The sequence below is a fragment of the Hippopotamus amphibius genome, chromosome 1, assembly GCF_030028045.1.
Source record: "Hippopotamus amphibius kiboko isolate mHipAmp2 chromosome 1, mHipAmp2.hap2, whole genome shotgun sequence".
NCBI classification, from domain to species: Eukaryota; Metazoa; Chordata; class Mammalia; order Artiodactyla; family Hippopotamidae; genus Hippopotamus; species Hippopotamus amphibius.
The window spans coordinates 12,761,957-12,885,511 of NC_080186.1; the positions used below are offsets into that span (position 1 = coordinate 12,761,957).

Consider the following 123,555-nt stretch of genomic DNA (forward strand, 5'->3'; position numbering starts at 1 on the left):
GGTTTAAATCGATTGCCAATAATGACTAGCAGCTTCAATGATGTAGTAGAGAGGAAGAAGCCTTCCAACCGAACAATGCTACAACAGTCTGTTCCTAAGTGGCTTTATGAGTTGTTAGGAGTCCCATGTTTTACTGGTAATACTGCACTGATTCTAAAGGAATATGCAGCAATATGGGGGAGTGGGGCAAGAAAAGCAGGGAAAACGTAAATGTTATATAGTTAGTGTCTTTAAAGTCTAAACATTTAAACTGCTAATTAAAAAACCTCACATCGTTCAGAGCTATTGGCCTACAGAGTAAGCAAACAACTGTGTGTGGGTTGGGAGCGTTTAGCTTTGGAGTGGTTTTTGTAACTCTGTTTACATTAAAAAGGACAGAAGAGTGTGTTGCATTGACAAGGTCCCATTCTTTCCTATGAGCATATATAATCCTCGCTGTCTGTGAGTCTCTTGAATTCAATGTCTTTCTTTTAGGTGAAAATACTAACTTTGCTGGTTTCTGAACAGGAGAGGTGATATTTCTCCAGTCCTTGTTGCGAGGGGTTTATGATGTTACAACCCCTCACTTCTTCCTTAAGAGAGGATGGCGTTGGAGTGCTGAATACTGATGAAATGATCAGCACTGAAAGACCTTCTTACAGCAGTTCTGCACAAGTCTTTGTATTTGTCGTCACAATCTGGAAATGGCCTCTAGGTTCTGTGCCCCCTCTTTGCTGAGAGGAGCGAACAGAAAGCTCAGGTTGTTGTCATTCGCTAAGGAGCGGAGGTCAAAGTAGTATTTGACATAAACACTGGTAGGAACATTAATATTAAACTGAAGTAGCTCCAGAAAGTGCTTTTCCATCTCATTCCAAAGTTACTATTGCACCCTCAGCAGGTAGTTGTGCAGTACTAAACAGAACGCAAACAAATCTGTAAATGAATTTATGTTCAGGATCATGCTTAAAGTATTCCTCTGGAAGCTTTTCTTGTGTGAGTGGATGTGATCTCTCATCAAAAATATCCAGGGATCTATTTGCATCTCTGTTCTTTATGTGGTAATATATTGCTAAGGTCACACATCCGTTTGAGATTTGCTCCGGAAAATTGTGCTTGCCCTTGGCTGGTCAGAAGGGTTTGATTCCAAAGCAAAATCTGCTGGTGTTGGAGGGTTGCCTGCAGAGGTGGGGGGCAGCTGTGGCTCACCGAGGAGACAGGGGCACTGGCAGCAGGGGTTCTGAGAAGTGCTCATTGGCTTGAGCCCTCCCTGAGTCCACCATTAGCTCCACCAAAGAGCCTGTAAGCTCCAGGGCTGCATCGCCTCAGGTCAAAAACCATGAGCAAGTTTTAATAGAAACAAGGAACAGCAGAATCAGACTGGCAAACACCTCAGATATTGGAATTAGGGTGTTCATATTAGGAAATAAAGGTGCTAAATAATTTAAACAAACAAAAGGAAGTATTGAAAGTATCAATGGGGACTTCCCTGGTGGTGCAGTGGTTAGGAATCCACCTGCCAATACAGGGGACACGGGTTCGAGCCCTGGTCTGGGAAGATCCCACATGCTGTGGAGCAACTAAGCCCGTGTGCCACAGCTACTGAGCCTGCGCTCTAGAGCCCATGAACCACAACTACTGAGCCCACATGCCACAACTATTGAAGCCCTAGTGCCTAGAGCCTGTGCTCTGCAACAAGAGAAGCCACTGCAATGAGAAGCCTGTGCACTGCAACGAAGTGTAGCCCCCACTCACCACATCTAGAGAAAACCTGTGCGCAGCAATAAAGACCCCAGGCAGCCAAAAATAAAAATAAATAAATAATAAATAATTCTTAAAAAAAAGAGAAAGTATCCACATGGCACAAGAGACTATTAAAAATGATCAGGAACAGTTTCTTATATAATTAAACATATATTTACCATATGAGCCCAATTCCACACTTAGGTATTTGCCAAAGAGAAATGAAAACATATGTCCTGGAAAATTTGTATGTGAATGTTTATAACAGTTTATAATATCCGAAACCTGGAAATAAACAAATTGTAGTCTATAATGGAATACTACTTAGCAATAAAAAGGAACAAACTATGGATGCTTTCAACTACCTGAATTAATCTCAAAAATATGTGGAGAAAGAGAAGATAGATACAAAAGAGTACAAACTGTATGATTTAATTTATATGAACTCTTTGAACTGGGAAAAACCAATCTATAGTGAGAGAAGGCAGATTAGCGGTTGCTTGGGACTAAGAGTAGAGATGGCAAAATGACACAAGGGAAATTTTGGGGGGTAATGGAAATGCTCTATGCTTTGATTGTGATGGTGGTTACATAAGTGTATACATTTGTCAAACCTCACCAAACTGTACACTTAAAAGAGATGCATTTATTATATGCAAATTTTAGGCAATATAATTACACCTCAGTAAATTTTATGTCAGTAAATTTCAAAACTAAAATGGCAATTATCAGGCAGTCTGAAAAAGACAGATTGAACTTCTTGGAGATGAAATACATAAAATTGAAATAGAAAATACAATGGATAGGTTGAGTGTAGATTAGACACAGCCGAAAAGAGAATTAGCAAACTGAAAGACTGCTAAATAAATCTCCAGATTGCAACACAGAAAGACAAAGAGATGAAAATTACAAAATGGAGTTTAAGAGAATGACATGAAAAATCTAAAAGAAATCAATTCAGAATTCTAGATAGGGACAATAGGGAGAAGAAAGAGAAACATTTTTCAAAGGAGTAATGGCTGAGAATTTTCCAGAATTAATGAGAGATGAATCCTCAAATTCAGAAACCCAACCAGGAGAACTTAAAAGAAATATCTATCTTGACAGTTATATTGAAATTTCAGAATATCAAAGATAAAGAGAAGACTTTTCTAAAGCAGTTAGAAAAGTCAGATCACCTACAAAAGAATAATGATTAGGCTGATAATTGACTTTTCATCAGACCGAGGCAGTAGAATGAGACCTTCACAGTGCTGAGAAAAATAGCTATTGACCAGAACTGGATACTTAGTGAAACGATCTCTGAGGAGTGAGGGGGATTTTCAGGCAGTTTCAGATCAAGAAAATCTGAGAGTTTAGCTCCAAATGAGACACACTAGAGGAACTCATAAAGGATATACTGCAAAAAGAAAGAAAATGATTTTAGAAGGGAAGTCTGAGAAATAGATAAACATGCCAAACATGTGACTAAATTGAATTATACACCAAATCTGTAATTAGTGGTGGTGATGTCTTTTTTGAGAGCTTAAAATATATAGTAGAGTGAAAATACCAGACAATAGTAGCATGGTAAGTCAAGATGGGTGATCAGATTTAGAGCTTTCTAGGCCTGCTTTATGATTTTGGAGGAGAATGAATGTAGTGATTTATTATGTATGCTTTAGGACAGAAGTCTGCAAAATATAACGCTTGGGCCAAATCAGGGCCGGTGCCTGTTTTTATAAATCCAGTTTTATTGGCATACAGCCATGCCCATTTCTTCCTTTTTTTAAAAAATTTATTTGATTATTGTTGTATTTATTTTTGAATGCTTTGGGTCTTTGTTGCTGCTCATGGGCTTTCTCTAGTAGTGGTGAGTGGGGGCTACTCTTTGTTGCAGTGTGAAGGCTTCTCATTGCAGTGGTTTCTTTCGTTGTGGAGCACAGGCTCTAGGCACTTGGGCTCCAGTGGTTGCAGTATGAGGGTTCAGTAGTTGTGGCTTGAAGGCTCAGTAGTTGTGGCACACAGGCTTAGTTGCTGCGCGGCATGTGGAATTTTCCCAGCCCAGGGATTGAATCTGTGTCCCCTGCACTGGCAGGCAGATTCTTAACCACTGAGCCACCAAAGAAGTCCCCATGCCCATTCCTTCACATGCTCTCTATGGCTGTTTTCATGATCAGTTGCTACAGAAACAGTATGGTTCACAAAGCCTAAAATATTTAGTATTGGGCACTTTGTAGAAAATGTTTGCTCACCACTGCTTTTAAGTTTTTAACTATAGAAAAAACAGAAATAGAGGATATAATATTTAAACAAACAGAAGGGGGCAAAATCATGGGGAGAAAACAATCCAAAAGAAAAGAAGGAAGAAGAAAAAAAAAATTTTAAAAATATCAAGAAAATAGAAAGTACAAAGTAAGATGGCAGAAGTAAATCCAAATGCTTCTAGTCACTGCCTGATTCTCTGCTTCCATTTCAGCAAAGCTCTGCAAAGGTGGCTGCATGCACAGTTTCCACACCTTTTCTCTCACCTTTTCCCCAAATACTGCAGTGAGGTACTTGTTCCCATGGCCCACTGTTCCAGCTCTGGTCAAGGGTACCAATGACCTCCACATTGCTGAGCCCAGTTGTCCAGATTGTTCCAACTGGAGTCTCATGCATGGAAGGGTCTCAGATGCCCAGATGTGGGTTCTCTCCACTCTTGGGGCATTGGGCAGGGCCCCGGGTGGCCAGAGGTCCCAAGTTGGTCACCTTCATCCTTGACAGCCTTGTCTGTTTCCCTGGGGGTCACACAGATATTGGTGTTTTCTGTGTGTGCCGTAACTTGGAAAAGATTGGGAGGCTTGGTTAAGGTCCATAGTCAATCCCTTTCTTAGACTCGTCTGCAGCATTCCACAGCTGATTATGCCCCTTCTGGAGACACTTCTGCTTCTGCGACATGCCCACTCTTCCTTGGTCTTCCTCCTACCTCCCTGGCTGCTCCTTTCCTCTCCCCAACCTCTAATTATTGGAGGGCTCGACGACGTGGCCCTTGGGCCTCACCTCTCTTTTATCTACACCCCCTAGGAGCTCTTATCCAGGCTCCTGGCTTCAAAACTGCTGACAACTCCCACATTCATATCTCCGGCCCAGCCCCCACCTCTGAACTCCAGTCCCCCGCTGCCACGCATCACCTCTTGAGGGTCTGATTGGCACCTCAGTCACAACACCTGCAAAACCATCCTCCTGCTTTACAGCCCTACAAACCTTTACCTCCTCCAGACTCTCAGTGCTAATTCCATGCTTCTGCTTACTTACACCCTAAACTCGGAGTCATATCTGGCTCCTTTCTCTCTCTCACACCCCATGTTTGATTCTTTAGTGAACCCTGTCAGAACTGCCTCCAAAAAATAGTTTCAATCTGACCACTTTTTCCCGCTCCACTGCTTGTTTCTGGCTGGGATTATTAACACTGTCTCCAACTGGTCTCTCTGCTTCCACCCCTGCCTCCCTGTAATCTGTGGTCAGAAAGGCATCCAGAGGGATTCTGTTTAAATTCTTCCAAGGATTCCGCATCTCACTCAGATGAGTAAACCCTTCCTTTGGCCTCAAAGTCAACACAATTCTACCTTCTACCTTTCTGACCTCATCTACTAGTACCCTGGTCCTTTCCCTCTACCCGCTGGCCATGCTGGTCTCCCAGCAGGTCCTTGAATGTGTCAACCAAGCACCTGTCTCAGGGCTTTGCACATCCTGTTCCCTTTCCTGGCACTCAGATCCCCCATTGCTTGTTCCCTCACTTCCTTCAAGTCCTGCTCTAGTGTCACTCTGCTAGAGGGGCTTCCCGGCCCCTGTATAAATCAGCAACCTTGCCCTACTCTATGATGTTGATCACCATATCTTATCAGTGCTGATGATGGCCTTGATCACCTGGTTGGCCAACTGTGTGTTGGTTAGTTTTCTCTACTTGTTATGGGTTGAATTGAGTCCCCCCACCCAAATTCACATGCTGAAGTCCTAACCATCGGGACTTCAGAATGTGACCTGATCTAGAGATAGGGTCTTTACAGAGGATCCAATCAGGTTAGAATGTGGTCACTAGGGTGGGCCTTAATCCAATATCTCTAGTGACCTAATAATAAAAGGGGCAGTATGGGGACAGACACACATACAGGGAGAATACCACGTGAGCATGAAGATGGCCATTTGCAAGCCAGGGAAAGAAGCCTGGAGGAGATCTTTTTCTCACAACCCTCAGAAGCAACCAACCCTGCTGATATCTTAACTGTGGACTTCTAGGTTCCCAAACTTGAGATGAGAAATTGCTGCTGTTTAAGCCACTCAGTTTGTGGTACTTTGTTAGGGCGGCCCTAGGAAATCAACACACTGCTATAAAGTCACTCTTTTCCCCATTTCCATCTTCTACGCATTGGAAGAAAGCCATTATGTGCAGCCCACACTTAAGCTCTACCTCCTTGAGGGGAGAGTATCTACATAAACTACTTGGAATTCTCATCCATGGGCAATGCATGTTTTAGTCACTTGTTTATTATCTGTTTCCCCCAACCAGACTCTAACTCCCGAGGCCATGGATTTCAGCTCTCTGGTTCACTGCCAAATCCTAGCACCTAGAACCTAGCACCTAGGCACATAGTAGGCACCTGAATATTTGGAATGACAACATAATGAGTCAGCAATGACAATAATTAGAAATGGACTATATTATCTAGTTTAAAGCCATATATTATCAGAATGGGTGAAAAAAGCACACTTTTGTACTAAAGAAATTCCCAAGATTCTAAATCACAGGAAGTTTGGAAAGTAAAAGAATAGAAAAAGACATGCCAAAAGAAAAGCCAACCCAAAGGAAGCTGATATGGTGTTAGTAATTGTGGATATAATATTATTAGGAAACAATAATGAATTATGTTTATATATTATATACGTATATATGCTGTCAAAGAAAAAAAATCAGTCCATCTAAGAAAGAAATGGAAAATTTTATTTGAGCCAAGTTGAGGATTATAAACTGGAAAGCTTCAAGAAGAGTTCCGCCCATTAGAGGTCAAAGCGCTGTTACATGTGCTTTTGAGACAGAGGGCTTTACGTTAAATGATAATTTGCACAATCCAGATCTACAAGTACAAAGTGGTGGGTCATCATGACCCCTTACAAGATTAGGAAAGAATGTTATCTTTTAAGGAGTTGTTTTGTAGGTGCTGGGAGAACCTTCTTTATGGTTGAGCATAAAGTATTTCTGGTATTTCTGCAGGTGGGGAGGTTTTGTAGATGCATAATGCAGATACACAATGCACAGCAGAGGGGAGAGAGGAGGCCAAGAGGCAGAGACAAATTTTTATGTTTAAATTTTCCTTGACTTGCCTTAGAATATGAATTTTTATTTCATCAATATATATATATAATGTATGTATACATTATATATGCAATAACGTAATATATTATTAATATATAATTATATACTAATGTATAAATATAATACATAATTAATAAATATAATTGTATATAAATATATAACATACATTATTAATAAATATGATAAAGGAATTACCAGATAACGTTAAAATGTTCAATACATTGGAAAGCTAGAAGACATCTGAACTTGTATGGTTTAATAACATAAGTTCAAAATATACAAAGCTGAGTTTCCTGAGTTTTCTTTATGCCTGTATATCCCAGACTGGGTACCAGAGAAGCCAGCAACCCAGAAACATCAGACAAAAATACAGACAAAAAAGCCCCACAAAAGCCTGCTATTTTTAGCCAAATGACCAGGGAAAGGGCAGCTGAGCAAGGCTGGAAGCTTTTAGACATTAACTGCCTATTCCAGCCAAACAACATAGAAAAACTGTGACCCCAGGCTTACCTTTACAGCAAAGGATGAGTAGGGGACATTGATGTCCATCTTTGTCAGACTCTAAGGAGGTGCCCCAACTGCTCAGCTGTGCTGGTGTCAGAGGAAGCTGAGGAGCTGGGACTTTCATCCTCACTGGGTGTTAATGAGGTGCCTCCCTGATGCTGTGATATTGGTGGAGACCACGTGAGGGGGCCTGGTCTTCCACCACCCTGCTGTAATGAGGGACTCCTTCTCATTGAGGTGGTGTCAGAGGCGGTCTAGAAGAGGGTCAGGACTTTCACTACCATCCAGGGTAATGAGGCCAATCCCCACCCCCATGGTATCAGTAGAGACCACATAGGGAGCAGTAACAAGTCACCCCTGACCCTCCCAGCCTAGCGGGGAGCCTAAAATCCTAATCACACACAACAGTGATCAGGAAATCCTTGCCTACAGTTGTCAATAGAAGCTAAATAGGGAACCTGTACTTACATTTCCACATGGCAGCAGTGAGGTGGCGGCCCTCTGTCTCCACTGCAGCAGTATCAGAGGAGCCCTGCTATAACATACTATTTAAATAAGATCCAGAGTTTCATAACACAACACCCAAAATGTCCAGGTTTCAGTAGGAAATTATTTGTTATACCAAGAACTAGGATGATCTCAACCTGAATGAGAAAAGACAAACAACATACACAGATGCTGAGATGATAAAGATATTAGAATTATCCAACAAAGTCTTTAAAGTGGCTATCATAAAAATGCTTCAAAGAGCAATTGTAAACACTCTTGAAATAATGAAAAAAATAGGAAGATTCAGCAAAGAAATAGAAGATATAAAGACGACCCAAATGGAAATTTTAGAACTTAAAAATACAATACCTGAAATGAAAACTCAGTAGACGGGCTCAATAGGAGAGTGGGAAAGACACAGGAAAGAATCAGTGAACTTGAAGATAGAACAATATCAGTTATCTAAGCTGAACAAAAGAGAGAAAATAGAATGCAAAAAAGTGAACAAAACTTTAGGGATGTGTAACACTATAATAAGAGATCTAACATTCAGTCATTGGAATCACAGGAGTGGAAAAAGAGGGCTGAAAAAGTACTTGGAGAAATAATGGGAAAATTGCCCAAATTTGACTAAAGACATAAACCTACAGATTTAAGAGCTGTGGGGATCCCAAAGAAGATACATCCAAAGAAATCTATGCCAAAACACATTAGAGCCAGACTCCTGAAAAATAAACAGAAAAAAAAAAATCTTGAAAGTAGTGAGAGAAATGATATCTTATCTATGGAGAAAACAACTTGACTGATAGTAGATTTGTCATCAGAAACCATAGAAGCCAGAAGAATGTGGCAGATTTGTCAAGTGCTGAAAGAAAAGACCTGTGAACCAGAATTCTATATTAGAAATAACATCTTTCAGGAATGAAGAAGAAAGCAAGACACTCTCAGATGAGAGTAAACTAAGAGAATTTGTCACCAGCAGAGGTATCCTAAAATATGTTATCTAAAAGGAAAGGAAATGATAAAAGAAGGAATTTTGGAAAATCAGGAAAGAAGAAAGAACGATAGAAAGAGCAAAATTATGGTAAATACAATAGACTTTCTTCTTTTGAGTTTTCTAAATGATGTTTGATGGTTGATAACCAGCAGTATCAGAAATTGTAACACCGTCTGGGAGCTCCCTGGTTGTCCGGTGGTTAGCACTCTGCGCATTCACTGCTGAGGACCCAGGTTCAATCCCTGGTTGGGGAACTAAGATCACACAAGATGACGCACATCACAGCCAAAGGGGGGAAAATTGTAACACTGTCTGATGCGATTCTCAATGTGTGTAGCTAAAATACTTAGGACAATTTTATATTATAAATGGGGAGTAAAATAACAAAAAGGGAGGCAAGCTATACTTCATTAGAGCTTATAAAGTGACAATACCAGTAGATTGTGTAAGTTATGTACAGTGGATCCTTGAACAGCACGGGTTTGAACACCATAGGATTTTTTCAATAAATATATATTACAGGACTACATGATCTGAGGCTGGTTGAATCCACAGACATGGAAATGCGGATATGGAGGGCTGACTGTAAAGTTATACATGGACTTTCAACTGTGCAGAGGGTTGGTCCCCCTGACCCTGTGTTGTTTAAGAATCAACTACGTATAATGTAATACCTAGAGCAATCGTTAAAAAAGTTATGTAAGGAGATATAATCAGAAACACTGTAGATAAACCAAAGTGGAATTCTAAAAAATGTTCAAGTAACCCACAAGAAGTTAGGAAAAAGAAAATAGAAAAACAAAATAAAATGGCAGACACAAACCCTAACAGATCATTACATTACATTTAATGTAACTGCCTATATTAAAAGACAGAGGTTTGCAGAGTGGATTAAAAAAAAAAACAGCTATATGCTGTCTATAAAAAATTCACTTCAAATATAATGATGTAAGTAAGTTGAAAGTAAAAGGATGGAAAAAGATATACCATGCCAACATTAATAAAAGAAGGCAGAAGTGGCTATATTAATATGAGGTAAGATAGACTTAAAAGCAAAGAAATTGCCAGGGACAGAGAGGGACATTACATAATGATAAAAGAGTCATTTCACCAAGAAGACATAGAAATCCTAAATGTGCATGCACCAATCAACAGAGCTACAAAATACATGAAGCAAAAATTGATAGAACTGAAAAGAAAAGAGGAAAATCCACAATGATAGTTGGCGACTTTAACACTCTCTCAACAACTGATAGAAATGAGCAGTTATAGAAGAACTCAACCACACTATCAACCAACAGGATCAATTAACATGTATAGAACACCCCACCCCAAACCAGCAGAATATACATTCTCTTCAAGGACCAATGGGACATATGCCAAGACAGATCATATCCTGCATCATAAAACAAATCTCAAAAAGTTTAAACAGACTGAAAACACACAGAGTGTGATCTCTGATCACAGGGAGATGTAAATAAAAATCAATAACAAAAAGATAATAGGAAAATATTCAAATGCTTGGAAATGAAATAATATACTTCTAAATGATACATGGGTCATAGAGGAAGTCTTGGGGAAATAAAACATAAATTAAACTGAAAATTGAAATACATCATACCAAAATACATGGGACATGCTGAAAGCAATGCTGAGAAGGAAATCTATAGCACTAAATGCTGACATTAAAAAAGGGAAAACGGGGAACTTCCCTGGTGGCGTAGTGGGTAAGAATCCACCTGCCAATGCAGGGGACACAGGTTTGATCCTTGTTCTGGGAAGATCTCACATGCTGCAGAGCAACTAAGCTCGTGTGCCACAACTAATAAACCTGTGCTCTAGAGCCTATGAGCCACAACTACTGAGCCCTGAGCCCACGGGCTGCAACTACTGAAGCCCATGTGCCTAGAGCCTGTGCTCCACAACAAAGAGTAGCCCCCGCTGGCCACAACTAGAGAAAGCCCATGTGCAGCAACAAAGACCCAACTAAGCCCAAAATAAATAAATAAATAATAAAATTTTTAAAAAAGGGAAACATCTCAAATTGATATTCTAAGCACAGAAATTAGAAAAAGAAGAACAAAAAGAAACCCAGGGCAAACAGAAGGAAGGAAAAAATAAAGATAAGAGCAAAATCAGTGCAACTGAAAACGGAAGAACATTATGGAAAGGCAATGAAATAAAAAGCTGCTTCTTTGTAAAGGTCGAATAACAGAGTTGAGGGGTGGAGAAGGCACACGTTATCAACATCAGGAATGAAACCAGGAATATCAATACAGACCTGCAGACATCAAAAGAATAATACGGGAATAGTACAAACAGCTCCACACACAGAAATTGGACAACTTAGATGACATGGACCACTTTCTCGAAAAACACAAACAACCAAAATTCAAGCAATACGAAATAGGTAATTTGAATAGCCCTGTATCTATTAAAGAAATTGAATTCACAATTTAGAAACTCCTGAAAAAGACATCTCCTGGCTCAGATGGTTTCACTGGAGAGTCCTACCAAACATTTGAAGAACTAACACCAATCCTACGTAATTTTTTATAGAAAACCTGAAGAGGTGAGGTCCTTCCTCAATTCATTTTTTGAAACCAGTATCACCTGGATATTAAAATATAGGAAACTAAAGTGGATTGAACTCTGAGAATTGGAAAAGTCTACTAGAGTGGGGGGATCTTGACACATCTCACTGACTGATAAAGCAGACAAAAAATCAGTACTCAATAGAAGATTTGACTAATTAACATATGTGTAACCGGGCATCAACTATGGACAAACACACATTCTTCTCAAGCACAGGGAACATATGTGAAAACTGGCAATATGGATACCAGCCATAAAGCAAGTCTCAACAGAATCAAAATAAATTGTATTATCCCGACCACATCCTCTGACTCTGATGCAATTAACTTGGAACTCAGTCAGGATCATAAGAAAATTCTGTTTATTTGAAAAACTTAAAAAGTCTTTTAAAGAACTCATCCATCAAAGGAGACATGGATGGAAGTTATGAATTGAGCAATAGTAAAAAGACATATGAAAACTCAGGGACTCGGCTAAAATGGTTCTTAGAACAAAACACATAGTCTTAAAGGTTTGTGGTAGAAAACAGGAAAGTCAAAAAGCAATGAATTAAGCACTCAGCTTGAGAAGTCAGAAAAATAAGATTGACCCAAAGAAAGGAAAGATAAATGCAAAAGCGAGAGATGGTTTAAAAAAAAATGGGAGTTTTAAAATTCCAAAAGTTGGTTCTTGGAAAAGATTAATTAAACTGGTAAACTTCTGACAAGATTCATTGGGAAAAAAGAGAAAGGCCTAAACGAAGAGACTTAACGAGGCAGGCACAACAGAGTGTGAAGATTTACATAGAAAATGCAAAGAAACCACCTCAGTGCTTGGGGTGGGGAGACAGGTACCATCTTAGACCTACTGGCCTTTGAATGACCCCAAGAGGGGAGACACCCATGTCCTATGATCTTTCTAGGAGCCAAGCTTCTGAAGCCAGCCTTCACACTCCTACAGGCAAACACACAGGAGCCCAGGCCTCCAGAGAGGTGCCTGCTGCCTCTCCAAAGAAAGCCCCTAGGGTCAAAATCTCTTCCTCTCATACCTGCTTCCTCACTCTCCTCTTCTTGGGAGGTAAAAGAGCTCTCAGACTATCACAAGGCTGTACCAAGATGCATTTCCAAGCAGCTACACCATTTTACATTCCCACCAGCTACATATGAGGGTTCCAGTTTCTCCACATCCTAGCCAACACTTGCCTTCATCTGTTTCTTGGTAGTAGCCATCCTAATGGGTGTGAGATGGCATCTCATCGTGGTTTTGATTTGCATTTCCCTGCTGACCAATGATGCGGAGCATTTTCTCGTGTGCTATTGACCATTTGCGTCTCTTCTTTGGAGAACTGTCTACTCAAATCCTTTGTCCATTTTGTAATTGGGTTTTCTTTTCAATGTTGAGTTGTAAGAGCTCTTCATATAGTCTAAATATTAGACCTTAGATATATGATTTGCAAATATTTCCTCCCATTCTGTGGATTTTCTTTTCACTCTTTTGATATTGTCCTTTGAATCACAAAAGTTTAAAACTTTGATGAAATCCAATTGATTTCGTCTTTAGTTGCTAAAATGAAATTTAACTGAAAAGAAAATATAGGCAAACAAATGTGAAAACTTAGATGAAATGGACAAATTTCTAAAAAAAATGTAACATCCATTACAACCAGCGGTGTGCTGGTAAATGCTTAACAGTTGCCTTTCCAAACCAATCAAACACACATACACAAACAAAATCTGCTCATTTGTAGCATTTACCAATTTCTATGGTGTAAATATTCCCATCACAGCCAGTTTCATGTTACCAATACAGCTATATACCAATATAGCATCACTGAGTGCAGAGGCAGCCTCCAGCACACCGCTGAGTTCTAACACAAGAAATGGAAACCTGCCTTGTCTTCCTGCAAGTGAGGCACGCCCAAGCCACCCTCCACTGTGGCAATCACTGATGTTGCCGCTAGTGAGGGATGACCTTGGTTGGGGTCCCGCCAGAGAGGGGCAGCCCAGGAACTCACACCTACTCCTAGCCTGACTCTTTCCGAGGACTGTTACTGAGAATTGGTCCCATCTGAAACTTTGAAACTAAGCAGGCATGTGTAGACTCATGCATCACAGAATGTCAGTGACCAGCTTTTGGCAATTGCAGCTCAGAGAGGGCCAGCAACGTGTCCAAGGTGGCACAGCAGCATATGGCAGAGTTCAGCTGGAACTCAAGCTTCCCATTCCAGCCTTGAAACTATGCAATTTTGAGTCTGGCCCATGAACCCTCTTCAGCTGGGCCCCTGAGCATCTCACGCTGCTGTGTGGAAACCTGAGGATGCCAATGGGATTGCGCATAGACCGAGGCCAGGTCTGGCTGTCCTCGCTGCTCCCTAAGCCTAGGGAGCCCCATGGGCTGGGCTATGACTGGGGATGGGGGTCAACAAGGCCACCTTTGAGCCCTGGGGAGAGCCCAGCCCCCGCAGGACCAAGTCAGAAGGATGAGGTTTCCAGGAGGCTCTGGCCACACCCTAGAGGAGGCGGACATCCCCTTGGGCCCTTCTGGAGGCTGCAGGTACAATGGAGAAATAAAGCGTGGGATTCAGAAGCAGACAGAACTGGGCTGGCGATCTAGCTCCCCATGTAAGTGCTGCGTGACCTTGGGGGCAAAGAGTCTCAATATCTTTGAACCTCTGTTTCCTCTCATAAAGATGCCCATCTCACAGCAGTGTGAGGCTCGAATGAGGTAATGCTCAGGTGTTCTCTCTGGGCTGGCATACAGGAGGTGCTCAATAAACAACAAGTTCCTCTCCTCCCCCAGCTGTCTCAGCTGGGCCTTTTCCCTGCTTAGGGCATTCTGCTGGCTGGCCGAATGGGAGTGGGCAGAGAGGTGAGGTAACTCTCCAAGCTCCACGACCCCCATCTTGGCAGATTCCTACCGTGGCCAGGACCTGCGTCGGCCTCCTCAGGGGATGCTCAGGGGCAGGGCCGCAGAGCCAGGAGTAGAGGGTCCAGCCCCAAGGCGATCCCAGAATACCCCCAATATAGAAGATCTTTCTGACACCTGAGTTGTCCCCGCAAGGACAGCTTGAGCTGAAGAGCTGCTCCACCTGGCCCCAGTGCTGGCGAGAGCCGTGGCCAGGGGTCAGGGGACCAGTGGCAGGTCCAGTCTCTGCTCCTGATGTGCTGTGTGACCTTGGGGAAGTCATTGCCCTTCTCTGTTCCTTACTGTTAGCTTCTGTAAAAGGCAGTGGTTGGGTCACTGCAGCCCTGGGGTCCCTCTGGCTGTTATCATTGGAGATTTCCAGCCTCCACCTAGCTGTGGCTTTCAGAGAAGTGGCCTGGGCTAGGGCTGCACACCAGCAGGCGTTCTCCTCGGCTCACGCAGGAGCAGTGCCCCAGGCTCCCTGGGCCAGACCAATAAACTAGGCTCATAAATGTCTGGCAAGGCAGCAGGGCTCCTGCAAATAAAAAGTGTTTTCTAAACAGGATTGAGAAAGACCTGCTCTGGGCAGCCCTGAATCAGGCCTTTGCAGGCACAGTGGGGCAGAGGGCGTCCAGCTGCCCAGTCTTCCTAGGCCAAGGCATGGGGAACCAGCTCCTGTAGTCATCCACCTTGTCCCCTGCCTCTCTCCTTCCCTCCGCATATAAACTTAGGCTCTAGTCTTGCCTTCCTGTGTGGCCTTGGCCCTTCTCCTACTGGGCCTCCGTTTCCCCATTTGTCAAACGGGGTGGGGGCGGGGGCGGGAATCCTTGGCTGGCCTTGCTCCTGGACGGTGTTGAGACTTAAGGGAGACAGCGTGTGAAAGCCCTTTGCCAGAACTGAGCAATTGTGCTGTGTGAGGGTGACCTTCCCAATAGTGCAGGTCCCTTCCACAGACGGAAAGAGTTTCCTGAGGGATTCCTCCATCAGACTGGAGATTCCTCCAGGACAGGGGCTGTGCCTTCCCTGTTAGATCAGAAGTTTCAAAACAGAGGGAAAGAGGGGCGTTGCCTAACCCTTAACTCCTGTACGGTAGGAGCTGTATTTCCCCATCAGACTAGGTGATCTGTGTTGTCAGGGATTATACCTCCCCATCAGATGGGAAGCTTCCCCAGCGTGATAGCTGAGAGGAAGCCCCTGAGGTCAGGAAGTTTGTCTCTCCTCTCAGTCTGGGGGTCCTGCAGAGCACGGGCTGGGCCTCCCCCTTTAGACTGGGGCCCCACTGTCCTCCTCCATCTTTCTCCTTCCCAGCCAGCTCCCAGGAGGCTTGTGTTGTGGGCAGCTGCTGGGTGTGGGGCTGGCCCTTGGGGACCAACGCTGGCTGTCAGGGAGAAAGGAGGCCACGTGTGGACTGAGGGGAAGTGGAGCAGGAAGTGCGTATTAAAGCAAAGCAGTGGCTTGGAACGAGGTGCCCACCCTGCCAGGCCATGCTGTCACTGAGAGCTCAGGGCAGAGGGCCAGTGCCAGACTGGGTGATTCAGGCCTTCCCTGGGGCTGGTTGGCTCTCAGACGCAGCCCAACCCCAACTGGCCTCCCTGTGGGTTATTTGGAGTGGAGGGGTTTTACCGAAGCTGGGGGCACTGGGGTGCTGTTGGGGAGGAGATGGGGGAGGGGTAGCAGGAGGTGTGGGCCTGGCCTAGTCTCACTGAGTCAGCGGTGGACAGCTCTCTGCGGATCAGAACTACTTAATCCTTTCCTTGTATAGTTGTAAAGACCAAGGCCATAGAGAGGGTGTCCAATGTCACCCAGCCAGCCTGCAGGGCGTTGAGCCTGGAACCCAAGGCTCTGACTCCTGGCCCAGTGCCCCTTCCACACTGCCTGCCTACTTCTTGGGGAGACTCAGCTTGTGCTCTTAGGGAGCATCTCCTCCCATCTGAGGGTAGATAGAACCCCCCACAGCCACCTCACTGTTAGCACTGAGCCCAGAAAACCCGAGGACAAATCTGGGTACTGTCTGGAAGATTTCCCAGCCCCTCTTATCAAGGACACTGCACCTGATACTTTCCAAAATTTACCCCTGAGTAAAGGCACAACTGGATACATGCTTCAGAGGGGGTCTGGGGTTGCAGCCGGGGAAGCTAGCTGTGAGCACAGAAGCTCCTTGATGGTTCCTATTTAATATCTAAGGCACGTGGTTTGCAGTTCCGCTCTACCATGCAGGGCTGGTGGTTTATCTTTTTCATGTTGATTTGTAGACATTCCTTATGTATTCTGGATGTGAGTCCTTTGTCAGAGACACAGATTATGAGTATCTTCTCTTCTACATGGAAAATTAAGTCATCAGCTCATTCCAGGAGCATCAATAATGAACCAGCTGGCAAGACATGGAAACAACCTAAATGTCCATCGACAGATGAATGGATAAAGAAGATGTGGTATATATACACAATGGAATACTACTCAGCCATAAAAAAGAACAAAATAATGTCATTTGCAGCAACATGGATGCAACTAGAGATTATCATACTAAGCGAAATAAGTCAGAAAGAGAAAGACAATTACCATATGATATCACTTATATGTAGAATCTAAAATAAGACACAGGGACTTCCCTGGTGGTGCAGTGGTTAAGAATCCGCCTGCCAACGCAGGGGACAAGGGTTCGATCCCTGATCTGGGAAGATCCCACCAAAAAGAAAGAAAATAAAATGTGAATGAACCTGTCTATGAAACAGAAACAGACTCACAGACATAGAGAACAGACTGGTGGTTGCTAAGGGGGAGGGGGTTGGAGGAGGGATGGAGTGGGAGGTTGGGGTTAGCAGATGTGAGCATTTACATATAGAATGGATAAACAACAAGGCCCTATAGCACAGAGAACTATATTCAGCATCCTATCATAAACCACAGTAGAAAAGAAGGTATATATATGTGTAACTGAATCACTTTGCTGTACAGCAGTAATTAACACAACATTGTAAATCAACTACACTTCAATTAAAAAAATAAGGAAAAAAATAATGAGTGGGCGGGGCCCTGTTGGTGCCGGGCACTGGGCTTCCGAGGTGCATGTGATATGGCCCCTGCCCTCAACAGGAGTGCACCTTTGAGGAGGAGGAGGCAGACATTTAGAATGAGGAAGAAGGAAAGGCCAGTTTGTCTCCCCAAGCTAACATGATTTTCTTTACAAAAGTTTTATCAAAACTTTCTTCAGAACCCAGGCAGGGTGAAAAGAAAGCTTTCCCCGTGTTTGTTTTCTGGGCTGGGTCTTTAAATCCTTTGCAGTGAACGCTGCTTCTAGACGCTTCCTTGACTCCACAAGCCCCATTGGCTGAATGTGTGCTCAACCCCTGACCTCTCCACTGGTTTCTGCCCTGCTTGTGGGTGGCTTCACCAGGACATGGTCGAATTCTCAGCCCTGGAACCTGGTTCTTGGTGTTCAGTGGAGGAGAGTCACGTGGCCTGGGAGTGAGGAGAGTGGGGGTGGGGTCAGGCCCGATGAGTATTCTGCAAAGCTGGGTCCAGTTTAAAACTCCTCTCCTGTCCTGGGGCCAGTGGGTACCATTTCAGGCAGTTCCAGACTCCCACTCCCACCCAGGCCACCGACACTGAAGAGGACTCAGGAGGCTGTGCGCAGAACGGGGGACAGAGGCCAACCCTTGGAGCAAAGGGGCCCGGGGGAGGCTAGTCAGATGGACCTGGCACGGAAGTGGGGCCCAGACCACGAAGACATCCACAGCCCATCAGTGCATGGACGGTGGGGCCTTGGCAGGCTGGGACAGTGTGTCCAGAAGTGTGACAGGAGGCAGAGAAGGGCAGAGAGGACTGGATTCCAGCCCGGGCCCTGTTCCTGGCCTGCCACGTGCCAACAACCAACGCCCCTCTCAAGACCTCAGTTCTCTGAGGCCTCCATGGCTCGGACATTCTCTGAAGCGTGCCTGGGAAGGAGGGACCGTGAACACCTTGGAGTAGATTCCCACGTAGGGGAGCCATGTAGGAAAGACAGAGAAGCAAAGGGCATGTCCGACTCAGGGGTGGAAAACCCAGTCCTGGCACAGGAAGCTCCTCTGCTTTCATGCTATTGCTCCAGCATCACCTCTGATGGGAAGGCTCCAGACCTCGCCCTGGACCAGGGGCCCATGGAATTGGGGACTGCTCTTCCTGTTGTTTGTATGAGCTGTGTTGTCATCTCTGCATCTGCCTGAGACTGTCCCAGCCCCAAGAGCTCTGTGAGGGCACAGACTGTGTCCCACCCCAGCAACCTGCCAGGCCCACAGACAGGGGGCAGAACTCTGGGGGTGTGTGGTGCCCCCATGAGCAGCCTCGAGCCCCTGAGCTCTTGTCCTGGCACCCTCTGCCTCCCTGGGTCAGGAGTGGGGGGCAGGGGGCCAGGCAGATCACCACACCTGTGTCTATATGCCCCCTGCCCCCAGGAGCCGTGGGCGCTGTGACCTGAAGCCTGGGAATCCTAGGATCAGCCTGTGAGGCATCATAACTACCTTGGAAGTTGGAAACGAGGACCCTGGGCCCCAGAGGTGAGGTCCATGAAAGGCAAGCCTGTGGCCGCTCAGAGACCATCAAACTATCCCCTGCGCCCTGGCACATGCAGACAGGAAAATCCAGCCAGGGCTCTGACTGATCTGCGGGTGTCCCTCCCTTCCCAGCCCAGTGTATCCCGGGGCACAAGGAATGTGCGCAGAGGGAGAGGGAGTAGTTGGCCCGCACTTTGGACCAGGATGGGGATGGATGAAAAGCACACAAAAGCGTCAGCCTGGGGGGACTGGGTGATGGCAGGAGCACGGGCTTGGAGTCACCACGGTCTTGAAGGAGCTGTGTGACCCTGAGCGGCACCTGCTCCTCTCGGAGACATGCTCTGTTCACCTGTACCTGCCTTGCTGAGGTGTGAAGGACTGCGGTGAGCAGAGACTCAGTGCATGTCCTCCCTCCCCTCCTCCAGGGTGGACTGGGCACTCTGGGGGAGCCTGAAGACACACTTTGCTAATTTTAGTAAAAGTTAAGGATGTGGGGACTGCTACCCTGCCTCTTTTTTTTTTTTTCAACTCAGCTTGACAGATACGTTTTTATTATTAGACACTAAACAAACCCAAGAAAATTTAAGCAACATCACCATACTTGGTGCCTCCATGTCTAGGTACATTGAAGAATTTCTTATGGGAGCTGTCATTTAATGTTTCAATAAGGTACTCAAAGGCATATCTTGCATTTGGGGCATCCAGCGCCAGAGACCATATTATCCCTGCGGGGTGGGGGCCTGTGGGGGATGGAGGGGGAGGTCGGGAGGGGAAGAGGGGGAGGAAGCCACCCTGCCTCTTGTCAGCTCTGCATGGGAGGCCAGGTTGGAGGGCAGGGAGTGGGGAGCTGGAGATGCCGCTGCCGGGGGCCTGGTTCCTAGTGTTACCGATCCGTGTTCTTGGCCTTCCCCAATCAATAGAAATTGATTCGAGGCCAGACAAGAAATTCAGGCAAGGCTTTATTGGGGCCCCTGCTACAGCCAGGGAGCGAGAACATGTAAGGTTCCCTTGCTCTCTCCCCAAGCGGGGGACGAGCTGGTTGCTTATATGGAGTGAGGGTAGGGGTCTGTCCAAAGGTTGGGCAGGAGGGGTAGCTTAAGTGGTTTGCCCACCCTTTTGGTGGTGTTGAGTGCAGGGGGGCATGTGCAGTGCTCTGCTTTTTCTCCTGACACCGTTTTTGCTCCCGGCTCTTCAGAAGCGGCCATTGGGTTTTTTTTTTTTTGGTCTTTTTGTCTCTTGTTGTCCGTAATTTGCCTCAACTGCACATGCATGCAGTTATTTTCAGTCCTTTATAGTTTCTTTGTATTTTGTTGCTCAAAGCACTGCAGCAAAGGGTCCCAGGTCCCAGGTCCCAGGTCCCAGGCTGCCTCACTAGGAGAGAGAGGAGTTTGGTCCCAGAAAAGACAGTGGGAGGCGAGTGGGCGAGAAAGATGTGGCAGGGGGCTGTTGATGCTTCTAGGGCCTTGGCCACAGCCCATCTGATGAGCTCTGGAGCCTTTTTGCCAAAGCCTTCATGAGATTTATTTGTTTTCTTTGGAGGCAGGCAAGGTGCCAGGGAAGCTGGCTCCCGGCCTCGGCTTTGTGGCCGGCTGCTGTGTGATCCAGAGCCAGTCATCGCCCATCTCTGGGCCTCAGTCTCCCTGTCCATGATCTTCCTGCCTGCACCCTGGCACTGGTGGATCCAGTTTGTTTAGCTGAGTCACCTGATGGCTCCCAGCCTCAGTTTCTTCGTCTGTATAGTGGGGATAAGTACAGCTACCACCTGGGAGGCGTCAAGGGGGTTGTGCCCCCAGCACCCAGGCCAGGGATGAAGTAGGTGAATGGCACCTGTCTGAATGCAAGCAGGAGGCTTGGGAAAGAGATCTTGGGGAAGCAGGAAGTTGAGAGAGGATCTTGTGGGCTCTAGGACTCCCTCCTGCTCTCTCCTCAGTGTCTCTGTGCCTTTCATTCTCTCTTGGTTTCGGTTTGTCTCTCTCTGTCTCCGACTCTCTCTGCATCTCGCTCTGTCTCTGTCCCTGCTTTTCTCTGTGTCTCTCCTCCTCCTCGCCCTCTCCCTTTGTTCTCTGTTGGGGGCCTTCTTTGGCTCTGTCTCTGTTTTTCAGTCTGTTTCTGGTTCCGTCTGTTTTTCTGCCCCCTTTTCCTGTTCTCTCTCCTCTCTGGAGGCCCTTCTGACTTCACTGAACCACCCGGCCATGCTGGGGTGGGGAGAAGCCTGGAGCTCTGCTCCCAGATGACTCTGGGGTCCCTGAGGACGCTCAGTTCAGTGCCAGGGTCAAGGAGATAAAGGCCAGAGAACCCAAGAGCTCTGTTAAAGGAGAGCTGGAATCTCTCCCTGGGGAACGTGGGGACTGCTGACTGGCTACAGGATAGGTAGCCGAGAACTATTGTACCACTGTGAGTCTAGTTATTTTCATTTAAGCCAGATTTCTGATCCCCCAGAGCCAAAAGCCCAGCTACTCCCTGTCCCTCTGAAATGTGACGTTTTGCCAGAGTGATGAGGAGAATGGGTTTGAAGCAGGTGGTTTCCCAGGGTGGAGACCTTGGGGGTTACTTAGAGAACAGAATACTCCTGGGAGCCAGAGCTATCTGGGAGGGCTTCCTGGAGGAAGTGGTCTATAAGGGACCAGGAGGGAGCTTGATGGGCCTGGGGGCCTGGCCTGTGCTGGGTGCTTTAGCAACCTCACCCATTTCTTCATCTGCAGAGTGGGGATAAGCACAGCCACCACCTGGAAGATGTCAATGGGGGTGTCTTATAAAACCCAGCACCTGGACCAGGTATGTGCATAACAAGTCCCTTTTTGCAGATGAGGTCAAAGCAGCACCAGGTGGGTCAAGTGGCTGCCCGTGGTCATGCAGCCTGTGAAGGGGCTGGACCCATGCCCTGTGCAGTGTTGGTACAGCCTCCCCCGCTGCTGACGCCCCTGCCTCCCCAGTGGCCCTTCTTCCCTCCGTGGATGTCAGGTAAAGACAATGGGCTGTGTGGCCTTGGATGGAATGCTGACCGTCTCTGGGCATGTCATCTGTGCTAAATCAGGCTGGTGGCTTTCTGAGAGGATCTGAGGAGCCCTAGGCTCCTGCACTAGGGCTACGGGGCCTGCTGGGGGGAGAAGGGGGTAAGCATGGGAGCTTTGAGCCCCTACCCTGCTTGGCCCTGAGTGTCCACACAAATGTGACCTCCTGAACTTCCAGAGTATCTCTAAAGCCCCCATTTACCCTGAATTTCTAAGGGTATGTGTGTCCCCATTCCTCCACCCCAGTCATCAGGGTCCCCTCTGCCCCCCAGGCTAGCCCACAGCCCAGGACTCAGGCCAGCAGGTGCTGGATGGCCGGAGCCCCTGTCCTGAGAGGATCCAGGGCTTGAAGGGGTGCTGGAGCTGGGTGGCCAGTGTCCAAGGACCTTAATGGTGTGAGGCAGCTGAGAACTGGTGTCTGTTCGGTCCTCCTGCCATCAGGCCTCTATGCAGGGGTCGTGGGTCGGGGCTGCTCTGGGATCAGCAGGCCAGACACAGGACAGTCTTGTCCTTCCCAGAGCAGAAGCTGAGGGAACAGGAGAGGCTGAGGCCAGTGGCTCTCGCAGCCTATAAGTGCCAACAACGCAGGAGCTACCCTGGCTTCATCCTCCTTGGAGGTAGTAGAACTTGGTGATTGACACACAATCTCTGAGTCCTGTGATGGGGCTGCCTCCATCCTCATTAACAGGACACCTTGGACTTGTTGCTTAAAACTCCCTGAGACTAGATTTTCTCCTCTGCAAAGCAGAGGCAACAACAGCGCTCGACTCCTAGGTTTGATGCAAGAATAAAAGATGATGCCTGCAAAGCGCTTAGCACAGAGCTGGCATGTGATAAGTGCTCAGTCAACGCTGGCTCCTTTTCTGTTTTTTTAATTAATTAATTTATTGGCTGTGTTGTGTCTTCGTTGCTGCGTGTGGGCTTTAGTTGCGGTGAGCGGGGGCTACTCTTCATTGTGGTGTGAGGGCTTCTTATTGCAGTGGCTTCTCTTGTTGTGGAGCAGGCTTCAGTAGCTGTGGCACGCAGGCTCAGCAGTTGTGGCATGCAGGCTCAGCAGTTGTGGCTTGCAGGCTCTAGATGGCAGGCTCAGATGGCGCATGGGCTTAGCTGCTCTGCAACATGTGGGATCTTCCCAGACCAGGGATTGAACCCGTGTCCCCTGCACTGGCAGGCGGATTCTTAACCGCTGCGCCATGAGGGAAGTCCCTGGCTCCCATTCTTACCCTCCATTCCCTCCGTGCCCGCATCCATGGTCCTCAGCACATCCCCTTATTGTGGCTTTTAGAAAACTTTCTCGTGACAAGGGGTTTGCACGTCCACGATCCCCATGAACCATACTTTTCTATAAGGCAAAATGGGATCTGGTCTTTTTCATCTATTCATGGCCTGGCCCATGGCAGATGCCCAAGAAATGTTTGTTGAATAAATGAGAGGTTTTGGGAAAGATTCTGAACCCTTCTTTACAATGGTTTTCCACTGGGAGACTTGGTCGGTGATATCACGTCAGTAACATAGATGGTGAGAACAGTAGGCGGACAGATCAGATGTAGATGGAGCGTCAGACAACCTGAGAATCCAAGTTCCTGGCTCTGAGATTGATTCTCTGTCTTTTACCCCACATTGCCTCCACCTGGCTGTGTTTTTTGAAGCAAGTCACTCCCCTTTTTGGACCTCTCTGTCCCTGTGTGTTCTACAAGGCTGGCGGGCCAAGTTTTCTGGAAGGGCCTGCAGAGATGTGGAGCTCAGCATTAGGGGATGCTCCCTAATGCATTCCTGTCCCTGACCCCCTTTCCAGGAATGATTCTACAGCTCTGGGTAAGCTGGTAGAAGGTGCCGAACCCAGAATTATTCTCACAGTGGGATGTCAATGGTAGCCAGCTTGGCTGACATTGGAAGGTATTGGATCTCTGCTTTCTCAGCACAAACAAAAGCCAATATCAAAGAGGACACCCCCAAATTCTCTGCCACTCCCTATTTGATCAAAAGTTTCGGTAAAATAAAGATGCTCAGGGACTTCCCTGGTAGTCCAGTGGTGAAGAATCTGCCTTCCAGGGCAGGGACATGGGTTCGATCCCTGCTTGGGGAACTAAGATCCAACATGCTGCGAGGCAACCAAGCCCACGAGCTCTAGAGCCCAGGTGCCACAACTAGAGAGAAACCTGCGCACCAACAAAAGATCCCGCGTGTTGCAACTAAGACCCAGTGCAGCCACATGAATAAACAAATAAATAAATATTAAAAAAAAATAAAGATGCTCACAGAGGAGAGTCGGAAGGATACAAAGCACATATTTCTATAGACAGTCCCCTTCCCAGTCTGCCTGTGGATCAAGCCAAACCCAACCATAAGGATGTTGTGAATCACTTAGTTTAATATCCCACCCTTGCCCCATTTATTAAACTCCACCCACGGGTGGGGGTGTTTCCCTCAGTTCTCAGGGCCTGGAAGAGCCAGGCTTCTCTTCCTCAACTGGTTTAGTTTTAGCTTCTGAGCACCATGGTTCACGGAATTGATTGTATTTTCCTTTTCTCCTGGGCCACCAGGGAAGTCACAGCTAAATCTGTCAACCAGATAGGATCTCTTCCTGTCTTTTTCTTTCTTTCTTTCCCCACTCTTTGACTTCATTTTCTCACTTAAAAAAATAAATCATATCTTGGCTGTATTTTGTAAGTTGTCTCAGATCCTCTTTATTAGGATGTGAGCTATGAATTCATGAAAGAGGTGGAAGTGTTCGGTCTTCCTGTGGAGTGGATGCTGAGAAGGGAGGTGGAGGTGGGGAAGGGAGAGCAGGAAGGCTACTGATAGGCAGAGGTGCGTGGAAAAGCCCAGGTCAGGGAGCAAGCCCCCAGGAGGGGAAGGAGGGCAGCCAGAGGAAAATGATCAAGACAGGGCTCAGGTACTGAGTGAAGGGGGGCTCTTTGGGGGCCTGCTCTGGGAGCCTTGGATGCTAGACAAAATTTCTATTTTTTTTTTTTTTTTTGGCCACACCGCGTAGATTGTGGGCTTTTGGTTCCCTGACCAGGAATCAAACCCAGGGCCCTGGCAGTGAGAGCGCTGAGTCCTAACCACTGGACTACCAGGGAATTCCCCAAATTTCTATTTTTTGAGGATCAGCTATACCCCAGGCACTTTACACTTGTCATTAATAACTTCTACATTATCCTAGCCTTTACGAACTAGGAGACTGAGACTCAGAGAAGGTAAATCATTTGCCCAGGGTCCTGAAATCTAAGAAATGGCAGAGCCCATACTGGAACCCCAGACAATAGACCCAGATCTAGGCTTTGTGCACCTTCCTTTATCCTAGGCCCATAGGAAGCTCTGGAAGTCTTTTCAGGGAATGACATCATTGGATGTATGTTTCAGACAGATCTCTGCTGCCTGCGGCAGGAAATGTGGTCAGTCTGGGGCCTGGGGGACCAGGAGGCAGTTCAGATCTCTGCTGAGAGATGGTGGTGGCTGGGACCAGGGTAGTAATGGGGATGAGGGTGGGGACAGAGAGGATGGGGTGGGGCCAAGAGAGATTTGGGAGGTAGAGCTGACAGGTCAGGTGGTGTGACTTTTGACGCTGGGGGTGGGGAAGAGGGCAGACCTAGGAGGTCGCCCGGGTCTCTGGCTTGGTCACCTGGGGTGGAGGCAGCGCCATTTGCTGAGATGGAAAAAAGCCAGTTGGGGGCAGGAAAGAAGAAGATGTGCTGAGGAGGCTGCTGAGTTGGCCACCTGTGGGGGCGTGGCTGATTCTGCCTGACCACAAGCCCCCAGGCCTGGACTGTGCCCAGTCCAGCCCCCCATGCGGCGTCATTAGCTCTGCTGACGTTGCCACACGGAGCCTCGGGTGTCCCAGAGCCGAGGAGGGAGTCGGTGATTCCTGAAGGTCCCTGGTGACCTGGGCTGGGGTTTCGGGGCTCCGAGGGGACAGTGTGGATTGAGCTGGGTGACTCCTGGCCGACACCACTGCCTGCCATTAGAGCCACTAGCCTCAGGCCCTCTGGGTCTGTGGGAATCTGTGGATATCCTGCCTTTTCACAATGGCTGAGTCAGAGTGGTAGGAACAGAGTAAAGGGACGAATTAAACAGTTAATCCCACTAGGGGATTGCAAGTAAAAAAAAAAAGTATGGGAAACCATACTTTAAGTTAATGATCACTCAATAAAGCAGATTTGCTTAAACCACAAAACCAAGCAAGCTTGTTTAGCAATGAAACCATGCAACAGAAACACGAGACATGCCCCCAACGGAGAAAACGATGGTGGCATGAGACCCACATCCGGCCCAGTGAGCTCAACAAGTTAATGACCTCTGGGACATGCTCTCTGCACACATAAAAAGCAATAATTTACAGTCATGGGTTGACCATGTAGGGACAAGAAAACTCCCCTGCCCAACCTGGAGAAGGAGCTGATGATGGAAGTGTGACGTCTACTCAAGAATGAGGAAGAAGGTGGTCTTCTTCCCCTCCCCACTTTTCCTTTGATTATAAAACTGTAGCCCACTAAGTTCTCAGGGGTGGCAGCCTCTCACCTGTCTGCTTGTAAGCCTCACAAGCTTATTCTAATAAATCCCTTCTTATCCATCACTTTGCCTTTCGCTGCATTCTTTCTGCGCTGAGACATAAAGCACTGGGGCTCCTTAGACCCCCCCACCAAACACCACCTAGTGGTTTCAAGAGCCCCTGCGGTCCCTCCTCCATCCGCATGGGGGTCCAGGATCCTGCTCTGGGTGTCAGGGCCACAGGTTGAGGGTGACCTGGGAGAATCCCAAGGGATGAGTCCATGTAAAAAACTGAGAGGACTCAACAGGTGGTGAGAACTCTGATTTCTAGAACAGCACCTATATACAAAAGGTGCCCAATAAATGTTTTTCAATGAAGAGATAAAGGAAGGAAGGAAAACTTTGAATCCAGGGACTGCAGCGTCATCTCAGAGATGTCATTGCTCTTCTCTGAGCCTTGGCTCACCCAACTGGAAAATGGAGAGTCTGGCCTGAGGGTCTCCAGGGACCCTTCCAGGTTGAAGGTAAGGATTCTAGAGAGCAGAGGGAACTGTCCCCGTGGTGCTCAGGGGCGTGGAGAAAGGCCACAGGGCGGGGGTTCTAGGAGCTAAGCTCTGCAGGTCTTCCCTTCCTCCCTCCTGCCATGGTTGCCCTAGGAAAGCTCAGGCACAGACTCTGTGTGTGTGTTGGGGGGAGAGCTGGAAGATCCGATGTCAGAAATCATGGGAACAGCTCAGAACCCACTTCAGTCACAAGGCCTGAGGCAGGCAGTTTCCATGACCCGATGGTGCCAAGGCTCACCTGGGCACAGGTAGCCTATCCCCACGGGCATCATATGACTTCCCCAACCAGAGTTATACCCTCCACCACCCTCCTTACCCATCAGTTCGTAAATAGTCAATGCTAGGGTCTCCAGCTAGAGGCCCAAGGATCAGATCTGACTTACAAATAAGTCAATTTTGCTTGAACCGCAGTGTTCTGTTTTTTTAAGCAATATCATATTTCAATACGTTGGCCAAAGCAGGCTCTATTTCCTTTGCCACAGTGCCACGCCTCCCTACTGTCTTGCACTTGGTAGCTTCACACATCTTATCTGCCTGACCCCTGAAGTCATCCGAGTTTGGAAACTCTGAACTCGCTCAACAGCCCTACTTTTTGGACAGGGAGACTGGAGCAGGGAGAATGGAATGCTAGATAATCTGAGGTTGGAAGAGCCCTTGAGATCACGAATGTCTCATTTTCTAATCTCTGCCCCAATATCATTGTTCAGAGAGACCTTCCCTGATCAGCCTACTCAAAGCAGCACCCCACCCACCCTGCCCCGTACCCGCACTGTTCGTCTTCTTCACCTCCTGACACTCCAGGCTCTAGCCTCCCAGTTCATTCCTGACCCTCTTGCTGCTCTGTGTGCCCCATGAAGGCAGAGACGTGGTTGGCCTTATTCACTGCTGTATACCCAGTGACAGAATAATGCCTGGCATCTGGTAGGTGCTCAAAAAATGGTTGGAGAATGGGAAAAATGAGGCCCTGGGCATGAGAGCATCAGCCCCAGACCCCCTCACTGCTACAGTTTCCCTGGGTCGTTCCAGGGATGTCCTGGGGTCGTGTTGGAGTCTCATGGTCACCCAGCAGCTCCCAGGCCTCTGCCTCTGCACAGCGCTGTGTTTGAAGTGAGCCCAGCTGTGTTCTGCCTGCCAGAAGGAAGAGGGGCCAGATGTCAGCTGGCTCCCCCATCCCTGCTCCTCCCAAATCTGACCCATCATGACTGGAATCCCAGGTTCAAACAGACCACAGCCTGGGTGTGCAGGAGGTGCCTTTTGTGGGTTGTGGGCAGGGCAGGGGCCCAGGCCGGGGTTGGTGTCTTAAGTGTTCTCAGAACCAGAAGAAAGAGGAAAGGAGCAAATTGAAATGGGTGGGCAGGGAGGCCAAGAGCAGGAAACTCTTCTTATTTTTCTTCCAAGAAAGACTTTGTTTTTTTTCAAAGGTAAAAATATTTGCTTACAAAAACTGTGTAAACATTACACAAAAGAATGAGGAAGAAGATAAAAAGGACATGTTCTTCTATCCCTCAGGGATCTAGTCCACAGTACAAGCCCATCTAGGGTCAGGTAGCCTGGGCTCAGGTTCTGGCTTGACCACTTTCCAGCTATGGATCTTGAGAGGGTCTTTAACTTCTCGGTGCCTCGGTTTCTTCACCTGTAAAATGGGGATACTTGTGTTCCTCTCAACCTCTCTGCACCCTCTGCTATTCCCTCCTTCTTTCCTCCAGCTCTGAGGACATTTCTTTTTAAGACACCATGACCTGACCAGGCCCCTGCGCTTCCCACAACGCATAAAAGGCTCATGCTGGACACCAGGCTGTGGTCGGTTTAACTTGAGATTCTAGGCTTACTCGGTATTCCTGTCACCGAGTATTGTCATGAGGATTAGATAAGTGAATCCATGGAAGGAGTTTAGAACAGCGTTTGGCACATGGTGAGGGCTATGGACGCGTCTGCTAGCATCTCAGCATCACCTGACACCATCAGCATCACCATCAGCGTCACCGTCACCATCATCGTCTTTGCAGACAGCACTTCATGCACCAATCTGCCTTCCTCCCTCTTTCCCATCCATCCACCCATCCATCCATCCATCCATCCATCCATCCATCCATCCATCCATCCTTCTGTAATGGGAATATCCGTGCATGCTCTTCAGGAACCTGTCTTCTGCACTCCACATTACATTACAGGTAAACAACGTGGCTCGGGTCCTGGTTAATGGGGAGGGGTGAGAGTGATGGAAACAAAACCGTCGTACATCCTTGAAGTGCTGTTTTGCTGGGTTCCATATCCACGGGGCAAGCCTAGATTCTGCCTCAGTGTCTTTGGGTTTAATGAACTGTGGAGATCTCATCCACACGAACAAACCTGAATGTGAGTGGCACGGTGGAATTAAGAAAATTCACACAAGAGTATAGGAAAGCATGGGGTCAGGGTACTCAAGACCAAGACAGTCAAGAGTCCAGAGCTCTGATTCCCATAGCGTATTTATTGAGAAAAAAGCATTCTAGCATTCTGGATTATAAATCACGATAATGGACATCACAAGGTATGTGCTTCAATTAGAGAAAAAAGCAGAACACCTTGTTTTTTATGACTCCTAGGGGAGATAGTTAATCTTTAACTCGGAGCTGCATCCTGGAGCCATCGGGCTCTATGACTGCTTTATCTCAATCAGTTTTCCTTGAGACTAGTTCTGCTTTCAGATCTGCTTGCAGCCATGTAGCCGGTCATGCGCTCTCAGGATTGTTACTCCAAGTTAATGTCTTCTGTGTCCTCTGTGGTTCTCTACAATGAACTTTGCAAGATCAAGAACATTTGTAATCAGGTACGTTGGCGGTAAGAAAGATCATTCCAGGAAGACCTTCGAAATCAAAAGTAGCTAAATAGAAGTTTATGCCTTTTTCGTGTTTCCCATCTCCCTAATCAGGCTGGGCAATTCTGCAGGTGGGGACTGTGTCCCCTCCTGTCCCATCAGATTGGCAGCTCCCTAGGCAAGGGGTGTTTCTCCTCTCTCCATTTCTTTCTTTGCCATCCTCCCACCCTGGACCTGTGGACGTGGGCGTTCCGGTTGTGTGTCCGCTCTGTGCAGTGACTTCCTGGAATGAGAGGACCCGTGTCTGAGAAGGGCCATCTTGTGACTCCTGGGGGAACTCTCCTCCTTGTCACCCCCCGCCCTGAATGCCCAAAATGGAGGAAGCATGTACCCTGTAATTAGTTGTCTCCACTCAGGCATCTAATAGACGTTTCACATCTGACAGATCCAACACAGAACAGCTGGTCCCCCGGCCCAACCTGCCTGCCCACAGCCCTCCCCACATCTCTCATGACAACTCTAGCCTTCTGGTTGCCAGGACCCAAACCACTCCAGTCGTCCTGGACCCCTCTCTTTTTCTCACACCGACATTCAATCCAGCAGCAAACGTTCTCAGCTCTGTCTTCAAGATATGGTCAGAATCCAACCACTTCTCACCACCTTCACAGTGAACCCCAGGACCAAGCCGTCATCATCTCTGGGTAATGGCGAAGAGCATTGCTACACAGTCTGATGTTACCCACACTTTACTTATGTAACTTTACTTGTCTGTCTCCCCAGAATATAAACGCCATCACAGCAGCGACTGTGGTCCGTTTTGGTCGTCGTTGTGTCGCCATTGCCTAAAGGGGTGCCTAACAGACTAGGTGTCCAACGAATGTTTGTTAAGTAAACTAATGAAGTTCCACAAATGCCCTGAGAACAGGTTCGGCCAGCCTGGGCATTTTCGGAAACAAATTAACCCACTGCTCTGAGCTCCTTTTCAAGTGTCCTCCCCACTGGCTGGCCACGGATGCTGACCTGGGGTGGCTTCCACCATCTTTGGAGTCAGAGGACAAAGGCATACGCTCACCTTTGGGGATGGTACAGTGTGGCGAGTCAGCGGACCTAGCCGTGGCTGTACTGCTGATTAGCCATGCGATTTGCAGCCAGTAACAGTTGCCAGCGTTTCTTCTAGTGAGTACTAGGTGCCGGGCACGGCGCTACCCCTCCTACGCATTGCTCATGTAATCCCCAATCGACCTAATGGAACAGGTACTACGACTACAACTGCCGTCTTACACGTGGAGAAACAGAGCCACAGAGAGGCTGAAGCACCTGCAACGTGCTTTTATGCACTAACTGATCCCTTGACACATGAGATAAGATCTGCAAAGCCCTCAGCCAGCACACAGCCCTCAGAAAACGCTGACATCATTACCGTGTGGATTCAGGCACCGAGAGTCTGAGGATAGAGATGAAGCTACAGAAAGGGGAACCAGGGCTGCTGGGGAGCTTGTCTTCTGTCCGCGGCTGAGCCCTGCTCTGCCAGGGGGCCCAGCTGAATCCCCCCTTCCGAGGATCCCCCAGGGAGGCCTTGGGTACTTCCTCCCTCTGCCTCTTAGATCGACAGGTCAGAGTGAGGAGGAATGGGCAGGGAGTCAGGAGGTGGGGACCGGTCTTGGGCAGGCTAATCAGGTCATAGGGTGAAATTAAAAGGGAGGAGGAAAGCGCCAGACCATTAGAACTCAGGCTCCCTCCTGGTGCCCGGGCGAGGAGCTGGGGAGCCAGGGCGCATGGACGTTTGGAGCCCCGGGGACAGGATGGCCCCACAGAGAGCTCTGCAGCTGTCCCTGAAGAAGCCCACCTATGCCGTATGTGTGGTGGGAATCGACATGTACGTGGATGTTCACAGGTGAGAGCCGAGAAACACCCACCTGGCTGCAGAGCTGGGCTGGGCTGGAGGACCCACGGCAGCTGGGTGGGCACCTGGTGGACGCCTGGTGGACGAATTGGGCACATTGGAGGATGCTGGCAGGAGGTTGTTTTGACAGCAGAGCAGGTGGAGCTGGCCGTAGCACCTGGGTGAGAGGGACTAGGGTATCAGGTCCATCTTGGGGCTCTGGCTCCTGGCACTGGGGTCAAGTCTTTGGCCTCAAGCCCCCGGATGATGGTTCCAGCTTTGAGCCCTGGGCCCAGACTTTGGGACCTGGGCTCTGTGTTCTGATGTCCCAGTGGAACTTGTGTGGAGCATCAGAATGAATTATTGCTCCAGATGGGGGACAACACTGGTCTCCCCTGATTTTGCCCTCAATTTCTTGCCAATGACCCATCTTTCTGAGGTGGAGGGGCAGTATGTGCCGCCCAGCTTGATCCTAGGAGGCCAGCTAGGGGGACTTGGATCAGGAGGGAGTGGTTAGGGAACGATTCAATGTGTTAATAAAGGAAAAGAACTTGAAACAAGGCCTGGGGCGTGTGTGAGCGTGAGGATGATGGAGATGATGGCAGTGATGACACCTAAGGGGCAGCTTCTCCTGTTGGCCCAAATCCTCCCTGGGACCTGGCCCAGCATGAGTTTCCCCACCTGGCCACGGAGGAAGTTGGACTTGGGGGTTTCTGGGGGCCTTTCCAACTCTGACACACTCTCTATGAACTCCACCCCTACTGGATCAGATGGGACCAGAGCCCCTGCAGACAGGGAAGAGCAGTCGAGGTGGGAGTCTCCCTCCCAGAGGAAGTGGGGGCTGGGGTCTGTTACAAGGTGGGATCTGAGCTGGGCCTGGCTTCACCTGGCTTCAGGGGACTGTCTGCCCCAGAATCCCCCTCTGATCCCCCCTCTGGGGCAGTGGCCTGGGGCTGGGGAGAGAGAGCCAGGAGCCCCAGGAGGCCAGACCTCGGCTCTAAGTCATGCCAGGGCCCCGGCGTGGGGCTGGTTCTCTTGCATCTGGGTGGCCAGCAGAGATCCCATTTTCCCCTACCCTTTAACACAGGGTTGCCAGACGTGGCAAATGAAAATACAGGACACCCAGTTAATGCTATAGATTAAAAAAATTTTTTTAAGTATATTGCATGGAACATACCTTTTTTTTTTTTTAAATGCTCTTTAGCTGAAATTCAAATTTAGCTAGGTGTCCTGCACTTTACCTGGCCTCTCTGCTTTAACATCAAGAGCAGGGAAGAGGTCTCGAGGGGGCCCCCGTCGCCCCAATTCTAGACCCCTGTTCTCATCCCAGGGGATGGATGTTTCTGGAAGGTAATTTCAGAACCTCAGGCCCTACGTGATAGGTGGTGCTGCTGACTAAGGCCAGAAGCATTTGGCTGGGAACCAGGAGACCTGTGTTCCAGTTCTTGCTCTGCCACTGACTTACTGTCTGCCGTGGGCCAAGTCACTGGCCGTCTCTGGGCCCCGGTAGGATGAACTGAGTCCCCTATTCAGCTCAGCGGGGCGGTAAAGCGCCCACACTCTGGACTTGGACAGACTCAGGTTCTGGTCCTCGCTCCACTGGTGGCTGTGGGACCCTGGGCAAGCTGCTGCCCTTCCCTGAGCTTCAGTTTCCTCCTCTGACCAATGGGGAGGCAAGAGCCCTGATGTGATGGGTTGGGGGAGGACACAGGCAAGCGTGCATGTTAGGGCCTCTTAGTGCGAGATCTGGGGGCTCTGGGGGTTCCCTTTCCTCCACTGTTTGTTCTTCCCGTCATGCCTCAGAGTGTGGGAGGAGCAGAGGACAGATCAGCGGGTGTGTGTGGGGGTGCGTGGGGCTATGCCATCTGTAAACTCCTTCGGGATCACCAAGCACCTCGGCATCCTCAAGTGTGGGCCGCAGCCTAGCTGAGGGGAAGCCGTCTGTAGCTGCTGTGCTCTGGTTGACTCTGGGGGAGGGGGCTGCTCTGGGGTCCTGAGTGAGCGCCGTGAGGGACCTGCACCCGAGAGCCCTTCAGGAACCTTCGCCCTGGACGTTGGTGGTGACTAGTGTCATAGCTACAGAGAATCTCTAAACTAGGAAACAGAAGTTTATTCTGCAGCAAGTTGGTTTAGAAGTAGACCTAAAGAGTAACTTCCAGCCACTGAGGTCTCTGATACATGGAGAAAGGTGACGTGGAATTGTCAAGACAGGTGGAGGAAGGGGGTCGTGGGTTGTCAACCTGGGAAGGTTTAAGAGGAAACTGAGGCTCACGGCAGGGCCTGGGCTGGCTGGGAGGAAGGGGATACTTGATGATGAACTTGGGGCTCTCCCACCCCTGTTACCAAATGCCTGGCTCCAGCTGAGGCCGGGAGAAGAGGCCTCTGTTTGGCCTTGCTGGCAGAAGAGGGAAGCCCCCAGAAGAGGAGGTGTGCCAATCACCTGAGCTGCCCGGAGTCCCAGCCCTCCAGAGACAGTGGAGATGGGCGTGTGGCGGTGACGTCACGAGACGTGATTAATCCCCCCACGTGCTCTCTAGACTTGTTATTTGGGGAAATATTTGTGTTGGGATAATTGTGTGCCCCAGGATGTCCCAGCCCGAGGAACCTTAGAAATCCCCTGACTCAGCATGCGCTGCAGATCCTACCCCCACACCCCAGTGGGCTAGGTCAGCACCCGTCCCCCTGGGTCTGGCCAGACGGCCCGGGCTGTCCCTGTCCTTGCTTGGGGGTGGCCTGCAGACGACTTATGCCTAAAAGGAGGGGGTGCAGCTTGGGGAATCCATTAGTGGTCCAGCATGGTGCTGCCTGTCTGCCCGGAGGCCAGAATCAGAGCCCCAGTTTGGAGACCACATGAACATTTATCCGTGGGGATGGAGGAGAAGGCTGGCTGGGTGGGGCCGGGGATGTTCTCCTGGATTTTTTTCTAAGCCTCTCCCAGCCCTGCACAAGCCTCAAAGCCACATAGAGTCTTAGATCCAAGATGTCTGGAATTCCAGGAGCACAGGGAAGGGGGGGTCTCTGTAGGGCCTCTCAGATGAGCCAGAGAAAAGACACAGACTGCTTCTTTTTTCTGGGGTTCCCTGTATTTCAAAAACCCCAAATGCCAAGACAGAGGTATAAAACTTGTGGTCTGTATATTCTTGATGTTTATATTGAGTAAATTAATGCCTTTAACCCGTGCAGAAGTACAATGAAGCATAATTGTGGTCCTGGTGGGATAATTATAGGACTGATGCGGGCGCTAATTCACGATGATTGACAGGCTCTGAGCGCCGGGCTGGACCGGGGTTTAAAGCTGGGTAAGGATCTCCTCTCCTCCTTGTTCCATCCTGTTGCTGCATCTCATTCCCTTATTGGAAGTGATGTTAACGTTTAGATTTGAGGGTTCTTGGAGATTATGAGGCCAGGGTCCCCCATAAGGTCCATGGAGCCTGGAGAGGCCAGGGAGTTGCAGGATCCGGATGTGAAATGGGGGAGTGTGAGTTCTTGAAATGTAAAATACTGGCATCAGGGAAGGTACCAGAGGTCAGCCACCCGCTAAGTCTACAGATGTTCCCGCCTCCCTGGTCCCCGTTGCCACCTCCTATTTTGAGACCTGGGAATCCCTGTCAGTCAACTCTTTCCTCTCCTCTTCCGGCCCCGTAGCCCCTTCCCTGCCCCCCCCCCTCCTTCCCATCATTTCGATTTTGGAATCTCTCCCCATCCTTGACTGTCTCCTCTTGCCCTTCCTGCTCCCATTGCTTCCAACCCCCCTTCTCTCTTCTCCCCAGGCCCCACTTTCCTCTCTTGGTGGGTGGACCCAGGGCCAGCAGGTGGACCCAGAGAGAAGACACGAGACACAGGGAACGGAGGGGTGGTCACTCATCCATGATGTAGATGCCTCCTCGACCCCTAAATGCTCTCCCTGTGATGTCTTATCCTCTCCTTTGCTCTGTCCAGAGAAGCTTCCATTCACTTCTCTGCGGCTTCTAAGCAGCAAATCAGCTCCACCAAGTGGTCCTGATGCTCTAACATGTGTGGGGGGTGGGGGTGAGGCTGGAAGGAACTAGCAAATCTACAGCCAGCCAAGGACAGCAGCCACCTGGGGAGCCCAAGAGGGGGACCTTGGCTGTGGGCCGGGAGCGGTGGGGGGATTCCACACGCTGCCACCCAGGGGCTGGTGCCGAGGGAGGAGCTGGGACCTGCCGGAACTTTGCAGGGGCCTGGCCTCACAGCAGGAACAGACCTGAGTTGGGTTTCCAAATGCATCCTGGGCCACAGAACGGAGAACCCGGTCGCCCTGCATTTGAGTCCAAGGCCAGTCGAAGCCCTCTAAGCGCTTCTCCAGCACACATTCCCAGCCATGTTTTTGACCCTGCCTGCCGCCACCTAGGTCTCCATCACCGTGCTGAGAGGGGTGGGCAAAGGGAAGGCCAGGATCCTGCAGAGGGTGTGGTCTGAGCCAGGCTGCCAGATGTAGGAGAAGAGGGGGCTGGGGCTTCTGGGCCTGGGTGAGGAGGAAAGCTGGGCACTGTGTTTCCTGGGCCCCAGAGGAGGAAGCTCTGTCAGGATGGGGCCTCTGAGAGTCAGTTCAGTGACTGCAGAGAGCAGATGGCTGGTACCAGTCATAACCACCATCTGGGTTCAGGCTGAGTCTTGTAGGCTGTGTGACTTTGAGCCAGTTACTTAGCATCTCTGAGCCTGTTTCCTCCCATGCTAGATGAAGATAATATCATCTGTGGATTGTATCTGTGAATTTGGCCCCTGTTTCACAGATGAGAAATTGCATAGTTCACGGAGCAGAGCCATGCAGTTTCCCATTTTGCAGATGGGGAAACTAAGGCTGAGAGGGGAGAAGCAACTCATGATTCTGACTTTCCATTCAGGGCTCTTCTCTCTTTTTTCTTTTTTTAATTTTTTAAAAATAAATTAATTTATTTATTTATTGGCTGTGTTGGGTCTTCGTTGCTGCACACGGGCTTTCTCTAGTTGGGGTGAGTGGGAGCTACTCTTCATTGTGGTGTGCGGGCTCGTCATTGCGGTGACTTCTCTTGTTGCGGAGCACAGGCTCTAGGCACGTGGGATTCAATAGTTGTGGCACACGGGCTCCATAGTTGTGGCTCACGGGTTCTAGAGCATAGGCTCAACAGTTGTGGCGCATGGGCTTAGTTGCTCCTCAGCATGTGGAATCTTCCCAGAGCAGGGCTCGAACCCATGTCCCCTGCATTGGCAGGCAGATTCTTAACCACTGCGCCACCTAGGACGTCCCTCAGGGCTCTTCTCTTAAGAATGTTCTGGTCCCCAGCTCCTGTTTGCCTCTGCTGGGAAGGCCCAGGGGTGAAAGCTGCCACCCCCCATCTCTAGCCCCCATCCCTGGGCAGGCAGGGGTCCCCTGAAAGAAGGCCTGGATGGCCCGGGCCCTCCTTGCAGGCTCTCTGGGTGCAGCCTCAGCTGAGCAATGACAGGGCATAAGGCACCTGTGATGGTTACCTCTGGGAAGGAGAGAAAGAGGGAGAGGACAGAGCTATACCCGTGTGATTCTACACTTAGGGGAAAATCCCTGCCTATGATGTGGGGTCTGCGGGGTGTCAGCCATCGCCCTCCGCGACCTCTGTCAGCCACAGCCAGCACCCGAGGAGGACCAAGGAGAAAGCCACACCAGGGTCTGAACCTTCTGTGTCCTTTGCCCCACTGTGGTCACTTAACAAATGTTACTGGACACCTGCTCCTGTCCAGCTCTGTGCTGGACTGAGGTGCTTGGAGATGATATGACCTACTCCTGCCCCCAAGGGGCTCCCATCTTAGTCTGGGAGCTGAGAAACCTTCAGGTTGTGGACGCTAACAACTGCATCACTAACCGGGCTTTTGGGGAGATGGGAGAGTGAAGGGAGATGCAAGAATCCTCTTCCCCAGGGTCTGCCTGCTCTCCACGCCCTTTGTGACAGTAATGACAACGGTGGCAGCACCGTCTTCAGCTCAGAGTGCTCGCTGCACTAGCTCAGTTAAATCTCACAGCAAGCCTGTGAGGTATCAACTCCTGTGACCTGCATTTTGCAGATCAAAAGAAACGATCACAGAGACGTCAAGAGACTTGCTCAACGTCACACAGCCAACAAACGGCAGCTCTAGATTTGAACCCAGGTCTGCCTGATCCTAAATTCTATGCGCTCAAACCCCAAAAGCCCATTATCAGGGAATTTTCTATGTTGTTGGGTCGGTGCGAGGGGTGGGTGGGGGCAGGGCAGAGGATGAGCTTTGGCGTCGGACCCCGAGTGGGGTCAAATCTCAGCCCTCCGCTGTCGCCCTGTGTGTGGCCTCCCTCTGAATTTCAAGTTACCTGTAAATGGGGAGAAGAAGAATAACTGCTTTGCTCAGTAGGCAGGGGCCACAGGGATGGAATCAGAATGGAGTAAAAGCATGTTGGGGACCGTGATGTGGATCATCCACCCTGCCCCGGGTGGATCCCAGGAGGGCAAGGACCGGGGGTGATTCATCTCTGCTTTCCCGGTGCCCAGGGTGGCACCTGCCACAGCAGGTGCTCAGGAAATTTATGATGAGGCAGAGCGGCCGACAGCACGAACAGGACTCCGCGTGGTCCTGGGAGCTGCTCTTCTTTAGGGCTGGAGCCCGTGGGGGGCCGGCCAGCTCCGTGGAGTCACAGTGGGCCTTGGCTCCTGGCAGAAGTGACCACAGAGCTGGTCGTACCAGACCTCTCTGGTATGAGCTTTGGAGCTGGACCTTACCAGGTCCTGCTGGCTGGTCCCAAGGCATTTCTTGTGGCTTTAGTCCAGGGAACATCAAGTCCAGGACACCTGGAGGGTGGCACCTCTGTAGCTCTGCGTGGGCAGGTGGCTGATCAAGGGTGAAGGGGGAGTCACAGGCTTGGCCAGCCTGGTCTGCTCAAGGGTTGCCCACCAGCTTGGTCCTCAGCCTTCCCATCCAATTCTGCATTATTCTCCCTTCTGTCTTCGCCTCTGCCCCAGCACAACGCCCTGGGCAAGCCTCCAGGGCCCCCTGGCCCTCTGCTGCCACCCGCATAGCCACTCCCCAGCCCGGAGTCAGAGTCAGCACCATTCTGCCCCCCTGCCCAGACCCTAGCCTGGGCCGAGGGGCTGCCTGACCCCTGAGATCGTCCCTAGGGGCTGGTGGTGTCCAAGCAGCTGGTAGGATGGATGGCATGGGAGGGGCTCTTCTCCCTAGACACCAGGTGGTCCACTTCCAAGTAGTTGAGATGAGGTGTGGCCTATGATACCCCAGAAGGAGGAAGCTTCTGGATGCAGGTTGAGGCAGCAAAAGGAAAAGCTTCTAATATCTTTCTCTGAGCTGTATAAGGTAGTGAGCTGTCTGTCACAGGAGGTGTTCAAGCACAGAGTTCTGCGACCGGCAGGGAGCTGGCCAGGATGAACTCTGAGACCCTTCTCTGACCCAAGGTCTATGAAGATACTCCACAGTCTCACTGTCTCAGGGCAGGAAGGGACCAGAAGGTCATGGGTGCCATCCTGGTCTGCACTGACTTCACCCCTGCAAAATTTAGGTGCGTGGAGTGGGAGGAGGTCTTTCCTGTCCAGTGCCCCACATCCTGCCAGCTCCCAAGGGATCATATTAAGGAGTTTGTGTTGCAAAGTTTCAAGGTTTTCCTTTTTCCTTCCTACATCTTCTCCGACTATCTCCTTTCTCTGGTCCCCACCAGGGACATGTTCAGGGCACACACACTTATTTTAGTGTTAGTTGGGACAGCATAAGATAGAAGACAAACCTACTGCTCCTTCCTTCCTTTGCTAGCTGTGTGACTCTAGGAAAGTTACTTAACCTCTCTGAGAAGACTTCTTCATCTGCTAAATGAGGACAGCAACATGTACCTGCGAGGGTTGTTGTGAAGTATAGATGAGGTATCAAAGCTGAACATGTGCCTGCCATATAGTAGGTACTTAAAATTGCCCCCCCAATACTACCCTATCCAATACTACCTGTGAAACATGTTGTCCTTATACCTTACCAGGTGGGTGGGCACATACGTAGCCAAAGCACGTGGGCATGGCTGGGAATTACCTGTTGATTTGAAATTCCTCATCCTATCCTTTGCACCTCCTTTTGTGAGATTCCCTAAGAACTGACTCCATTCTCCCTGCAGCCTCTTTGCTAACCTGGGGAACCAGGCCCTGCTCTGGGCCCGGGGCCTGTGGATGCAACAGGGTGAGTCTGGACGCTGCTCTGCACAACACAGACTGTGAAGGGGCCACAAGGAAGGTCTGGACCAGTGCTGTGGGGGCACAGAGGAAAGGACATGGGGTCCTGGCCTGACTAGGTTGGGCTGTTGGGGGCTCCGGGGAGAGTGGTAGTAACAGCAGTGATGGCATCTAACACTTATTAAGCACCTACTATATGCCAAGCATTTTTGTTTTTTAAAAATATTTATTTATTTAATTTGGCTGCACTGGGTCGTAGTTGTGGCACTTCGGATCTTTTAGTTGTGGCATGCAGGCTTTTAGTTGTGGTGTGCGGGATCTAGTTCCCCAACCAGGGATCAAATCCAGGCATTAGGAGCACGATGTCTTAACCACTGGACCACCATTTAAAGCCCTGCCAAGCACTTTACATGCACCATCTCGTGGAATCTGCCCAACAGCCCTAGAAGTAGCTCTTTGGATTATATGCATTTTATACAGGAGGAAAATCAAGGCTCTGAGCAGCTGAGTGACCAGGTCCCAGGCCTTCCTCCACACACAGCTCATCCTCCACTCCACGGAAGGGGTTGACCCCTCCCCACCCCCATCCTCACCCCGTTTCCCCAGAGTTGGGGCAGCGGGCAGGGTGAAGGCACAAGCTCACAGGCGCGTCAGCACAACAATGGAAATGACATAAAGATAATGACAGCGATGACATCTACCGACTGGGTGACTGGGCGACGGGGCGCCTCCGGTATCGTAGTGACTTAGTCCCTTTCATTTAATAAAGGGGTGCTTTTAAATCCATTTCCTCGCTTGACTTTGAGTTTGGGGATGTGCCAGGGCTGTATCCTGGGGTTTCGCCCGGTTGGGCGGGGGGTGGGGGGGCCGCACCGTGAGACTTGACCAAAAGGAAGCAGCCGCCAGGGTTGAGGGGTGGGGTGTGGAGTTGGTGAGGGGGGTGGGGGGGTGGCTGTGGTGTGTGGATTGGGAGGAAGCCGTAGAGCAGCTCGGGAGACCTGGTGAGACAAATCCCACTGTGGGGCAGCCTGGGGCTCACCTCGACTCCCACACCTGCCTGTTACACCCCCAAGAGTGGCCCTTAATCCACGGCCCCACCCACAGATCAGGGAGTCTGAGAGGTGAGGAAAGGCAGTGGGAAACCCACCTCGGAGGCCCTGGGCAGGGGAGGGGGTAGGATGCCAAGGAAATAAGAATCGAGGTGGCCAGGTGCCTGCCTGGCACAACCTGCTGATATGGGGAAACAGAAGCCCCCTCCCTCACAGTCTGCAAAAAAACTCCACCAAAAAAACACTCTCCTGTTGGGACAGCCTCGGTTCCCCTCTGCCTTTTTCACCCTGTGAGGCAGCACAAGGGAAGCGACCTGGATGGAGTGATGGGTCCTGGAAGGCAGTGGTGCTAGGACCCACACAGGCCCCTCCCAGAGGGCAGGTGAGACCTGTCCTGGGCCTCAGCCCTGCCCATCAGGTGCCTCCTGCAGGAAACCTCCTTTGCCCAAGGTCCATCCTTGCAGGGACTCGTCTGGCACCTGCAGGGGAGAAAGAAGCTGAGACCAGGATCCCAGCACCCCAGGGAGGGATGAACCAGGCCTGAGCTGCAGAGTAAGATGGGCAGTGGATCTAGACTGCAGGAGACCAGGCTGGGCTCCGAAGGTCCCGATAGCCCCTCTTCTTCTTCTTCTATTATTATTTAAACATTTTTCATTGAGGTAGAGTCGATTCACAATGTTGTATTAGTTTCAGGTGTACAGCAATGTGAATCAGTTATACATATACATATATGTATTCTTTTTTAGATTCTTTCCCCATATAGGACATTACAGAGTATTGACTAGGCTTCCCTGTGCTATACAGGAGGTCCTTATTAGTTATCTATTTTGTATATAGTAGTGTGTATATGTCAGTCCCAATCTCCCAATTTATCCCTCCCTCCCCTTGAAAGGGCCGTGTTGGCAATGGCAGTGCCTGAGTGGGGTGGAAGTGGGGGTGCTCCCAGGAGCATCTTCTGCTGTCAGCTGGGTACCCTGGGCTTGTGCTTCCTTGCTCTTGGGGCGTGTGGGCAAGAGCTCTGAGGTCAAGTAGATTGGATTCAAACTCCAGCTCAACCAACTTGCCAGCTGGGCAGTCCAGAGAAAGCCATTCTGTTTCCAAACCAAACTTGGGTCCACTTGCTCTCCCATGGTAAAGCCAATCTACTGACACCGGGTTGTGGTGAAGGAAAGGGCAGTGTTTATTGCAGGTGCTAAGCAAGGAGTCTAGGCAGCTAGTTCTTGAAAGACTGGAACTCCCTGATGGCTTTGAGGGAGAGGTTTTTAAAGACAGGGTGAGGGAGAGGATTGTGAGATATATTTTTTTCCCAATATTTTTTTAATTGTAGTATAGTCGATTTACAATGTTGTGTTAATTTCTGCTGTACAGCAAAGGGACTCAGTTATACATATATATATATATTCTTTTTTATATTCTTTTCCATTATGGTTTATCATAGAATATTGAATATAGTTCACTGTGCTATACAGTAGGACCTTGTTGTTTACCCATTTTATATATCACAGCTTACATGTGCTAATCCCAAACTCCCACTTCGTCCCTCCCCTAACCCCCTCCCCCTTGGCAACCACCAGTCTGTTCTCTGTGTCTGTGAGTCTTTTCCTGTTTCATAGGTAGGTTCATTTGTGCCATATTTTAGATTCCACATATAAGTGATATCATATGGCATATGTCTTCCTCTTTCTGACTTACTTCACTTCGTATGATAATCTCTAGTTGTATCCATGTGGCTGCAAGTGGCATTATTTTGTTCTTTTTTATGGGTGAGTATTCCACTGTATATATGTACTACATCTTCTTTATCCATACATCTGTCGATGGACATTTAGGTTGTTTCCATGGTTTGGCTATTGTGAATAGTGCTGCTATGAACATAGGGGCTCATGCATCTTTTTGAATTACAATTTTGTCTGGATATATGCCCAGGAGTAGGATTGCTGGATCATGTGGTAATTTTATTTTTAGTTTTCCGAGGAGTCTTCATACTCCTTTCCACAGTGGCTGCACCAACTTACATTCCCACCAACAGTGTAGGAGGGTTCCCTTTCCCTCACACCCTCTCCAGCATTTGTTATTTGTAAAGTTTTTAATGATGGCCATTCTGACCAGTGTGAGGTGGTACCTCACTGTAGTTTTGATTTGTATTTCTCTAATAATTAGGGATGTTGAGCATCTTTTCATGTGCCTATTGGCCATCTGTATTTCTTCTTTGGAGAAACTATTTAGGTCTATTTAGGTCTTCTGCCCATTTTTCGATTGGGTTGTTTGTTTTGTTGTTGTTGAGTTGTATGAACTGTTTGTATATTTTGGAAATTAAGCCCTTGTTGGCCACATCATTTGCAAATATTTTTTCCCATTCTGTAGGTAGTATTTTCGTTTTGTTTATGGTTTCCTTTGCTATGCAAAAGCTTATAAGTTTGATTAGGTTCCATTTGTTTATTTTTGTTTTGATTTCTATTGCGTTGGGAGACTGACCTAAGAAAACATTGATACAATTTACATCAGAGAATGTTTTGCCTATGATCTCTTCTAGGAATTTTATGGTGTCATGTCTTATGTCTAAGTCTTTAAGCCATTTTGAGTTTATTTTTGTGTATGGTGACAGGGTGTGTTCTAACTTCATTAAAGATTTTTAAAGACGGGGGAGGGAGAGGGTTTCAGGGTGTGTGATCAGCTTGTGGACATTCTTCTGATTGGTTGGTGGCGAGGTAATTGGGAGTCAATATCATCAACCTTCTTGGTCCAACAGGTCTGGGGTCTATGTGCTTGTGGGCAGCATACAGTTAACTTCTTCCACCTGGTAGGGATTTTAGTGTCTGCAAAACGGTTCTAGGATACAGCTCAGCATTTTATCTGTAGACCTTGAGGAGGAACGAAAGGTCCTTGACTTTGTTTAATGGCTAAACTATTATTACTTTGTCTTGCTTGGCTCTTTTCCTTTGTTTCTGCATTCTCTCATTTTTCTAATTAAATTTATTCTTTGAAACTTGGGGAAGGTCTATGAGGCTAAAATTACAAACAAGAGGCAGGCAGAAGACATGGTGGGCATGGTGGGGTCTGTACCGGGAAGGTCCATAGGGTCCTGCTCTGTTACAATTCCACATTCCTGGGTTGCCTTGTTCTCATCCACAAAACAAGGGCTTCTTGTTCTCCTTGCCCACACCAGGCACCGCGCTGGGTGCTGAGATGACAGTAGTTTTAGTGAAAGTAAGATGGGAAAGTTCCCCACATTCTAGAGGGAGAAACAAGAGAGACAGACAACAGGGAACTATGTCAAATAAACGTGACACATCAGGTGACAAGTGCCACGGGTTGAAATGAAACTGGGTCATGGGTTAGGGAGTGTGGGGTTCATGGTGTCACCCATGTGACACTACCTTAAACAGGGCAGTCAGGGAAGACCTCTGAGAAGGAAATGAGGCACTGAGCCCCCAGCGGATGCTCCCGAACTGAACATGCTGAACAAAGAGAACCCAAATGCAAAGGGTCTGAGGCAGGAGGGAGCTTGGCAGCTGGAGGGAGAGCAAGAGCTGGGTTTGCAGGAATGAGGGGGGCACAGCCAGCTCCGTGCAGACCACAGAGCCCCCGGGGAAAGGCTGCGAGCAGAAGGGATGCCGAATGAAGAGATGCAGGAGAAGAGACAGGGGGACCAGACTATTGTGAAAATCTACACGGAAAAAGCTGGTGCCTGGACCAGGCTGTTCAGTGTGGAGGAGATGCAAACATCAACAGGGGGTGCTGTGAAGGTGGGACTGCTGGGGTTCGCTGGTGGCTGGATGTGAGTGCGAGGGAAGGAGAGAAGGCCGGGATGAATCCACGGATGGGGCAGCTGTGGCCTGACTTGGGCAGGTTTGGACGGGGCAGGAATGGGGAAGTAGGAGTTTGGACACGTTAAATGCAAAATGCCTGTTAGACACCCAAGGGAGATGTTCAAAAGACAGCCATGAGCCTGGAGATGGAAAAGTGGGGGTTCTAAGGGGCAGGTGGAGATCACCCAGAGCATGAGTGTCGACATAGCAGAGAGGAGCACCAGGCACCGAGCCCTGGGGCCAGGCGGGCTGCAGCCGCTGGGACGAACTCGCAACAGCTCCAGCGAGGGCCTCGTGCCCGTTGCCAGTGTGTCTGTTCCAAGCAGGCATTCCGGAACTGGGGGAATAAAACCACAGGATGGCTTCGGGGACCTGCTGGATCCACAATAAGACAGACCTGAGCTAAACTCCATTGATCAGCTGACCTCCATAGGCCTCTATCCTGACTGGTGGGCCACGGGCGTGTTTTGAGTCTCCCAAAATTAGTGTCAATTCAGAGACATTGTCCAGTAAAACTGGAAAAGTGCACAGTCACCCTGGTAAAAGGCCGTGAAGTCCCTGCGGGGAAGGCTGGGAGAAAGGTGACAGTACAGACTTTTAGCAATGTAGCTGGATCCTCTCCCAAGGGGACCTGATTGTCCATTTTTTAGAAAGTTTACGGGCCTGTCGTCAAACACAGCCATTATTTAAAATTGAACTGCATATGCTTACTGTTAAATAAATTATATTCAAAACAAAGGTAATAAATGCTCAAGATGCATCACTTCCCAGTTATTTTACTACATTCTACCATCATCTATGCTCCATGATCATTTTCCTCTGTGTGGTGGGATAGCTGTATATGGGGGGACTTTGTGCACCTCTTTGCAACTCTGAGTTCAACGACATTGAGGTGGTAACTTGAAATTGACTGCAGTGGGAGTATTTACACCATGGAAATTGGCAGAGGCTACAAAACAGGACTCCATTTATTGTTTTATTGTTGAAGAAAAGGTTAATAACGCAGATGAAATTTGGTGTTTATAGCTGTTACACTGAGATTAACACAAAAATATGAGGAGGTGCTCTTCCACCATCTTCTGATTCAGCAAAGAAGCTGCACACGGTGTTAATGAAGGGGTAAAGTTTGATGTCTTCATTGTTTCACTTTCCTCTTACTCTCGAACACAAATGAAAATATCAATCAACGTTCACATCACATAAATTTATGACTGTAAATTTATGACAGCAAATTTATTGGGGAAATTGGACTCTTGTTTGTATACCATGTGTTACACAGCATTTGTATCAGTAAAGTTTATTAAAAACTTATGTATACGCATACACTGCATCCCCCCAACTGTTGGTGGGTAAACATTTGCCAGGGCACCATGGCCTGGGGATTCTGGAGTTAGAATAGGGTGAGAGAAGGGAGTAGCAGAGAAGACCGCCAGGGAGGTGAGAGGAGAGCAGGAGAGCCTTGTGTCACAGATGCCAAGGAGGACAGCTGATCACCTGGGTCAAAGGCCTCTGACAGGTCACCCAGGGGAAGAAGAGGAAGGACCTTTGGATTCGGCAGCAGAGTTGTTTCGATTACGCTGTGGGGAGGAAAGCCTGGTTAGAGGCAGGTTACAGAGACAACGGGAAGGAGGAATTGGGCAGCAAGTGTCCATAACTCCCGACAAGTTTCCTTATAAAGGGAGCTGAAGAATGAGGGGTGAAGTTTTAGGGTGGGGGATCTTCACAGAGTAGTTGTATGGTCATGATTGAGGGCGAGAAGGGTCAAGGCTGGGGAGATGCCATTGATTAGGGAGTGTGCACCGGGTGGCAGTGGGGGGCTGGGGCAGCCCAGCCATTGTCCCGGGGCAGGGGCAGATGCCATGGGCTCAGAGGCAGGTGAAGTGGTGGGAAGAAGGAGGGGACTGGCACTGAGTGAGGAGGGGGAGGTGGTGAGGAAGTTTTCTGGAGAGAGGAGAGGCATGGAATGGTTTTCTAGGATGGTGAAAGAGAAGAGAACTCCCTGGAAATGTTGTAAGACTGCCGGGCAGTGTCAAGGCTCACTGGATATCAGCGGTCATGAATCTAAGTGCTCCGTGGCCAGCTGCACAGGTGCAGAGGTAGAGTTGGGGGGGTGGACTTGACTATGGCTGGAGCTTTGCCAGGCAGTGTGATGGAGGGAAAGATGGCCAGGGGATTTGAGAGTAACCGCAATGTGGGATTATGGGATCTAAGCAGGTGAAGGGAAGAGAGAAGGTGAAGGGTGAGGGCTGGTGAGAAGGGGCAGAGATGGCTCAGCCTTCATTGGCTGCAGGTCCCAGTGGAATTGAAGTCCTGGTGGAGTTGGCATGGTAGAAGGAGTGAGCTAGTGGATTAGGAGGTGGTATCAGAGTGGGTGGCTAGTAGGGGAGTTTGTCGCAGGTGCAGTTCTTGGCAATGACAAAGTCTGGGGTCCACCCACGGGAGAGGGTGGCTGAGGCCCTGTGGAGGACAGGACCATGGGAAGAGAGGAGGCCAAGGGACTGAGGCATCAGGCTGTGGTTTATCACCCACGTGGCTATTGAAATACAAGAGGTGTCATATTAACAAATTGAAGGATAAAAACCATATGATCATCTCAATAGATGCAGAAAAAGCTTTTGACAAAATTCAACACCCATTTATGATAAAACTCTCCAGAAAGTGGGCACAGAGGGAACCTACCTCAACATAATAAAGGCCATACACGACAAACCCACAGCAAATATCATTCTCACTGGTGAAAAACTGAAAGCATTCCCTCTAACATAAGGAACAAGATAAGGATGTCCACTCTTGCCACTACTATTCAACATAGTTTTGGAAGTCCTTGCCACAGCAATCAGAGAAGAAAAAGAAATAAAAGGAATTCAAATTGGAAAAGAAGAAGTAAAACTGTCACTGTTTGCAGATGACATGATACTATACATAGAAAATCCTAAAGATGCCACCAGAAAACTACTTGAGCTAATCAATGAATCTGGTAAAGTCGCAGGATACAAAATTAACACACAGAAATCTCTTGCATTTCTATACACTAACTACAAAATACTGGAAAGAGAAATTAAGGAAACAATCACATTCACCATTGCAACAGAAAGAATAAAATACCTAGGAATAAACCTACCTAAGGAGGTAAAAGACCTGTACTCAGAAAACTGTAAGACACTAATGAAAGAAATCAAAGAAGACACAAACAGATGGAGAGATATGTCATGTTCTTGGATGGGAAGAATCAACATTGTGAAAATGACTATACTACACAAAGCAATCTACAGATTCAATGCAATCCCTATCAAATTATCAATGGAATTTTTTACAGAACTAGAAAAAAAAATCCTAAAATTTGTATGGAGACACAAAAGACCCCGAATAGCCAAAGCAATCTTGAGGGAGAAAAACAGAGCTGGAGGAATCAGACTCCCTGACTTCAGACTATACTACAAAGCTACAATAATCAAGACAATATGGTACTGGTACAAAAACAGAAATATAGATCAATGGAACAGGAGAGAAAGCCCAGAGATAAACTATGGTCAGCTAATCTATGACAAAGGAAGCAAAGATATACAATGGAGAAAAGACAGCCTCTTCTATAAGTGGTGCTGGGAAAACTGGACAGCTACATGTAAAAGAATAAAATTAGAACACTCCCTAACACCATACACAAAAATAAACTCAAAATAGATCAAAGACCTAAGTGTAAGGCCAGACACTATAAAACTCCTAGAGGAAAACATAGGAAGAACACTCTTTGACATTAATCACAGCAAGATCTTTTTTGACCCACCTCCTGGAGTAATGGAAATAAAAACAAAAATAAATAAGTGGGACCTAATGAAACTTAGAAGTTTTTGCACAGCAAAGGAAACTATAAACAAGACGAAAAGGCAACCCTCAGAAGGGGAGAAAATATTTGCCAATGAGTCAACAGACAAAGGATTCATCTCCAAAATATATACACAGTTCATCCAGCTCAATATCAAAAAAACAAACAACCCAATCAAAAAATGGGCAGAAGACCTAAATAGGCATTTCTACAAAGAAGACATGCAGGTGGCCAAGAGGCACATGAAAAGCTGCTCAACATCACTAATTGTCACAGAAATGCAAATCAAAACAACAATGAGGTATCACCTCACACTGGTTAGAATGGGCATCATCAGAAAATCTACAAGCAGTAAATGCTGGAGAGGGTGTGGAGAAAAGGGGACCCTCTTGCACTGTTGGTGGGAATGTAAATTGATACAGCCACTATGGGGAACAGCATGGAGGTTCCTTGAAAAACTAAAACTAGAGTTACCATATGACCCAGAAATCCCACTACTGGGCGTATACCCAGAGAAAACCATAATTCAAAAAGACACATACACCCCAATGTTCATTGCAGCACTATTTACAACAGCCAGGACATGGAAGCAACCTAGATGTCCATCAACAGATAAATGGATAAAAAAGATGTGGTACATATATACAATGGAATATTACTCAGCTGTAAAAAGGAACAAAATCAGGACATTTGCAGAGACATGGATGGACCTGGAGACTGTCATACAGAGTGAAATGAGTCAGAAAGAGAAAAACAGATATTGTATATTAACACATGTATGCAGATTATAGAAAAATGGTACAGATCGACTGGTTTGCAAGACAGAAATAGAGACACAGATGTAGAGCACAACCATATGGACACCAAGTGGGGAAAGTGGGGGGCAGGGGTTGGAGTGGGATGAATTGGGAGATAGGGATTGCCATATATACATTACCGATAAGGAAAAAATATCAAACTGTACACTTTAAATATATGCAGTTCATTGTAGGTCAATTATATCTCAATAAAATTTCTTAAAAAAAAAAGAAAGAAATACAAGCGGTGTCAGCAGCACTAGAGACAGTGGCAGAAGCTGGCACCCTCCAGGAATGAGGACAGAGTGACAGTGATCTGGAAGTGACAGTGAGGAGCAGGTCACACCCTGGCGCATGTCTGGGCCCAGTGGTCCTGGAGAGCAGGTTTCTGTTACGGAAAAAAGGTCAAGGAAGCTCTCCCAGATGTGGCTGAGGCCCCCGTGCTGGTGATGGTGCATGAGATTGACTGGGAGTGGGGGAGGATGGGAGATGGGGTCAGATTAGAGGATGAGAGTCTGGGAGACTTGGGTTCCTATGGTAACTGATTAAATAATGACAAAGGGACATAAGATGGGAGGATGCTTGAAGGGGCCTCATGGGGATGGTGAGGCCAGCAGTGTTGGGTGGAGGCTATGGGTTGTGCCAACAGCCTGCAGGGCCCAGGGGTCCCTCTCCACCCAGCCTCATCTTTATTTATTTATCTATTTATTTATAAATTTATTTTATTTTATTTTTGGCTGCGTTGGGTCTTCTTTGCCACGCATGGGCTTTCTATAGTTGCGGTGAGTGGGAGCCACTCTTTGTCGCAGTGGGAGGGCTTCTCATTGCAGTGGCTTCTCTTCTAGAGCACGGGCTCTAGGCATGCGGGCTTCAGTAGTTGTGGCTCGCGGGCTCTAGAGCGCAGGCTCAGTAGTTGTGGCGCACGGGCTTAGCTGCTCTGTGGCATGCGGGATCTTCCTGGACCAAGGCTCGAACCTGTATCCCCTGCATTGGCAGGCAGATTTCTAACCACTGCGCAACCAGGGAAGCCCCAGCCTCATCTTTAAAATGAGGAGAATAACGGCTTTTTGGGGCCACGATGCGCATCAGAGAGCCAGGCCCTAAGTGGGACTTGGGATTGTTGGAAATATGACCATCGTCACCATGGGGACTGAGTGACCACGGTGGGGATGAGGGAAGGGTGTCTGGTTTCTCCAGGAGGTTTAATAGGTGGGTGGGTGCTCAGGGGTCCAGGAAAGGATGGAGGCAGGAGGATATACCAAAGGATACCTCTGGCCCTGGGGTAAACACATTTAAAAAAAAAATTCAGTATACTTGGTAAGATTTCAGTTTTGTGCCCGTGTGTGTGTTGGTGGGGGGAAGGGAGAAGGTGATGTCTTTATGTGTAAATATGTATGAAACAGAAAAAGAAAACAAAAACATAGATCACAATGCTGCCAATCAAGGTGTAATTTTAACCTTCTTCTCTGTTTTCTGTTGTTTCAAGGAATCTCTAATACTACTTTTATAATAAAAATGTCATATTATTTTAAAAAGTGTATATTTTAATTAAACATTGAGCATGAAAAAAAAAGGATCCTCCTGGCCCTGGCATCTCTGCAGTTGGGAGGACACCTGCAAGTGGACTTGACTTTGGGTGGTGGCCTTGAGGCTGATGGCCCTGCCCTGGGGGATGGCCGTGGGGCGCCCTGACGTGTAGTTCCCTTGTCTGACTTCCCCTCCAGAGTGCGCGTTCTACATGGTCAAGGGCCTCATGGAACCCTGGGCCCATCCCAGGACTGGGACAGAGAGGCACACAGCTCAGGTTTATTCAGGGGATGGAGAAGATGCGCCCCCAGAGGTCTGTTGGCTTAGTTCTGGGTGCCCTGTACCCCAAGTTTGCAGAGCATCCCCTCTGAGTCTATGACCCAGGGAGGCTGGCCCCTACCTGCTGTGGCTGGGAGCAGCTGGTGGTGTGGGGAGCAGCGTGGAGACCTGGAAGATGGGTGCCTCTGGCTAGGACCTGGCAGACTGAGGGCTTTGCAAGCCCCCTTTCTGGAGCCCAGAGCTCTTGAGTATTGGGTGGGTGTGGTGTATCAGGTGGATGGGGAGAAGTTTCCACTGGGTCCTGGCATCAGTCAAATTCTGTACCACTGGGTACAGACGGGCCAGAATCCCCCTGCAGAGTAGGGGAAACTGAATCCATTTCTTCAATTAAAAAGTGTTTATGAGACTGACTACACACCAAAAACTGTTACAGGTGCTGGGATATACCAGTGAGCAAGATAGACAGAACTCCCTGCCTTGGTGTACCTGATCTTCTAACAGGAGAGACGGACAATGCATAACAGTATGATTAAGAATCAGAGCAGAGTGAGAAGGATAAGGAAAGAGGGGGAGAAGGTGGGGCAAGATGTAGCCTTAAGTGGAGTGATGGCGGGGGGGTGGGGTACTCACTGAGAAGGTGACGTTTAAGCAGAGCCCTGAAGAGGCTAAGGGAATGAGATGTGTCGATCTTTGGGGGAAGAACATTTTCTGCAGAGGAAAGAGCCAGTGCAAAGGCCCTGAGGCAGGACAGCCTGGCAGCTTCATGGAACATCAGGAAGATCAGTGTGGCTAGAGCAGAGTGAGCGAGGATTGAGCCGAGTGGGGAGGAGGAGGTTCTCCGGGAGTGGGGTGGTAGCAGAGTAGGGAAAACCGAATCCAGACCAGGGGGGACCTTGTATGCCATTGTGAGAACTTTGCTGTATGTGACAGGAACCATCGCTTTGGAGCATAGGAACAAAGTCATTGGTTCTGTTGGGGAATGGACTGGAGCGAGCACAGGTGTGCCTGGGGAGACCAGTGAAGAAGCTGCCCAGCACTATAGGGTTGGCAGAGGAGGAGGTAAGAGGTGGTCTCGAATGGATTTCTTGTTGGGTTAGAGAATTTGGAAGCATCAGAGCAGGAAGCTTTGGGGGAGGGGTGGAAATGGGGGTGTATAGAGGTTTTCAGCGTCTGCTCTCTGGAGCCTTAGGGGCCACTGTGGGAGTGGAAGGGTTAAATACCGTGGCTCAGCACCACCCCCGGCTCTCATTTTTTTAATTTTTATTTATTAAAAAAATTTTTTTTTTATTTTCTATTTTTTGGCTGTGTTGGGTCTTCGCCGCTGTGCGCGAGCTTTTCTTTAGTTGCGGCCAGCGGGGGCTAGTCTTCATTGTGGTGCATAGGCTTCTCATTGCGGTGGCTTCTCTTGTTGTGGAGCACGGGCTCCAGGTGCACAGGCTTCAGTAGTTGTGGCACACGGGCTCAATAGTTGTGCCTTGCGGGCTCTAGAGCACAGGCTCAGTAGTTGTGGGCATGGGCTTAGTTGCTCTGAGGCATGTGGGATCTCACCAGCCCAGGGATCGAACTCATGTCCCCTGCATTGGCGGCTGGATTCTTAACCACTGTTCCACCAAGGAAGTCCCTCCCTGGCTCCCTTTTGTCCATCTTCTGTCTGGGGGTCCACAGGAGGCCCACTGAAAGGGCTCTGCCACTAAAACAGAACTCAACAGCCACTGCTCTGCTCTAAGCCCCTCATGTTGCAGATGGGGAGACTGAGGCCAGGGACGATGTGCCCAGGGTGGGTCACATGGAATCAGTGGGGAGCTGGGATGGGGCCCTGGGGCCCAACCAGGCTGGTCTCCTGGCCAGTGGCACCCCCTCCCCCCGCCACGCCCCACCACAGCCTCTGGGGGTGCTGTTTGCATAGCCCGGTAGCTCCAGCCTACTACCCGCCGGTCTCTCTCCTGAACCCCGGACGCTCTCCTCTCTCCTTTCTGTCAGTGATGTGCCCAAGGGCGCTGAGACCTTTGGGGTCTCTGGGAGCTCCGGGGTGGAGGTCTCCATGGTCTACGACCCAGCACAGGTGACGGAGCCCACAGGCAAGGCCCGCTGGCCCCTGAATGCCGGCGTGGACGTGATCATATCCGTGGACGCAGCCAGTAAGGCTTTAAATGATCTCAAGGTAAGAGGCTACTTCCCCACAGAAGGTAAGAACCCCCATGAAGTACACCCCGTTCACACATCACCGCCACTCAACCAAACCCCACGAGGACTGGACACCCATGTCCACACGACACATCCTGCTACAATGCCACAGACACCCAGACACGCAAACCCACCCCAGCGCCCCGAGGTCACACACACACACGCACAAGAATGAACGCCTCTGTAAAAGCACAGCCTGCCTGCTCGCCCCCTCAAATTCACAAACACCCCCTTTAACCCCTGTGTTCAACTCCACACAGACTCCAAACAAGCCCCCCACTCCCGAGCAGACAGGATTCCTCAGCAGCACCCGTGCACACATGCACTGCCGTGGACACAAGTACATACCGGGAGGTGTGTGTGTCTCCCACCTAAGGGAGCAGGAAGCCATCTCTTTCACAGAGGACACCCTCCTCACTCACTCCCAGGCACCCACCACGCACAGTGACCCCTGATTTGTTGATTCAGCCTTGTCTCCAATGACACCGAAAAGGTAGGGACTGTTGTCGCTGTGGAGAGCAGAGGCCCGGAGCTCAAATCCTACCTCTGAGCCCCGTCTACTGGGGCCAGCCTGGGGGCTCACTGAGATGGCCCGGGTCAAGTTCTGGGCATGGGTTCTAGGCCATGGGGAAAGCTCTGTGAACTTGGGCTGCTATTATGGGGTGGAGGGGTTATTCTTCCCATTTTACAGATGAAGAAACAGAGGCTTAGAGAAGTTGAGGAACTTGCCTAAGTCACTGGTGACAGTTGCCCCTTTGTGCATCCTTTCTCTCTGACATCCCCGTGGATTCCTGAGGGTCCAGCTGCTGCCTCTGGGATCTGCCCACACCACCCCCAGACTCCAGTCTGGCCCTCCTTGCCACTCTGCCCAGTCCTGGGAGCAGGGGAGGCATCCACAGCCTCTCCAGCTGGAGAAGGGGGATCTGACTCCAACCCGTGGGTTGTGGGCCTGCAACAGCAGGGAGTAGCGGGGCCCCCCCACCCCATGCCTATAAGCAGGGCCATCGGGGTGTCCCCCCCAGCTACCCTAGCCACGGCCATCTCTGAAGCGGCAGCCATGCTGGCTTAGGGCTGACCATGTTCCCACAGGTGAAGGTCTCCTACTTCGGACGGCAGGAGGGTGGTGTCCTGGGCCACAGCATGCTCTACCTCACTGGCGCTGGTAAGTCCTGCCCCCCTGGCTCTCTGTACATCCCTCTACCCCTCCATGCTGGCCACTCGAGGGTCTTAGGGGAGCCCCTGAGTGCAAGGCCCATGGCCATCTTCCTCCCCACCATCTTCCTCCCCCATCGAGGAGCTTGGCTTCTTCAGAGGCGGTCCATCCACTCTAGAACCTCAGGGCTGGAGTCCCAGCCATACTTAGGGCCACGAGAATCGAGAAACTGCACTGCCCATCTGTCACCAGCCAGACCTACAATAGGACTCCTTCATCCAGAGTCCGCCTTTCACACTCACCGGAACTCTGACTCATCACTAAACCATGGAGAGCCACATGCCACCTTCAGCCAGACCCCTGCAGTCGGCCCCGATAACCACAGAACCATCACCTAGAACCTCAGGCCCTGTCCCAACCTCCAGAGGGAGGTCCCCCAAGAGCTAGCAATTCAGCGGGTGTAGATGAGTGAGAAATTCAAGAGCCAAAGGCTCTTCACCCAGAAGCAAGGGGGCTGCCACGAGGGCCTCCCTGTGGTTGGGTGTGGTCCCCAGAACAGGGCTTCCTGGTTGTCATGGTCTTGGGGAGGGGCAAAAGCTTGCCCCAACCTGGATGGTATGGTGTGAGGGTGGGGCGGGGCTGGGGAGCCCTGGTAGCCCCTCTCCATCTCTTTTCAGACATCTCCCTCGACGTCGACACTGGCCGCACGGGCAAGGTGAAGAGGGGCCAAGGTGACAAGGTGGGACTCTCCTGCCTACCCCAGGATGGCAGGGTCGCCAGGCAAACCTGGGGTTGGTCCCGGGGTGGGGTGGGCTCTCTCTCTAGAAGGGCAATGGATTCCTAGGGTCTGTAGTATCCAACAGTGTAGGGAAGTCATCTAAAGACTCCCAAATCAGCATAAGTGGGGCCTTAACTGTGTAATCAACATGCTGTGTGACTCCTGGAAAACAGTTTACCCTGTCTGGGTCTCTCTTGTGCCACCTTAGAACTGGGATTGGTTCCTTTGCTTGAGGCCTTTTCTATTTCCGGGCTGCATTTGGACCCCCAAGCATGGTAGTTGCTTCATAAAAGATTGTCAAGTGATTGACAGATCCTGAAGAGTGAGGAGGAGGATGGGGTGAGCTCAAGGCATTATCCCACAGGATGTATCTGAAAGCCACCCTGGGAGGGTAGGAGATATAATTTGCTGGGAAAGACCCAGAGAGGATGTTTGGATCACACACAAGTCTTTGTAGACAAGATGGGGCAGGACTGCCATGGATGGATGTGCAGGTTGTTCACTGCACAAGCTTGCTTCGGCAAGGTGGTGGGTGGGGCCTATGATACAAGTCATGTCTTGGGCCCCGGTACAGGGAAGCATCTACCCAGAGGGGTGGACAAGAGTGCCATATAGGTTAGCAATGGTCCTGTGAGGTCCCCCAGACCCAAGTTTGAACCCCACCTATGAGATTTGGGGTTCACTTCTCCAGAGCCCCTTTTCCCTCTTCTGTGAAATGGGGAAAATAAGCCCTACATTGCAGAGTCTGGTGGAGATAAAGTAGAGGCATGTCAGGAAGAGCTTTGATCACAGAGGCAGGGCTCCAGCCATTTTCCCCACCTCTCAGCTCGGACCTTCTTGCAGGGTCTGCAAGTGAACATCAGAGGCAACTTTGGGACAGGCCCCAGGAGGGGACTGGGAGGGGGAGAGTCTCCCAGGGATTCTCCTGCCCTATCAAGGTCAGGGCAAAGCAGCCTCTGTCCCCCAGGCAGGGCCAAAGCTCAGCAGACTGGCAAAGGCCATTTCTGGGTTTGGCACCATCACCCTTCCTTTTCCAGTGTGATGGCTGGGAGGGGCTGCTGTGCATGGTTGTTCAGGTTGTTCACTGCACAAGCATGGAGTGGCTCTGGGTCTAGAGACCTGGAACTCTAGTACCCAAATCTATGATCCCTCTTTAAATCTTCAAGCAAACCCAGAATACAGAAGTCTCCAAGTTAACAAAGCAGACAGCTCTATCCATGTCTAGAACGCCTTCCCAGAGACCCCTGGGTCCCATGACCCTAAAGCCTCTTGTTTTGCCACAGAAAACCTGGCGCTGGGGTCCTGAGGGCTATGGGGCTGTCCTGCTGGTGAACTGTGATCGGGATAGTCTCAGGTCCACGGAGATTGATCTCTCCAGCACCCAGCTGACATCACTGGATGGTGAGCAACAGAAGGGGTGTATGGGGTTGTCCAGGGTGATGGTGTGGGATGGACCAGGGTTGTCTCATGGGTACCACTCTCTCCAGACCTGCAGGACATGTCCCCAATGGTGCTGAGCTGCGACGGCCCTGACGAGCTCTTTGACAGCCACAAGCTGGTCTTGAATGTGCCATTTTCTGATTCCAGGAGAGTGGGGGTTTTCTGCACTAGGGGTGAGTGGCCTGGAGGGGCCTCTTCCCTCCCTGCTCTATCTTCTGCTTTCCAAACTATTTCTTTCTTCTCTTATCCTCATCTCTCCCTTCTTCCATCATCGTTTTGTAACTCTCACTAGCGCTTACAAGCAGCCACTCCATCAGGACATGACATACTGCCCAAGAAAGAGGTTCCCAAACTAGACCGATTTTACAGAGGGACAAACTGAGGCTCAGACATGTGACTTCACTGCCCTCAGGTCACACAACCAGTTGGGGGTGGAGCAGGCATTCAAAGTCAGTCTCTTGGGCACCAAAGCCTCTCTTCTTTCCACTACCCCTGACTCTTCTCCCGAACCCATCCCTCCTCTGGTTGGTCAGCATGGAATGAGTTCTCAGTGTATAACAAGCACTGTCCAGGCTGGGTGAGGTGGGGGCAAGGACTAGCAAAGCTGAGGCCCAGGCCCGCTTTCAGAGTCCAGTTGTTCCGCCAGAGAGTTTATTAATCAAAGTCCGTGGCTTAAAAAAAACAAAACAAAACAAACAAACAAACAAAAAACAGCAAAAACACCAATCCTGAACCCTGGGGTACCCTTACTCACCTTTATAAATAATGAGAGGCCTCTCCTTCCCCTTCCTTCTTCCTCTTCACCCTCCTCTGTTCAAACGGACTCAGAACTTGTTCCAGCGAAATGAGCCTGGCAGGGGTCAGAATGTTCCAATGGTGGAAGGTTACGCAGGGGTCCAGCTTGGAAACACTTACCGTGATACCAGAACATAAGCAAAGTCTCTGTAAGTGAGCTGACAAGCTTTCCTGCTGTAAGCGTGTGCCAGGGTGGCACTGCTCGGACAGCCCTCAGGGGAGGGGGAAAAGGGAGGGGCCAGAACTACGATGTGCAGGTGCTTTTTTTAAAAATTGAGATGAAATTCACATAACATAAAATTAACCATTTTAAAGTGAACAATTCAGTGACATTTAGTATATTCTCAATGTTGGGCAAACACCACAAAATTTCTAGCTCCAAGACATTTCATCACCCCCAAATAAAGGTCTGTACTTACTCATAGTCACTCCCTACCCCCTAACCCCCAGCCCTAGGCAACTGCGATCTGTTTTCTGTCCCTGTGGATGAACCTATTCTGTGCATCTTGTCCAAATGGAATCATGCAATACGTGGCCTTTTGTGCCGGGCTTCTTTCCCTTAGTATAGTGTCCCCAAGGTTCATCTGAGCCGTAGCAATGTGTCAGGACTTCCTTCCTTTTTATGGACGAGTAACATGCCGGCATATGGACATGCAACGTTTTGTTTATCCGTTCATCTGTTGATGGACCTTTGGGTTTGTTTTCACCTTTTGTGCCAGCTGCTTTTATTTCCTTATCTGGTTTAAAGCTTACACTGACCTCATGAGAAACATAATGTTAGCCCATTTTACAGATGAGGAACTGAGGCTCAGAGAGGCTGTGTCACACAGCTTGCACGTGGCAGAGCTGGAGAAGTGTCCAAGTAGATCTAACCCAAAGATGGTTCTGCCCCTGCATTCCTGGCCTCAGGTTTCCTGTCCTCGCATCCTTGCAACCCCTGTCCCAGCACTGGCCCCCCAGTGCTGACTCTGGCTCCCCCTAGGTGGGAATTCCCTCTCGAATTACAAGCAGGTGCTGGGGCCCCAGCATCTGTCCTATGAAGTGGAGCGGCCGCCAGGGGAGCGGAAGATCAGCTTCTATGTGGAGGGGCTCGCCTTTCCTGATGCTGATTTCTCAGGGCTGGTCTCGCTCAGTGTCAGCTTGGTGGACACCAAGGTATGTGTGGCACTAGGGGCTGGGAGAGGGGATGAGGAACTTCAGGGACCAGTTTGGAGGCTCCAGGGCTGGGAGGCTGGGGCCCGGGGAGGGCTTGAGGCCTGACGGGGCTCCCTGAAGGGCCCACTGAGTCCTCATTTCCCCCCCAGGCCCAGCCCGAAGTGCCCCTCTTCACAGACACAGTGGCCTTCCGCATGGCCCCCTGGATCATGACCCCCAACACCCAGCCCCCCCTGGAGCTGTATGTGTGCAGGTGAGGCCTCACCCCTCCTGTAGCTCTCCCACCATCTCTGGACTCGTAGACATATGAACAGAATGTTAGGTCGGGTTTGGCCCCACACTCACTCTGGATGGATTCACTGTGGGCACCCATGGGCACAAGCTGGGAACAGGCCAGCAGCAGGCTGGCTTGGGCCCATCAGCTCCACCTGCTCTGTGCAGCTAAGGCCCTGGCCGCGGTCACTGGCTCAAGCTCTAGCACCCCTGCCCTACCCTGTCCTGCCTGTAGCAACCCCAGAGCATCTTGGATTTATTCCAGGCAGTGGAGCCAGGCCCTGTACAGGCTGGTGGTGGCTGCAGGAGACCCAGCCTTGCTCTGATGTGGGTGTGTTCCTGGGCCTGCAGAGAACTTGGGAACCCAGACTCCAGGATCCTCTGCGAGCCCTGGCCCAGCCTGGGTCCCTGGTCTGTCTGCCATCTCTCAGAATCCTTGTTAGGCCCCTTGATGGGCAGGTGAGCCTTGATTGGCAAGGCTACTCCAGGCGCCTGCATCAGAGGTCAGACCATTGGAGAGGGCCATAGGTGACTTGGAACATAAGTCAAAAGGCCAGGAAGCGTGTGGTCAAACAGGTTTGCTCTGCTGACCTGGGTCAGTTGTTCAGAACGAAACTCTTCCTTTTCGTTCATTCACTAACCTCACCCTGACTCCTTTGTTTAGGCCAATTGTGAGAAACAGCAGGACATGGGGTTACCTGCCCCCTCACTATCACCTTAACCAGTGGGGTTCAGTCCCCAGTCACCTTCTCCAGGACTTTGGTGCCCTGCCTTTGGGCTCCACAGCCCCGGGTATGTCCCTCCCCTTGTACCCACCACCTGATGTGACCTGAGGACATTCTCCATCTCTGTCATTAGCCCATGAGCCTCTCTAGGGCAGGGACTGGGTTTGAACCCCTGCCCCCAGGGGCCACAAGGGGCCTAGCACAGACTGCATGAAGGCCACCCCAGCCACTCCCTGCTTCCCAGCCCTAAGGCCAAGGCCACAGTCAGCGGTCATTATTTCGCACCCCTCTGCCTGTGTTTTGCAGTGTCGTAGACTCTCATGGCTCAAATGAGAAGTTTCTGAAAGACATGTCTGATCTGGTGTTGAAAGCCAACTGCAAGATGATCGTCTGCCCTCAGATTGAGAATCGAAATGACCGCTGGATCCAGGTGGGTGTGGAAGCAACCTCAGGGGAGGGGTCAGCCTGGGAGGCCTGAATCCCATCCTTTACCCTGGCTTTGGGAAAGCGGGCCTGCACAGGCTCCTACTGGCCTCCATCTCCCTAGAGAAGCCAGGCTGGCCTGGGCGGCAGGACTCGGGGCCCGGGGGTGGGGGTGGGGGGAGGGGGGCGTGTAGTCTAGGGGATCGCCCCACCCCCCACCTCGCCCCACTGCCTGCATCGCTCCAGTCTCTCCTGCTTCCCTCCAAGTGCTCTGGTCCCAGGCAGAGTCCTCCCCTGTCTGGGGTCCAAGAGGCGTCACTCCACCTCTGCTCCCTGCCCCCTGTACCCTCCGGGTCATGGGGAAGATGTCCTGCCCTGCCCTGCCCCGGGCCTGGGGGGATTAGCCCATTCTTAATACTAGACTGAGGAGGTCACTGTGGTCTTTTTCTCTCCTTCTCCCAGGACGAGATGGAGTTTGGCTACATTGAAGCCCCTCACAAATCCTTCCCAGTGGTCTTTGACTCCCCCCGAAACAGAGGCCTGAAGGATTTCCCTTATAAGAGGATCCTGGTATTTGGCAAAGGGCAGAGTGGGGAAACCATGGGTGGCTCCTCCTATAGGATCCTCCAGTCAGTCTTGCTGGTCCTAGTCTTTTAGGGGTTGCAAAAGGACACAGGTGGTGGGTTCTGGCAAATGGGGAGTTAGTGGGAGGTTTGGGTGGGATATGCAAATGAAATGCAAATCACATGCAAATCACCCTTTTGTTCTGGGAGGGGCAGGCCAACAAAGTCCTCCTTGGAGGTCTTTCTCTCCCCCAAGGGGGAATGAACAGAGGAGTCAGCCCTGGGGAGACCAAACTGGCTTTTGGGGGGAACACACCCTTAGTGAACCCCCATAGCTCTTGCTTTCCTGAGCTGGGGCCTCCCTTCCGGTAGTGAATGTTTTCTGCACACCTACTGCGTGCCAGGCATGATGCTGCCTCCTGTACACAGGAGGGTGACAAGAGCTGCTCCAGCAACCGTGTCTTGAGTTCCAGGCCCTCCCTCCTAGCTTTACACAGTTGCTCATTTGATGCACGTGGACTCTCTGAGGCTCAGAGAGGTTAAGCAACTTACCCAAGGCCACACAGCTAGTTAGCGGTGGCACTGAGATGCAAAACCAGAGGGGCTGCCTCCATGGCCCCTGAACCGCCTTTTGGGATGGGTCCCTGTCTCAGAGCTCATGTCTCTGCCTGTTTACTGGTCTCCCTCCCCCACGGCCAGGACAATGCCAGGGTCTGGGTGGGGGCTCTAATGGGAAAGTCCAGGAGCACATGAGCAACCAGAACAGGGGTATTTACCCCAGCCTGGAGAGATCAGGGACCAGCCCCTGGGAAGGTGGCCATGAGCCCTGCAGGGTGAATTTGCATCAACCAAGGGCCTGACCCCAAACCCTGAACTTGACCTGGCCAGAGCCTTTTCCACTGGTCTCTGCTCTGTCTTTACCATTTCCTTCCTTCTACTTTCTTTAGGTTTAATTTGCTGTTCTTTGCCTAGCTGGAAACGAAAGCTAAGATTTGTCAACCCTTTCTCTTCCTAATATATGTGTTTAGAGCTGCAGCAATTCCCTGGAAGTGCAGCTTTACTGGCATCCCCACAGGTTTTAACATGCTGTGTGGTTATTACCTTTCACTTCAAAATACTGTGTAACCTCCTCTTTGATTTCTTCTCTGACCCATGGGTTCTTTAGCAGTGTGTTGTCTCACTTACAAATACTTGGGGATTTTCTAGTTGTTGTTTTGTTATTGGCTTGGACTATAATAGCACAATGCCCAGGGTACAGGGAGGATTCGTGAAAAGTGAATAGAGGTTGTTTTTCAGGGAGTGGGATTCCCCGAGGAGCACCCCTCGCCCCCCCTTCCCCAAGAGCTGTCTCTTCCTGTTCTAACTGACCCCTCCTTCTTGGGGGGGGGGTCTCACTGGTCTTCCCCTAGGGTCCTGACTTTGGATATGTAGCCCGGGAAATCCAGTTGTCTGGTGATGCCTCCAGCCTTGACTCCTTTGGCAACCTGGATGTCAGCCCGCCGGTCCGGGTGGAGGGCAAGGAGTACCCCCTGGGTCGAATCCTCGTCGGCAGCAGCTTTCCCAAGTGAGAAGCCCGGGCAGGAGGGTGGCAAAGGGCACGGGAAGGCCCAGGGGACCCAAGGCAGCATCCGCTCTTCAACCGCGCCCTCCCACCCCAAACACAATTCTCCAGTCTGAGAAGTGTCCTTAACTTCCTGCATGGAATCCTAGAATCAAAGGCTCAGAGTCCTAGAATCTTAGATTGGAACAATCGCAGAATCTTAGGAAAAAACAAACTCGTGGCCCATGGTCTTTCGGCCTGCCTAGTATTTTACGAGCATAATTCATCACCAGTGTTAAATATACATACATCAGGAAACTTCATATAAAAAGCCAGATTTCTGGTTTCTTTTGAAACATCAGAAGAGCGGGGAGGTGATGTGTAATCCAGTGCAGAAGTAGAAGATGGATCCACCGCCGTCTCTGGGGAGGAGATCAAAATAGATGTTGTCCTAGCAACAGCTAGAGAGGGCGCAGACAGCACCACGTGGCTGCAGGTCAGGATACCAGGGTGACAGAGGTAACCTGATGGGTCCCACCCTGGACAGCTGTCATCGAGCAGGAAACAAGGTGTTTAGGGTTTAGGGCTCAGACAGATGACAGTATCTGCTAAATCTCCCTGAGTGGGTCCCCACCCAACCTGTGCGCAGTTGAAGAATGGGGTGTGTAGCACAGGGATCCTGGTGCGATCCCCTGCTTCCTGCCTGAAGATTAAGCCCACCACAGGCCCTGGAGGACGCCTTCCGGTTTGTGTGGGGTTGGCATGGAGCCCAGGCCTGTCCCAGCTTGCCTCCCCAAGCCCTGGCTGTCTGGTTTTGGGCCTTGGAGTACTCAGCCTCAAGTGGTGACCCTGGTGGCCTCAGGGCTCTGGATCAGGTAAGGTGAAGTTTCCTGGCACCAGTCCCAGGCATGAAGCCAGGTGCCCAGGCTGGGTGCCCCGGGCTGAGGTTGGCCAGGACAAGAGGAGTGCACGCACCTTGCTGGTGACTCATGTCCAGGACTACTCTGGGGCCGGATCCTGCCCACAGCCCTGGGGGCAGAAGGACCTTGGGACCTCCAGGCAGTCATTCTGTGCTTCAGCGGGGGGGATCCGGGAGGAAGGAGCACAGGCTTTGAAATTCGACGGATTTGGCTCTGCCACTTATTGGCCACATGATTTGGGGTACATCCTAACTAGTGTCTATCTACCACAGGGCCTGGCACATAGTAGGTGCTTGATTAATTCATTTAAAAATATTATTGCATACCTACCATGTGCCAGGCACTGTTGAAGGTGCTAGGGATATATCAGGTGACAGGTGATTATTAAATGAACAGCTTCTTTTATACTGCATACCTCAGTTTCCTCATCAGTAAAATGGGCCTATTAAAAAGTCCCTGTCCTAAAAAAAAAAAAAAAAAAATCCCTGTCCTAGCAATATAATTGCCATGACTGGGGATAAAGGATTCATGTTAACCACCTTGGGAATGCTTAGGCGTTGTTTAGCTGGAGCCCTAGCCCTGGCTCTGCCTTGAAGCAGGCTGGAACTCAATGGATAAAAGTTATTGATCACCTACATGCCACAAGCATGGTGCTTTACCCAGGTTACCACCATTAGTTCTAACAACAGCTCTATAAGGTTAGGATGACTATTATCCCCATTTTATAGATGAGGAAGTTGAGGCTTAGATAAGTGAAGCGAATGCACTCATTCATGCATTCGTTTATCAATTCAATAAATATTTATTGAGACTTCCTATATGCCAGGTCTGGGGCCCAGTGCTGGGGATAAAAGGAATGTTCTGGAAACTCCCAGGCTCAGACCAAAGACCCTGGATGGGAAGGCGTGTGTGTGGTAGGGGTGGTGGTCTTCAGCACAGCTGGGCCCCACTCCGTTGACCACTGTGTTGAAAACCAGGAACAAAGTTCTTGGTGGACAGATGGGGCCCTGAGGCTCAGAGAGGAACAGCTACTGCCTGGGACCACACAGCAAGTTAGGGGAAGAGAATCCAGATCTCCTCCTTGGACCCCAAATTAAAATTTAACACCCAGGCTGCTGTCCTGTGTTCCTATCTTGGCTTCTGACCTTTGCAGTAAACGAAACAGACAACCTACATACATTCTAGCAGAGAGAAACAGACAGTAAGTGGACATAATAAATAAATAAATACACAAATAAATAAATAAATCATCTAGTATGATAGATAAAAGAAGCATTAGGGAGAGGTTAACATTTCCCTGAAGGAAATGAGACAGTTAAAGGTGTGGCTATTTGGGAGGAGAATGGGCAAGGCAGTGGAAACAGCTAGTGCAAAGACCCTGAGGCAGGAGTATGCCAGAGACATTAGAGGAACAGCAAGGAGGCCAGTGGGGCTGGAGCAGAGTGAACAGGGAGCATGGGGGAGGATGCGGTCAGAGAGCTTGGTCGGGCAGAATTCAGATCATGGCCTGGGCCTGTTCTTTGTACATACATCATAGGGTTATCATGGGGATTAAACAAGATACCTAAGTGTGAGGAGCCTCAGGCAGGCACACAGTAGGTGCTTAGCAAATGCCCCCTCCATTCACTGCTGTCTTGGGTTCTCCACGCTCTGCTCCTCACATTTAAAACGATGGTTGAACAATTCTGCCTCCTGGTGGCAGCTTTGATGTGACTCAGAGACCAGGTCTGATGCTTCCCAGGGCTGGGGTCATCTGGTCTATCTCCCTGCCTCCAGGCAGAGGGCTACAGAGAGTCCCAAGGAGGGACTCTGCCCCTCCTCCAACCTTATTTGTTTCTGACTCCCGCCGCTTTCTGCTCATGAATAATTTCTGAAGTCTCACTCTTCTCTACCGTCTCACTGTTTTTAAAGAGGTCTTTTAAAATTGCCACACTATATTAAAATAACAGAAATACAAGAAAAGTATTTTCCACATTCCCATCCCCCAAATCAAATCAGTGCTGTCATGTGTCACTGCTTGTTGGGTCTCCCTTCTAGTCTTGTCGATGACGTATGCAAGTTATATAGACTGTGGACTCTTACACAGCTGTTCAAAAGCCTTAATATCACTCACAAATATAGTATTTTGAGGGTCTGATCTATAAGAGGTGCTGGGGAAACAGCAGTGAATCTAGAGAAAATCCCAGCCCTCCTGGAGCTTACACTGGATGCCGGACAATAAAGGAGATGTCAAGTATGAGATATAGTCCCAAATGCTGTAAAGAGAAAGAAAGGTGGGAAAGGAGTTGAGGGGTTGTTGCTATTTCCAAAATCCACATAAAGAAAGAAGGTGACATTTGAGTTAAACCTAAAGGAAGTGAGGGATATGGGGAATGGCCAACAATTTCCATGCTCTGGGAAACACTGGATTAAGCAGGGTGGAGGGCGGCTTGCCAGGTCCCAGTCATATTTTGAACAAAAGTCTGGGTGCCTTGGGTAAAGAGTCAACCTCTCTGAGTCCCAAGAATTGAGATGAGGGTCTTCAGTTCCCTTTGGCAGACGGAGGGCTCTCATTTGACTCTCTTTTGCGGGAAGGGATGGCAGGACCTTTCTGGCCTTGGGGAGGATGCTTTGGGGTGAGGGAGGGACAGGCTCTCTTGGGCAACGCTCGGGATGCACAGGGAGTTCCTAGGAGCGCCCGGGGGCTGGGGCCAGGAAGTGGGGACAAAAGAAAACCCATTCAGAGGGCTGACGGGAAGCTTGGGCAGGGAGGGGCTCAGGAAGTGCCTGCAGGGAACCAGCACACAGCAGGCACCAGGTGACCCTGCTCTTTCCCTCCCCGGCCAGGTCCGGTGGGCGGCGAATGGCCAAGGTGGTGCGCGACTTCCTGCAGGCCCAGCAAGTGCAGGCTCCCGTGGAGCTCTACTCCGACTGGCTCTCTGTGGGCCACGTGGATGAGTTCCTGAGTTTTGTGCCCACCTCCGACCAAAAGGTACATCCCCTCTCCTCCTGTCTGAGCCACCTCTGCCTCTCCCTGCCCTGATGGGTCAAGATAGGGCAAAGCCACTTGAAATTACTTCACTACCTCTGTCCGTAGAAAGCTTGGAGTCAGGGTACCCTCTGGGCCAGGTGGTGTGAATCAGGAGGAGCTTCCTGAAGGAGGCCAGAGCCCAGGTCGGGAGGGCACTCGTTCGCTCACTTCTCATACTCTCACACTCACACTTACTGGGTGTTTGCTCTGATCCAAAACTCTCAGTCAAGACCCAGGAATGCCGCTGGTAATAATTGGTAACATTTACCGAGCACCTATGAGATGTACGTGTTTTAATGCATTGAATCCTCTAGCAACCCCATGAGGTGGGTACTATTGTCATTGCCCCCATTTTATAGATGAGGAAACTGAGGCTCAGAAGGGCAATTAACCAGTAGGTAAGATTCAGACCCAGATGGTGGGCTCTGGACCAACATGTTAACCACTCACTGCCTTGCAGAGGTGACCGGGGAGGGCACGGCCTGCAGGGAGCAGGCAGCCTGGTAGGCGAGGCCTCCCAGTGACCAGTGGTTGAGTTCCCTAGTGGACAAAGTGGGGAAGGGCTTCCAGGCAAGGAGAAGGCCACAGACAAAGGCCTGGAGGTGTGAACTGGCTTGGAGGATTGGGGGAACTGCAAACAGTCCTTTGTGGCTGGTGGGGGGATTACGGGGGGGGTTCCATGTGCAGTCTGGCCTCTGAACTCAGGCCCCTCCTGAGTTTGGGGTCTCCTGCATCTGGGGGGAACCTGTCCAGTGAGCCATTCTCCCTCCCTCTGTGCCAGGGCTTCCGGCTGCTCCTGGCCAGCCCCAGCGCTTGCCTCAAACTGTTCCAAGAGAAGAAGGAGGAGGGCTACGGGGAGGCAGTCCAGTTTGATGGTGAGTGCCGGTGAGCCCGTCACCCTGCCAGATCCTGCTCTCTCGTTGCCAGCTCTGGGCACCACTGATGCCTGTCATGGCCACACTCTGTTTACAGGCCCTTTGTCTGCCAGCTTTTAGTGCAGAGTCCATCACTGATTTTCCCAACACCTTCATATGGGGGCAAGGGATGTGGGCTGTCCCTTTCTTGGGCCAGGGATGGAAGCCTGGGTGGCCCCCTCCATACAGCGGGCTGTTCCCGGCTACACTCCAGGGGAAGAAAGGAGCAGGAAGCCATGAGTCCTCCTGTGTGCCCATCTGCTCAGGTGCTTTCACGCTCTTGCCCAGCCAGATCCTGCACCCCCTTCTCCTTATCCCTTTTCACAAAGGAGGAAACTGAGGCTCAGATAGGGGACGTGACTTGCCCAGGGCTTAGCAGCAGCAAGCAGCAGTGTCAGGGACTCAAAAGAGGGAGGGTGAGAAGCTAGGAGGGTGGTCAGGACCCCTCTGTGGACCCTCCTCTGGGAACTCACAGACCCTCCAGGGGCCTGGTTGGCCCCCTTGAGCACCTCCCCCTTCCCCAGCATGGCTCTCAGTGTTCTCACCTGAGGAATGGAGCACTGGGAGGGATGTGGCTTAGCCTTCAGCAAAGTTAGACCTGGATCCAGATCCTGGTTTTGCCACTTGCTGGTTGTGAGATCAAGGGTGTGCTCTGAGCCTCTCAGTGCCCCTGTCTCCTCTCCCATGAACGCAGGGTGATAACTAACCCGACCAAGCATTGTTTTACAGATCAATAATAAATATAAGAGGATGCCCAGAGCATGCTGGGTGTTCAGTAATGGTAGCTGTACTGTAATTATTAGGCCCCCAGCTCAGGGGTCCCTTCCCAAGGAGTTTATAATCCATCACCAGGATTTACTTGGAGCCAGAGCTCCGTCCCATCAGGGTTTGCAGTGTCTGGCTTTCTCTATCCTAGCGTCAGACCCTGGTGTTGAGGTGGGAGAAAAATCCTGGCCCGGATTTTGCAGCCCAGGCTCGAGGTGGCCCCAGGCAGTACTCCCTTCTCTTGCAGGGTTAAAGCACCAGGTGAAGAGAAGCATTAATGAGATGCTGGCAGACAGACGTCTCTGGAATGATAACCTCTATGCACAGGTGAGGGGGGGTGGCGGGTGAAGCAGCCCTAGGAACTGCTGGGGTGGGAGTGAGGGGTTCAGCCCTGGGCCTCTGACTCTCCTGGGGGCTGCTGAGACCTGTGGGTAGGGCTGGGCCTTTTCTCTTGGGAACCCGCATTCTGATGGAAGAGACACAGCCATGCCAGTCTGATGGGGGAGATCTCACCCCACTTTGGAGAAATGATGGATTTCTAGGGAACTGGAATTGAGTTCCCTGAGAAGTCTGGTGAAATGGGAGAGATGTGGTGGGGAAATGGGGCCCTGTGGGGGTGAGGGGTGGGGTGGGTGGGAGTCAAGGAGACCTGGTGAGTTGGTGAAGAGATGGGGTGGAAGGAGGTCCCAGGAAGGGGTGGGGCTAAAGCCTGCCACGCGCCTGGTGCGGGCCTGACACAGAGTCCCTCTCAGTAGATGGGAGGAGGCCCCATGCTTCTCCCCAGTGGTGCCCGACACTTTTCTCCTAAAACAGCTGATCTGGGCAGGAACATAAGCCCAGCTGTGGCTGGGACAGTGTAGGGTAGTGGCAAGCACTTTGGGGACCAGAAACTGCCTGGGTCCAAACCCCAGGTCCACTACTTCCTAGCTCTGTGCCTTTGGGCACGTCACTTGAGGCTCAGTTTCCCCATCTGGGGTATCAATGTCACAAAGCTGTTTTGAGGATCAAACGAGCTGAAGGGCACAGAGGGCCTTGAACAGGGCCCGACACGTAGCAGGCGCTCAGCAAACGTTGGATCCTTCCTGGCTCCCTGGGTGCCTGTGCCTCTCCTCCCGCCCCCAGAGATGCATCGACTGGAACCGGGAGGTGATGAAGCGGGAGCTGGGCCTGACCGAGCGGGACATCGTGGACATCCCCCAGCTCTTCTTCCTGAGCAGCTCATATGCAGAAGCCTTCTTCCCCGACATGGTGAGAGTGTGGAGGGAGGATGGATCATTTCCATCCCTGGGGCCTGGCGGGGTCCTGGTGGGCAGTTAGTTGGGGCTCCAGAGGAGACGCTGTCCGTGTCTAAGGGCAGACTGGCAAGGAAGCTGGGGTGGGCCCTGCGGACCTCTCCAGTGTTTGCTTTTGGGGGCAGATATAGAAAATCTCCATCAGTAGTTCCCAACCAGGGTGATTTTGCAACCCACCCCCACCCCCTGCCCCAGGGCACTTTGATTGGCACATGAGGAGGGGGCTACTGGCATCTACTGGGTAAAGGCCACGGATGCTGCTAAACATCCTACAGTGCAGCGGGCACCCCCACAACTGAGGGCTTTTGCCCCCACAGAGTTGAACATGGAAGCGTGGTTTGGTTCCAATGTTTCAAGCTTTTGTTTCTGGGCCTCAGCTGCCTGTTCTGCTCGCCAGCCTGGCACCCGCTGTCTGCTCCCCAGAGGGATCCTGAGTCGGGCAGGCATGGCAGGTGGCAGCTGCCTCCCTGACTGTCATTAACTCAGGCAGCTGACAAGCAGATGAGCAGATGTGATCTCACCGGTGTGGCCCCTGGGAGGGGCCTGAGTGATGCTATAGGCACAGCCCTGCCCAAGTGCCCAGCAGCCCCTCGGGAGAGGACGTCCGGGCATTGACAGCGGTGAGGGGTGGTTCCCCAGGATGGGAGACCCTCCCTCTTCAGCCTGAGGCCTTTAACTTGAATCCCTGTCATTGGACCAGCCAAAAATTGAGAGTAAATCCTGAGGTCCTGATTGGAGGCTAGTGTAAGGGGTGGGGCTTCCCCCACCAGGATCACATTCACTCCTGACTCCTTGCGGTGGGGTTCCTGCAGAGACCTTGAAGGCAGGGCTTCAGAATCTCAGTTATAAAAGGATCTTCTGCTGTGGGGGCTGTCCTATGCATTGCAGGATGGTTGCAAAATGCCCTGGGAGGCAAAATCGCCCTGGTTGAGAACCACTGCTCTCAGGTGGTGCTGTCGGAACCTTCTTGGATGAGGCACATGTTCTCCATCTGTGAGATATGACACGGATGCCGCCACATGTGGCTACTGAGCCCTGCAAACATGGCCAGTGTGAATGAGAACGGAATTTTTGCCTCTATTTAATTTTAATGTCAGCAGCCACATGTGGCTCATGGCTACGGTATCAGACAGCAAAGCTCCAAGGGGTGACCTGGCTCTGGTTTTGGCTGAGGGTGGGAGGAGGGCCCTCCTTGGGCTGTGACCTCGCCCACACCTGCTGGGAGCGCCCTCCCCAACACACACCCCTCTGTGGGAATCTCCCAGCTTCAGTCCAGGTCCAGCTGGAGGGACCCAATATGTCCTTCCTGGGAGGCCTTAGGGAACACTCAGGTAACCCCTCTATTGTCAGAAGGGGAAAGAAGTCCTTGGAGGAGAGTGGTTGACTTGCCTGAGGTCTCCGAGCGAGTAAATGGACCGGCCTCCCATCTCCTGAGTCCTCACCCAGGAGGAAGCAGACCGGGGCTGGAGATGCTCCTGAATCCCGCTCCTGGCCTCTCTCCCTGCCCATTGTTCTTCTCCCATTCCAGTATGTTCTGGCCCATTAGTGGGCAATTAGGCAGCTTAAGACCAAGGCTATGCGACTGACCCCATGGGACCCTCCAGCTCCACGTTAGTCCCAGTCGGAGATGGCCCTGCAGGGCAGACTTAAGGGTGAGGGGCTGGGGCACGGAGAGTGTGAGGACAGCCCACTCTACGCTGAGATGACCCAGTGAGTCAGTGTCCCCTCTGAACACCAATGACGGCTCCTCTTGCCCTCTGAAGTTACATCTAAGAAGCCACCGGGGACTTCCCTGGTGGTCCAGTGGTTAAGACTGTGCGCTCCCAATGCAGGGGGCCCAGGTTCCATCCCTGGTCAGGGAACTAGATCCTGCATGCATGCCACAACTAAAAGTTTGAGTGCTGCAACTAAAGGAGCCTGCATGCCACAACTAAAGATCCTGTATGCAGCTACGAAGATCCTGTTTGCCGGCCGCAACTAAGACTCAGTGTGTCCAAATAAATAAATAAATATTAAAAAAAAAAAAAGAAGAAGAAGCCTCCACACCCTGCCCTGGGCAGACTTCCCTTCCCTGGTGTTAGGGCCCCCTGCCAGGACCCCAGCCAGGGAAGCAGAGGTGCCACCAGAGATAAACCCAGGTGCCCGCAAGAGCTCCCAGCCCGTTGCCCCCACTCCTTAGCTCCCCAGGCAGCCACAGTGCTACACTCTGGCAGAGTAGAAAGAGCACGGGTTTTGGTATGAGTCAGACCTGAGTCAAATTGCAGTCTCCCCGTTCTCTGGCTGTGGGGCTTTGATTATATTACTTAACTGGTCCAAGCCATGGCCTCGGAGGGAGGCTGTGAGGTTTACTGATACTATATCTGGCACATAGAAGATGCTTAATAAACAGGAACAATTCCCAGGGCTTCCAGGAACGGTTGAACTTGGTGGGTAGTGCAAAAATGCACCACGCCTGCGACATTCATACCGTGGACCTTGTAGATGGGTACATGCACTGTACAAGTTTCTGGCAGATGACAGTAAAATCTTGTTTGAACAAAGTTGGGTAATCTAATTTTCTGATAGGTGGAGAAAAGTGTTGGAAGAAGGGGTGACTTTTATTTATATGACGTTACCATGCATGAGGGTGGGTCAAAAATTACCCGCACTCCGGTTATATTAAAACTTCTGTAAATTCTACAGCCAAAGTGCAGATAATTTTTAACTCACCCTTGTATGTTACTGGCAGCCCTACCTGTTATTAATACTCTCTTCCAACTGTGAATCTATATCTTTTCTGCTTCCATAGACCCTAGTTCTTGAACAAGTGCCGGCCTTCGTGGCCTGAGCCCTGGGGATGGGTCTGACAGAGCCAGAACCCAGAAGAGGCCCCAGGTGTAGAGCATCCCCAGCTAACTGGGTCTCTTTCTTGCCTTCTCTCTTCTACAGGTGAACATGGTGGTCTTAGGCAAGTACCTGGGCATCCCCAAACCCTTCGGGCCCATCATCAACGGCCGCTGCTGCCTGGAGGAGAAGGTGCGGTCCCTGCTGGAGCCGCTGGGCCTCCGCTGTATCTTCATCGATGACTATTTGTCCTACCACAAGCTGCTTGGGGAGATCCACTGTGGCACCAACGTGCGCCGGAAGCCCTTTCCCTTCAAGTGGTGGCACATGGTGCCCTGAGCCTGCTCCCCACCCGCCATCCTCTCTGCCCACCTGCCAAGGAATCCCGCCAGGGTGAGGACTTGGGCGCTTCTCCCTGAGTTATCAGCAAGTGTGCTGGTCACCGTGGGTACCAGGATACAGGATTGGACACCGCACCTCCTCACCTCTGGAGTGGCCTACCCAGCTCGAGAAGGACCACGCTCGTTCTTCCCTCTCCACTTGTCCATTCACAGCTCCCAGAGGTTCTGGAAAAGATCAACAGCCTTAGCACGTTCAAGGATGCCTGTGCGTGGCCTCGGCAGGTGCCCCAATTTGAGTTGCTGCCCCTCTGTTCTGACATTCCCTTCACATTTGCACCAAGAGTGGGTCCCGCAGGACCTGGGCACTGGAGTGAGGGCCCTGGGTCTAGGCCACCAGTGGCTCTTGTAAGACCAGGAAAGGGGATTGGGACCCCCTTTTCCCTTTACCAGCTATCTTCTCCTGTAGGCGACCCCTAGGCTGAGCCCTCCTAGCACCACTCAGCCATATTTACATAGGCAAATAAGGACAGAAAAACTCAGCATCTGAGGCCCTGTTTTAAAAAGAAAAAGCAACAAAACCCCTTTAATACCTGACTCCATCCCCAGAAGGGTGCTTGTTACCTGTTGAGAAAGCCTATAATTACGCACACTGGCTGCTTCCGGCTCAAAAACACTGAGGGGCCAAAGTGAGGCCTGAGGAGGGCACATGTAGGAAGGCCGGGCAGGAGGGGAAGAGGCCAGGATGACAGAGGAGGCTGAGGCAGGCGGATGATACCTGGGACCTAGGCCTCCCAGGCTTTGGATTTTGGACTCTGAATGTGCCTGGGGTCTGGCTATTCCAGATGTAGCGAGGAGTGGGGACCCAGGTATTAGAAGAGGGCGGGAGGGGCCATGATGTTATCTCTGAGGGTGGGGTTTAATTTCCTTTAATAGTCTTTAATTATTCCCCATCATTCTGCAGGCAGTGGGAGGGAAGGCTCGCCCAGTCTTTCTCAGCAACTCAGAGACCCTGCACATCGCTTGGGTTTCACCTGTGAGTAAAGCCCCATGGCAGGCCTGTGTCCCCTCCCGTGGAAGGGAAGGCAGAGCTGCCACGGGGAATTACTAGCCTGGCCCCAGGTGAGGTCACCGAGACATACAAACGCAAGCTGGCTGGGCCAGTGCAAGGTGAGGGGTGGCCCCTGCCCCAGACAAGCATGGGCAGGAGGGAACCAGCCTGCCTTCCTGCCCCCACAGCTTCTGGGGCCATCTCAGCGGCTCTCAGCCCCTGGGCCTCCACCTTCTGGGTTTTCTCACTGGCCCCCGGTGAGACTTAGACTGAGACAGCTGCCCCTAAACTCTTTTAGCCCTGGAGCACTTAGCCATCAGAGGCTACCACGGAGACCCGGCGCGTGAAACTGATGAAAACGGAACTGCTCGGGTTTAAGATGGTGAGGGTGGTGTGTGTGGATCCTCCCCTTCCAGAAGGTTCTGTGGAGCCACATTTGCAAGCCCCTTTCTGCTCTAGACTGAGCCAAGAGGGAAAGGAAGCTCTTCAGTGGCCAAGGGTGTGCAGCCGGGGTTCCCCAGGGAAAGGGCTGCGGGTGGGAGGGGAGTGGGCATTGCAGAGAGATGGGGAGGGTGGGGAGCGTGCCTTCTAGAATGGCACTGAGTGCGAGAGGCTCTGGAATTGCTGCTGGGCTGTTGGGGGGGCCCTGATGGTCCCTCTGAGAGTGTTCCAGGTGACCGGTCACCGCCTTTCTGATTAATAAAAATGTCAACATGCATTTCTTCAAGTGGCTGCCTCCTTAGCTTCTGTTCGTTGGGCCGTGGGGAAGAGGGGAGGGAAGTGGGGGGCAGCTGCTTTCAGTTCTACCCACTATGCTACCAGCTCCCTGGTTCAACTTCTGCTGCCCATGGGCAGCTCCTACCCAGCTGGGAGAGCCCCCGGGGTCAGTGCCAGGCAGGCAGGCTGACATGGCAGGATGGCCGGCACACGCCCATCGCCATGAGGCTGCCTGCCCTGCTGAGATGGCTATCGGGGAGGGTTGGTCCTACCTCTTCATCCCTCTCCCTTCTCTGGGCTGTCTCTGCCGTCTCTCAGAGGGTAGGCGGGCTGGGCCCTGTTGGCAGAGTGGGAGAGTCCCCAGCAGGACTGAAGCCCAGGACCATAGGCTGCTACAATTCCCTCTCATTCCTGCCTCTAAAACGACGATGCTACCCAGCCTCTGTGGTCTGATTTCAGGGACCTGAAAATATCATCCCACATATTTGGTGCTGCCTCAAATTGCTCCCCTTAACACTTACTCACTCACTCATTCATCTTATTTTAGATGTGTTGTGGACTAAGAGGAAAAAAGTTGCTGTCCATCAGTCATGGACACTTTAGTCTAAATGAGCCACCAATCTCTTTCTAAAAGCTGGCATGTAGTAATTGGGAAGAGGCGAAAGCATGAGTCTGCTTCCAAAGGGAGATCCAGGGCTCTGAGCGGGAGGCTGGTCCTGTCCCCAGCACAGTAGGCCAGTGCCCAGAGGAATGCCCCTGCTTTCTGTATCTGTTCCCCAACGGTGCCCACAAACAGGCTAAAGAGCCTGCCAGGGTTTCCTCCTGAGCTCTGACTCTTACCCAGAGCTGAGTCAGCCCCTGAGCCATCTTACAGCCAAAAAGGTAAAGCTGTCACTGGACCCAGCAGCCCAGCAGCTCTCCTTGAGAAGAACATCCTTTGCAGAACCTGGGATATAGGGGCGCCAGTCTTAGAGTCTTGCTGAGATCCTTGAACTGGTGCAAATGCGCTAGCCGGGGACTCTGGGGAGTAGATCCTGGTCCCCACCCTGCTTCAGACTGTCAGCATTACCAGGGAGGAGGGAGGAAACCTCTATTCAGCACCTTCTGAGACTCTCCGGGCAGGGTGTGTCCCGCCATTATCTCTGCCAGGGCTGGTGATTAGCCACATTTTCTACGGATGAGGACACCAAGGCTCTGAGAGAGGGTACATAACTCCCAAGGGCACACAGCCAGTGCCTGATGGAGCCTGGGTCCAAACCTGAGACTCGTCTCCCCAGAGCCCTCGCCCCTGCCATTTCGGGTGGCCGAAAGCCCCCTCTGGGCTGTGTCCCCATCTGACCAGCGAGCCTTCCTACTCTGACATTCTAAGCTCCTCCTGGCCGGAGAGGGTTTTCACCCTCATCAAGTACTCCTTCCAGAGGCTTTTGGCATCTAATAATAATAACAATAACAACAATACCCGTAATAAAATAATGCTGAGCTCCACACTAGAGCTCTACCCACGTTGTCCCATGTGAGCCTCAAAACAGCCATTTTTCAGATGCCGAGGGTGAGGCACAGAGCAATCTTGTGACTTGCTCCCGGTCACCCTGTCAGGATGTGGCTGAGGCAGGGCTGAAATCCGGTTCTGCCTCTAAAATCCATGCTCTTAAGAAAAAGGCTGATGTTCCTCAAAGTGCATCACAATGTTCTAGGTGTGCTTGTAAAAAAAACCTCCAGATGCCAGGCTGCTGATCAAACTGGAGGCTGGGCCTGGAAATCTGCATTTTCATATCAGTTCCCCAAGCAGGGTAAAGAAGCTCCCCACTAAAAGTATACGGTCTCTGAAAATGCAGAAAAGAGGTGTGAAGAGGCTGAGTGTGGAAAGCAAGGAAGGTCCCCTAATGGATATCTTCATCTCTGCACACTGCCCCCAGGTGCTGGTGCCCTGGCCAGGTACCTGCCTGGACACACTTGCTCCCCTTACTGTGAGAAATTAACTCTCTCTGTGCCTGGGTGGGAGCAACAGGTTCATATGCAAATACTGGGTTCCTTCCAGCCAATCCTGAGCTCTTGGCTCTAGGAAGGGGCTGGGCTTCCAGGACTGGAGCCAATGAGCTAGCACCTTGGGCTGCAGGGGCAGGGCCAGGGGCTTTTAAACCACATGCCAAGGGGTTGTGTGGCCCAAGCCCAGTTCAAGGCCAGCATGTCTCTGCAGAGGATGGTGCGCGTGTCCCTGGAGCATCCCACCAGTGCCGTGTGTGTGGCTGGCGTGGAGACACTCGTGGACATTTATGGGTAAGAGCCAGAAGCCTGAGGGTTTGCAGGCCCCTGGTGCTGACCCCTTGGGCTCTCCCTGTGAGATGTGTGGGGCTTCTTCAAGGCTTAGGCGTGGCTCAGCTGCCCTCTCGTGAGCCTTGGCCTTGGAACAGCAGCCCATCGTAGAAGCTTGGGTCCTTGTCTTCCTCAGCTGGGCTTCTTAAAGACCCCTGCCGGGGGGTGTGAAGTGTGGGAGACTGAATGAGAGTAGAGAGGCTTGCAGTGGCTGAATTTGGTCCAGGGCCTTGGAGGCTGCTGGTGTCATGGGGGTTTGGGCACTCTCTTCTGTCCTGAGGATCCTGCAGGCTGGGCTGGAGGTTTCACTGGGCACACAAGACCAGGAAGAGGTGTACCTCACCTCCACCCCTGGTCTATGAGCTCTGAAAACAGGACATCAATCATTTTTTTAAAAAATCACTTATACTTAACATAGCACTTACTGTGCTCTAAGTACTGTTCAAAGAGCTTAGCAAGCCTCTTGAATTTAATTCTTGAACTTTAACTCTTGAACTTGACTGTCACAACAACCCTAGGGCCCAAGTTTATTATTAGTTTCCTTTTGTTTGACAGACAGATGCAGAAACAGAGGCACAGGGAGGGCAAGCCATTGGCACAATCACGCAGTTACTAAATGGCAAAGCCAGAGTTTAAACCCACTCATGGTCAAGTGTCCTATGCCTCTAGCTGCCTGTCACTTGAGGAATATCCATGCATTATGCCCCTGCTGTGTCTCATGGCCATGGCCGTGCCCTTGAAACCAGTGGCTGGAGGTGAGGCCTCCACCTTCTCTCTCTCCCCCAGGAAGAAAAGGAGAATTTGGGCAGGGTTTCAGGAGCTGGACTCTGGGAACCACCAGGAAACCAGCTACTTTACTTTCTGAGGAATCTCCAGGGGTCCCAGCTCCAAGGCTGAGTGGGGGACACAGGTAATCAGGGGACTGGGAGGGGAGAAGGCAGACCTGTGTCACTGCTCCCATCTCGAAGGCCTCCCACCCTCTCCTGAGACCAGGTTTCTCAGCCTCAGCACTGTTGGCATGCTAGTCCTGTGCACTGTGAGATGTTGTGCAGCGCCCTTGGCTTCTATCATTCGATGCCGGTAGCACACCCCTGACTTGTGACAACCAAAAACATCTCCAGACATTGCCAAGTGTGCCCTGGAGGGAAAATCACCCCCAGCTGAGAATGAGTATCTCAAACTAAGACTTTAAAAGTTGGAGTGAACCTAGAAGCAGAGAAGGGGTTCTTCCCAGGGCATTAGATGAGAGGGGATGAGGAGCTGGCCATGGGAGGGAACCAAGTCTGGAGCAATCCTTCCAAGCTAGGTAGCAGGAACTAAAGGCCAGTTGAGGGTGGGTGAGCAATGAGAAGTGGGAAGGGGATTTGGTTGATCCTGAAGCAGGGGGCAGCCACAGAGGGGTGATGAGGAAGGAGGGGTACCCGTGCCAGCTGGTACCAATGCCTCCTCCAGCGCTGTGTGCCCATGGGGGCAACTCATCTGCCCTGGCTGCCTTGTGCCTGTTGGGCAGATGTGTCTCTAGTTTGACCTGCCCCTGGAAGCCTGGGTCTGGCTCCTCTTGCGTAGAGCTTCCTAGAGGATGGAGGACGGATTTGCGCCATGAGAGGCAAAGGCAGCTATGTCTTGGGGTGATGTGGAGAGATGGGCCACTCTGGGGTTCACAAAGGAGGCTGAGGGTGGGACAGTCACAGAGTGGGGGGTAGGGCCTCTGGCACCCTCAAATGAGGGACTCTCTGGCTTCCAATGACCAGACCACCTTGGGGATGGGGGAGAGCCCCCAGTTTGTTTCTTCACACATTCATCGAGTATTTCTGTGGGGTCTAGTGTTTGCCAGGCATGGGGACACAATGGTGAACAAGCAGGCGTGGTCCCTGCCCTCTGAGAACGCTGTCGTGCAGTTCTAGCAGAGTCTGGACCACCTCGCAGGGGTGCTGTGGAAAGGATTCCTGTCTTGCAAGGGAAGCGGGACTGGATTAATTCTAAAATCCCTTCTGGCTCAGAGATGCCGTGATTTAGCAATCCTGGGTGCTCAGACTGTGGGCCAGCAAGAGAAAGGGCAGTGGGCCTGGTGGCTCAGTCCTGGCTCTGCCACCTAGCAGCTGTCTGACCTTGGGAAAGTCACTTAACCTCTCAAGTCACTCTTTCTTCATCTGTAGAATGAAGGTCATAATAATATGAGCAATGATACTTAGAGCCTGCTCCACACCAGTCACTGCCCTAAAGGCTTTGCATATGTTAACTAATGCTCACAACCATTCTGTGAGGTGGGGACTGTCTTCATCCCCATTTTAGAGATGAGGAAACTGAGGTTAAGTCAGAGGTTAACTGAGGTTAACTGAGGTTAACGAGAGAGGTTAAGTCACTTGCCCCATGTTACACAGCCAGTGAGGAGAGGCAGAGCCAGGAGGCAGCCCAAGCACTTTGGCCTTCACTTCAAAGGGCTATTGGGATGATTGAATGAGACTGTTGTGCATGTAGCGCATGTAGGCGATGCCTGGCGTGTGAACATTCAATTATGGTAACTGCTACCATTATTACCACCACCATGATCATTTTAAGTATCTTTCCTGGCTCTCTAGACAGCCTCAAGCGTCCCCAAACCTGCCATCCACAAAGATGGCTGGGGAACAACCTCTGAGCCATACTGGGAGAAGGAGGAGGTGAGAAAGAAATTAACACAGGCTGAGGAGTCAGGGCAGACTTCCTGGAGGAAGGGCACCAACCAGAGCCTTGCAGGATGAGCAAGACCAATGGGGCTCTGTTATCCCTAGTGGATTAAAGCCTGTCTTCCTTCCTTCCGTTGAGCTGGAGATGGCCCAGACTTGGTAAGGGAGTTTTGCTTTCCTGAGTAAGGATTCTTAGGGTGGAGGGTAAGAAAGGGTAACACACAGGTGTGCTGAGCCATGCACTGGGTGTGCAGCCAGGGTTGAGAATCGCTGCCCTAGTTGGAAGGGCAAACAGCTCCCCCCTTGCTCAGCAGAGGTCGTCTAACCGAATGAAAATGCTTGGGGCACCTGGGGGCCAGGAATCCTGAGTTTTGGCCCTAGTTCTGTCACCCTTTGTTATGTCATCTCGAGCAACTTTCTGCTCCTTCCCAGGCCTCACTTCCCCCATATGCACTCTGAAGAGGCTGGTGTAGAAGAGTGGGTTTCAGGCTCTGGTCATGGAAGCCTCTGAGCCTCTTCCCTGACTGGACAAAGCAGCTTCCCTCCTGTCTCCACCAGATTCTGTTTGATGTAAAGCTCTGACCCGGCTGACCCAGGGCGGGACTCTGGGAGGCCGATACATCTTCAACTCTTGACTATTTTGACTTTGCAAAAAGGGTTTGTGGGGCTGCCATTTTCCAGGCGTGGGAAGATGGAGGATTAAGGAGGGGCAGTGACTTCCTGAACCGTGTTCTGTTGGTGAGGCCAGTGCAGTTGGGGGTCTAGGAGCCTTCCTGAACAGGGAGGGGCAGCTGGTACCCAGAGCCTGAGCTGTTTGGGCCTTGGTCTCCTCTGCTTCTGTGGGCCAGCTTGTTGGGGACCTTGGTGGTCATCGTGTCAACCTTCCTGTTTTCAGCCACAAAGACCTTTCCAATCAGTTTCCCAGCTCTGAAATGTCTGCTTTTATTTTCCCAGAGGCGGAGGCCCTGAGCCCTTGGAGGGAGAGGGTGGGTTTGGGTTTACAAGGGAGTGGGGACACAACTGGCTGTGAGTCCTGGCTCTGTCACTCACCAGCTGTGTGACTTTGAACAAGTCACCTGTCATCTCAGTCTCGGTTTTCTTATCTGCAAAGTGGGAGAAATAATGCTGATGTCATATGACTAGGAGAGACATCTTCATCACCCTTCTCACCATCATCATCCTCATCATTGAAAGCATGGCATGAGTGTAAAGGAAGACCTGCCCTGTCTTGATTCCCAGGAGGGCATGAGCTCACCCCGAGTCACCCCCACACTCCCGGTGGGGGTGTGGGCAGTCAGGGTCCAGCATTTCTGAGACAGCCCTCCTTAGCCATGGTCCTCAGACTTCACTGGGCATCAGTATTGTTTAAAATGCAGGTTCCAGAGCTCTGCCTGCAGAACTTATGGTTCTGGAATCTGCATTTTCAACAGGTAGGTCTGAAGTTGACCACTGTGAGGGTGACCAACTGTTTCAGTTTGCCCAAGACTTCCTAGGTTTTAGCATGGAATGTCCTGCACCCCAGGAAACACCTCAGTCCTTGGCAAACCAGAACTGTTGGTGATCCCATCATGTTTTCCCCACCATGCACCAGCTCCTAGGCTGGCTGTGCCACCAGATCAGTTGGGCCCTTGGGCTGCTTGGAAGGGCTCAGGGCTGGGGTGGGTCTTGGACTGTCCTACTCGTGGGGAGAGGATGAGGTCCCCAGCCACGTATGTCCCCAGGCCTGGGCTGGGGATGCTGTCTAGAGCAGCACACTGCACTTGGGTTGGCCTGGCTGGAGGAAGAACTTCATGCAGGCGAGCCCCTGGCCACTTTCCCTGTCCTCCAGGGAAGGGGGAATCTAGATCCTCCTGTACCTGATGCAGGCTCTCCTCTCAGAAGCCACCCCTTTGATCTTCCTAACACACAGCTGCATGATGGAGCACGAGCACTGGGAGTCTAGGGCCCTGCCTTCTAGTCTCTTCTCTTCTGGGCCTCAGTTTCCCCAGCAGTGAAATGATGGCATGGGTTCAGGTGCCTCCAACTTTTACTCATCCCAAGTGGTTTTTTTCCTAAAATAAATAAATAAATAAATAAATTAATTAATATATTGGCTGCATTGGGTCCTCGTTGCTGCATGCGTGGTGAGCGGGGGCTATTCTTCATTGTGGTGAGCGGGCTTCTCATTGTGGTGGCTTCTCCTGTTGCGAAGCACGGGCTCTAGGCATGTAGGCTCAGTAGTTGTGGCTTGCAGGCTCTAGAGCACAGGCTCAGTAGCTGTGGCACATGGGCTTAGCTGTTCCGCAGCATGTGGGATCTTCCTGGCCAAAGGATCGAACCCATGTGCCCTGCATTGGCAGGCAGATTCTTAACTACTGCGCCACCAGGGAAGTCCCCATCCCAAGTTTTACACACACATACTCCTTTCGTCTTCTCATCATCCCACTTTATATATGTAGACACTGAGGCACAGGGAGGCCAAGTCACTCCCTCAGGGTCACACAGTTAGTGAGTGGTGGGGCTGGGACTTGAACCCAGGCTATCTGGCCCCAGAGTCCACAGGCTTAACCACCTTGCTATGACTCCACTGTGTTGCCCCTCCTAATCAGGAACTATCGCTGGCTTCCCATTACATAGGGATGAAATGAAAACGAGTTTGTTGCAGGCTAAGTTTGCACTTGACCTCCTAAGGCTCCACAGTGGAAACCCCTCCCTTTAGATGTGTCTCCTCCTTGTCCTCAGCTCACCTGCCTTCCTCTGGGAAGCTTTCCCCAGATACCCCAGTTCACCTTCTTAACCTGCTCCCATCCACCCATTTCCTGTGCCATAATTTATCTTAATAACCCCTTCCCCGTCCTGGGCCGGTGGTTCTCCAAGACGTCCCTATCTATTATCAGGTTTGAACCTCACAATTGCTTGTGAGGTTGGCCAGTGGGTGTCATTATCCCACTTTACAGGTGAGGTTACAGAGCCCGGGGAGGCTGGGCGATTTACTCAAGGTCACCTGGCTGATGGGCAACTCAGCCCAGCCTAGAACCTGACTCTTGACCTTCGTCCTGGCACGACCAAGCTCTTGGCTTCTTCGGGCCCCTCCTGGGCGGGAGCACTTCTGTCTTCATCAGTGGTGCCCTGGTGCCTCATACAAAGCCTGGGCCAGGGAGGTACAGGGGAGCTGAGCTGAAATACCCCAAACTGGAGGCTGGAGCCTGGGAACTGGGTGGGCTTCGTACAAGAAGGACCATCCAAGGAGCTCCACTCTAGCTTGTGGAGGCCTTGGGTCCGAGGAGCAGCTTGGGTTTGCGGGGAGGGTGCTGGGGCCCTTTGTATCCCAGTCTAACTCCATGAGTCTCTGTCCGTCTGTCTCTCCATATCTCTTCATGTCTCTTTGTCACTCTCTGCCTCTGTGTCCCCATGCCTCTCTACCTGGATTCTCACACGCCCAGGGCATAGTAGGACAGAGCTCTGGAAATTACAGCTTTGGCAGTAGGGTTGCCAGGTAAAGTCCAGGGTGCCTCATTAAATTTGAAATCCTGGTGAACAATGCATAAGTTTTTAGTGTAAGTATATCTCAGATATTTCATGGGACATAACAATTGTTCGTTGTTTATCTGAAATTCAAGCCCGACTGGATGTTCTGTATTTTATTAAATCTGGCAGCCCTGTTTGGAAGGAGACACAGGTGTGTCAGCCCCTCCCACCTGGTGAGGACACCTGGCAGGGCCAAGCCCTGGAGTGGGGCCCACCTGCTGGAGTACAGTTTGGGCTTCACTTATTTTTCTTTTTATAAAGGAAAGGCATGTTGAGAAGTGTCAGAATCATGCTTGTGGAGGAGTGAAGAAGGTGCTTTGGAGGAAGTCTGCTTTCCTCCACATAGACGCAGGGAAGGGAAGGGCCTGGGGCGGGGGCAGGGGTGGGGCGGTGGGGGCAGCGGTTGTGGCCTGCTGTGCAACCTTGGGGAAGACTCTTGCCCATCCTGAGCCTCAGTTTCCCCACGTTAAATGGGAGTAAGAATCCCCTCCTCCTGGGACTGCACTGAGGATGAGATGAGCTGATGTTTGGAAAGGCTTAGCCAAGCCTGCCAAGGTCAATGTGCAGGGGGTGAGGGCCCTGGGGGTTATGATAACTGTTATTACTCTTGGGTAAGAACATGGACTCAGGAGCCTGAAGGCCTGGGTTTGGATCCCAGTCCTGCCACTAACTAGCTTCATGACCTTGGACAGCTTCCTTTAACCTCAGTTTTCCCGTCTGTAAAATGGGAGACAGTAATAGTATCTACTTCCTGGGGTTTTTAAGTGGATTACGTGACGTAATGCACATAATGAAACTCAAATGAGGGGGTGGGGCCCATAGCAAGGGCTCAGCCAGTGTCAGCTACTGTTATCCTCCAGCTGGATGTGTGTGCTGACTCCTCCAGGAAGCCTTCTGGTCCCTCTGGCTCACAGTGGTCTCTCCCTACATGGGGTCCCACTGACCCCTAACCCCATCGCCCTGAATCCCATGTGGCTGCCGTGGGCAGTGCTGTCCTCAGCTTCCCAGCCGGACTGAAGCCTCGGGGGCAGTGTGTGTATCTTCCTCAGCCGGCAGTGCCTGCATGCACAGTGGACACCCCACCAACAATCAGAGGATGAACAGATTGATTTCAAACAGGACACGCAGGCCAGCTGGAGTGGGGGGAATGAGGTCCCAGGGCTGTAGGACAGCGTGGACTTTTTAACCTTACAATCAATGCCTGGCGAACTCACAAGGGAACACAGAAGTTGAGAATGTGAGAGTGTGTCTATGTGTTGTGGGGTCTGGGCTTGACTCCCAGGAGTTTGCTGTGAGGATCTGAGAGGCCTGGGGTAGTCAGGGAAGGCTTCCTGGAGGAAGCAAGAGTTTGAACCAGAGCTCAAGTATCTGAACAAGGGCTGCCCTCTAGCACTTCCCATGGCTCCCTATTCTTCCCAGGTCAGTCCCCGAGGGCACAGAGCTGTTCGAGGTCTACGGAACCCCTGGCGTGGACATCTACATCTCTCCCAGCATGGAGAGGGACCGGGAGCGCGCAGAAACCAGGCGATGGCGCTTTGATGCAGGGTTGCAAATCATCGTGGTCATGAACTCTCCCAGCAACGACCTCAATGACAGTCATGTAAGCAGGTCCCTTGGTCTGGGGGAGTGATGGGGAGACTAGATGAGGAGATCCAGCTCCACAAGGACCCAGAGTGCAGGGTAGCACAGTGGGTAAGCGCCTGGCTCTGGAGCCAGCCAGATCTGCAACTTACAAACACAAACTGTGAGTCTGCTGGGGAGTCACATCACTGTTCTGGGCCTCAGCTTCCCCATCTGTAAAATGGGGATAATCATAGCCCCTTCCTCCTAGGGTTGAACAGGAGCCAGGCTTTGCTCCTTCTCTTGCTTCCCAAGATCCCTGGTGAAGGGAGGAGTTGTTCTGTGTTGGGCCTCAGTTTCTCCATCTGTAGGCTGAGGGTTGTTTCATGGTCTCTGATACTCTGAATGAGGGAGAGAAAGCAGAGATGGGGGAGGGAAGCTGCTGCCTGGGGAGAAGCCCTTCCCCAGGGGCCTCACCTTCCCCCAACCCACTCTCTTCCTGACCCTATTCCCTTCTCAGAGGCAGGATGTCTCCCCTTCCTCTCCTCTCTCTGCCCATTAAGTTTGAGTTTAACAAGGCCCAGCTGGAGGCAATGTTCTGGCCCCTGGGGCAGGGGGCATTTAAAAAGTGGGAGAAATGGGGTGGGCCTAGAGCGTGGCATAGGTGACACTCCTAGAGGGGTGATGGGATCCAGGCCTTGTTGTGTGGGTGGCAGGTCCCTACTCCATGTCAAGAGCGATGTTTTGGGAAACTGGCCCTTTAAGGAGCACTGACCATGTGCCCAGCATCAGGCAGCTGTGACCTCCTCCAGCCCCCACAACAGCCCTGAAAGGCAGGGTCTGATCCCCATTTCACAGGTGGGGCCACCAAGGTTCAGAATAACTGTCCTGGAGCCACAAAGCTGATCCATGGGAGGACTAGAATTCAGGTGTCAGACCTGCCTGACACCTGGGGACAGGATCCCTCCATCACCCCCTCCCCGTCTTTGCCATCCGCCTATCTGAATTAGCCTGTCTAGGGAGGCAGATGGAGCAGGACTCAATGAACTCATTTTACAGGCAGGGAAACAGACGAGAAGGGGCATGACTTACCTGAAGTCACATGATTAGTGAGTAGCAGGGTTGGTGAGTGTCAGGACAGAGGCTCCCAGAGCAGAGCAAGAGGAGCAGCCATCCTGTGAGGGGCCGCTCCTGGGTGCCCTGCACTGAACCAGAGGCTGTGTGGCTGCCGCCCCACCCTGAACTCCCTGGCCCCGAGGACCACAGGGATTGAGGAGGGTCATTGAAGTGTTCCCTACTTCCCCTCCCCCCACCTTTGTCCAGGATCCATGCCTGAGACAAGCATCATTGCTGGGGCTTGACACATGGGGGCAGGAACTGCAGGATTTAGGGCTCCCAGGACTGAGGAGTGAGGGGTCTCTATAAAATCCTGAACCTTCTGGCCGAGATGAGGGCATCAGGGCCAGCGGGTTGAGGGGCCCACATCGGGAGGGAATGTCCAAGGGGAGGGCGGCGGGTCAAAGGGCTTCGATGCATCAGCTTGGAATCGCTTTATCATCATCTCCATCTTCAGCTTCATCTTTAACAGTGGTCGGGTGTGTGCTGTGGGCACCGTGCCAAGCATGTCACGTGCTTTCTTTCTATGCTCCTCATAGCCTATAATCAGTCCTATGAAACTATTATTATCCCCATGCTACAGCCGAGGAAACCGAGACCCAGACAGGACAGTAACTTCTCCCAGGATATTCTCACGTGATGGAACCAGAATCTGAGCCCAGGCTGTCTGACTCCAGAACTCAGCACTGACTCTTACCTCCTGCCCCCTGCCCTCTAATAACAAAAGCCAGTATTTCTTGGGTATTTCCTATAGGATTAGTCGTTTACATGGATGGTTTCAAATCTGCACTACAACCCTGCGTAGGGACCTGTATAAAGCCCATTTTGCAGATGAGGAAACTGAGGCAGCTCAGAACATTAAAGGGCCTTGGTCAAGGTCACAGAACCCAGAGATGCTGGGCTCAAGTCTGGGCCTGTCTGAATCCCACAGTTAAGAATGTCCCTAAACCTGGCCCAGCCCATACTCATTTTGTGAATGGTGAAACTGAGATCCAGAGGGGAGAAGGAGATTGCCAAAATTGCACAGTGGCCATCAGCAGCATTGGGACACACGTCTCCAGGGAATCCCTCACAAATAGTTCCCATTTTACAGATGGGCCAACCAAGGCATGGAAAAATAAATGGCGCAGAGAAGGCTAAAGGAAGAGCAGGGTTGGTAAACTCAACTTCAGTGCACAGAGGTTCCTGGGACCTTCTCCCCTCCTTGCTAGATCCCCCAAGACCTGTGTTTTGGGGCAGGGCTCTTGGCTTCAGCCAACTTGACCCAGGCCCATCTCTCTACAGGTTCAGATTTCCTACCATTCCAGCCAAGAGTCCTTGCCCCTGGCCTGTGCGATGCTGTACCTCACCTGTGTGGGTAAGTCGGGGGCCTCAGCCGAAATTGGTGCAGAGTTAAATACAGACCAATGGAACAAATAGAGAACCAGAACATAGACCTGTGCTCATGTGGTTATCATGTGACACTCAAGGAATTTGGAGCCCTACCTCATACCATACTGAAAAATAAATTTCAGATAAAGAGTTAGCTATCTCTGTTCCTTACCCTCCTTTATGCTTGCATACTCCTCATACATTTATGCTCAATTTAATTGTTATATTATCATAACCCCGTAAACATCGCTTAGTGCTAAGCCAAGTAGTACACTAATGACCATTTTTTCTTTCTCGTTCATTTCCTCCCCTGGAATTAATAGTTGCTTCTTTTAAAAATCTGCGTTATTTTTATGTGTTGGCACTAATTCTTTCCGGTGACTCCAACCTGGCCATTGCATCCCAAATTTGACAGTTCCGCTGTTTTTTTCTGGTGCTTTCCCTCCTGGAGCCTCCGTCTCACTGTCTCCCTCATCATGCTGTCTCCGCAGGATAGTTCTGCTGAGCCTGGCTACTCAGCCATCAGGTTCCCTCCCCTGAACTTCTCAGGTTGCCCTTTGCTCTCTTCTGGGTTGGATCCTTGCTTCCTGGACCTGATACCTTCCGCTTTCTTGGCTTGTACTCCTTTATCTGGTGAAGCACATCCTCTAGTCAATCCTGAGAGTGAATGCACGAGAGAAAAACTGCTTGGTTCCTGCAGTTGTGTCTATAATGTTTTTACCCTTACATTTGATTGATATTTGGCCAAATAAAGCATTCTACGCTGAAAGTAAATAAATAAGTAAATTTCAGATGGGCTAAAAATCTCAAGGTGAAAGTCAAAATTTTAAGGCTTTTAGAAGAGAGTATCTTTTCAACTTCAAATTAGTCAGAAGTTTTCTTTAACGAGGCAAAACGAAAGCACAGGCCATTGAGGCCAGATTGATAAATTGGACTATTAAAATTGAAAACCTCTATACAACGAAGGACAAGTACAAAGCCAGACTATGGAGAAGCAATTTGCATGCATGTGGCTGACTCAGTGCTTGTAGGCAATGGAGAACGCCAATCAATAAGAAAGAAAACCAAACAATGAATAGAAATAGGCAAAAAATAGAAACCAGCACATCACAGTCGAGAAAGCCCCAATGATCAGAACCCAAATGAAAAGATACTTAACGTAGAGCTGCCGAGGCTGTGGAACTGAAAACTCCTGATCCCGGGGGTGGGGTTTGCATTGGTACAAGCACTTGGAGGACAAGAAAGTTAACAAGAAGGTTGAAAATGCTCTGTCTGTAGGAGGCATTTTTGGAAGCAGAACCACTGTTATGGGGAACGTACACTTAGAATTGTGATAGGGACTTCCCTGGTGGTTAAGACTCTACAATCCCAATGCAGGGGGCCCGGGTTCAACCCCTGGTCAGGGAACTACATCCTACGTGCCACGACCAAGAGTCCGTATACCACAGCTAAAGATCCTGCACGCTGCAATGAAGGTCCTGTGTGCCGCAACTAAGACCCGGCACAGCCAAATCAATAAATTAATTAAAATAAATAAATAAAATTGTGATAGATATTGCCAAATGGCTCTCTAAAAAGACTGCACCACTTTGTACACCTGCCAATAGCATATGGGAGTGCCTCGCCAACACTGTACATTAGAAACCTTTTCCGTTTTTGCCAGTCTGAGAGGTCGGTATCTCATTGTTGCTATAATTTGCCTCCTTTCAGTTAGGACTGAGGTTGGGGTTCTCCCCCCTCCCCCTCCCCAAACACACACCCACCCTTGTTCGTTGGAAAATACGCACACAGAAAAGTACGTATGTATGCATGTGTGTGTGAGAGTGTGTGTGTGTGTGTGTGTGTGTGAATACACACCTACATTAAGGCAACACTTGAGCAGCCATCACCCAGGTCAAGAAATAGGACAGGGAACATGACCAGCACCCCAAAGTACCCCCCGCCACCAAGCCCCTCTCTGACCATGACTCCCTCCCTCCCTTAGATGTAACCACTCTCTTGCGATAAGTATATCCTGGCTTTTCTTTATGGTTTTATCATTTGAATATGTACACCCAAGTGATATAGCATCTTTTGCCCATCTCTGAACTCCCTCTGGATGCAACCAGATTGTCTGTGTCCTTTGGGGCTGGGCTTCTCTTGCCCACATTGTTTGTCAGGTTCATCTACTTGTTGATGGTGGTTGGGTGTCTTTTCACATGTTTAAAAATCATTTCAAAATTTCTCTCTCTCTCTCTCCCCTGAAGTTTTCACTTGTATTGTATACTCTCCCCCAATTTCTAGGGAGAAAGTTTAAGAAGGTGGGATGGAGGCTGGGATCCGGGGAGATGCTGAGGCTCAGAGAACCCATACAGCCAGTAGATGCCAGAGCCTAGATTCACATCCATGCCTGTCTGACCCCAAAGTCCAGGCTCGCTGCCCCATCCCAAGGAGATGAAGTAGCTTCATACAGACCAAGAATGTCCAGGGCGACCCAGGTGCAGTGCAGGGTGTGCCCCTGACAGCCAGGGTCATAGGGAGGCAGAAGAAGGAGAGTTCAGGGAAGGCTTCCTGGAGGGGGCATCATTTGACATGAGTCTTTGCTCTGACTCGGCTTCCTCCCCAAGGCCTCTTTCCCCAGCCTAGGGAGGGAGGCTCCAGATGCTCCCACCTCTGGGCAGTGTCCTCTTGGAAATGAATTCCCTTTGCCTGGCCCCAGATGGGCCCTGAGACTGAGGCTAAAAGGCGGAGGCCAAGGACCTGTGCTGAGCTCCTGGGAACCCTGTTGTGACTTACCCTCTGCCCTCTCCTTGCAGATATCACCCTGGATTGTGACCTGAACTGTGAAGGCAGGCAGGATGGGGGCTCTGTGGACAAGGTAAGCTATCTCTGCCTGGGCCCAGAAAGGGGCATGGAGTTTGGAGCTGCTCTAGGCTGGGCTAAGAGGGGTGAGGCCATTATAGGTATCCCCCTGCCTCCCAGCTAATGCCAAGGCCAGCAGAGCCAAATAGGAACCAGGCATGGCTAGGGACCTTCTTTCACTGGGAGAAAAATCATCACCAAGAATTTTCAAGCAGACGTATGCCCCACCCTGGGCTAGGCCTTTCTTTGCGTGGAAAAGTCCTTCTGGATTTTCAGTCTAGGTTGGGGGTCAGCGAACTTCTCCTGTAAGAGCAAGATAGTAAATATTTTAGGCTTTGCGAGCCATCCTGTCTCTGTTGCAATTACTTGATTCTGCCACGGAAGGATGAAAGAGCTATCGTCAATACGGAAACAAATGGCTGCGACAGTGTGCCAATAAAACTTTATTTAGCAAAAACAGGTAGTGGGCCGGATCTGGCCCTTGGGCAGTAGTATGCCAACCCCCTAATCTAGGTGAAAAGGGAAATCTACCGAGTCTGAAACTGTTAAGGAACTTCAGGCTGAATTGTGGTGGCAGTTAATGCACTGGGAGTTCAGAGAAGGTCAAGGTGGGCTTTGTGAGCAAGAAAGACTTCCCTTGAGGTCCACCTGAGCTGGACTCCAAAGTGATGCAAGAGGGAGGGCATTTCAGGTGGAGGGAACAACAGGAGCTGAGGCCTGGAGGGAGGAATGGATCTTATAATCAGGAAGCTGCCTACTGGAAAGAGAATGTTGGCCAGAGACGTAACACAGACAGCCATGAAAGACAGCTGTGTCGTTTAAACTTGACGGTGTGGGCAGTAGGGAGCTATTGCCATTTCTTTAGCAGGACTGGACCGATTGTCACAAGGCAGGGTGAAGAGGAAGAGATGATGTCAGGAGGTGGGCCAGGAGGTTGCCGGGGAGGGAGGCACAGGTCTGGTCTGAGCCCCCATCACCAGCTATGCTTTGCCCCCGGCAGCAGCAGTGGGTCTGGGGACCTGATGGGTACGGAGCCATCCTGCTGGTGAACTGCGACAGGGACGATCTGAACTGCGATGACCAGGACAACTGTGACCGGCATGTGCGCTGCCTGCAAGGTGGGGGGGGATGCTGGGGCAGCCTGTGTCCCTGGGTTTCCAGGGTCACTGCTCAGCTACCCTGCAGGGATTCGCACCCACACGGGCTGCTCTGAAGGCGGAGCTCGGGGCCAGAGTCTCAGCTCCTGGACACACCTGGATGTTCCTTAAAACCTGCCTCAGGCTGGCAGCTGCCCCTCCCCAACATCCCCGGTGCCAGCGGACACTCACATGCTGGGGCAGAGCTCCAGAAACGAGCTGACTCACCTTTCTCTCCCTCCAGGGGAGCAGAGGATGCTAACATTATTTGAGCACCTGCCGTGTGCCAGACTCTTTACCCAAATTCTCCTTTAATCATCCAAGCAGGAGGGCAGCATCGCCCCGAGTTAGAGATGAGGGTTCAGGCTGAGAGATCAGGAGACCCCCGAAGTCACTCAGCCAGCCTGTGGCAGGTCCAAGACTTCTTATTCCAACCCCAAATCTGGCCTCCTCCTCCCTAGCATCGCTGGTCTGGGCTTCAGAGATACCCCACAATTACGTCGACCCTGATCATATGCACAGCCTTGTGAAGGATGCTTTGGCAGCATCCTGGGTGTGGGCCAGGGGCTTCACACACAAGATGCCCACAGCTACTCTGAAAATTGGCATAATTGTTTTGGAGATGGGAAGGTTGAGGCTAGGCGGGGTGGGGAGGAGGATCTGCCCCAGAGCAGCAGCAAGAGATGCTGGGACGGAGACGGAACCCTTATCTGTGTGCAGCCCAGTGGCCTTCTTAACCCACATGCTTCTCCTGCACACCTGTCATGTACCAGGCACTGAGCTGGCTGTTCTTCACTTCCTGGTATTCTGGGAAGATGAGGAAACTGAGGCTCAGATAGGGTCGGAAGTAGCTCGCCACATCACATGCTACGGCCGTCTTTGTAGTTTCCTCCTGATTCCTCCCAGTGTTTCCACAGGGTGGGCAGAGCTGGGGCTCAGAAACCCAGGTCTTGGCACCCTCTGCCCTGGGGAGGGCAGTGGTCAGGAGTCGGAGGGGCTGAGATGTCAGAGGCCCCCTGAGTTGCCACCCTGTGTTTGGCTTCCCAGACCTGGAAGACATGTCCATCATGGTCCTGCGGACCCAAGGCCCCGCTGCACTTTTCGACAACCACAAACTTGTCCTCCACATCTCCAGCCATGATGCCAAGTGGGCACGGGTCTTCCACGCCTGTGGTGAGTTCATGCCATCCTGCTCTGCCATGGGGCCTCGGTTTCCCCTCCTGGGGCTGGAGGGCAGGCTCTGCTCTGGCTCCTGGGCTGCCTTGGGGGCAGAGGAAGGACAGTCAGATGCAAGAGCTCTGGAACCGGTTGGCTAGCATCCCTGGCACAGCTGTGCCCAAGGTGGTTTTACTGGATGAAGGAATTTTTTTAATATATTTTAAGCACGTTTTAAAATTGTTATTATCAAAACTTTCAAACATCCACAAAAGTAGAGAGAACGGTGTAATGAACCCCCATATACCACCTACTCAGATTCAACAATGATCAGTATTTTGCTTCTCTTACTTGATCTATCCTTTTCTGCTTGCTGAAGTATTTTAAAGCCAGTACCAGACACTCTGGCTATTTGCCTCTGTAATAATTCACTCTGCGTCTCCCCGCCCCGACCAAAAAAAGCCCCAAACTATTGCTTTACATAGCTACAGTGTCATTATCACAAATACAAGCAAGGATATAAAATACATTTTAAAAATACAAATGTATACAAGTAATAACATGGTCATTTAAAAAATATAGAATATGTAAAGTAAAAAATGAAAGTTTTCTATCCCTACTCCAAAAACTGACTCTTAAAATGTGTTCACTGTTACTCTGGTGTGTGTTCTTCCCGACTTTTTTCTTTCTCCTTTTTTTTTTTAAATTTCTTTTTTAAAAATTTTACTTATTTATTGGCTATGTTGGATCTTCATTGCTACGCACGGCTTTCTCTAGTTGCGGCGAGCAGGGGCTACTCTTTCGTTGTGGTATGCAGGCTTCTCATTGCAGTGGCTTCTCTTGTTGTGGCTCATGGGCTCTAAAGCACAGGCTTGATTGTTCTGCGGCATGTGGGATCTTCCCGAACCAGGGATAGAACCCATGTCCCCTGCATTGGCAGGCGGATTCTTAACCTCTGCGCCACCAGGGAAATCCCCTGACTTTTTTCGATGTGCACTAAATGTGCATGGTGTGTGTGTGTGTGTACATACTCTGCTTTCCAGATGGTTTCTCTCATTGAGCTGTACATCCTACACATCTCCCTGAGTATTTATTTAGCTTTGCTTCACTTTCCTCCACAGCTACATCGTATTCCAAAGCACGGAGGTGCTGTAACTTACCTGGTTCCCTGATAGTACAGTGTTTGCAGTGGTTTGATTTTTACAACAATCTAGGTTCCTGGAGGGCAGGGACCTTGCTCACAGCCGTGTCCTGAATCCAGAATCACGCCTCCTAAGTGCATAGTAGGTGCTCAGTAAATATTTAGTCAATGAATAAATAATTAACTAGTGAACACCCTTGTATATGTATTTTGTAGGAAAGATACCTAGCCATGGAATTGCTGGTTAGGGGGAAACATGACTTTGTTAGATGCCACCACATTGCCCTCCAAAAGATCTGAGCACTGATCTTAGAAAGGAACGCCCTCCCCCACCCCGCCCCAGCCCTGCCCACGCTGGGTACTCAGCATCTTTCTCTCCTTTGCCAGTGGCAGGGGAGAGGCGGGAGTTATTGTCTGGCTTACATTTTGTTGGTGAGGTTGCACAGCCCCTCCTGCTCCTGGGGTCTCGGGAGCCAGGGCCACCCTTCTGTCCCCTCCCAGGTCCCGAGGACTCGTGCAAGGCTTACAGGCACGTGCTGGGCCAGAACAAGGTGTCGTACGAGGTGCCCCGCTTCCACGGGGACGAGGAGCGCTTCTTCGTGGAGGGTCTCTCCTTCCCTGACGCCGGCTTCTCGGGGCTCGTCTCCTTCCACGTCACCCTGCTGGACGACTCCAATGAGGTAGAGGTGGCCAGGACAGAGAAGGTGGGAAAAGCCTTCCATTCCCGGGAGAGACGGGCACCACTGGCGTGAGAGATCCCAGGCTTCCCAACCACCCCGCTGGTGCCCCTCTAGAAACTAAGGAGCAAGCGGCTTGCTCAAGTCTGTGGTGGTCCTTGAACCAGCTAGGCTTGGACCCCGAGGCCAGTCTCCTCCCCCTCTGGCCTTCCCCTGCAGGATTTCTCCGAATCCCCCATCTTCACCGACACCGTGGTGTTCCGCGTGGCGCCCTGGATTATGACGCCTAGCACCCTGCCGCCCCTGGAGGTGTACGTGTGCCGGTGAGTCCAGGCTCGCTGGGTGTCCTTCTGAACCTGGTGGCCCCTCTCTCCACCCTCAGGCCCGGCTCTATCCTGAGCCACGCTCCCTGGGCTTGTCCGCAGTGTGAAGAATAACACGTGTTTTGTGGACGCGGTGGCGGAGCTGACCAGGAGGGCCGGCTGCAAGCTGACCATCTGCCCGGAGGCTGAGAACCGCAATGACCGCTGGATCCAGGTACTGCTGCTGCCAGGAAGCGCCTCACCCGACGCTGACCTGGAGGGAGAGGCTGGTCTATCCCAACGCAGGTGCTGCTGGGAATATCCAGGACTGTGGCTGTGCTTATCCTCCCCAGGGCGCTGCTCTTTCTAATTCTAGAGCTAGAGCTTCACCCCCTCTCTCTAGAACCTTCTGGAGACTCAAGCCCACTGACACTGAATTTGACATCTATTCACCTTAGGATCTGGGATAGGCACTGGGCTGGGCCAGGAGGGGTGGCATTAGTGCGGGACACATGCTCCCTGCCCTCAAAAGCCTGGACCAGTGAGTGGTTCGCTATGGAAGGTGATTTTGTGCCCCCAGGGGATGCTTGGCAGTATCTGGAGGCATGTTTGCTTGTTACACTGAGGGTGGTGGTGCTACTGGCTTCTAGTGGGTAGAGACCAAGGATGCTGCCAAACACCTTGCAAGGCAAACGTCAGTCTCCACGACAAAAAATTATCAGTCCTAGGTGTCGAGAGTGGCAAGGCTGAGAAGCCCTGATGTAGAGAATGATTGCAACAAAAATCTCCACTCTGACAGTCTAAGATGTAGCAGAGGTGCTATCAAGCGCCAGCGGGGTTTGGAGGCGGGTGGCCTCACCTCTGTCTGGGGGATCAGTGAAGACTGCCTGGAGGGGGCGTCTGAGCTGCACCGGATTTGGAGAATGGATAATGATTTTTGTCATTTATCGAGCACTCACTGCAGGCCATACATAGCATCATTTCATCTTCCCGACAATGCCTTGGCAATAAAGAAGGAGCTCTCAGTGGGGCAGATGCCTATAGGGCCACAGAACTGGTAAGGGTTGTGCTGGGACTCAATGGATGGTGGTCCTGGCAGGGGACTGGTATGTGCAAAGGCCCAGAGGCGGGAGGCATGAGAAAGGACATCACCTGTTCTCTTTGGCCGGGGCCACGCTTCTGTGAGGGGCAAGAGCTGAGGTGGGAGACCTTGAATGCCAAGCGAAGCAGCTTTCATTTCAGCTGGAGGTTTCTCCACTAAGGTGGTTCAGAGCAGGACTCCAGAGCCAGGCAGGCTGGGCTTGGATCCTGGCTATGCCTCTGACTAGCTGTGTGCCGTTGGACAAATAACTAGACCTCTCTGTTCCTCACTTTCTTCATTCGTAATACAGAGTAATCATGGTGCCTCCACATAGGTGTGCTGTGAGGACTACTGGAGTTAATATTTCTAAAGAGCTTAGGGCAGGGCTGTGCACACAACAGTGAGCTTCTTGTCAGATACATAGTTCGTCAGTGATGTGTCATCTTTGCCTCCAGAACCAGAGGGCTCAGAATGGACCTGGGTGTGTTTACGTGTTTGAAAAGGAGGCAGGGGAATTCCCTGGCAGTTCAGTTAGGACTCTGCGCTGCAACTGCAGGAGGCGCAGGTTTGATCCCTGGTTGGGGAACTGAGATCCCGCATGCTGAGTGGTGTGGCCAGAAAAATTTAAAAATTTAAAAAAATAAAGAAAAGAAAAGGAGGCAGATCTGTACCTCCTCAGGTTCCCTCGGCCCCGTCCAGCCGTCAATCCCTCACGACCACGTGTGGAGGCCAGATGTGCTGGCTGACGCCCAGCAGCCTCTTTGTCCACCACAGGCCACCCTGAACCCCTCTCTGTATCCACACTGCCCTGACCCACCACAGGGACACCCTCAAGTCTATGTTCTTGTTCATTTCTGACCTGTCTTGCTGTGTGACCCTAAGCAAGTGGACCCCCTCTCTGAGCCTCCAGCCCTTCCTCCAACCAGCAGATATCATGGCCCCCGCTCCCCTCAGCCCCCAAGGGCAAAGCAAGCCTGAGGCAGAGAACTCCTGTGAGCAATATTCCCCAAGGTGCTGAGTGCCAGGCAAGTGGGGGAGGCTGTTGACCGTCCACAGCTGGGTATCCCTCATATTTGCAGGACGAGATGGAGCTGGGCTACATTCAGGCGCCACATAAGACCTTCCCGGTGGTCTTTGACTCCCCCAGGAATGGAGAACTGCAAGACTTCCCTTACAAAAGAATCCTGGTAAGTGGTCCAGGCTGCAGCTTAGTGCTGAGGGCCGAGGGATGTTACCCCGAGGGCCAGGGTGGGAACTGTGTTCTTTAGGGACAGGAGTAGAGTTGCCAGGTAAAATACAGGAGATGCCCAGTTACAGTTGAAAATCACCTAAATGATAAGTAACTTTTTAGTATAAGTATATCCCATACGTTGCATGGGATATACTTATACTAAAAATATATTTGTTGTTTATCTGAAATTCAAATTGAACTGGGCATCCTTTATCTTTTTTTCACTAAATCTGGCAGCCCTAGATGGGGAGGGGAGGCAGGACAGTGCAGCTGTTAAGAACATAGGCTTTGGAATCAGAATAGCCTGGCTCTACCATTCACATGCTATGTGACCTTGCATGAGTAATTTCTCCTCTCTGAGCCTCAGTTTCCTCATCAGTAAAAATGACATGTCCTGTCCTCACATGTGTTTGTGAGGCTTCTCCATGCTTACACGGAGAAAGCATACAATATAGTGAGCTGGTATTGTTATTGGTAATAAAATAAAGAGGGTGTCTTCAAACGAACTTACCTACGAAACAGAAACAGACTCACAGGCACAGAGAACAGACTTGTGGTTGCCAAGGGGGATGGGGGTGGGGGAGGGAAGGACTGGGAGTTTGGGCTTAGCCGATACAAACTATTATATATAGGATGGATAAACAGCAAGGTCCTATTGTATAGCAGGGGATTATATTTAATATCCTGTGATAAACTATAATGGAAAAGAATGGATATAGGTATAACTGAGTCACTCTGCTGTACAGCAGAAATTAACACAACATTGTAAATCAACTATCCTTCGATAACATTTTTAAAAAAGAGAGTGTCTTAATGGACCCCTCCTGAGGAAAGAGGGGAGAGTCCCTTGGTTCCACAGAGAATGGAAGCCTTCTCCAGCACCTCACTGGGTCACAAAGTTAGGGGGAGCTCTCCCCTGGCCCTCAATATTGTCTAAATTCCTTCTAAGACATGGCCCTGGAGAGGTCTCCCCATTTCCAGATTTGAAAAACTGAGGCTCAGAGAGCCATCACCAGCCTCTTGGTCCCCAAGAACAGGCCACTCTAGAGCAGCCACATACCTGCCCTGGGGCTGAACTTGGCAGGAAGGCCGTGCAGAGGGTAAAGGGGGAGGCTGTGGCCTTGGGCTCTGTGTCTAATGGGGAATGTCAGAATAGCCAGGGCCCTCTCTGCTGTCTCTCCGTGACCATGGGGGATAACGTGCTCTAATATGGCGAAAGGGCCAGAGAGTTGTGTTTGTCTCAAACTCGGCAGGCGTGAGTATCTGAGTGTGCGTAAATTATAGCTAGGTCAGATCCCCATCTTTGATTCAGTTTTTCCATCTGGAGAATGGGTGGCCACGCCGGCCCCATATTTAAGGAGCTCAGAGCCCAGCAAGTTGGTTCAAACTCTTCCTGGTGAGCCTCCCTACCCCCAGCCTGACTCGTTTTTCCCTACCAGGGTCCAGATTTTGGCTACGTGACTCGGGAACCACGAGACAACTCTGTGAGTGGCCTGGACTCCTTTGGGAACCTGGAGGTCAGCCCCCCAGTGGTGGCCAACGGGAAGGCGTACCCCCTGGGGAGGATTCTCTTTGGGGGCAACCTGCCTGGGTGAGAGAGGTGTTCCCGGGGTGGAGACTGAGGGTGGGGTGGTGATGGTGGCTGGTGGAGGGGCCATTCCACTCCTGGAAGAGAACCAGAAAGAATCAGTGATGAAATTGTGGTCCTGGAGGTGGTGGTGGTGGGAGCAGAGGACTGTTCTCCAGACACCGTCCGCACTTACCTCAGGGAGTTTGAGAAGTCTGGAGGGAGCAGAGACCTAAGATATCATTCAGTCCAACATTTTCATTTTATAAGTGGGCCCAGAGGAGGTGAGTGACCTGGGAAAGGTCACACAGGATGCAAAGTTATGACTAGACTTAGGTCTTCTGATTCAGAAAATGAATAGTTGTTGATATCAATGAATAGTTACAGAAGAAAAAGTTTTAAGTCTCAACAGTCCTGGGAGAAATTGCATTTAAATCAACGCTTGTTCATACTATGATGTAAATGACTAATATCAGATCTTTTCCTGAGAGTAAAAGGGAGGTATTGGACATGAAAATTGAGACAGTAGTGACACAAAGAGAGAAAGTAACTGAGTATGTCTTATTCAATATGTGTCACGGGGTACTGATGGAAAAGAAAAGGAATTACATGAAAATGGTTATTTGCTATGGAATAGACCAAGACAGAGCCAACCAAATTCAGCAAAGCAGTTAGAAGAGACTCATGATCAAATAACAGGTGAAAAAAGAAGCTTTGAAGGGGACTTCTTGCCTTCAAAGGCATGATCTCACAGAAAGAGAAAGTTGTGGCCATGCCATTAGATGCTTTTCCAGAAGGCAAGAGATGAATGGGGTTTAAATTCATGAACATAAAATGCTGGGGCTGTGAGACAGGATCACCCTCTCTCCCTGCTGATGTGCAGGAACGTGAGGCTGCAGCAAAAGAGATGTAAATTAAACTCTAGGAAGAACTGCCCAGCCATGGATTGAACATGGGGGTGAAATCAATCACTTGGAGAATGTGAGGATGGTGTCTGAGGGTGGTTCTGAAGATTTGCCTGGATGGTGAGACCTGGGTGGGTCACTGACCTGATGTGATTGACCTGTCCTGTGTCTGCCTCGTAGAGAACTCACCTTCAATGTAATTTAAATGCAAATTTATTTAGTGTCTTTCCTGATTACAAGAGCAATGCATTTTTTTGCATTGCAGAAATCTTGCACTCTTGTCATTCCCTTTCTGCATATATTTTTTAGTTAACTTTTTTTTAACCCCGTGGGCCTCAGGTCAAGGGGCCGCAGAGTCACACAGGTGGTTCGGGACTTCCTCCACGCGCAGAAGGTACAGCCCCCTGTGGAGCTCTTTGTGGACTGGTTGGCCGTAGGCCACGTGGATGAGTTTCTGAGCTTTGTCCCTGCCCCAGATAGCAAGGTAAGGACTTGGAGGACAGCTGTGGGTCAGGGGATGGGCTTCAGGGAACCATTCTGAGGCTGGGGAGCTCAACTGAGTCTGCTCTCTCCACACAGGGCTTCCGGATGCTCCTGGCCAGCCCTAGCGCCTGCTTCAAGCTCTTCCAGGAAAAGCAGAAGTGGGGCCACGGCAGGGCCCTCCTGTTCCAAGGGGTTGTTGGTGGGTACCTCCACGCTGTCCCTCATCACAGCTTTCCCTCCCCCTCCCCTAAGTCGAGACACGTCGTGGCTTGAGAGAGGAATGGCACATTTTAAAGCAGGGCTGGCCCCCGAACTTTGAGATCCTTTGCTCCACCAGGCACCACTGTCCATGGCTGGGGCAGAGCTGGCTGGGAGCCCCATGGTGGATGATGGGCAAGGGGTGGCCATGGACAGAGTGGAGACAGGACCAGCTTGGTGGGCACGTGACCAGCGCAGTCGTACAGGACCCTCTGCACTTGGGATCTGCCCTTCACTGTCTTGAAAATCTTAATAATTTGTGTTTTGTGAGTGAAATCTGATTGGTCCATGGAGCATCTACTACGGGCTTGGAGCCTGGGCTCATGGACAGCCCCACCCTGGATGAAACCTCCCTTTGAGAGAAAAGCTTCCACGGAACTTAGAAGCTTCCCTGTATAACTTCCCACGTCCCCTTACCACCCCACACTACCATCACCCTAGAGCCCCAGCTGTAAAGTGGGAGACACACAATTCCCCCCAACCCCGTCGCTCCCACAGGGACCATGAATAGACTCCGCTGAGCTCAGATCACACCTGAAAAATCCTCAAATCCAAATCTCATGTACCAGGCAGGGGGAAAGCCCTCTTCATCTTTCTTGGAAGTATCAGTTTACAGTGAGCAAGGCCCAGAAAGAGGCTGAGCAGGACCCTGAGGGAATTCACAGCTGTCAGGCCACATGTAGCCACCATGTGGCCCTGGAGAGCTGATACCCAGGGCGGCGGCCATGGAGGCCCAGCACACCTCAGTGGTCACCTACCGTGTGCCAGCCCCCAGGCTGTGTGGTCCACACATATTATCCCATTTGACCTCAGGAGAGCCTGTGAGGATTACCGTCACTCTGCTTCACACCCAAGAAGATGATGCTCAGAGAGGGGAAGTCGCTGGCCCAGAGGCCTCAGCAGGAATGCAGTGGAAGCTGGGTCTGACTGACTGAGGTGGTAGGGGAGGTCGAGCCTATACGAGGGCGGGAGGGCCCAGCAAGCCCTCTCCTTTCTCTTGGATAAGGCTTCAGCCCTTCATGAGCACTGGGCTTGGGTCTGAATCAGAAGCACCCCCATTTCTCAGCTGCAAAACCCGGGGCAAGTCTTTTTACCTCTCTGAGCCTCAGTTTCCTCATCTGTAAAGTGGGGATGATAATGTATACCTTGTGGGATTGCCATGAGGCCTAAATGAGGTGCTGCGTATAGAGCACTGGACTCAGGGCTGCACAGGGTCAGAGCTTCATAAATGGCAGCCGTGAGGACTGTGAGACATTGGCTCTGACCTCCCCTGTCCTGCCCATCTCCACGGGCACCCCATCAAGCCAGCATGAGAGCGGGGCCTCGGGGAGCCCCTTTGCCATGCAGTCACCTCTTGGAGGTCAGGGGCAGGGTCCAATGGTGTCCATCAGGGCTGGCACTGGTGGGCAGGTGGGTGACCCAGTTCCCTGCACCACCACTAGCCAAAGAAGAGCAATCATTACCCAATGCCCTGGGGAGGGGGTGGGGGGAGTGTTTGTACATTTCCAATAAAAGGTGTCACCACTTCCGATGTGCTCAGATGAGGGTCTGAAGTTCATGGCACTACAGCCACCTGCCCCTGCTGTCCTCACACACCCAGACTCACACAGCGGCTGGGTGGAATGACTAGAGAGCTGCTGACTCAGCAAAACCAGTACCTTTGAGCTTGGCCTCTGCCTGGCTGCTTCCAGAACAGGTGGCCCTCACTGCTGGCGTTGTTCCTGCCCTGCCCTCATGTCTCTCTCTCCTTCTCAGGCAATCAGCAGATCAGCACTATCTCCATCAACCAGGTCCTCTCCAGTGAAAACCTCATCAGCTACAATAAGTTTGTGCAGGTACAAGGGCCATGGGCTATGCGTGGAGGGTGGGCGTGGCTGGGGACAGGGACAGAGGTCTGAGGTTCATGGTTCACGAAAGCTCAGGCTGGAACAGGCCCAGACAGAGGGCCTCTAAACCCCGACTTTGACCTGAGAGAGATGAGAGGGTAAGCCAGGTGCTTGTGAGGAGGGGAAGCACTCCAGGCAGAGGGAACAGCACAGACAATAGCCCCGAGGTGCAACAAAGGGGCCTGGGGTGTTTGTTTAAGGAGGAGCCAGGAGGCCCACGTGGAGTGAGGGGAGATGGAGTCGCACAAGGCCTTGTAGGGCATCCCTAGGGCTTTGGCTGTGACTCTGAGTGAGCCTGGACGCCACTGGAGGATTCAAGCAGAGGAGGGCCTGATCAGATTGATGCTTTGAAATGATCTCTCTGCTGCTGTGTTGAGAATATATCTTCTATTATGGCGAGGGGTGGGGGGTGATGACAGTAGGTCCCAGCAGGAAACACATGGCACTTCAAGCTGCATAACTGTAGACACGTTTAATGAAGGGACTATTTACAAAGGCATACGGAGGATTTGAGGAAATCAACAAGGGCCTGTTCCCTATCCCCAGGGTAGAAAGAGGGGAGCTGTCACCACCCCCAGGCCTGGAAGAATTAAGCAAGGAAGATGTTACTGGACCCTGGAGGGGTCACTACAGAAAGAGGTTACATGACGGGAGCTGGGACTTCACAGCCAGCCCTCAGCAGGAAGCAGGCTGGGGGAGCAAAGACCCCCCCCCCCACTGCACTCTCCTACCAGCCCCCTACCTTCTGCCAGTGCCCCCATTGGCTGAACCCAACAGGAAGCCTGTGGGTAGGGGAACCCCTGATTCCCAAGGGGCAGCCTCCCAGGGCACAGAGCAGAGAAGAAGGGGAACAGTGGGTCCAGAAGAGCAAACAGAATATCCAGCACAGGGCCCTCCGAGAAGCAGATGCCAAGATGGCAGTTAAACGTGCAAGGATTTTATTAGGGACACTGCCTGCAGGAGGGGAAGAGGAAGGGAGCTGGAGGAGGCTGGGCGAGCCGGCCCTGAGGGAAGGAGAGGGAAGGAAGGGTGCATGCATCCTGCACTGCCACACGGGGACGTCAGGCTCAGCAAGACCTTCCGCGATGCCGCAAGCCCATCAGCCATCAGAGGGGTCCCGGCTCCCAGAAACTGTCTGCTTTAGTATCCTTGCAGTGCTCGGCCATTGGCTGTTGGTAGTGGTGGGAGGTGTGGCCTCGGGCGCCAGCACAGGAAGGACTTCAGAGCTGGAGCTGGGCAGCCGGCCCTCGGTCCCTTCCACTCCCGTGGCTGGAGGGCTACGAGGAGCACTGTCACGGCCATCACATGGAGCAAGAGCAGAAGCAAGGAGGCCAGAGAGGAAGCCCTGCCGGCAGCCAGGCGGGAGAGGATGCCTCTCCACTGGGGGGGAGGGGGAGAGGGGGTGGGGGTGGGGTGGAGTCAGACTGGGAGTATATTTTGGAAGTAGAGCCCGCAGGATTTGCTGATGATGGATGTAGGGTGATAGGAAAGGAGGCATCGAGAATGACAGCAAGGCTTTTGGCCCGAACAGTGGTTCCGTTTACAGAGCGGAAGGACACGGCAGGGACGCAGGTAGAAATGAAGAGTTTGTCTTTGGGCCCGTCAGGCATCCAAGTAAAGATGCAAAGTGCTGGTTATACTTGCATATCTGAGCTCAGGAAAGAGGTTGGACCTTATAAAGTGGTTGGGAGATAGAAGTTTAGGAGTTGTCTGGTGTTTTAAACCATAAGGCTGAAGGAGAGGGACTACCCTGGTGGTCCAGTGGTTAAGAATCTGCCTTCCAATGCAGGGGACACGGGTTCAATCCCTGGTTGGGGAACTAAAATCCCACCTACTGTGGGGCAACTAAGCCCACGCGCTCTAGAGCCCGCACTTCTCAACTAGAGAGAAGCCCGCATGCCACAACGAAAGATCCCATGTGCCACAACTAAGACCCGATGCAGCCAAAAAAAAAAAAAAAAAAAAAGACTGAAGGAGATCCCCTAAGGAGTGAAGGATCTAGAGAAGGGAGAGGGTCAAGGATGGAACACTCTGGAACTCTGTCGCTTGAGCCCTGCTAGTGGGATAGGGCTGTGAGGGGAGGGGCACGGGGCAGGTATATTTTGATGAAGGGGCATGAAGAGAAGGTTTGTGTGGAGAGTTGATCTATGGACACTTGGGCATCCTGCCCGTCCTTAACCAGACATGACCTCTGGGTTGCCCCCAACACAGGCAAGGTCTCCCTAATTCTTCCTTCCTCCTCCCCCCAGAGCTGCATCGATTGGAACCGGGAGGTGCTGAAGCGGGAGCTGGGCCTGACCGAGCGGGACATTGTGGACATCCCCCAGCTCTTCAAGATGGAGAAGAGAAAGGCGGTGGCCTTCTTCCCTGACTTGGTGAGGCCACCACCTGTGACTTAAGGTTTCATCAAATTAGGCTCCAAGCCTCCAGTCTCCAGTGGGCAAGACGATTGGTTGCTGCCACGTTTGGGATTGTGGTGGCCAGTGGGGGTGGCAGGGAGCATCGGAGGTCCCATGGTCCCAGCAGAAGGACTTCTTCTTGGCTGAGTCATGGTCATTACGAAATGCTCATTGGCCAAGCCCTTGCTCAGAGAAGGGCCTTTCTCTCCTCCCAGGGACCCACTTGGTATTTGTGGAGTGAAGGAAAGATGGCATGAGGCTGTGTGTGCACAGCACGTGGTACCCACTGGAAGCTCAGATGCACCTTCTGCTCCCTTCCTCCCAGTAAACAGCTATTCACCCATCTCCCACGTATTCTGGGTACCCTGTATGAGATACAGAGATGATTGAGGCTGCTCCCTGCTCCCAAGGAGCTGCCAGTCAAATCTGATCTGGGAGAAACTCTCTTCACCTCTCTGAGGGCGTGTCCCAACAATCTACTTTGTATAATAAAATGATGTGGCAGTTCAGAGATGGAACAAAGCACTTCCGGCCCAAGAGGTAGAATTAGAGATCCAAGAGGGCTTCATGGAAGAACTGGCCTTTGGTTGAGCCCTGAGGGCTTTGCCTCTGGTGCCTCTGAAACGTGAACTTGCGTCTGGAACACCTGGACCACTGGGGCCTCACCCTAGGGGTTCTGATCTAGCAGGGGCCTGAGACACTGCTGCCTTTTTAACAAGCAAGAACCCAGGTGGTGCTGATGCTGCTCTCTGAGGACCACACTTTGAGCAGCACTGCTGTCAATCACCCAGCTCCCTCCTTCTTCTTCCCCCACCCCTCCAAACCTTCTGCACCTCCATCCCTCAGAGGAACTAGACTTGCCCATCATCAGAGGCTTGCAGGGAGCCTGTCCACACCACCATTACTTCATCCCTCTTTTTTTCCTTCCCCTTTCTGGCTTTTTGTCCTGTTTGATTTCCCCACTTGCAAAGCCTCTTATCACTCCCTTTCCTTCCTGCATCTCTAAGGAGGCCTTGTAATTATATCTGTGCCCCCAGAAGATTGTGCAGTGGTCCAGAATCTTGTGTTTGCAGGAAACAGGGGACTACCCAAACCGGCTTCGGCCAGAGCAGAAGATTTAGTATAAGGACCGCAGGAAAGCCAGGGGCAGCTGTTGGGGGGTGGGGGTGGGTTGGAAATCAGGAGGGCCTGAAACCATCTCTTGTCTCTGTGTCTACACCATTCATCCCGCTCCTTCCCTCCTCCTCCTCCATTACTTGGCTTCCTTCGCTTCTCTGTCCCTGGGGATGAATATTAATATGGCCGCTCATAAGTACAGACACAGGCAGAGATTGACTCAACTCTCCCACCGTATCAACTTCAAACACCCGAGAAGAGAATCTGATTGGTCCAGCTGGGGACATATGTCTACCCTGGTCCAATCGGCTAGAGCCTAGGAATTTGGGATTCTGTAGTACAGCCATGGCCACTGCCACAATCCACCACTAAAGGAGGGCAGGCACCAGAGAAATAAGTTGTCATCGCGAACTCTGCGGATGTGCCCAGCTGGCCAGATTTATTACCAGCCCATGTTCTTCTCCCACTGCCTGAAGGGGCGAGTAGCTATTTGCAAGGCTGCCTCAAAGATAAACCCAGGTCCTGCTGGGTACAGTGAAGGTGCTTGGGTGGGAGCCAATGAAGAAGTGCCACCCTTGACCTGGGCTCCCCCTTCATTGCAGGTGAACATGCTGGTGCTGGGGAAGCACCTGGGCATCCCCAAGCCCTTTGGGCCAATCATCAACGGCCACTGCTGCCTGGAGGAGAAGGTGCGGTCCCTGCTGGAGCCGCTGGGCCTCTGGTGCACCTTCATCGACGACTTCACCCCATACCACAAGCTGCACGGGGAGGTGCACTGCGGCACCAACGTGCGCCGGCAGCCCTTCTCCTTCAAGTGGTGGAACATGGTGCCCTGAGCCCATCTCCCCACCATCCTCTCCCCCTGGGGTGGGACGTTGGCCTGGGTGATGGAGACTAAGATGGGCCCCTGAACAATAAACATTGAGACCCCAAGGTTCCAGATGGAACACCCTCTCGGAAGCCTTTACCTTAGAAGCGTTCACGCCTCACCTGCAACCCATTTGGTTCTCAGACTTGATTCCCCTTGGCCTCCCAAGAAAAAGGACCTCATTTCCTGTGGCCTTTCATGCAGATCAATGTGACCCATGGGGACTCCTCCAAACAACCCCCTTCCCACTCCCAAATCCTCCGTGTGGGGCCTAATTCACTTTGGGGTCTAGAAACAGACATGCATCTCCTCTGCCCTCTTGGCCTGTGTGTCCTGATGGAGGAAGGACCCACGATCCTGCTTTGGTCTGATTGCCTCTCGTTCTGCAGGGGAACTAGTGCTCTAAAGTCACAGGACAGGAGAGATGCAGCCCATAGCTTGACCCACAGGGAAGGAGCAGAGGTCCCTTTAGATCAAGGTGGGACCAGCATTGCAACTCCCAAGCCCCCGGCCAGATGTTGAACTCTCCCCCACCCAGCGCCCACCAGGAGCTTTCACAGAGTAGATGCTTCGAGATACATGATGAAGCAATGGTGTCACCCTTTAGTTAGCCTTAGAAATATCTCATCATCTGACGTTTGGAAATCTGGCTGGGTTCTAAAACCTCCAGGAATTTCTTGGAGATAAAAGTGTCTGGGGAATTCCTGGAGGTTAGGAAGACTGGATGCAAGGGTGAAAAATGTCCTTTATGGGGTGCGTCTGTGGCCCTGGGGCCTCTCTCTGTAGGAGAGGACACCCTGGTAGAATCAGTCCTAGGCTTTCTGTTGACCCCTGGTCAATGTTTCCATATCCTACCCTGCCTCAGGAGAGGGGGCCTAGTGGGGCCGGACCCACCGAGACCGCTCACAACAGGACAGCTTGGGGATGAACTGCTCTGAGCGCAGGGGAGTGGGAAGAGGGGTTGGGTGGTTTTCTCCAGATGTGTATCAGTTATATGTGTGTTCTGTGTGGGTCCAGCTGTGTTTCCATCACTGGCTAATAAATCTACAGAAACACAAATGCTTTGAGTCTCATTTGGGTCCTTCTTTGGGCTGAGAACACAACTGCAAGAACAGAGAAGTTTCTTGCAGCTGAAGCATTTGCTTGAGTGGGGCCCCCAGGGATTTGAGGCTGAGAAGTCCAAATTTTGGTAAGATTGTGAGGTTGTTCCATCTTGGCCACAGGATGAGTTAGGGCCGCCCTGGACAGTTGCAACGATACGGATGCGTGAATGCAAGCCCAGAGGTCAAATGTGAGGCTTCCAGGGCCACGTGAGCCTGGCAGGGCGGGGGTCTGGGCTGTGGCCAGAAGGTTGCATCATGAGTGTGGCAATGGGGGAAGCTGGTGTGTGTGGAGCAGGGGGAGGCCTGCCGTGTGCGCTTAGTGACATCCTCCCTCCTGCCCGCGGGGAGGCCGTGAACACCCCATAAAAGCCCCAGCGAGCTTGCTCTGGAGCCCCAGGAAACCATTCTCTTTGCTCATTCCTTCCAACTCCTGTTCTCTCCAGAGATGCAAAACCCAGAAAAACTCAAGCTGGCCCTAGGGCCGGATTACTTCTGGGGGGTCAGAGAAGATACCACAACCTCCCCCAACATCCCCTTCCAGCCACGGTTTACTTAAATCTCTGGAACAGATGCCCCTCACATGACCAGATTTTGACAGGATAAGCTCACCTCCAAGGGAAGCTGGGATAAATGAGGTTGCTGAGAAAATCATATTTTTTTAAAGGGTTTGGGTTGAGGTACATGCCTTTAGAAGGCAAATGCCTAAATTTGGAAGAACTGGGATGAGTTTCCGAGCAGGCTTTTCTCACCACTGGATGCTCTCAGACTGGCCAGCGGCCCCTGGGTGGACCCAGAAGAAAGTCCTGAAAACTTCTCACACCTCAAGTTTGCCTCCTGTGGTCCAGGCTGATGTGGGTGAGACAAATGGGCAGCCTAGGGACCTGACCCCCATGCAGAGGAAGCAAAATAAATCCTTATTTGGGCCATGGAAGACGACCTGTCCACACAGCAAAGGCTATAGGTGGTGCGTGTGTTTCCTCTACTGCTGTAACAAATCAGCACAAACTTAGTGGCTTCAGACAACACAAATTTATTGTCTTATAGTTCTGGAGGTCAGAAGTCTGAAAGGCTGTATTTCCTCTGGTGGCTCTAGGAGGGAATCTGTTCTCTTATTTTCCCAGCTTCTAGAGCACACCTGCGTTCCTTGGCTCATGGTTCCTTCCTCCATTTTCAAAGCCAGCTGTGTAGTGTCTTCAAATATTTCTCCAACTCTTCTACCCCACCCTTCCACTTATTAGGACCCTTGGGATCACATTGGGCCCATCTGGATAAGGCAGGATCCTCCATCATCTCTCGGTCAGCTGTTTCACAACCTTAATTCCATCCACTACCTCGATTCCCCTTTGCCACGTAAGGTAACATATTCATAGGTCCTGGGGGATAGGATGTGGACAATTTTGAAGGGCCATTATTCTGCCCACCACAGTCAGCTAGACCCACACTGGGCTTTCTGGCCTCCACGATCTGAACCACACCTGCCACCTCTGAAACGCAGCTTGGCCTCTTGACAAGTGTCACAGAGTCAGTAGGAGAAAGATGCCATCAATGAACTCTCCCTCCACTCTCCCTCCAGGGCTGGCACTCAGTCCTGGGGCCTTGATGACACTGGGGCTGAGACCTGGGATCCCATGGGTGCCGGCTGGGTGGCTCCTAAAAGCACCGGGAGCTGTCTCATCAAGCCCGGGGGCAAGGGTCCACTCCACTGGCCACTGCCTTCCCAGACAGCAGCCTGTGTTGCACGATTGGCTCTCAGGCTTGGAAACCCCCAGGGAGACCAGGATGAGGCCTGAGTTTTTGTGGAGCGACTCCTTTCCCTGCCTCCCACCGTACTGTGGCTCCTTCAACACAGAGGTCAGCCTTGACGCTGGGGAGGTGAGGATGGAGGTCCTAAGAGAGCCTGAAGCCTGCTAGACCGGGTCAGTTATTATCCCCTAGCAAAAGCTTGTTCAACACCCTCTATTAATTCCTCATTCATTCAAAAAATATTCACGGAGTGTCTACGGTTTGCCAGGCAAAAATCTCTAAGAAAAGAAACACAAATAACTAAAAAAAATTTTTTAAATAAATTTATTTATTTATTTTTATTGGTTGTGTTTTATTGGCTTCATTGCTCCTTGCAGGCCATCTGTAGTTGCAGAGAGCAGGGGCTACTCTTCACTGTGGTGCGCAGGCTTCTCATTGCGGTGGCTTCTCTTGTTGAGGAGCACGGGCTCTAGGTGCATGGGCTTCAGTAGTTGCAGAGCGTGGGCTCAATAGTTGTGGCTCGCGGGCTCTAGAGTGCAGGCTCTGTAGTTGTGGTGCACAGGCTTATTTGCTCCACAGCATGTGGGATCTTCCCAGCCCAGGGATCGAACCCATGTCCCCTGCATTGGCAGGTGGATTCTTGACCACTGTGCCACCCAGGGAGTCCAAAATTACAAGTGCTATGAAGTGGAGGATGTGAGGGCTGGGGAATAAAGGGGATGGGGACCTGCTTCAGCAGGATAATTGTCACCTGTCAAGGGAGGTGACGTTTGAGCTGAGACTGGAGGATGACACCCAGCTGTGGGTAAGCAGAGAAGCAAGCTTCTGGGCATTGGGTACTGCCATGCAAAGGCCCGGAGGTAGGGGAGCACTGGCAGCATAGGCAGGACAAAAAGCCCAGGATGGTGGAGGGTGGAAGGAGTAGATGAGGAGGAGCCCTTCTTTCCTGTAGCCCTTCAAGCCCACCTTGAAGCATGTTGCCCCTCTTGGCTCCCGCTCCCTGGGGTCTGACTCAGAGGTGGGCAGGGGAGGGGAGAGCATGCCCAGGCACTCTGCCTGCACACCACACTCCCTGGACAAAACAATATGGCACAGTGGAAAGGCCACGTGCCTCGGAGTCGGATGATTTGATGCTGAACTGGCACTTCTCAGCTGTGCGCTTAACCTCTCTGAGTCTCAGTTTCCTCCTCTGTAAAATGGGCATGATAATTGTGCCTGCCTCAGAGAGCTTACATGAGGTTTAAGTGAGGTGCTTAGTAGCACAGCGCCTGGCGCATACTAAGTGCTTGATAAATGATAACTATTGTTGTATAACCTCCCCCGGATCCTCCCCAAGTGACCGCTGTGTGTATATACTCCTAATTTCTGCATTTGACACTTTGAGACCCAGGGGTCAAATTTGGGAGGAAAGGAAGGGAAGGGAAGGGAAGGTTGTCCTGGCAGCTCTCAGGTCATATCCTGCTGGGCTCCGCTGCCTGAGGTTGACCCAGGAGGAGGCTCCCGCCCAGACAGGAAGCAAAAGCCTGTCTTTCTCATAGGGATTTACAGCTCAGAAGGCACTGCGCCCGCCTCACTCATGCTTTATTCAGAATTAGGAATAAGTAACTGCAGGGCCCTGGCAGGAGGTTGCCCAAGCCTGTGGTCTCCTGCCCCTTCCCCGGCAGCCCCGGAGGGCGGATGTGCCAGGCAGGATTGCTGGGGCTCCAGGGAAAGGAATTCTGGAAGACTGGACAGAATCAATGGAACTGTCATTTCCTGCAGGGTCAATGTCGTCCACATCTCCAACAGCTGAATGATGGTGGGTGTGGGTGGTGCGCTGGGCGTGAGCCAGACACCTTACACGGTCATCTTATTTGCTCTTCATGACAGGCTAATAGGTAGTTGCAATTATTAGCCTCACTTTATAGACAAAGAAACCGAGGCACAGAGAAATGAAGGAATCTGTCTGGGTCACAGAGCTATGAGGTGGAGGAGACAGGTTTGAACTTGGACAGGTGACCTCCATAGCCGGGGTTCTTAACCAGACACTCCAGTGGCTCTCAAATTAGAATCACCTGGAAGCCTTTTAAAACCTAGTAGAGTCCTCCTCCCGCTCAGAGATTCTGTCTGGACTTTGGGATGTCGCAAAAAGCTGCCTGGTGATTCTGCCGGGCAGCCAGGGGGGAGCGTATGCGACCCCTGCCATATTGTCCTCCTAAGCGCCTCCGCCCCTTTCGCATCCTGGTACCCCTCCCCCCACCTGGAATCAGAAGTTTCAGGGGGCCATGGTCTCCCTTTGGTGGCAGCCACTCAGGGTGTGGTGGCTCCTCCAACAACCAGACAGTTCCTGCTGTGTTCAAACTTTCTTGCTGGGCCAGAGGTTCTTAAACAGAGTGCACACAAGCGTTCCCAGAAGAGTTATTAAAACACAGATTCCTGAGCTCCCAACCCCCTCCAGCCAGGCCTCTGGAGGCCATATCCCTGGACCTGGGCATCTGTATGTTGTAAAGCTTCCCAGATGGTTCTGATGCACACCTGGGTTAAAAACCCCAACTCTTTCCTGTTCATTGTGGCAAAAACACCTGGATACAAAGTGAACATTTATCAAGAGGGTGTCTTTGAACACATCTGGTATATTCTGCACCTTGGACTATTATCCTGCCGTTGGACAAGAACGAGTAGGAAACATCCCAGTTGACTTGGAGGAATTTCCACGAGGTATTGAGTGAGAAAGACAAGACACGAAATTGTTTGTGCGTTATGATGTCAGTGTGGTCACTGTGACCTCAAAGCCACCCCCGCCATGTGTACGTGTGTGTGTGTATTGATTGACGATCATGGAGAAAAATAGGGACCAGTCCACACTAGATGTTAGCATGGGTGTGGCAGGGGGCAGGAAGAAGCCGGGCAGACAGACAGTGGACTTAAGAAAACAAAACAAAACAACAACAAAACAAAACAAACTGCTAAAAGGAGGGTGCGATTTGGCCATACCTGTGATTTATTTATTATAATTACATTGGTGTGTATATATGCAAAAGTTTTTTTTTTTTTACAAACAATAAGGAATTAATATCTTTATTATTGTCATAACCTATACTCTCAAATTATTTATTAATGCACTTTTCCTGCTTCCCAGTTTTGGAGATTTTTTTCCCTATCACACATCCATGTGAGAGAATAGTTGCTGTGATGCCTCGGAAATAGTTGAATAGTTCTCTGGATAAATTCTCGAGTTCTCCAGTCCATTCTCTGTATCTGCATCCTTGTTCTTGTCACTGAGTTCATCAGTACCATTTTTAGATTCCATATATGTGAGTTAGCATATAATATTTTTTAAAAAAATAAAAATGAAAAAAAAAAAAAAGAGCTGTGGTTTGGGCCAAAGACCGTAGCAACCCTTGGAAGGCCAAGTTGAAGTTCTGGAGTGAGTGTAAAGGACAAGATGGCCCTTGTCACAATAGAGACCACAGGGGATCCCCATCTTCCATGGAGCCCATGGTCTAGTGTCTGGAGCAGACAGTGCAGTGACCTGGCACCAACTGACACTCTGATCAGGAAGGAAATAAACGGGGCGTGGGACTGGGAGCCACAGCCCTGACCTTCAACAAGAGGTCAGGGAGCTCTTCTGTAGAGGTGGCATCTCAGGCTGAGTTGGAGGGATGGGAAAGAGCCAGGTGGAGAGAGGAGACAGTGCCAAAGCCCTGAGTGGGGACTGGCCTGACGTGTTCTAGAACTCGGCAAAGGCCTCTAGGGGTGGGAAGCGTAGGGAACCAGGAGAGTGACGTGGGTGATGGTGGAGGAGAAGGCAGTTCCCCATCTCTGGGGTCTGGGAGGCCACTGTGATGAGCTTGGCTGTCACTCTGAGGCAGCGGGGAGCCCTCCAAGCAGGGTGTGATGTGATTTGGTCTACGTCTGTTTTTAAAGATTGCTCTAGGTGGGAACAGCTTAGCATGAGATTTGGGGGTAAGGAATGGAATGGGAGCAAAGACACAGGCCAGAGGGCTGAGCATTAGTTCAGCCAGAGAAGCAACCGCATTCAATTCTCTATTTGTGTAAAAACAGGAAGCAGCAGACTTGCTAGTGAACAGGAGGTGGGAATGGGGAGAGGTGGGGTCAGCCTGCCAGGTTTCCAAATTTATCACTTATTGATTTTTTTATGAAGTAGACCAAGGGTATGAAAAAGTTTTTACAGTGTTTCTGAATGATTTAAAGGATAATTAGGGGCTTCCTAGGTGGCGCAGTGCTTAAGAATCCGCCTGCCAATGCAGGGGACACGGGTTTGATCCCTGCTCCAGGAAGACCCCACATGCCTCGGAGCAACTAAGCCCGTGTGCCACAACCATTGAGCCTGCGCTTTAGAGCCCATGAGCCACAGCTATTGAGCCCGTGTGCTGCAACTACTGAAGCCCACGTGCCTAGAGCCCATGCTCCACAACAAGAGAAACCACGGCAATGAGGAGCCCGCCCACCACAGCGAAGAGTAGCCCCCACTCACTGCAACTAAAGAAAGCCCGCGCACAGCAAAAAAGACCCAACACAGCCAATAAAACAAACAAACAAACAAACAAATTTATTTTAAAAAAAAAGGATAATTAGGAAGTGAAAACCTGTGTATACAGCACTGATTTCCTTAAGAAAGAGAACATTCCAAACCCCTTCGCAGTCCTGTGGGTGACCCTTCCCACCCTTCTCCCACACCCAGGGGTCTCACTAATTTGAATTTTGTATTTATCATGACTTTCCTCCTCTCTATAATTTTACCACCTATGTCAGTATCTATGAACTACCTACTCTTTCATTTTGCTTGGTTTTAGAATTTATATGCATAGAACTATACTCATCGTGTTTTTTGTGACTTGCTTTTTTCACTCAATACCTTGTTGGTGAGATTCATTCATGTTGCTAGTTGCCGTAATCCATTCCTTTTCACTGCTGCATAGTATTCCATTTTGTGAATGAGATTTATTTATCCCTCTTTCTGGCAGTGTGTCTCAGGTTTTTCCCACATTTGCTATAACAATGGGGCTCTCACCACTGTTTTGGAGATGTTTTTTGGTGTACACATTCATGAGTCTCTCTAGAAGACATATCTAGAAGGTGTTTAGCTTTATTAACCGGGGGGATGGTGATGCTGTGGAGGAAATGGAGAAAGGAGCAGTTTGGAAGGAAGTATGCATTCAGGGAGGCCAGCTGCTCTAGCAAATAAACTATAAAATGTGTAATGGCTCAGACGCCACATGTGTTTACTTCTTGCTCAGGCCAGCAATCTTAGGTGGTTCAGGTCTGAATGGTAAGTGTGCATGTCAGGGTGGAGGAGGGGAGCTCTGCTCCACACAGTCACTCAGGGACCCAGGCTGATGGTAGCTCTGTCAGTTTCACTCTGGGCATTGACCTTAAGCCCCCAGAAGAGAGAAGAGAGAGGGTGGAGAAAGCACACCTGCATCTGAACCACCTTGGGCCAGAAGGGACATCACTCCGTTTACAGTCCAACGGTGAGAATTCAGTGGCCACTTGCAGATGCAGGGGACTCCGGGAAATATGTTTGCTGGCTGGGCAGCTGCCTCCAGAGTCGGGTCCACGTTATAGATCAGGGGGAAGGAATTCCTTGTTGACCACTAGTCACCCCAAATCCAGAGGAGAAGGAGACTGGGCCAGGAGAAAAACCTCGTTCATGGAGGGAAGCTTGGCAGGGCTCAGCCTTCTGTTTTCAGATCAAGTCTCATTTCTATTCACTTCGTGTCCTACCATTAGGGATGCAGAGCGAGCATTCTTCTCACAGTGGTGGCCAGACAGCACAGGCCCATCCCTGAAGGTTCCTCTCTGTCTGATCCTTCACCCCATCCCAGGCCCATTCATGTTGTGGTTCTTGGTCTCGCCTGCTGAGCAAGAGCCACTGTAGGTAGGGTTTCATGGAGAGAGACTGAGTCAAGGGTTTCTGCAGGGGAAGCTGACATAGACCTCAGGAAGGGCCTGGGGACTGATGAGAGCGTGTTGGGAAGTGTCTCTTTCTGTCTTTCCTGCTTCCCTGTTTGTGGCCATGGAGCAATTGGTGTGCCAACACAGAAGTAATGGTTTGAGATTTATCTGTGAAACTGTCCCTGCCATGGCTTATGAGGGAGAGCTCTGCAGATGGGAAGGAACCAGGAGTGAACTCTCAAACTCTTTTTCATTTAATCCAGTGGATGTGTGTTGAGCGCGACTATGTACCCAGGCAATAAGTGGCAATGACTGCAGTATAGTTCAGAGCCTGGGCTCCAGGGCCAGGCTGCCAGGGTGTGCTTCCTAGCTTTGCCACCGCCAGCTGTGTGACCTCGGGGAGATTACTTAACCTCTCTGAACTTTACTTTCCTTGTTGGTAGAATGGGAGTAGTGACAGTACCCATCTCAGGGTGGTGTTGTGAGCACTGTGGCAGATCCAGGTAGATGCTTGGCATGGGGCCTGGCACTCAGCAATCTGCAGCTAAGTGACAGGGAGAAAGTAACCTGAAGTAACTTGCCCAAGTAAGCTAAAAAGACAGGTGTGTTTGGCTCTGAAGGCTTGCTTTTTCTGCACCACCACCTAAGGAGTCTCTTGCCTCCTTTTTCCTGATGATAAATATTTTTTTTAAGATAAGCCAGACACATCAACAGAGGAATGGATAAAGAAGATGTGGTACATATATACAATGGAATATTACTCAGCTGTAAAAAGGAACGAAACTGGGGCATTTGTAGAGACAGGGATGGACCTAGAGACTGTCATACAGAGTGAAGTAAGTCAGAAAGAGAAAAACGAGTATCGTATATTAACGCATCTATGCGGAGTCTAGAAAAATGGTGCAGATCAACCGGTTTGCAAGGCAGAAATAGAGACACAGATGTAGAGAACAGACGTATGGACACCAAGGGGGAAAAGCGTGGGGGCGGGGGATGAATTGGGAGATTGGGATTGCCATATATACATTACTAATAAGGAAAAAGATATCAAATTGTACACCTTACATATATGCAGTTTATTGCAGGTCAATTATATTTCAATAAAAGTTCTTAAAAAAAAAAAAAAGGATAGCCAGACATATAAGAAATGGGGTGACAGCAAAGCCTTATATCTAAGACCGTATACCTAAGCTTATACCTAAGCCCATGGTATAAGCACTTGCTGCCCACTACCCACTGGGGCGGGCATGATGTCTCCCGTTTGCCAACTGGAATGTGCCAGCAGCCATTCCCTTATGATTTGAAGCTGAAACAAACATTGGGCAGGGTTTCACAAGGCTCGTGGTGGGAGAGAGGCTGGACTCTATTCCCCCAAATCCGTCCCATCTGTTCTGGGCACCTGACCCGGGTCTCCTGGTTCCCTGCACTTTCTTGGTATGTGGGTAGCAAGGATTTGGGATGGTTGCTGATAGGATGTCAGGGAGCAGGCATCAGGAACCCTTGGAGTTCCTAGAAAGGAACACATGGTTGGAAAACCCAAGGTGAGTTATTGGTGTAGGCATTCACCAGGGATGTGTATGTGGTGAACCAGCGGATGCAAATAAAGTGCAACTGATAACTCCCTGATGCAAAGTTGTGTCTTTGAAAGGTTGGAGGACAGCAGTAAAGTTAGTTCCATACTTTCTTTTTTGAACCCGTCTTGAGTCTTTAAACGAGTCTCAGCATCTTGAGAAACAGCATCTCAGTGTTAATCATCTCAATCTGAAACATCTTAAAGACCTTAATCGCAGAAATTATAGCTGCCCCAGGCAGTTCCCAGGGCTTGGGCGAGCAGGGACCTGAGCAGGGCTGGGCAGGACATCATTCAGAAAGGAGTTTTCATGTGAGTAACATGACCCAAGAGACTCCTGGACAGCTCAGTCATTATGCTGACATTCTCTATTTTTAATTTTTATTCCCTTGACACATTTCTCAAGGGATTCCAGGCCGCTTATAATAAGGAAACAGTCAACAAATGGGTGACTAAAAAGTAGAGAAAAATAAAGACATCAAAGCAGGGACATAAAGGCCATGGGAAAGGACAAATATATCTATGACCATGAGGATCAAACTAGCACCTGGGGTTAAGCTCAGAATTAGAATCTGAGCTTCCTAGCAGCCCATGCAAAAAGGGAACCAGAGTTAGGCATTTAATTCTCAGTGTTAGAAGGAAGGCAGCATGCCAAATAATTCCTGCCACACATGAACGTTCATAAAATGATGTGGAGGAGTCAGTGTCCTCAACCACCTTGTAGCAGCAAATCCGATGAGAGGCTGCCTGGGGTGGGGCCTCTGTTTACTCATCTGTAAAATGTGAACGATGCTTACCTTTTGGGTTCTTTGAGGACTAGGCCAGCACCTAGCAGACAGTAAGCACCCAACCAAAGTTCATTTCTTTACTTTCTACACCCCCTTACTCCCCACAGGATCAGTGCCTTACTATAGTTCTTGGTTCTTTACTATGTAGCTATTTAATCCTCACACCTACTTTATATGGGCGCAATTATCCCTGTTATGTGTCCAGCTCAGTGGTAGATTCTGGGGATATAGCAGTGGAGGAGCAGGTGTGGACCCTGCCTTTACGGAGCTCACAGATGAGCAGAGAAGCAAGCTAAACAGACAATGGCAACCTGGCAGGATAAGTACAGTTATAAGAGCATAATAATAACTATAATGGCTTCTGTGTCTTAGCAGTTAATCTGTGCTAAGTGCTGTACTTGACAAGAGCAGCATGACAAAGGAAACCTGTAGACACAGCAATGAATCCATAAATAAAAAAAAATTCTAAGTAAACGTCTTGTGGGCTTCCCTGGTGGCGCAGTGGTTAAGAATCCACCTACCAATGCAGGGGACACAGGTTTGAGTCCTGGTCTGGGAAGATCCCACATGCCACGGAGCAACTAAGCCCGTGTGCCGCAACTACTGAGCCTGCCTGCCACAACTATTGAAGCCCTAGTGCTTAGAGCCTGTGCTCCACAACAAGAGAAGCCACCGCAACGAGAAGCCACGCACTGCAATGAAGAGTAGCCCCCGCTCTCCGCAACTACAGAAAGCCTATGTGCATCAATGAAAACCCAAGGCGGCCAATAAATAAAAAGTAAAATAAATAAATTTAAAAAAAACACAACTCTTGGCAAACTGCTTTCAAAAAGACAACATCAGATTACACAATATCAGATCAAATGAAATGGATCCCCCCAAAATAAAACATAAATAAATAAATGGACCCCAGGAATGCAATCTTCATCTTAGAAAATCAGTTCAGTAGGTTAATAGATTAAAGGAAAAAATCACACAATTATATCAATAAGTCAGAAAAAAACAGTTGGTAAAACTTCCATTTATGATTTTAAAATAAAATTTAAACTAAGAATAGAAAGGAACTTCTTTAACCTGATAAAAATATCTACCATAGTGGCTCTCAGAGGGCATCAGCATTGCCAGGGAACTTGTCCGAAATGAAAACCCTCAGGCCTCACCCACACCTACTGAAGCTGAAACTCTGGGGGTTGGGGTGGGGTCTGTGTTCTAATAAGCCCTCCAGCTAACTCTAGTGCTGGTAAAGTTTGACAACCACTGATCTACAAGAAACTCACATCAAAAACTATACTTAATGATGGAATGTTGAAATCATTCCTTTTAGGATCAGAACAAGATAAGAGTGTCCACTCTCATCACTTTTATTCAGCATTGAACAGAAAGTTCATGCAGTGCAGTGAGTAAGGCAAAAGCAAGAAGTAAAAGTTTTAAGGATTGGAAAAGAATGATTCTATATGTAGAAATCCAAAAGAATCTACAAGCTATAAGAATAAATTACAGGGTACTTCCCTGGTGGCACAGTGGTTGAGAACCCACCTGCCAATGCAGGGCGTTTGATCCCTGGTCCAGGAAGATCCCACATGCTGTGGAGCAACTAAGTCCATGCGCCACAACTATTGAGCCTGCACTCTAGAGCCCATGAGCCACAACTGCTGAGCCCACATGCCACAACTACTGAGCCCACTTGGCGCAACGACTGAAGCCTGTGCACCTAGAGTCGGTGCTTTGCAACATGAGAAGCCATCTCACTGAGAAGCCCATGCACAGAAATGAAGAGTAGGCCCCGCTCGCCGCAACTAGAGAAATCCTGAGCACAGCAACTAAGACCCAACACAACTGAAAGAAAGAAGAAAGAGAAGAAAGAAAGAAAGAAAGAAAGAAAGAAAGAAAGAAAGAAAGAAAGAAAGAAAGGGAGGGAGGAAGGAAGAAAGAAAGAAGGAAAGAGAAAGAAAGAAAGAAGGAAAGAAAAAGAAAGAAAGAAAGAAAAAAGAAAGGAAGGAAGGAAGAAAGAAAGAAAAAGAAAGAAAGGAAGGAAGGAAGGAAGAAAAAGAAAGAAAGAATCAATAAGAGGGATTTCCCTGGTGGTCCAGTGGTAAAGAGTTCACCTTCCAATGCAGGGGATGCGCGTTCAATCCCTGGTCAGGGAACTGAGATCCCACATGCCACAGGGCAAATAAGCCCTTGCACCACAACTACTGAGCACTCCAGCCACAACTAGAGAGCCCGTGTACCACAAACTACAGAGCCCACGTGCTCTGGAGCCTGTGTGCCTCAACTAGAGAGAAGCCTGAATGCTGCAATGCAACTAAGACCCGATGTAGCCAAAAAAAAAAAAAAAACAATAAGAGAGTTTAGCAAGGCTATCACTATAAAATCAATACAAAAATAAACTGTATTTCTATATACCAACAACAAATAGAAAATTTTTTAAATTTTAAATATATCACTTATAATAGCAAAAAAAGAAAGCAAAACAAAACATCAAAGAGCAAATCTAACAAAAGATGTGTAAAACTTTTATGGAGTATAATCTACAACTGTACAGAAAAACATTAGAGGAGATCTAAATTCATGGAGAGAGATATCATGTTTATAGATTCAAAGCTTAATATTGAAAAATATGCCAATTATCCCCAAGATCTATAAATTAACGCAAACCCAATTAGAATAGCTACAGTGTATATGTGTGTAGAACTTATAAGCTGATTATAAAATGTAAATAGAAGTGTTAAGAGCCAAGAATAGCGAAGTCACTCCTGAAGGTGAAAAGGTGTGAAAACTTGCTCTACCATGCATGAAGGCTTATTATAAAGCCATAGTAAATCAGACAATGTAGAATTTATGCAGACAGACATACCATTCACACAGAAGACCAGACATTTTATTATTTGCATGGTAGAAGTTGTTTATAAACCCTATACACTGGTCTGTCACCACTTACATATATTACAAATATATTTTCTCCCAGGTTGTGGCTTTTTTTTTTTTACTCTCTTAATCTGTCTTTTAGTCAATAGCAGTTCTTCATTTTAATCGAGCTAAGTTTGTCCTTCCTTTCCTTTATCATTTTGTTCTTTGTGGACCAGGATCTAGGACATATAAACCACTCCTACCATTCAGTAAAAAACAGAAAAAGAAAAAGGGAAACAAACTGTTAGAAAGCTAGGATAAAACTATGAAGAGACCCTTCACAAAATAAAAAAACACAGATTTCCAATAAACAGATGAAAACATACTCAACCTCATCAATAATCAGGAAAATCTGAAGGAAAACCACAGTGGTATAATATTACATGCTCACCAGATGAGCGAAAATAAATAAATACATAAAGTAGAGCTGTTAGTGAGGATAGGCAACAACCAGAACCCTCATAAATTGCTGGTGGGGATGAAACTGGTACAACCACTTTGAAAGATAGTTACTACCTAGCAAGTTGAAAATGCCCACACCCTGCGCCAGAAACTTGGCTCCCTAGGTATATAACGCTCTAGGTACCTACCTAGAGAAACTCTTGCAGTGGTACCTGAAGGGACATGAGTATTCATAGCAGCATTCGTCAAATTATCCCCAAACTGGAAACAATGCCCATCACCCGTAGGATGGATAACTCAGTTGTTGTATATTCATATGGTGGAATATTAGAGAGCAATGAAGATGAACCATTTACAGCTCCCACATCAACAATGGCTGCAACTCACAAACACCGTGTTAGAGGAAAGAAGCAAGGCACAAAGGAATACAGTGTGCTTCCATGTATGTAAAGACCAAAAGCAGGCAAAACTAAACAATAAAGGAAAACCTATAAAGGAATGCAACAGACGGACGATGGCAAAATTTTGCGTCATTGCTTGCTCTGCAGTGGGGGTCCGGGGGGATGGAGTGGGGGAGGTGTCCTGAAACAGCTTCAGAGGTCCTGAAGACTTTCTATTTCTCAATGTGGGTGATGTTTACACGGTGTTCACTTTACTGTTGTTCCTTAAAGTGACTGTATATTACACGCTCCTCTGAATGCATGATATATTTTGCAGTTTGAAGACGTGTACACGGATATAAAGGCAACCACGGAAAGCGTGCATGAGTGGCTCAAGTTCATCAACACGGCTCACACTGGCCGGAACAAGAGCAGGTCTCCGCCTCCAGTGGCAGGTGGCAGAGGATTTGCTGACCCTGGGGGAGAGCTGCTGAAGGGGGGCTGCCAGGGGGCCAGCTGCTCCAAAACTCAGGGAATAGGAGGGCGCCCACAGACGGGTGACCAGACTACAATGTCATCACTGAGCCATCTCTCTCCGGAAAAGTCCCTGAGCATGTGTGGGTGGAGGACAGCTGTGTCAATAAAGCCTTGACCATCTCCTGGCGGGGGCGGGTGGGTGGGAAAGGGAAGGGATGCAGGAGGAGAAGGAAGAGTCACTGGAGATAGAGATCTTCAGCCAGAGTCCCCAGGGGTCTGTGAACTCATCAGACTGCAGGCAAAATGTTCCATGTGCATTTTTCAGGTGGACTGTGTCCCTGGCTGTCCTCTGTTCCTTAAAGGGGTGAGGACACCCCCCTTCTGTAATAGATGCTGTCAGTGCCCCCCCATCTCCCCCCCTCTTCAGTTCACAGAGATCCAGCCCCTGAATGCCAGCACCTGCACTCTGCCTGAGGCTTTCTCTGGCCACCAGAGCCAAAGTGCAGGGAACTCATGCCCCCCCAGGAAGCAGGCCTTAACCAACTGATGGGAGTGGGTCTATTAGTGCCCCGGCTCCCCTGCTCCTGGGTGGGCTCGCTCCGGGGCATGAGCTCCACACCACTTCCCAGGGCTCCGCAGTGGGTTAAGTTCCAGACACCTACAGGTGGTAACCATGGCAACCAGCTCACTAACACACCTTCACTGACTCTTCCCTCCCTGTGTCACTTTCCCTCCCAGTGTATCCAGTGCCTCCCAAACAAACGACTTGCACTCAAATCCTTTGTCTCAGAATCTCCTTCTGGGGTAGCCTAAACTAAGGACCCCCCAGAAGGCGAAGAACTCTCACAGGGAGTCAGGAAAGGAGACTCTCGTCTTGGTTCTGCACCAACTTGACCATGACCTTAGTCCAGTTACAGCTCTTCCCCAAGTCTCAGTTTCCCCATCTGCAAAGGAAGGAAATGGCATCTCTATTGCTTCCTTTAAATGCTCCAAAGGGTGAATGATCCTATACGCGTCACTTACACCTGTCCTAAATACTGTATGGTATCACATATATGTGGAATCTAAAAAATAGAAAAAAAGTCAATTTCATAGAAATGGAAAATAGAATGGTGGTTGCCAGAGATTGGGAGAGGGAAAAATAGGGTGATCTGAGTCAAAAGGTACAAATTTTCAGTTATAAGAAGAATAAGTTCTGAGGATCTAATATATAGGATGATGGCTATAGTTAATAATACAGTATTGCATACTTAAAAGTTGCTGCGCATAGATCGTAAGTATTCTTGCCACACACACACACACACACACACAAGCGTTAACAAACGTTAACTGTGTCAGGTGATGGATGTGTTGTCTTGATCTTGAAAATCATTCTACAATGTATATGCAGATCGCATTATCAAGTTGTATGCTTTAAATGTATACAATCATATTTGCCAATTACCGCTCAACAAAGTTTTTTTTAAAAGGTAAGGGGAGAAAAGGAACACCTGTCCTAAACTATATGTTCTATGATGGTTAATTTTACGTGTCAACTTGGCTAGGCCATGGTACCCAGATATCTGGTCAAACATCAGTCCTGATGTTGCTGTGCAGGTATTTTTAGATGAGATTAACATTTAAATCAGTGGACTTCAAGTAAAGCAGATCACCTTCTGTAACGTGGGTGGGCATCATTCAATCAGTTGAAGGCCTTCAGAGAAAAAAAGACTGACATCCTCCAGGGAAGAGGGAATTGTTTTAGTGGACTGCCTTCAAACACAGATCACAACATCGGCTCTTCCTTGGGGCTCTCTCCTGCCTACCCTGCAGATTTGAGGGGCTTACCACCCTCCACAGTCACGTGAGCTGATTCCTTAAAATGTCTCACACACATATGTGTGAGTGTGTGTGTATGTATATTCTGAGAGAGAGAGCGCTCTCCCATTGGTTCCGTTTCTTTGACTTTTGTTTCATGTTCCTTGAAGGCAAGGACCCTTCTAATCTTCTGTGTCCCTAATACCTGGCACAACGCCAAGCACAGATGTGCACTCAGCACATGTCTGTGAATGGATCTAAATCAGCAGACCAGTGGGTCTAGGGTCTTTTATTTTCCCTCCTAATTCACCAGTAAAGCCTTGTGGTTAAGGCTTTGCCATCATTGATCTGGGTTCACATCTGATTTCTTCTACCACCAGTGTGTGATCTTGTTTGAGTCCTTCTACCTCTTTGAGCCTCAGTTTACTTGTCTACAGAATGAGGGTGATAACCCTTCCTCTTGGGGTTGATATGAGGATCACGTGAGGTGGTGCGTGTCAAGGGCTACACCTGGAGCCTGCCTGCAGCTCGGGACCCTCTAGTTGATGCTATTAGTTGGGAACACAGGACTGGAACATTCTCTACACAGAGGCAGTCAAGGAAGCAAGTGTTGGGATACCATACTGAAAGCAGGACATCCCAGAAAAATCAAGGCTTTTCCCCTGGATTCCTTAAGACTTGGGAAGAGGACCTGGCATAGTGAACGCCTAGTAATTGAATGAAAGGATGGTACACAGTAGTATAATGCAGCCATTGGAGGTCCTGCTCAGCGAAAAGCAGGACGAGAGCCCTAAATGTGGGGACAATG

At 50.4% G+C, this 123,555-nt stretch overlaps 2 protein-coding genes and 1 pseudogene across 2 annotated transcripts; 2 read left to right on the forward strand and 1 right to left on the reverse strand.

Annotated features, from left to right (window-relative positions):
- Positions 1–498: 498 nt before the first annotated feature.
- On the reverse strand, positions 499–29,108 carry LOC130852453 (cyclin-Y-like protein 1; annotated as a pseudogene).
- Positions 29,109–31,712: 2,604 nt separating this feature from the next.
- On the forward strand, positions 31,713–72,333 carry PADI1 (peptidyl arginine deiminase 1). Its single transcript, XM_057744393.1, has 16 exons — positions 31,713–31,804; positions 53,222–53,402; positions 54,515–54,587; positions 55,256–55,317; positions 56,640–56,757; positions 56,844–56,969; positions 58,574–58,752; positions 58,902–58,999; positions 60,051–60,174; positions 60,630–60,737; positions 62,140–62,294; positions 66,017–66,161; positions 66,982–67,075; positions 68,127–68,206; positions 69,002–69,127; positions 72,100–72,333. Exons 1-16 carry the CDS (start codon positions 31,713–31,715, stop codon positions 72,331–72,333), a joined length of 1,995 nt encoding a protein of 664 aa, XP_057600376.1.
- Positions 72,334–76,270: 3,937 nt separating this feature from the next.
- Positions 76,271–105,667, forward strand: PADI3 (peptidyl arginine deiminase 3). Its single transcript, XM_057744379.1, has 16 exons — positions 76,271–76,377; positions 84,006–84,186; positions 86,547–86,619; positions 89,429–89,490; positions 90,475–90,592; positions 91,658–91,783; positions 93,408–93,586; positions 93,803–93,906; positions 94,009–94,120; positions 96,046–96,153; positions 97,637–97,788; positions 99,009–99,153; positions 99,249–99,351; positions 101,166–101,245; positions 103,546–103,671; positions 105,414–105,667. Exons 1-16 carry the CDS (start codon positions 76,286–76,288, stop codon positions 105,645–105,647), a joined length of 1,995 nt encoding a protein of 664 aa, XP_057600362.1. The 5' UTR covers positions 76,271–76,285; the 3' UTR covers positions 105,648–105,667.
- The last annotated feature ends 17,888 nt before the right edge of the window (positions 105,668–123,555 follow it).

Bases quoted from the DNA above. Each gene is read 5' to 3' on its own strand.
- PADI3 (XM_057744379.1), top strand. From the start codon at position 76,286: ATGTCTCTGCAGAGGATGGTGCGCGTGTCCCTGGAGCATCCCACCAGT. The intron at 89,491-90,474 runs GTAAGCTATCTC...TGCCCCCGGCAG, and splicing joins ATGGGGGCTCTGTGGACAAG to CAGCAGTGGGTCTGGGGACC. The intron at 91,784-93,407 runs GTGAGTTCATGC...GTCCCCTCCCAG, and splicing joins ACGGGTCTTCCACGCCTGTG to GTCCCGAGGACTCGTGCAAG.
- PADI1 (XM_057744393.1), top strand. From the start codon at position 31,713: ATGGCCCCACAGAGAGCTCTGCAGCTGTCCCTGAAGAAGCCCACCTAT. The intron at 62,295-66,016 runs GTGAGAAGCCCG...CTCCCCGGCCAG, and splicing joins GTCGGCAGCAGCTTTCCCAA to GTCCGGTGGGCGGCGAATGG. The intron at 67,076-68,126 runs GTGAGTGCCGGT...CTTCTCTTGCAG, and splicing joins GGAGGCAGTCCAGTTTGATG to GGTTAAAGCACCAGGTGAAG.